This window comes from Lissotriton vulgaris, unplaced genomic scaffold (genome assembly GCF_964263255.1).
Source record: "Lissotriton vulgaris unplaced genomic scaffold, aLisVul1.2 SCAFFOLD_567, whole genome shotgun sequence".
NCBI lineage: Eukaryota > Metazoa > Chordata > Amphibia > Caudata > Salamandridae > Lissotriton > Lissotriton vulgaris.
Window position 1 is genome coordinate 238,817 of NW_028249115.1, and position 144,179 is coordinate 382,995.

General features: G+C 45.2%; 1 protein-coding gene across 1 annotated transcript; it reads left to right on the forward strand.

Moving 5' to 3' along the window:
- The first annotated feature begins 13,368 nt into the window (after window positions 1–13,368).
- On the forward strand, window positions 13,369–108,834 carry MTERF2 (mitochondrial transcription termination factor 2). The gene is made up of 2 exons (XM_086950258.1): window positions 13,369–13,503; window positions 106,406–108,834. The coding sequence occupies exon 2, from the start codon at window positions 106,434–106,436 to the stop codon at window positions 107,625–107,627; it is 1,194 nt and encodes a 397-aa protein (XP_086806384.1). The 5' UTR covers window positions 13,369–13,503; window positions 106,406–106,433; the 3' UTR covers window positions 107,628–108,834.
- Window positions 108,835–144,179: the final 35,345 nt, after the last annotated feature.

A 144,179-nucleotide genomic window follows, 5' to 3' on the forward strand; every position in this document is an offset into this window, starting at 1 on the left:
ACATTCGCATCTGAAGTCCCCAAAATGGACTTTATTGAATTGGAACGTTGCACCAATCTCAAGTATGTCCTTGTGGTTATATGCACGTTCAGTAAATGGGTAGAAGCAAATCCCACTAAAGACAATACAGCCACCACAAAGGCAAAGGTAATCCTTAAAGAGTATTTTCCTCGTTTTTGTATGGCCCCAATTATCTGGAGTGATAACGGAAGTCATTTTAATAGGAATGTGATTAGATTAGTGTGTGAGGGCTTACATATCAAACAGAAATGTAATGCTACCAATCATCAGCAGTCAGTGGGTTTGGTTGAGAAGTACAGTGGTACTCTTAATCTGAAATTGGCAAAAATCCAAGAGACGACAGGGTTAAAATGGCCAAATGCTCTACCGTTAGCTCTTTTAACAAGAACTACAGCCCATTCTAGAACTGGTTTGTCACCTTACGAGGTCGTGTGTGGATGCCCGAGAAATGTCTGGGGTGTCCCAAGTCCTCGTAAATATTCTGATATTGAATACCCTGTGTTGCTTGATTATCTTGGGCAATTGACAGAAAGTTTGTGTTCTATTTACCAGCAGGTACGTGAATCCCTACCTCCTATACCAGAGTGGCTGGGCCACAACATTCAGCCTAGCGATTATATTTTGGTTAAGAACTTCCAGAGGAAGAAAAGTCTGGAGCCCCGCTGGAAAGGCCCTGAGTATGTTCTGTTGGTGAGAAGGACAGCTGTAAAGGTTGCTGGTCGAAAGAACCGAGTGCATGCCACCCATTATCGTCGGGTTTCTTTGCTGTTGCCATACGACCAGTGGGTCAAGGAAATACTGAATGTGAGCAAGTGCCCATGTTTGTCCTCCTCAACGATGCTCAACTGACCTGGACACAAACAGACTAGAAGAACAACAATGTTTTGAACTAGGCTGTCCCACCAGAAATGCAAGCTATCCAGGAACCTTTGTTCATTGATCACACAGTGCCTGGGGCAGCCAGGTACAATTTGTGTCCTCGGCTAAGGGCTACTGATTCTAAGGAGAAAAAAGGTTAGGGACGGACTGCACAAGATAGGTAGTTCTGAGCAATGGTACCAATGGGTAATAGAAATAAGTGAAAATACTGCATTTGCTTTGCGTTTGTTGTTTGAACATCAGTCAGGCAAAAAAATATACTTAAAAGTATACCACCTTTATCGACGTGGGATAAAAGAGGTTAGGATAGAGCAAGCTGCACAGCCAGTGCCCAAGAGTGCCAACTTATTGATGAACAATAAGTGCCTTTACTAGTGAGGCTCTAATGAACACTGGGAACTTTTATATGTTCTTGCATTTTCCTCCTTATGAATTCATGGTGCATCCTTGCTGCATGGAGGTTGTTGAGGAGGAGCAGCCAATGGTTACTGTACAACGTAATATGATGTGGTCACGGAGAAGTAAAATAACATGCGTTATTATTTTTATACTGGTGATAATAATACTGTGTGGGCTATCATGGGTTTTGGAAGATGCTCAGAGCGTGCCTCTACGCAGTAAGGGTAAGGTTATTTTACCAAGACGAAATAAAAGAACTGCCCTAAGTAATATATTCTTGGAAACACATAAGAGGTTCTTTGGTGAAGGGACCGCTTGTTACCCCGCCCAATCTGTCACCAGTCTGTGGACTGCATATCTATTGTCACGCGTAAATCACACATATACTCGGCCACATCAGTTTACAGAAGTGAAAAGAGGGTTTGGTTTTGGTTATCTGGGGCATAGAAAGCCACTGGGAGTGGGTTATCTAGATTGTGATAACAATACATATTGTGATAATTTTTATATGGAAGAACAGAACGTAACATTAATGGGTTGGCATTACAAGGAATTGACAGTCCCTCGAGAGGCCAGTTATTACCCTGCTTGTTGCCCCATTGTGAACAGTACGTATACTTCATTGTACATACATTTTTCAGGGATCATGTTGTTCAAACATACTGTCCAGTTATGAATAAAGAGGATCCAAGTACTTTCGGACTTAACTCCAGGTACGCTGCAGTGTATTACAAGGGGCCGATTTATGCACACCCAGGGGTTTTCTTACAGACAAATGGGACTTATTTGAATGTCTATAATGGTACAGACTATGTGGCCCTTAGAATGGTATTGCCTTTGGGTGTGCCCTGTAAATATGCCAACCCTAAAATAAGATGGGTTATACGGACATTAACTAAATAATTCTGTGAAGGAGTGACCAATATACAGGTCAATAATTACAGTAATGGTTGTCACATTGGGTGGTACTTCCATGGCCAGGGGTAAGAAGGCTGGAGAGTACTTTGGATGCAAGCTGCAAATTCTATCTAATACTGCAGTGGAGGCTTTACGCGACATCACCACTCCATTGGAAAGTATGAAGATGTATTCGGAACAGACTACATCTGCAGTGGATTTTATTCTGGCCAAGAGTGGTGGTGTACGCCCGGTAGTTGGCGATCAGTGTGTCATTGGGATCAAGAATATGGAAAAGAATATTACCACACACTTTAGAGATTCTTGAAAACGACAAAGGAATGGAAAGTTGGAATTGGAGTTCGCCCCTTTTCAGCAGCTGGGGCTGGATTCTTGAAAAAGTGATTTATCGTATTGTAGTATTGATGCTCGGCTGTGTCCTCATTCAGTGTTTCCCCTTCTGTTGTTCTTATTGTACCACTGTTTTCACACCCAAAAAGAAAATATCAATTGCCGTTATAATGCTTCAGAAAGATGTTGATGATTTGATGAATATAGATGAGGGAGTATTTGAAGATTTAGCTCTCCTTGATGTTTCGCTTCCTGATGTTGATGGTATGGAGTGCTCATAACCGTACTCTAATCTGATGCTCTATTATCGCTTGCTGTTTCGTTCTTTTTGCCATAATAGAAAATCTTTTACCTCATGCTAAAAGGAGGGTCTGCTAGAATGGGCTTTTAAATGCTTAGGCAGTGCTCTATATAAGTTAGCATTTGCTGCACCACTTTCTGTCTAGATGCCATTTTGAATGATGATCAAAACTAATCCTTTACTGTTTCTGAGTAATACCTCTGCTGAGTTTTGTTTTTGCAATAATGAACTGCTAGTGCCAGTGCATAGCTTTCCCACTAGATAAAGACCCTCTCCCACCTGTCCAGTAGTCTGATCATGGCTCAGGGTGTAACGGCCTTGGACTGTGCTGATTTGTGAAGTTACGAGAACAGAAACCTTTTTTTGTATTCCACTGTCTAGCTGCATCTGTCAGGAAAATTCCATTGTGGGCGTGTTCTAAGTTGAATAAGAAATTTACATAATGTATTGTTTTGCTTGATGATTTTTAGCTCCGTCTGTTCCACTCTTCTAAACTGTGCAGACTGGGCTCCACTGAGTGTATATGAATAAAACAATTATTGGTATATTCTCTACTGTTCCTCCGACTCTTTATTTGGTATGGAAGGCTGAGAGATGGTCCGAGGTGACCCAGGTGACCCTAAGTGGGTCACTTCCTTCAAGCCCAGGTGGATAGTTTCCTGGAGGGCATCTCAAAGATACTGGGTCCGGAAGAGAGACAGGACCTGAATACACCCTTCACCCTGGAAGAGCTGCACTTGGCCGTTACGACCTCCAAGAAAGGAAATACACTTAGAAAAGACGGTCTCCCAGTGGAACTTTCAGTTGAAAGGTGGAAACCTGATTGGGCCAGACTTGCTGGACCTCTACGAGTAAATGGTGGGCAAAGGCAGTATGCCACAAACCCTGCGAGAGGGTATGATAACACTGTTGTACAAACAGAAGGGATAGAGAGAACACCTCAAGAATTGGCGGCACATCTGTCTCCTCAATGTGGACTACAAGATTCTTGCAAATGTGATGGCCAACCGCATAAAGAAAGTGATAACGACGATAGTTTACCCTGACCAGTCCTGTGGGATACCGGGTCGGCAAATCTCGGACAGTCTGGCCCTGGTCCGGGACACGATCGATTACGTCAAGGGCTGCAAGTCCCGATGGCCTTGGTGAGCCTGGATCAGGAAAAGGCATTTGACTGCTTTTCCCAGGTGTTCATGGACTAGATACTCAGAGCACTGGGACTGGGGGACATCTTCTGTGACGTGTTGACCACAATTTATAAAGGCATCTCCAGCACAGCATTGGTAAAGGGCTGGATAACGGACTCCTTCCCGTCCTGTAAGTGATGAGGCAGGGCTGCCTGCTTTCTGCCTTCCTGTTCATCTGCATGATTGAGCTCCTCGCCGAACACATCTGGCAGAACAAAGACATCAGCAGTGTGATGCACCGGGAAGCAGGGGACAGGGCAAAGGGAAGTACTCCCTCTACATGGACGACATCTCAGTCTTCTGCGTGCATGGACAATCTGTGAAAGAGCTGGAGAGGACTTGTATCGAGTTTGGGAAAGCGTCAGGAACAACTATCAACAGCTCCAAGTCGGAAACCTACTCTTAGGACACTGGGCCACCACCCAAGACCCACTGCCATTCCCCATCAAGCAGGACTTCCTGAAGATCCTTGGAGTCTGGTTAGGCGGAAAAGGTGCAGCGGAGAAGACATGAGAAGAGAAACTGGTGAAGAAGAGGCAGAAGCTGGAACTCTGGAGCCTCCGGAAGCTGGCGATCAAAGGGAACAGGACCCTGCCAGTACTCCAGTATGTCGCTTAGGTGTGGCCTGTGCAGACCCAAACAGTCAAGGCAATCACAAGAATGATCTACCTTATCTGAAGCTCGAAGATGGACAGAGTTCAGAGAGCAATGATATTCAAGACCCACGACAAGGGAGTGCCAGACATCGTCACCATCCTGAGGGGAATCTTTGTGTGCCACTGCGTGAGGAGGACCTTGAGGAACGAAGAGGAGAGCCATGTCGGCTTTCTGTTGGCCTGCTTCTTACTGTTGCCAACGAGGAGGCACCTCGGATAGGCAGAGTGGGTGAGCGTCGTCCCGGACGACTAGGAGACCACATGCTTCTACAAGGAAGTGGAGAAGTATGTGAAGGAGTTCGGCTGGAGGCTGCTGCCCCAGCCGCGTGGACCCCAAAGCTTGTCCAATGCCAGATACGAGCAAAGGACATTAGCAAACCAATCGTCTCCCTCTCCTCTGCCACAGCAGACCACGTGTGGGGAAATGTCGTATCTAAGCACCTGATGAACCAGACATCGCCTGGATGGCTATCCAAGGAGGACTTCCTGTGAGAGCCTTCATGCGCGCAAGAGGACTCAACTGATACAAGTCCTGCCAGACAGGGTGCACCGCGGACGAGACAACATCTCTTCTGGGAGTGCACGTATGCACAGGAGCTGTTAAGGCCCTAGGCATGGAGCTTAGGGCCTGGATACCTACTTCATGTATCACCACGGATTCTGTGATGTATATTTTGTTTCCAGAACAATTGATGGACAGAATGCAGAACAATGTCATACATTCATCACAGTACAGAGATCTGGGCCTAAATCCATTGTTTTTTTGCTCACCATGCCATTCCAGTTTGGACCCAGCCATATACACATCAGTCATGACCCTGCGCCCAATGGGAACAGTCCAGTCCGAACTGCCAGGCCAGGTCCTCCCTGGACTGGAAACAAGCATTCTAGGACCGGTTTAGGGCTTTCAGCCCTCATCAGACAGGATAGCTTGACTCCAGTGGCATGGAGAGCACAGGGCCACGGCTGGGCATACCCGTCCCACTCAAGGTGACAAATGCAAAAAGAACAATTGATGGACAGAATGCAGAACAATGTCATACATTCACCCCAGTACAGAGATCTGGGCCTAAATCCATATTTTTTTTGCTCTAAATGCCAATCCAGGTTGGACCTAGCCATATGCAAATCAGTCTTGACCTTGGGCCTTGTTTCCAGGGACACATGCACTAGGTGACCTCCAGGGCTGCTGGAGGTTCCTGTGCTGTCTTTAAGATGTTCTTCTGTTCCTCTTGGTAGTAGGGAAGAAGGAGACATCAACCCTGCTATGCCGTAAGATGATCCACAGCCTCCTGCATGACTACGCTGCACTGGATGGATCAGATGAGGACGAAGACGACTGAGGACCCAAAGAGGTCGCCTTGTACCCTTGCACGGGTGGGGACCCTGGAGGGGCCACTAACCTGTTTTGTCCTTTTTAGGTCTCGCTGAGCTATCGCGTAAGCGATGCTCTGCAAGATATTTAGTGGGGTTTTTAAAAGTGCTCCCAAACCTGGCGGATTGGTTACAGTGCAGGTGCGCCCGGCGCGCGCACCATTTGTCCGCCTGTGTTCTCACTTTCGCGCCCGCTTTGATGTTCTCAGTGAGCCGTGCGGCCACTGAGCATCCTCAAAGCGGCCACGAAAGTGAGAACACATCAGTGACCGTCTAAGTAAAAGTTCTGCCCTTACCACCTAAGGCCAATTCACTCTATTCCCTTTCTCGCAAACGCCTTAATTGTTGTGTGGGCTCCACAAATAACCTCTTCCACTGCACAGCACTTTGCAAATATCCCATGTTATGTCAATTGTCGAAGCAGTTTTTAAATCAACTTATTGTCTTCTAGTCACAGTCTCGCATAGTACAGTCTGCTTCCGGGTCAGAGCGAGGTCTGCTAGAAGCCAATGCTCTGCCTCCACGTGCTCCCGTCTTTAACCGTCATTTGACTTCTGTTGCTATTCCGATCAGCAGCGCGTGATCAGCTGTCGCACTCTGGCTCTGCCTATCCTTACAGGGCACTCAAGAATTCATTTGCACAGTCCTAAGCCTTCCACACTTGCTGTTTCAATGGCTCGCCCCTTCTCATCACCAGGCATTTCTTTAGCATCGATCCCCACCCCAAGCTCAGTTATTTTTAGCCTTTTGGATCCACACAAATTCTTCATTAGATAGCTGCGCCTCAGCTAACCTTTTAAAACCGTGAGAACAAGCCTTTATGATATAGTAGACGTAGAGCAAAGTTGTTTTTTTAATTAGCACTTTTTTATAGCTCTGCGCTAGTTTGACTTACAATGTGCTTTCTCTTTCCACAAACTCAATGTTTGTGTTCTTTTTTTTTTAGATGCTTTTACTATTTATGTCACACAAACATCCACACACACACACAACCCCCCCACACACAACCCCACACACACACAACCCCACACACACAACCCCACACACTCAACCACAAAATCCCACACACAGAACCCCACACACACAACCCCACACCACACAACCCCCCCACACACACAACCACAACCCTACACACATACCCTCCCACACACAACCCCCCACACACAACCACACACAACCCCGCCACAAACACAAGCCCCCCACACATACAACCCCACACACACACAACCACACACACACACACACAACCACACACACAACCACACACATAACCCCCCACACACACAACCCCATAACACCCCACACACAACCCCACACACAACCCCACACACACAAACCTCCCCCACACACACAACCCCCCACACACACACAACCCCCCACACACACAACCCCAAACACACACATGCACAACCCCACAAACACACAATCCAACACACACAACCCCACACATACAACCACACAACCCCACACACTCAACCACACAACCCCACACACAACCCCCCACACACAACCCCACATACACACACAACCACACCCCCCACACACAACCACACGACCCCTCACATACACAACCTCAATCCCACACACAGGCACAACCACAACCCCCCCCCACACACACCCACACACAACCCCACACACACAACCCCCAACACAACCCCCACACACACAACCCCACACACACCCCACAACCCCCCGCACACAACCCCCCCACACACAAACACAACCACACACACGCAAAAGCCCCCACACACACAACCCCACACACACAACCACACAACCCCACACACACAACTCCACACAACACAACCCCACACACAACCCCCCACACACAACCACATCCCACACACACAACCTCACAAACACACAACCCCACACCAAACACCCCCCCCACACACAACAACCCCCCACACACACACAATCCCACACCACATAACCCTCACACACACACAACACCACAGAAACACAACCCCACAAACACACAACCCCCCACACCCTCAAACCCCCCCACACACACAAGCACAACCACACATACACAAAACCCCACACACACGCAAAACTCCCACACACACAACCCCACACACACATACCAACACATACTCACCCACACACACACAAAACCACACACACACAACCATACACCAGGATAGAAAAACATAGCATAGCAAAACAAAACATAGCATAGCATAACAAAATAAAGCATAGCATAACAAAATAAAGCATAGCATAACAAAACATAGTATAGCATAACAAAACACAACCAAACATAGCATAGCACAACAAAACATAGCATAGCACAACAAAACATAGCATAACAAAACAAAGCATAGCATAGCATAACAAAACACAACAAACCATAGTTTAGCATCACAAAACATAGCATAACAAAACAAAGCAAAGCATAACAAAACAAAGCAAAGCATAGCATAGCATAACAAAACATAGCATAGTGTAACAAAACATAGCATAACATAGCATAGCATAACAAAACAAAGCATAGCATAACAAAACAAAACATAGCAAAACCTAGCATAACAAAGCATAGCTTAACAAAATGCAACAAAACATAGCATAACAAAACATAGCATAACATAGCCTAGCAAAACAAGGTATAGCATAGCAAAACAAAGCATAGCATAACAAAACATAGCATAACATAACAAAACACAAAAAAACATAGCATAACAAAACATAGCATAGCATACCAAAACAAAGCACAGCATGGCATATCAAAACAAAACACATAAAAACATAGCATAACAAAACATAGCACAGCATAACAAAGCATAGCATATCGCAACAAAACAGAGTGTAGCATAACATAACCAAACACAACAAAACATAGCACAACAAAACATAGCATAACATACCAAAACAAAGCATAGCATAGCATAACAAAACACGACACAACATACCATAACAAAACAAAACCTAGCATAACAAAACAAAGCATAGCATGACTTCATAACAAAACACAAAAAAACATAGCATAGCATAGCATAACAAAACATAGCATAACAAAATAAAGCAAAGCATAGCATAACACAACAAAACATAGCATAGCATAACGAAACATAGCTTAGCATAACAAAATAAAGCAAAGCATAGCATAACACACACAACATAGCGTAGCATAACAAAACACAACTAAACATAGCATAACAAAACATAGAATAGCAAAACAAAACATAGCATAGCATAACAAAGCACAGCATAACAACACATAGCATAGCATAACAAAAGATAGTATAACAAAACAAAACATAGCATAGCATAACAAAACAAAGCATAGCATGGCATATCATAACAAAACACAACAACACATAGCATAGCATAACAAAGAATAGCATATCACAGCAAAACAGAGTAGCATAGCACAACAAAAAACAGCACAACAAAACATAGCATAGTATAACAAAACTAAGCATAGCATAACAAAACATAGCATTGCATAACAAAACACAACACACCCTAGCATACCAAAACCAAGCATAGCATGGCATATCATAACAAAACACAACAAAACATAGCATAACATAACCAAACATAGTATAGCATAACAAAACATAGCATAGCATAACAAAATAAAGCAAAGCATAGCATAACACAACAAAACATAGCATAGCATAACAAAGCATAGCATAGAATAACAAAACACAATGAAACATAGCATAACAAAACATAGCATAGCAAAACAAAACATATCATAGCATAACAAAGCACAGCAAAAAAAACAAATCCTAGCATAACATAATACATAGCATAGCATAACAAAACACAACAAAACATAGCATAACAAAACAAAGCATAGCATACCAAAAAATAGCATAGCATAACAAAACACAACAAAACATAGCATAACAAAATATAGCATAAATTAACAAAACATAGCATAGCTTAGCAAAAGACAACAAAACATAGCATAACAAAACACAAAAAACCCAGCATAGCATAGCATAACAAATCATAGAATAGAATAATAAACCATAGCATAGCATAACAAAACACAACAAAGCATAGCATAACATAGCATAGCATAGCAAAACACAACAAAACATAGCAAAGCATAACAAAACATAGCATAACAAAGCATAGCATAACAAAACATAGCATAAGAAAACATAGCATACCATAATAAAACACAAGGAAACAGCATAGCATAGCAAAACACAACAAAACATAGATTAGCATAACAAAACACAACGAAACATAGCATAGCAAAACAAAACAAAGCATAGGATAGGATAGCAAAACAAAAAATTGCATAGCATAACAAACAAAGCATAGGATAGCAAAACAAAACAAAACATAGCATAACAAAATATAGCAAAACACAACAAAACATAGCATAGCATAACAAAACAAAAGATAGCATAGCAAAGCATAGCATAACAAAACAAAACATATCATAGCATAGCAAAACATAGCATAGCCTATCAAACACAACAAAGCATAGAATAACAAAACACAACAAAACATAGCATCAAAAAACAAAACAAAACATAGCATAGCATAGCATAATAAAACACAACAAAACATAGCTTAGCTTAACAAAACATAGCATAGCATAACAAAGCATAGCATAGCAAAACACAGCAAAACATAGCATAGCATAACAAAACACAGCATAGCATAACATAACAAAACAAAGCATAGGACAATAACACATAGCATAACAAAAACAAATCAGAGGACAGCAAAACAAAACATAGCATAACTAAACAAAACATAGCATAGCAAAACACAACAAAGCATAGCATAGCATAACAAAACATAGCATAGCATTACAAAATAAAGCATAGCATAACATAACAAAGCATAGCAAAACAAAACATAGCACACTGTAACAAAACATAGCATAGCATAACAAAACACAACAAAACATAGCAGAACAAAGCATAGCATAACATAACAAAACAATGCATAACATAAACAAAGCATAGCAAAACACAACAAAACATAGCATAGCATAACAAAACACAACAAAACAGCATAGCATAACAAAATAAAACATATAGCATAGCAAAACATAGCAAAGAATAACAAAACACAAGAAAACATAGCATAGCAAAACAAAGCATAACATAATAAAACACAAGAAAACATAGCATAGCATAACAAAACACAACAAAACATAGCATAGCATAACAAAACAGAACAAAACATAGCATAGCATAACAAAACACAACAAACCATAGCACAGCATAACAAAACAAAGCATAGGATAGCAAAACTAAACATAGCATAGCATAACAAAACAAAGCATAGGATAGCAAAACAAAACATAGCATAGCATAACAAAACATAGCATACATAACAAAACATAGCATAACAAAACACAAGAAAACATAGTTTAACAAAACATAGCAAAACATAGCATAGCTTAACAAAAGACAACAAAACGTAGCATAACAAAACAAAACATATCATAGCATAGCAAAACATAGCATAGCATACCAAACACAACAAAACATAGCATAGCATAACAAAACATAGCATAGTAAAACAAAGCATAACACACAACCACACACACACACAACCACACAAACACAACCACACACACAACCACAACCTCACACACAACCACACCACATACAACCACAACCACAGACACAACTACACACACAACCATCTATATATCTATCTATCTATCTATCACCCTCACTCTATCTATCTATCGCCCTCACTCTATCTATTGCCCTCACTCTATTTATTGCCCTCACTCTATCTATCTATCTATCTATCTATCTATCTCCCTCACCCTACCTATCTATCTATCTATCTCCCTCACTCTATCTATTGCTCCTCACTCTAGCTCTCTATCTATCTATCTCCCTCACTCTATCTAGCTACCTATCGCCCTCACTCTATCTATTGCCCTCACTCTATCTATCTATCGCCCTCACTCTATCTATCGCCCTCACTCTATCGATCACTATCTATCTATCTATCTATCTATCTATCTATCTATCTATCTATCTATCATCCTCACTCTATCGCCCTCACTCTATCTATCGCCCTCACTCTATCTATCTATCGACCTCACTCTATCTATCTATCACACTCACTCTATCTATAGCATCACCACAGCATCACTCAGCACCACTACAGCATCACTCAGGGGCATCACAACATCACTATGCGCTACCACAGCATCACTCGTCGCCACCACAACATCACTCAGCGCCACCACAGCATCAATCTGTGCAACCATTCAACAGCAACTGGTTCAAATATGTTCTTTCAATGTTTCTAGCTTTATTACAAATGTCACAAAAAGATGTTAATATTATACTTCTGTTCTTGGATTTTCGTCACAATACAATACACTGAACATAAACTTCACAAAAGTTATTTACAAAGGTTTAAGCTATTGCCATTATAAATTACAAGAACTTTTATTTAAGTACTAATTATTAAAACAATTAAAAGCCATTGTTATATGTAATATCAATACATCTAAGTCACGTAAATACAACACATTGCATTACAAATGCCATAGGTGTCACATTTGCGAAAGTTATAACTATTGGCATTGTAAATGACAAAGCTATTAATTTCGCTATTTTCAAAACCAACACATAAATAAAAAATGTGTCATTTACAATACCAATAGCTCAAACTTTCCTAATGCAAGACCTATTGCATTGCAAATGCTTGTTTCTTTAACACAGGACAGGTTGGCGATAGGGGAGAGGAGATGACGGATGAGAACCAGTTGGTGATAGGGGAGAGAAGACTAACGTGACCTTTTCCCTTTACAGGGAAAAGGTCAATGGGATAGCTTGCGCACTTGTTGCCGTATAAATAAAAATAAAAAATTGTAAATCATCACATTAACTCATGTACAGCAATTCTTGTGAGTTGGGTCCATGGTGTTAATTGTATGGGTTTAATCTGGTGTTTATATTATGGGTTTAATCTCAAGGATTCTAATGGCAATGAAATAGCAATTATGACACTGCTCACCGCTGCTAAGGTATGTGCAAAATACCCATACAATTTAGTTGGAAACCAAGTTTTGATTTACATTCTATATTTACATTTACTATTCGGAAAGAAACAAGTACAATTTACTGATTTCCATAATTTTGGTATGGTTAGGTTTCAGCGACCCCGAAGAGAGAAGAAAGCAGTTATGCATTTATCTTAAATTTCACTTCAGCTCCGAACGGAAACTGTTAAACTACATTACTTTCACTTTATGGCAGAAAACGCTTGAAAGAGCGCACTAAGGAATACAATATTTCATAAATATTCATACTTTGACTCTCCCTACGCAGCCGCAGAACACACAAACGGAAGTTGTTGACCCGCCTCCCCACAAGCGGCTGCGGAAACAGAAAGAGCTCTGTGCAGCGCACCTCTTCCCAAGCAGGAGATGTTAACTTTAGAAGGGGAAACAACTGCACGTGACGTTCGATTATCCCAGCAGCTGCAGGTTGGTAGAGGCGGTCTTGCTGTAGAGTTGCTTTTATTCTGGATTTTGTAGACATGCTTCCTGCAGACTTGCATTTATTCTGGCATTTTAAATAGAGTAATAATTCCTTCCGTACGATCGAAGCTGTTGTAGAAAAGCTTAAAGGGCAGGGATGTTTGAAAAAATACGAAGCTAGAAATAAAGGTTACAAAAGCAGAAGCCTGTCCGTATTTGCAATGTTCTCGTGTCTCAAAAGGGCGGCCATTTTGGAATGGCGTTTTTTAAATTGGTACTATATCGAAAAAAGTTTCATTTCAGTCCCATGGTCCTTGTGATATCTGGCCCGCCTCATCACTTTTCCCCCTACAAGTTGGACATGGGCTTTTATTTGTTATAATGTGGTCCTTTTAGCTTAACTACGTGTCTTTGAACACAAGATTCTTAAGACCATCTCATTGCTCAAATGAAATGTGTGTTCTTTCAGATATGTTTCCCTCGTCGTCATTGCTTGATTTTGCTCACGAGAAAGTGTCACTCACAGTCGTTGAAATGTCACTCATAATTGCACTGAAATATGAAAATGTCACACTTTGCAATCTGAAACCTTGGCAGTTATGAGATTTCTTTACATAGGAAGAGGGACTCCAACGACAGAAGATGTAAACAAATAATGCTGAATCGGTAGTAAGCAACATCATAATATGACCATAGTATTTCGCCCTCTAGGTACATGACTGTAACATCAATTTTATTAGAGTAGTATATGGCTTCATGAGTCATTGAGCATAGTACACTCCAGTAACGTTATGCACATTTCTTGCCATCTAATTAAACAGTTAACAAAAAGTAACATCACCAAAAAGCCAGTACTTTTTACTGTCATTTGTACACACTTTAACTGCACACATATGAAGAAAGCTTTTTAAAAATATGTTTGAGCTGCATTAACACCTTAACTGCTTCGAACATCCCGCACCAGTGAGGACCGTTCTATTAAGCGGGCAGGGCCGCGTCGGTCAATGGACGTGCGCAGCACTACGGAGGTAGTGCTTGCGACGGCCGTTGGCCAACACCCGGAGCAAACGAGTTAATGATCCTTGACTGATAAAGTAAACAAAGCGAGACAAGCAATGCTAAAAATAAAATCAGATCCGATTCAGATGGGAGACTCCAGATTTTTTAAAGCCAAAAATTACTTTAAATTGGCTGGCTCCCGCCTGAAATGTGGAATCTGTAATCTCAATGTACAATACACAAAATATTGATGCAGCCCACTGCTAGACGCTCTCTTTGAGCCCTGCAGCACTGCTGTAAATTTGTCAACCTGGAACTGGACCTTTGTATCATTTTCAAAGGGCCTGAGGCCATAGAAAGGGGGCGGTCAATCTGCATGACTCCCGGGGGTTAGGGAGGAACTGTGCTGCTCCAGGCACTTAGGAAACTGCCTACCTCAGTGCAGTATGTGTCCCCTGGGCCCCCACGTGGAGGGCAGGTGAACATAACCAATCCGTCTGGCCAGGGTGCCCGAGCCACGGCAATCCCCCTGAGAGGGAAAGGCTGCTGAGGCAGGCGGACTGTGCAAGGCCAGCCTGCATGCGTTTCCAAACCTCAGTGCCAGTGAGCGTCACCTCTATGGCCATGCGTGGAAGAGGGGCTACTCTGGCAGCAGCGGGTTGGGCCTGCCGGTTTCCAAAAATGTTTCGTAGGTGATCGGAGGGCTCAGGAAAAGTTACCTATCGTTAAGGAACGCAGTGGGTGGAATATATTATTAATGCTGGTCTCTTTGCCAGAGCTCAGCTCGGATGAGGAGATAAAGAAAGAGAACCACAGAAAGCGCTAAGGAGGCGTGGCACTAAGGTGCCAGCAGCGCCCTTCCGGCTTCATAGCTTTGCCAAAGGCCATTCCAGTGCAGCTGGTATTAAGCAGCTCAGCTGGCAGCCCCCAGTAAGTGTGTGAGCAACGTACACTTTGCTCTCCCTACCTGCCTGTGCAACTCAACTTTGCTTTATTACAATAATTAGCAGCCAACGCTTGGGCCGCAGCGGTTGACAGGATCAGTTGCCAATATGCGTGACTAACCATTTCAGTGCAGTGATGCAGACCACCACGCTGAAATGCGTTAGTCTGATACATGATGTGTGGTACTTGGCAGTGCTGGAATCTACAAGTCCCAGCAAGGTTATGATGAATGATAAAATTTACATGCCAGAAGACTGCATTCTTAAAGATGCAAAATACCTGGGGATTTACATTGATAGTGAGTTTGATCGAGTATTTATGATTAATTATGAGGCTTAGACAATGTCTGGCTCTGATGTGTAAATGGCAATGTTTACCCATTAGCAATGTAAGTCAATACACCTGTATCTAGTTACCTGCATCTCTTTGATTATTTTCTGACCATCAAATTATTAGTTCCTAATTCCTTCTTTCGCAGATTGGAATTTACAGTAGATTGTTTTATCGAGGGTTACCAGAGAGCTATCAAGTTTAGGAAAAGGCTGCACAGGGGATTGACACCACCAGATTTGAGATTTTATTTCTACGCATCCATTAGGAAATGTTTGAGCACTTTGCAGAAGAATTGGACAACAACACAGCATCTATGTATTATGTAACTGTTATAAAGTGTATTGTATTAGGCAAAGGATTACAATAACAAGTATAAAAATCATCACACTCAATATAAATATCGGAAAATGACAAAAGTACTTTTAAAATAATAGAATTTAAAATCATGACATATAAAGACCAGTTTGTTTGCATGTGAACTCATGGCAAATAATTCCGAGTATGAGCATAATATTTAAATCACAGAGTTAATTAGTGCATCTAATCTGAAAATTTCATTAAAAAGAAAAACTGTCATTTATTAAATACACTTTTTCAGAAGTATACTAAAGTCCTACGACATTTATTTTGCACTCATTATTTATGAGCGTTTTGCATGACACTTTATACAAGCATAATAAACGAAGTGTAAACATTTAAATTTTTTCATAAGTGAAGCTTTTTGAATCTCGACCAATAGCATCTGTAGCCTTATCTGTACTATTGGTCAGAACACTTTTAGCTTCTTTTCTTCGATCTTGTTTGAGCTACTAACCTTTCCTACCAGCTCCGATATGGTGCAAATTCGCAAACAAATTGTAAAAGGCATATACGTTAAATAGGTTGTGTGCAAACAGTTTATTTCCAGAGGCAATTCAGGATAGATAAATGAGTAATAAAATCATATGGATAAGGTTATATAAGTCTGATCTAAAAATGTTATCAACATTGTTATTGCATTATCTTCCCTGACTGTAACACAGTATCTGACGGCTTCCACATTTGATCTTGTTTTTTTTCCTTGTTAAACAATGCGCGCAAATACTTTTTCCTCAAATATAACAGTTTAGGGCATAAAATAATATTGATAAGGCTTTGTAAGCCTGATCTAAAACGTTTTGCCAACTGCACTATCTCCCCCGACTCCAAAACCGTTCCTGACAGCTTCCACTGTTGTTATTTTTTCCTTGTTGAACATGGAGTGTAAATATTGCGCCAAAGCCAGGCAGAAACCACCATTCTAAGTCAGGGCAAGGAAGTCACCCGCCAAGATAACCCCTGCTCACCCTCTTGGTAGCTTGGCACGAGCAGTCAGGCTTATCTCAGAGGCGATATGTAAAGCATTTGCGCACGCACCCACCAGCAACCACATCCCAGGCCCCCCACAAAAGGAACTCCACACAAGGTTATATAAAAATAGCCTTTGTATTATCAGAACACATCAGAATCAGAATCACAGGATGTATATTGTGCCAACCTGCACGGGCAGTATTTACAAGGGATTATATACAAGGGACAGGGCCACGTGGGCCACTGTCAGGAATATGCACTTTTAGAACTAGCACTTGGTTGGATTAGCACTTTGTAGGAATAACACTTAGAACAAGCAGAAGCTTCACACATGATGCATAAAAACACATTCAGAGGTATAGGCTAAAAGCTTTACACATGAGGCATGAAAACCCATTCAGAGGTATAGGCTAGAAGCTTTGCACATGATGCATAAAAACACATTCAGCGGTGTAGAGAAAACACATGACGCATAAAAACACATTCAGCGGTGTAGGGAAAACACATGACGCATAATAACACATTCAGCAGTGTCAGAACACAGGGTGCGCAAAACATACTACACGCAGTACATTTCCTAACACCCAAAGCATTAGCGCAGGAATCATGATATCACATAAATCGCATTTAGCGCTGAAATCACATGTAGCACATAACTTGCATCAAAGTCCAGGTCGCGCCACTGCGCCAAAACCTAAACGTAGCAGCTGCCCACTGCTTGCTAGGCAGCTGAGGACAGGGACAGAACAGGGCCTAAACGCTGCAGCTGGCGCTAAGTGTTGCGCAGTTGGGAAAAGCCCAGGTAGGGATGAAGGAGCGCGACTCACTCCTAAGTCCACAGAACAAGTCCCTAGAAATAAAAGCCTAAACGGTGCAGCTGCCCACTACTTGCTAGGCAGCTGGGAAGCAAATTGAGACAGGGGCTCTCACTAGCCCCTCAGGAACCAAAACTGCGCAAACTAGGAGCCTTCTAGGCTCTAGGACAAATACTGCACACCTTGGAGCCCTCTAGGCTCTGAAAATGAACATGCCTCTTGTGGAAGCCACGGAGGCTCTAGAACAAATAATGCGCCCATTGGAGCCCTCTAGGCTCTGATAACGAATGTGGGCCTTGGAGCCTCGTGGCTCAAAATACAATAATGCCAATCTGGGGGAGCGGCCCGCTGCCTGCCGGGGCCGCTCTACCTCCCGTAATGCCCCCCAAATGTGTGGGCATAGGTAGGAGCCTCTCGTGGGCTCGAAATACAGTGATGCCCCCCTAAACGTAGGAGCGGCCCGCTGACATCCGGGGCCGCTCTGGCAAGGGGCACCACTCGGGTGCCTTAGGGACCCCCCTGGGGCCCCTTCACTTGGATTTGCCCATCGCTAGGGCCGGCCCGGCACTGCGGGCCCTTAGTGCCCCATGGCCTCCCCCCCCGCTCCAGCCGTCCCTGCTTACCGGCTCTCGGCGGGGGAAGGCTTCTTTCTTGGGCGGCGTTAGTGCTCGGCGGGGGCTCTCTCTCCCCATGGGAGCCCCGCCTTCACAATGCGCCGGCTCTTCACCCCGGTCTTCACCCGGTCCCCCATTTCAGTACCGGGACTTCAGTGTGGAGCCGCAAGGCTCCGGGTCAACTTCCTTTCCAGGGCTCCCTCCTGGAAATGGGATCCCCGCAGCATTCAACGGGTGTCTCTGGCGGCCCCGGAGCTCTCCTCCGCTCACGGGAGCCCCGGGCGGCCATCGTCCGGCCGGCCTCTCTTCCGGGCATGGCGCAGCTTTCCCCCGGCATGGGGAAGCGGAAGTTGAGCACCACAGGCCCCATCCCACAGTCAGGCGGCGTGGGCCAGACTTCCTGTTTTCCCGTAGCTGCAGCGGCATCTCGGAGGCCAAAAGGAGGGATGGGCACCCTCGAAACCCAATTAAAATGTAGAAGCGAGGTGGGCACTCGCTAAGGAGCACATAAACGGGGTGGGCACCCGTAATTAGGAATAAAGTAAAAAAGGAAGACACAGGGTAGGCACCTGCTCACTTGGGGCACACAAAGGGCAGGAGCGATTCCTTAGAGGGAAAACGACAGCGCTCTGCCCAGTAATGGAAAATAAAGCGCTCTCAAGGCGCTGGGGCACAAACAGCATTAGGACCCTAAGGAATGACACCTTAAGCAACTAGGGCCCCAGCAACAAGGTCCTCCTAGGTAAAGAAGGAATCCTGGGGTAGGGAAAGGGGAGCAGGCAGCTCCTAACAAAGAAAAAGTCCTCCAGTCCTCCCAGGCAAGGCAGAAGGGTCCAAAAGAAGTCCATCAGCAATCCAGGGGCTGGGCAGGGCACAGGAAGGCAAGCCTTCCCCTGGGCCCCAGCAGCAGCACGCCCCTAGTAGATTCAAGTCAGGAAACCAGAACATTTTACAAGAGGTCACAGCCTCTTTTTATACAGAAAATTATTTTGTATCTAGGGTGTAGGGTGGGGGCAAAAACCACATGCAGCTGGTTTGGGAGCACTCGGATGGGCTCAGACCCTCTCACTATTCACTGGCCAGGCTAGGGCCATTAGACGCACCACAGGGGGCGGAGCCAGCATTGTGTGGGGAAAGCCCAGCACTATTCAGGTCCCAGGTGCAGCCCCTCCCTGCCATCAACATGCAGATCTCCCCATTCACCACCGGGGCAGACCCATCCAGACACCAGGAGCCTGGCACACCAGCCAGCTCCAGCCAATCACAAGCCAGCACATTCACTGCACAGACACACCAACTTCTAGAAGTGGCATTTCCACACTAGACACAATAACGCTGCACACATCATCGCGCAGCATTTAATCACACGAGTCCGCACATACCAAACTCGTACCTGCACTCCCCACGCATCAGGAACTACCAGGGACACACACATTCCCCATGCATTCCTATGGGAGGGCAGGCCAATCTCACACATGCACTCAGAGAGCGCACACACTTTACACTGCGCCACAGTGCAAAATTGCGCAAAGACCAGAAATCATTATACTGATGTAACATTAAAAGGCAAAAAGTTCAGAGGTGAACCTGCCAGAAGGGCCAAGTCCAACACTCTTCAAATTCACAAATCGGAATATAAAACAATCTCAACCTTAAAAAAATATTTTTAACATAGCCAGGCAAATTTGACCCTACATATTCTTGACTCTGCAGAGAGTAGATCCATATGATTGTATTTTAAGGAGTAAGAGTTCCCGGGCTTGTCGATTTTAATCTGCCTGAGTGATCCGGTAAATCATAAGATTTTAAGCCCACCAGTACGGTGTTCAACTCTAAATCCTTATATGCAGTTTTGCTTACTTCTTTGTAAATTAGGTGTTTTAGTGATGTTGGATCCACTTTTGCACAGTCACAGATGTAATTCATAGTGCTTCTATGGTGGAGTGATATATATTTTACACCTAATTCTAGTCTTCTGGCACAGTGGGCGGGAGAGGGCGTGGTGGCTCTGTGAAGGTGTAGTACAGTGGTTCCCAAACTTTTTTGACCCGTGGCTCCCTAATTGGCAGTTGGCTGTGGCTCCCCACCATTTTTTTACCCGTGGGCGGAAGGGAGGGGGGTGTAAGCACGGCCTCGCGAGTACTTCCTGGCAGCTTCCTAAAGTAATTGGGATGCAATGAAGGTATTATAATCATATTTGTGACAAAATAAAAAGATAACAGTGGCAGGCTTGTGGCCGGTCCTCTTCTTCTAGCTCACAACCAAGAAGGCATCTTTGGAATGTGTGAGCATCCTTTGGTAAAATGGCCTGTATCCCAGAGTGTGAAGCCTGTACTACTGGAATTAAGATGCTTTTTTCTCTTTTTCACCTTGTGTCACCTCTAATTAGCAAGCCATATATCTAACGCGCTGGACCACCAAAGTGCGGGGAATGAGATTTTGGTATCAATTTATAATCAATTTAATAGTTTATCTCATTCGAAATTTTTGGACCGCTCGTATCTGTCATTGAGTAAAAGACCACCCTCACACAGGTTTAGTTCCGCCCCATTAAATGACGCCACTCTGAAGAACCACTTACAACTGATAAAGTTTAAGTAATTTTATATAAAAGTTAAATCTGAATACAAATCACAATCCTCTCAGGATAAATCTCAAAGTATACAAAGAATACAAAATCAATTCCAATCTCAGCAATTTAAAGCTTCGATGTGAAGTGGTTCCTCTGCGTCATCTACAGAAAGAGAAAATAATCAAGTTAAATCTGTCCCTACTCTATACTAGGTGACATCCCTACTTCGTAAGTTTCTTCCCTAAAAAGGTGTCAGCAGTTTGACTTCCAAAGAAGTTCAAACTCTCTTAACCTCTAAAGGTAACTTAAGTTTAAGAAGCAGTACCCTCTCTGCCTACCCATCCGCTCTTCTGAGGGTCCTCGGCCTACTGCTCCCTTGCGCTCTGATCTCTCTCAGCGCATCTGCTCAAGGCATCTACCCTTGCCTCGCTCTGAGCAATTCCCCTCGCTGTTCCTAATCTCCAATTGCCAATTGCTACCTTCTCCCCGGGGTGCTGTCCCTAAAATACACAATCACAGTGTGGGTGGAACGCCCCTTGACGCCCACCACGGACTTTCCCCGATGATGTCAGTTTCTGGCTCTTTCCATTGCTTCATCTCTTCGCGTCGTCCGTTAGGTTGACCCTTCTCTTTAGATGTCATCTTCATCTTCTCGTAGGCGACTTTTAGTTGACACTTTCATCCAAAGTCAGATAACCTTAAACAAGACCTTAACATTACAACTCTTTCTCTGACCTTACGGGATCCTGTGAATGGTCATTCAAAAACAAAGCTCAAATTCCAATCGCCTCCTCTCATGTTTAGGCAATAAACTTCGTTCGACATTTGTCACCTTAAATCTAACAAATGCTAGACTCTTCGGCTCGCACCTTCATGTGAAGACTGTTCACGACTCCTGCGAGCCCACTAAATTACATACATTGGACTATGCTCCTGCGAACTCTTGGTTAGTCAGGTTATAATCACAAATGACCTAACTCTTCCAGCATTCCTAAAACTTCTTCTACACAGTATAACCTTTAACATACATTTATATGTGAACGCTTTTAGCAATTGCGTTTCTTCTAAACGAATACGATTTTACATAGAATATAATTCACACAGAATATAATTTCATACATAGAATATAAACCCTATACATGGAACATAACTTTACATAGAATATAAAGTACGTGGAATACAACTTTATATTCTCATTGGTTACTTCGTTATGTAAGCTCTCTGCACGTTTCTTCACATTACATTTCTCTTGCCGTTTCTGCATTTAAAGTTACATACGTACATGAACTATATTCTGCACGTTCTACGATCCGTAGGCATTTCTACATTAGCCCACTACGTATATGGCCTTCTAAATCTAGTACATTCTAAAGTGAATACAGTTATACATTTCTTATACCATGATATCATTTTAATTGACTTTATGCTATAGTCGTCAGCTTCACATTGCGCTATATATTTCATTCCTACGTTTATAACAGATACGTCTAAATATGACTACGATATACTTTATATTCAAATTTCGCTCTCTCAAAAGCGTTCATGCACACTCTCCAGCCTGCAGCCATGTCCTTGAAGTAAGGGCCCGATATATTCAATTTCAAAATGCAGGACGATGGGACGTTGTTAACATCTTTCAGAACTCTGATATATGATTAGATTCATTTTCAGTGTGTAAATTCAGTAAAGTTTCCTTTTTACCAGTCATGATACTAGCCTTTGTATCCACACCCCCTTTCTTCAGGTGCAGTCATTTTCAGAGATTGAGGCTCCTATAAGCTCGTCTGGTCCTACCTGAGTAAAATGAGTTAGGGGGTGTGTATGAGGCAGCTCTGCTGACAGTTTGCATGTGGAGTTGAATCAGAAGGGGCCACTCGCCTTTCATTATTTATTTATTTAAAAGCTGCAGACTCCCATTACCCTAGGCCTAAAAGTTGGGGTTTTGAAGCCTCACAACTTCCCCCAGTTAAAGATATAAAAGGACACTCATTACAAACTCCTCAGGACACTTGATGATAGAGGTAGAGGTGAGCTGTCAGATTTTGGTTGTCAAACAGAATTCAAAGGCCCATATGTCCAGCGAGCACGAGTTAAACTTTAACACTCACTCGGTGGAGCCCGCCTTTTTACAGTAAAATTATTAATCAAACGCCATGACGATCTTAGGCCCAACCTCCGTTTTACACTCGTATCACCAGCATTATTTTTCGTGTAAGTAAAAATAATGCAGGGATTCCTGTGTGGTTCGTTTTGTGTTCGACTGTGACTGCTTTAACTTTAAGTCGCTCAGTGCAGCCTGCCTTTTTACAGTAAAATTATTAATCAAACGCCATGCCCATCTTTGGCCCCTACCTCCATTTTACACCCGTATCACCAGCATTATTTTTACTGTAAGTAAAAATAATATATGATGATATCTGCTTGGGCTGGGTCAGAACCCGTGCAGGGGACACAGTGCAGGCAGTGGCTACTGGGCCACAGCACTGCTGGTTAGGTTTGTTTGTCCCTGGTACATGGGGTCCGTCCCACTATGGCTCTGCAAACTGGGCCAAGTACACTCCATCTGCACTTGGCTATCAGGGTAGCAGACAGGCGTATCAGAGAGTTGCTGGGGGGGGTGAGGGAGATCTTCGAAAACAGAAGATTGAATAATGTACTGTCTTGCTGGCCTGGTGCTGTGTTAGTAAAAAATAATTACTTTAATAGAATAGCAATATGAAACACTTCACACAGCAAGGGGGTTAAGATGCAGGGTTACAGAGCGTAATACAGGGCATTAACCAATTCCTATAGCTCCCACTCCAACCACAGTGATCTGGTGCTGTTGTTACAGTTCCTGCCCAAGTGCTGCATTGGAAGATATTGGGCTACTCAAGCAACAACCACAATCCTTATCGGGGTGAACCACAATGGTCATTAACTTAACTTGTGCTTAACCCTCTGGTAGCTTTGCGCAAAAGTAGTAAGGCTTAATTAACTTGTATTAGAGGCACTGTGTAAAGTATTTAGGAAGTACATAAACAGTAATAACGTGTAAGCACAAAATAAGAAAAATCCCAAACCAATTTAGAGAAATACGATAACTTTTAATAAGTAAACTTAGACCAAAACCTCAATAATCCAATAAGTAGAACCGGACATATGCTGTTTCAAAGCTTTATGTACTTTAGGTTACACTACAGGGACATGTAAAACTTCAAAACGCATGTCCTACTTTTTAAATACAATGCACCCTGACCTGTGGGCTGTTTAACGCCTACCTTAGGGTTGACTTAAATGTATTAAAAAAAAAGGTTTAGACCTGGCAAAAGGTGCATGTTGCCCGGTCTAATTGACACTTTAAAACTGCTCTAAGGCTGCAATGGCAAGCCTGAGACATGTTTTAAAGGGCTACTGCAGTGGGTGGCACAATCAGTGCTGCATGCCCACTAGTAGTATTTATTTTACACGTGCTGGGTACATGTAGTACCATGTACTAGGGACTTGTAAATAAATTAAATGTGCCAATCGGGTGTAAGCCAATGTTACCAGGTTTAATGGAGCGAGCATAAGCACTTTAGCACTGGTGTGAAGGCAAAAGGTTTGGTTGACCCTGCAGATAGGGCCATGCCCAGCAAGCATTCTTGGCAAAAAGGCTTGAGTTCTCACAATATTACAGTGACCTAGTAGTAAAGGAAAATATAGGGACGAGTGTTGTCATAGGTATGTGTTCACTATCTGCTTATGTGAGCAGTTGCATTCAGTTTGTATCTTGCAAAAGTGTTCATGCTGGAATTTATTTCTCCTTTCAATCTGCAGCTCTATGCACTTAGAGCAAGAACCAGTCTCTTGTCTACCGGTCTGTGAGAATGTGCTCAGCACTGCTATTGCTGTGCGTACTTTGCAGCCACATGGGCAGTATCTCTGTCGGTAGGTGCTGTGTTGGGAATGCTGCCCTGCTTTTAAGATCTAGTCGTTTTCCCCCCCTACAGCCCCCTAAGGGGGCAGGCTTCTTGGTGCTAGATAGACACTTAGTGTACCATTAGGGACGCTGACTTCAATTAATTTCAGATGTAAGAGATTGACTATTAGACTGACACCAGGCCGCCTGGATCACGGTAGCTCTTTGGGAACTCTCTGGAGAACTCCCTTGCTTGGTTAACAAGATCTTGGAACCGGATCAAAGTGGGGTGGTTTGTCCCCACCTTTTACATTGGTTTTCCAGACGGGGATGTTGCTCCATTATCCAAAATTCAGCAACCAGTTGAGGTTTCTCATTTTCAAATTTCCCTCTCTGGCTACAGTCCAGAAACAGAATCTGTACATGGTAATGTATTTTAATGCAGACGCTGATGATACTGGCTCCAGGCTGAAGCATCCTAAAACATGAGCAAGATGAAAAGTTTGAGAAATCCTGTCATTGGTCTCTCTTTAGTAGGACTCAGTGAAAGAAAAAAGGGTAGGACTTCCCTAGTATCTGAATTTAGCAGTCACAGAAGAAACTGCTTGCTCACTCCCATTACCCTATTATCCACCAAATGGCAATACTCGAGAAGAAGCAGTCCCATGCCTGATAGAATTTCTAAGGGTAACCCTGTCGCCATCCTCCCTCACTTCAGGGACTGGGGCATCTCTCATAAGCTCCAGGAATTATGGCATACAACCTCTTCTTTCTGTGGATGTTGTATCCCATACTCCACCTTGTGCCATGTCATACCAGGTGCCACCCAGAATGGATCCTATAGGTCCCAGCTACCATACCCCCACCATAGTGTGGGTCATACGAACATCCATTACATGCATGCAGCGGATGTATGACGTTACAACACATGCTTTTACCACGCATGCCTTTACAACGCAGTTTTTACAACGCATGCCTTTACAATGCATAGTGCTTTGGGGAGCTGGATAGTGAATAGTTTAATTTACTATTCCAACTCCAGTCCCCGTGGATAGTAGGGAAGGTGTTGGATAGTACATTAAACCTATTCCCTATTCTAGAGCGCCCCCCAGCGCAATACGTTGTAATGGTTGCGTTGTAAAAGTTGCGTCGTAAAGGCACTGCGTGGTAAAAGTTGGGTTGTAAAGGATGTTCCCCGCACGCAGCATGCCCCCAGGATTTCGTTAGAAGGGTCAGGTTGTCACATCAAGCAGAACTTTACACTAGGAGGACCAGTAGGCACCTAACTAGCCTGAGCCAGAAAAGTAGTCTGGTCGCTACTATCAATCACAAAAATCGATATACTGCCACCGCTACTTCATGTCAACAAATAAGGACATGGACACTATTCACAAGTTATTATAGAGGGCACGGTTGGTGCACCCCTCCGTCTCTTAGAACAGGTTCTGAACACTATAATTACCATGGACAGCGCTAGGTTTCAGAATATTTGATAATTTAGCATGTCAGTTGGGCCAACAGAAAGGCAGGATACCAGTTTCATATGCAGTCAGGTCGCTTGGGGTAGGGGTACACATTCTTTTACCTTGCATGGGTGATTCCTGTCCCAGTAACTGTATTGCAGGCTTGGTGTCAAAGCGTTGATATTCATAAATGTTGACTTTTGACACCACTGAGGGGGGCATCTTTTCTTCCAGATATTGTCCGAGATTTAGCATGCAGGGATTGGGGGTAGAAAGGGCCTAAGATAGTGGAAAAACTGATATTAATTTGTATATGTTTAATTTATTTACACTTTTAACAAAGGATAAAGAGTTTATTAGTATTAAAGTCTCAACCAGCTATTATCTTTACTGGTGGCTGATAATTTAGAGCAATTGGCAGTAAAATGGGCCAGTTAACTGAACATTGATGCGTCGGATGATCGGTTGATAAAATGCTTTAATTTAGGACCGGTTGATAAAATGCTTTAGTTTAGGACAGGTTTTCTGGTAACTTAAAGCGTCAACAGTTGAAGGTAATTCATATGTTATGCTATGCACCATTGGAAAAGTTTGACAAGAAATGTCAGATCGATTCTATATGTAGGTTCAAGGAAGCTGATGATGTGCATGTTTGTCACTTACAATGTTTTGAAAGGAATCTGGTTGGAAATTATGGAATAGTTTAAGAAAATGACAAACTCTGATTTCTTATTAACAGCACGTACAATGTTGCTTATTGTCAATGATAACATACACCAGTCTGTCTCATGGCTGTTACTGTTGTGCTTTTCTCTATTGCTAAAGACTGGACTTGCCAGGACATCCAAAGAAAGATCAATGGTGGGCCTGTCACTGAGCAATCTATGGACTAGAGGCTGCTATGTGGGGGGCAAAGGGACTAAAGGGACTGAAGTCGCTGTACACTTTCTGTGGATCCTAAAATGACTGAAATTTCCTAAGTAGACCTTTTAATGGAAGTCTTGTCTTTTGTTTAAACTAAGTTAAGTAAATATTTATTAAACTGGCATTTTTACTTCTTCAACAATGAAAACAAAATAGTGCAAGCATTTGGCTGTACGTTTTTCATTTTTTTCATTTTAGTTTTGGACCATATGTTTGCAATAACAATTATTAAAAAGCCAGTAACAGTTTCATGGCTTTTTCAACGCTTATTTCAAGTAGAATTTGATTACTATTTTTTCATTTCAATTACATGGAAGATTCCTTTTAAAAAAGAAAAGCAAATATGGATGCCACTGGTAATTATTTGCGACCATAATCCAGGCAATATGTTTTTTTACCCACTGCTACTCAGTCAAGACACACACCAGCCATATGAAAAACAAACTTGGTCCTGTGTTACTAGGAGCCATCCAGCCAGGTTTGCTCTAGTACAGAACACAAGCATAACCATGTTTTGCCAAATATGTTTTGCCCCGTATTGACCTCATCAGTTAGTTTCAGCTTGAGTCCAAAATTACAGTTGACCCATGCATGGGCATGGCCATTGCGTAATGCATCCAGCCTGTGGCACATTTCCATTAGCCCTGCAGAATCATGCAAGCATCCACCAATTTCCACCATGCTGACCCCAGCCTACGGGGGGTCGCTCAGATCACTCTCCACTGTTTGGCACGTCTATGCACCCCCATCGGCCCCTCCCCTCCCCCCAGTTTACATAATGTTCTTCAAAACTGATTCTCTGACTTTTCTGAGGTTCGTTTTCACTCTTCCTTACAGCTCATCTTTTGTCTGCAGGTTTCTTCTGCCTTTCCTGGTTGCGTTTTCTGCCTAACAGTGCAACCTACTCATTTGTTCACCAACCAGGGGACTGCAATTTCAGTTGTGGTTAGGGTCTACAAGAGTAGGACCTTGCTTCGCAGTTCGTGCAGGCCTGTTCCAATGAGGAGCAGAGTCAAGACTGAATTGCATATGGGTCCTACGCTCACTGTGCCACTGAATCCAAGCTGTACCCGGCTTAAAAGCCCATAACCAGTGCGAAACCATTCCAGGGAGGACCTGCCATGGCAGTTCTGGCTGGACTGTTCATATGAGAAGCATGGTCAAGACTGATATGCATATGGCTGAGTCCAAACTGAGGTGGCATGGTGAGCTAAAGAAGGATGGGTTTGACTCGATTGCTAGTGATTAGACTTATTGCAAGCATCATCCCATCACCTTTTGTGTGTTTCATGTACAGGAGTAGGGTGTCATCACTTGTCATCATGCATGCCACTATCTCGTTCCTGGTTTCCATCTTGATGCCCAGCAACCCATTAGCTTACATGAGATGAGAAAGTAGAGGACTGGCCAGTACTTGGTTTTAAGGGTTACCTTATTTCCTTGTTACACTCTGCTGGACTTTGGGCTTATGAAGGTGTTAGCACCTAGTCACCGTGGCTTGCACACCTGCTTCCAGGTGGGCATGGAAGGTGGAGGGTTAGGCATCTTCTCTTTCTTGGACTTAGGGCTTGGGGTTATAGAATCTGGTTGCTTTAATGTTTACTAGTACTTCCTGTTGGGCAGGGGAAGTAGTTTTCTTGTTCATTCTTGCAGGGGATAATCCACTACTAGAATGGGATAACCCCTTTGGGCTTTTAACTTTTTTACCATTTTCTCTGGTCATTACCCTCTATTTTAGGTTAATTCATGAGCTAGTTGTTCGAAGCGCTCCCTTTTCATGTTTACTATAAGACTTGTGGTTTCACTGGCTTTGGCCCAGTAGTTAAAGGTTCTATCCAGCCATGCCTGTAGGTTTCTTTACGTTTTTTTAAGTATGCAGTAATTTCACAGTTTTTCATCAACTCAGACGCCCCCAACTACACTACCCTTGGTGATCTATGTTCCGATAATAATTAGGTATTGAGTAGTGACCCGGGTGTGAGATTACTGCTCTGGCATATCCTCACTATGTAAGTACTTGTATACGGAAGGTTTCATGAGGTAATGCACTAATTACTTAACAGTAATCTTCATTACATTGATTATCCTTCCTTGTCCCAGGACTTACTAAGAGTCACAACATCGATCCTTACTACTTCCGTTTTGCAAGTAGGTCTGGTGGTCTTCGCCTCCTTAATGTCTCGTAAGAGGATGGGTCTGTAGGAGGGTTAAGGGATGCCGATTTTATCTGTTTTTGCTAGATCGCTTGGTGTCAGTGTTCTGGTAGCTCAGTGGACCAATGCGTTCACTGCAGGGGACTGTGTTCTACCTCATGGACACAGGTTCAAATCCCGGCGGATCCACTCAGCCTTTCATCCATCTGAGGTTGACCAGTGCCACAATGCCTACGGGTGAACGTGCGCTTTACAGATACTCTTGTTATGTTATGTTACAGACCTCAACAAGTCAGTACTTGGATGAGGAAGGAGGATTAGAGTAATGAAGATTACCAGTAAGTAATGGGAGCATTGAACATGGCTGGCAGTTTTACTATAGTCCAGTAACGTGTAACTACTGATGTCAGTACAATCATTTAGAGCAACCAATTGTGTTTGCTTTAACTCTTTTCTTTTTTTATTCTCACTGCTGTATTTATTAGTTATAAAAACTAGTGGTGCCGACTGCTGTAAAAGTTCTTCAGGCACCGTGTATTATTTATTGGTTTAATAAGTGCTTAGACATGCAGGCCTGTTGGTCCTTGGTCTCTTTAGTACACAAATGCTCCCTTTAAATCACGATCTTTAACAGAAGTGCTGTGTACGCACATTGCTTAGTTATTAGTGTTGCTGCATCTTGGAGTTGTATTTTCTCAGAATGTGCAGTAGACTATTTTCTGTCATACGAAAAGCTTTTCCCTTGATGCCCCTAAGCGGGTGTTTTGGATATTCAAAAAGGCAATTTTCACAATGGCATTAAGCACAACTTTTCAATCTCCCCTAAATCGATGACTTTAATAATAGTCGTCATTTAACAATTCCTTTGAAAGATCAGATTTTAGTCAGTGTTGGCTATTGTCTTTAGGTCAGTACTGGGCCCCTGTAAAAAGTGATATCTAGCTTGTTTAAGAAGTACTTTCTTGTCATTTTGGTGAGACTGGAAGTGCCATCTCCTTAAGGATTGTGACAGGAAACACATTTAAGTGTCTGCAGGCAGAAAATCTTTAACAATTGCTTGCAGAGATGGCTTTGCACTAGAGACTTACATGGCATACATAAGAGCATTGGAGGTATTTTTCACCTCTAATAAATGCAAGCATGGCAGAGTTGAAGCTTGACTTGATGGTCTGTCCAGAGAAAGGATGTATCTGGATTTACGGACATACGATCTTCATTCAAAGTTTGACCTTAAAACTGTACTGTCACGCGACACGGCTGACCATTTAGGAAAGGGCACACAACATTGCTGTCCACATCCCTCTTCTGCAATGGCGGCTGAGAGGAAATGGTGGCAGGGGACTCGAGGGTGGGGCGTGGGGGAGGGGGGGTCAAGGGTTGTAAACAAAAGAGAGGAAAAAAAGATTTGCCTGCCAAACGCCAGCTGCCACCTCTTCTCTGTCCTCCCTCAGTTCCTGGCAGCACTCAGGCCCACAGACTCCCCTAGCCAATCATAGCGCTGCTGTCACCAGCATGACAGCATTGTCATGATTGGTCTGAGCGCCGTGGCTCGGCACTCAGACAAGGACTGGGAGCCTGTGTATGCTCTTCACCCAGGCTGTGAAATAAAATACAGCCAGGTGGAGAACATACTAAGTGCGCATGGCTGTAGGGCCGGGCCAAGACGGCCGGCCAAACCATCATGCGCACTGAAGTGCCCATCCCTCGCCCCCTGTGACAGCCAGCCTGCCCCATTAAACTGCCTCATTATGGGAAAATTAAATGATAATAACATTGTATAATCATTTTATTTTTCCTTTTTACACTGCTCAAAGAGCAGTGGGGTGGGGCGCCGCCGCCTTAGTGAAGGAGCCACAGCTGCTCTTCTGTTAGCTCTCGCTATGAAGCCACTAGCTACCGAATTCAATGCAAAGAATGCAAACTGGGGAATACAGCTTGTCAATTATCAACACATGATATCCTTATATGCGGTTGACATTATTATACTGAAAAATCTCAAATTGGAATATAGATCAAGTTATGGGAGCTATTGAGTTACGCAGGGAGGTCTGAGTCCTAGATGAAATAAAACCAAATCCTGCTTTTTTTTCAGCTGAAACCCACATCGGAAGGAATGGACCCAAATTTTCGAAGCTGCTGCTGAGCTGAGCATGCTAACATTTAAACACTTGGGTAGTATAATATACCACTTGGAAACAGATTTAATATCCAGCAGCATACTCCGGGCAACAGCGAAAACTAGGGAGAAAGAAGACAATAATGGACTCCCGTTATCGGCTACGGAGAGAATAACCTTAGTTAAATGATAATATTCTCTTGATTCCTTTATTATTTTTTGTCCTTTCGTTGAAGGTATCGGAGGTCTATTGGAAGAAATACATTACATACTGTCTCATCAATATGTGAACTACAGCTCACTATGACTGTGGGCTAACTAAACGGCCCAGAATTTGAATTATATTATTGGGAAGCCTAGTTCCAGTGTGTTACAAGATGGCTGGGCTGACAGGACAAGCGAAACAAGGAGAAATAACAATTAGCACAGGTGCATTTAGGCTTTGTAGGCTTCACAACACAAATGATAAACACACCTCCGCTAATAAGTCATATTAGATATTAATGGAAGAGAAAACATATCTTGCTTTGGCTGAATAATCATATGAGTACAGTCGCTGATTAAGTCCATCTTTGAAAATTATTACTAAATGAATGAACAAGTTATTTACCTTTTGGTAAGACTCTTTCTGGTCGATAATCTAGCTAACCTCTTATTCCTTACCTTCAGTATGTTCCTCAGGCACCAGACTGGATACGGAAGCTTTTTCAGCATTCGTTCCATGCACTGCTAGGTGGTGCAATGCAGCTTCATGCTGGCTCTGTTCTGTTACAAAAATGACTAAGTTGAGCCGCATGAAAAGATCACACATGCTGATGTCAGTTTTTTTTTGTTTTTTTTAATAAAATATTTTTATTAGCGTTTTTCATTAATTGGTACACATTACATAGATTTAAAAGTGTTGGTACATACATGATACATTGATTAATCATATAGTGATGGTTTACATTTTTATGCTTTTAGTCACATTCTCGCCCTATATACATTGCCAACATGACTACGTAGAGAAATGAAAGCGTCACAGTGCCCCGACCAATAAGCATTACTCACTGATGTCTAACACCACTCAACCAGAGGCGGTTCACAAATGTTACCCCTGAAAGTATTCCATTTTCCCCACACCTGTGTAAATTTCTTGGGGCACCCTCTCTGTACATAGACCCCTTTCTCTGCTATCATTACGCCTTCCATATCGCAACAACACTGACTAAGGGTGGGAATCATCCTCGCTCCCCAGTGTTGAATTTTTTTTCGTTTAGCTATCATCATACCTAGCGTCACCCGGTCTTGAGCCGTATGGTTAAGATCCATCGGCTCCCAGATATTGAGGAGGCATCTCTTGGGGTCCAGCACAACGTTCGCTCCACTAACCTGTGAGATTGTGCGCATGACAGCTTCCCAGTATGGTTTAATCTCTGGGCAATCCCACAATGTGTGGTAAAAGGTACCTGGTACCCCACATTGCCACAAACAGAGTGGTGTGTCAGTTCGACCCATTTGATGCATAGTTATTCTTGTGTAGTAGATTCGGTGGAGGATTTTTAGTTGCAATTTTAATTTGGAGGGTATTGCAACTTCTCGCGGGGATGCGAGTGCCTCCTGCCAGTCTGTCTCGGCTAGGTCCCCTATTTCGGTCTGCCATCTTTCCCTGAGAATTTTTGTGGGGTCCGGTTGGGTATTTATAATTTTGTGATATGTTCGAGAAAAAATGTTTGTGACTAATGTTCGAGTTTGTGACTCATCTGTCCATGGCAAATTGTCTAGGGTGCAAATGCAGCTCCAACCTTTTTGGTAAAGGTTGTGGCGTTAGTTACAATTCAATGATGTGGAAATAGTGACAAGCATACACAGAGGAGGAAGCCGAGACCAGTTCAATGCATTGCTAGGAAGAACTCCTCTAATCACCTAGCTGGTCAACCAAATCTTTGTGTTACTTCCAGCCTAGTGCGATGGATGAGTGGACAAAATGGAGAAGAAATGTTTTTCTCTCTGCAGGGGGAATGCATGTTTAGAAGCTCGTGATATATACTTCAAAAATATTAAAAGCATTTGAATGCATGAATCATTGGTTATATGCCTTAATCATTGTCAACTCTGCGAACAACAGTGCTTAATTAATTAGCCATGATATAATTCTAACACCAGCATGTGTAGGTTAGTGTATAAGGAATCATAGTTCACAAAAGTGATCGCATGTAATCAGTGACCAGGGGCAGGGTGCTAATACTATGCGGCACCGTCATATGGTGGATGTCGATACTTTGGCAAAAAATGGAGCAATTCTTTTATGGCTGTGCATGTGCCCTGGAAGCAGCTCTAATCGATTACATGCATGCTCAGGTACATGTTGTGCCATCGGAAGGGGTCGCTGTAAGGGCAGAATGCGAAGCAACTACCTTATGGCTGTGCGTGTGCTCTGGAAGCAGCTCTAATAGATTGCAAGCAAGCTCGTGTACGCAGCGTGCCATCGAAATAAGCTCAATCAGGGCTCGAAAAATCCACTCATCCGCTTGCATATGCGAGCTAAATTTAACAAGGTCGAGCTGCTTTTAGGTCCTACTCGCCCTTTCTGGCGAGTAGGAAGACAAACTAACTTTTGTCTTCTGTCTGTGAAAACGGAGCAAATGTAACAAGATAGCAAGATTTAAAGGCATTTTTATTGCTCACAAAGGTAATGAGCAATAGAGATGCCTTTAAATCTTGTTATTTTGTCATATTTGCTCCGCTTTCAGAGACTGAGGTCAAGTAGGTTGGAGTTAGGCCACAGAGATTTTTCTAAGTACTAGTCCTGCAGGACTAGTACAATTTTCTGGATTTTTCGAGCCCTGCCAATGGCATCCTGTTTGACATCCATGAATATCACTCAAGGAAAAGAGATACTGGGACTGGAAGTTATAGAGGTTGCTTACCGCTGTTACGCGAGGAGCTTCAGGATCGTCTGCACTCGAACAGGAAAGTCATCCAAGTGCGGCTGGAGTACAGGAACTTGTATAGAATGGGAATCCTTGCTAAGCTACCATTTCCGGGTCAGTTTCCCGAGACATGCCGGTATTTGTAATCCAAACCTGAATACAGAAATTTAAGATAATTTCCAAGGTTATTGTCCCGATGTATGAGGAGCCTTGTGGTTTATCATGGCGTAAACATTCCCAAACCGGGAGATCAGGCCTCCTCCCTCTATTTCATGTGAACTCTGAGAAAAATTAATGATAACCCCGTCAGTATCTTGTTGAATTACGAACGGACAACTGGAACGAAAATGTATTCGGCTCGCTGGGTGTGGGACAGGTGGTCGCATGCCTGTGGAATCTCAAAACTTGAACATAGTCCGGCAACACAAGCTCCCACTATGGTTGGTATAGTATATCAACTCATGTATCAAAAACAGGAGACTACTAGAAACGACCCGCTGTGGGATCAGTAGTGTGCGTGTCACGGTGTGTAAAGTATAAGTTCAGAATGGCAACAAACCACCCCACTTTGCTTGGTACCTATACATACCCTCAATGTAGTGGTGACTCTGCACATCCAGCATATTTGATATCTAATCAAATTGACATAGCTAATGTCGGACTGCATCTACATAATAGCTCTGCCTTTAAATACACCTAATCACTGACAAGTATGTTAGGTAAGAGATAGCCAAGGTATTTCATCGTTCAAACCAAGTTTCTGCAGTGCCCAGTCTGAACACCCATCTCTGCTCGGTTCTCAGTAACCCATTAGTGAGGTTGCGTGTTGTAGGGGACAAGTTTGGTTCGTCCAGCACTAACCATTTCTAGCTATCTGCATGGTGGTTCTTTCCTAAAAAGTGCTTCATGAGTTTTGTTGCGTGCTTCTCGCACCTTACAGTGCTCTAATGCTCATCCATCCATCCATCCATCCATCCCTCCCTCCCTCCCTCCCACCCTGGGACACTGCTGTTTGCTATGGTAGGGGGGGGGAGCAGTGTACCTCCCGCCCTGCCATAGCAAACTCTGCTTTGCTTCATTTAAGTGAGAGCAGGAAAACCTGCTCTGGCTTCAATGATGCAAAGAAGATTGCTTTTCCACAAGGGGAGCTGCATGTCAGAAGCTCCATTTGTGGCAAAGCAATGCCAGCTCCTGCTGGCGTAGGGGAGCTGGCGGGACCTTGGGGGAATTGGGGCTCCCCCCACAGTCCCCAACGGATAGGGCCGGCCCCGGGGGGATGGGGTCCCCGGGGCTAGAAGTGGCCCGGGAGATGGGCCACGTGGCCCCCCTCTCCTTTAAATAAATAAAGGCAGGCCGGCCCCATGGGATCGGGTCCCCAAGGCCATAGTTGGCCTGAGGAGGGGGGCCACGCTGCCCCCTCAGAAAAATAAATAAATAAAATGGATGTCCAGTCCCCGGGGGATGAGGTCCCCGGGGCCCTAATTGGCCGTGGGGCGGGGGGGGCCTCGCTGTCTCCCTCCACATAATTTTTATTATTTTTTAAAAGGTGCAAGGCCCCGGGGGATGGGGTCCCCAGGGCTAAAAGTGGTCAAGGGAAGGGGGGCCAAGCAGCCCCCCTCCCAAAAAAGGAAAAATTCAAAGGGACATAAAGGAACCAGCTAATCACCGGAGTCCCCGCCCCCTCCCTGCACAACTGTGCAAACGCGTCCTGTGGCTCGTTTTAAGTTGGGGAATTAGTTCCCCTGGAATTCTGAGAGTCTCTTGGGGCTATCTAGCCCACCAGGTACCTTTAGTATGCGCCACAGGGCTGGGGTGCAGAGAGTTGGTCAGAGGGCACGTAGAGAGGTGTAAAAAGGGACGTGGCCTTGGACCACCTCTCTGCAACGCAGCCCTGTGGTGCATCCTGGAGGTACCTGGTGGGCTTGTTGGCCCCCAGGGAGCCTCAGAATTTAAGGGGACCTTATCCCCCAACTTAAAACACACCATGGGGCGCGTTTTCACACTTGTCACATCAGGCCCCGCCCCCTCCCTTCACCACTGTGCAAACGGGCCCTCTGGTGCTTTGCAAGTTGGGGGATTAATTCACCTTGCATCCTGAGGGTCACTGGGGTCCAACCAGCCCACCAGGTACCTTCAGTAAGCGCCACAGAGCCTCGTTGCAGAGAGGTGTAAAAAGGGGCATGGCCTCAGAACACCTCTAAAAAATGCAGGTCTGTGGCGCGTACTGAATGTACCTGGTGGGCTACGTGCCCACTAAGGAGCTTCAGGATTTAAGGGGACTTAATAGGGATGTCATAGTTAGAAATTTGTATTTAAAAAACATTTGAAATTCACTGAAAAAAACATAGGTTTCAGGTACGTTATAGTTTGAAATTAGCATTTAAAAAACTATTGAAATTCACTAAGAAAACTTTAGGTTTCAGGGACGTTCTAGTTAGCTGGACATTTCACTCTTACAAAACCATAGAAATTCCACCGTTGTAGTTAGTTCAGCTAACTATAACTCACGCCCCCGCAATGCACTGCTGATGACGTCACATATTACATCATTCATGACATGGTCAGTGACATCACTGATGACATCTCAAATATCATCACTGATGACATCTTCCAGTGACTGTGTTTTTATGTAAAGTTTAAATATGTAAAGTTTAAAATATGTTTTATGTTTATATATTTGCCAATATGTATTGAAGAATGAGAATAGGTGGGTGCATAAGTGTTTGAATGGATGATTTAGTAAGTGCATGACTGTCTGTATGAGTGACTAATTGAACGTGTCTTAGTGAATGAATGAGTTAGTCACTAAACTATATAATGTCTGTATCAGTTTATCAGTTGGTGTGTAAGCAGCTGCATGGGTTGGTGAGTAACTTAATGAGTGTCCATACGGGTTATTGATTGGTTGTCTGAGTATCTATATGGGTGCCAGAGTGTCTGAGGGTGGGTGGGGGTTGTGTGACTGTATATTTTCAGTATATATATATATATATATATCTCCATCTCCATCCCAGCATGGAAAGGAGTCACAATATTTGTCAAGAAGACTTAAGTTCTCAGCACCAGTTTGTCCAGAATAAAGGTTGTGTGCGGCGGTTGCATCAATAGTGACTGAAGTTCACTCATGTGATGAGCTGAAGTGATGGCGATGAGGAAGGCAGCATTTAAGGTCAGAAGTCTCATCAAGCAGCTGTGCATCGGCTCAAAGGACGTTCACATGAGAAATGTCAATACCAAGCTAAGGTCCCACTGTGGCATCACTCGGGTCTGGAGGAGAAGTTTGTGTCAATCCTTTAATAAACCACATCACCACTGATTAAACCCGGATGGGTAGTCCAGCAAGTGCAAAAAGAAGCACCAGTGAGGTAGAAGGTAAGCCCGACAAACTGAAAATGCTTCTGGGCTATTTGGAACCGCAGGTAACATCTGTGAAACTGCAGGATGGGTTATGAAAAATATGCGTCCTGCAGATTCCAAGACACCATCTAGTAGCTTGGGTCCAAGGTGCACAGACTCTACACCAGTATGAACATTTTGAAGTTGTCTTTCTACAGGAAGACGTTTAGAGGGCAAAGATCGAAGATCGGCCAAAGGGCACTGTGCTTCTTGGGCACAAGTAAATAGCGAAAGTAGCAACTCTCCACTATTTCCAAATCCAAAACACTCTTGATTGCTCCTCTTGCAACAGAATGGACTTGTGTTCCTCTGAGATTCACTCTCATTAGAGGAACAGAAATAAACAGCATAGCTATTCGGAACGATTTGAAGGACCCATTCATGGGATGTGATGGATCACCATCCTGAGAGAAAGTGCTGGAGAAAGTGCCATTTGTGGCTTTGCGCCACTAATGGCAAGCTTAAGCAGCTTAGTTGCTGTTGCATTAGATAAAGAGGACTGGTGCCCTTGGTAGCCTGTACATTGCCTGCCAGATCCATGTCCCCAGGCCCGAAAGGACTGGGGCGTTTGCAGCAAAGGCTGTGGAGATTGACATTGCCTGTACGCCAGCACCCTAAACTAACCCATGAATTTCCTACACTGTTGAGGAACTGTTTGGCAGAGGTCAAAAGACTCGAATATTCCATGGCCCTACTTTCTTTGATAATTTCTAAGGCAAATTAATCACTCTTGCCGAACAGGCGTGAGTCAATGAAAGGTATATCTAAGGTAGGTCTATGCGACCAAACTCCTGTGGAGCATATCCACGCATGGCAGTAGTATTAAGGGCAGCATGAATTACAGGTCAGTTCAAAAACCTTTATTTAGGTCACTAGGACCATAAAAGTATACAAAAATAAGAGAACTGACATTATAAATTGAAAACATGCCAACAATACAAAGACATCTATTCCAAGGGAGAAGGGTTCCCAGAACATGAGAACATAGCAATTCCATCAAGACAGTACAATGCTGTCGTAGCAGAGAGGAAGGAGAAAAACACAGTGCGTGGGCAGGCATACCAGGTAGCAGATCAATTAATTTGGTGTGAATAAAGTCAAAGCACACGAGATAACAGCGATATTTCAATAAACAGTTAAAACTACAAAATTTAGTTAAAAAGCTACATTCAATATATAAAAATTAAAAGCGCTGTATCCTGTTAGCAGGAAGTAAAATAATCATATGCTGGGCACTTATGTTGATACCGCAAACTGGTTAACGATTTTTATTTGTTTTTCCTTTTCTAAAAAAGCCCATCTCCTCCACTACATTGCATTTAAAAATCGAGAGAAAGAGAAAACAATGGGCTTGGAGGTGTCATACTTTAAAACTCTAAAAGCCTCCCTACATTGCACAAACCCCAAGTTCCGACAGAGTTGTGTAAGCCAACACCGCCTTGCTACCTGATACCCGGGGCAAAAGAATAAAACATGCAGTTCAGACTCGTCCTGATTATTGCACGCAGGGCACCCATGTTTGGGCAGCCCAGATCATTTCGCAGTGAAGGCCCAGAGGGGTAAAGTGCTATATCTGAACTGCACATATAACTTCCTTGCTGCATATGGTAAAATGTCATCCAGAAAGGGTTCTAGTTTATAGTCCTCCTTAACAGTGAGGAACTGTATCGTTAAAGCACCTAATTTTGAGTTTGTCTGGGTGGCCTCAAGTTTTTGGGTTCAATAGATTCTCAGTAATGCAGCTCGAGGAACCAGAGGGCTAGTTTCCGCTGGATTACTCCAGAGGGTTGGTTTGCCTATCCTTATACATTGGTGCTTTACATGCGCAAACCAAGGAACTTTTTTCAGTACCCCTGGGTAATATAGTAGCTCTTTGGTTTCTGCTTGATACGCTGCCAGTTCTGGGGTCACCCACAGCCTACGCCAGAAGGTTAGGGGTCTTAGAGCAACCTCATCTTCGATCGGGGCTATGCCTAGATCTAACCACAAGGGGATTAGCTGGGTGCTAGGTGGGAGGCCCAAAATTTGTCTAAGGAAGCTGTTCTCCACTGCAGTTAAGGAAGCGGGAGAGCAGTGCCCCCAGAGTTCCGCCCCATACAACGTGAATCCCCCTTGCTTGCGCCCTATAGATCTCAATAGCGGGGCCAATAGGTTTAGTTATCGATTCCCTTACCATTTTAGCAATACCCCCGGCGGTCTGGGCTAACTTAAGCTTGGCTTTGGCTATTTGGGATGCCCACTTCATGTCTTCAGTAAGGGTGACGCCCAAATAGTCGAACACAGAAAACCTTTCCAATGCAATACCATTTAGTTGAGGATTAGGGTGTGTCCTCTTAGGCGGGTTGACTATCATGAACTTAGTTTTAATGGTATTAATCACCAGGCCCCTATTGTAACAGAATAAAGCAAACCTATCCAGTATCCTCTGGATACCCATCGGCGACTTAGACAACAAAAGAGTTTCGTCAGCAAACATCAATGCTGGAACCTTTGAGTTTGCTAAATTAGGGGCATCATTGTCCTCAACCTCTGTAAGTTGTGCAATGAGTGCGTTGACAAAGAGCAAAACAGGGTTGGTGCAAGCACACAACCCTGTCTCACTCCTCTGTCAACTGGGAGCCTGTTGGTTAATTCTCCCCCCTGCAACATCTTACTTGGGCATAGGTGGCATCATGCAGCTTAAGAGGCAGGTTGAGCAAGTAAGTGGGAATCCCCAGTTCTCTTAGGACCCCCCAAAGTTTAATTCTGGGCACCAAATCAAATAGAGGCTGCCACCCTCTATTGATACCGTCTTCCAAGTAATGAGTTAAAATCTATATATTTGGTCCACGTGGAGGTGTTTTTCCTGAATCCGGCTTGATATGGGCTGATGATATCATTCTCTTCCAGCCAGCCCTGAATCCGGTCTAGTAATACCCGTGCAAACAGTTTTTGTGTGACATCGATCAAACTGATCGGTCTATAATTTGCAGGGAGTAGAGGAGAGCCCTTTTTGAAAACTGGGACAATTTCTGCCCCAGCCCAGGTATCCGGGATAGGCATGCCATTTATAATGGCGCTAAATAGCACCCACAAATAGGGACCCCAGATGGTTGGTTCCTCCCGAAACAAATCCCCTGGCAACTTATCTAAACCAGATGCTTTTCCTGCTGGTAGCTTTTCTATTGCTGAGATGACCTCACGTAGTGTTATCCCATCAGCCACCTCAACGACCTGTCTGGGGCTATGGCAGGTAAATCCTCTACGCAACTGCTCTCTTGAGGCAAGTTGCCTAGAGGATTTCTATGGTTAATAGGGTATGGTCAAGGCCTACTGTATACAATGCCCGCAAAATGATCAGTATAATATCAAAAGGAGGAGTGAAGGGCTATTACTACTAGGTCATAAGTAGAAGGTCCAGCTACAGCGTGCCCTCAATGGATACGTCTATGCAAAGATTGCCGTGCTGTTCCTAAGGGAAAGGAGGAGATAAATACAGTGATGCGAATGATAATGGAAGGGTAGCTCGAGGTTAACCCTGGGAATCCATTTTGTTGGATTTAATGCCCTCACACACCATTTCATGTGTCATGCTTCATCATTTGGGCCTGCTCCTCGTTGGGTCGGCAGTGCAATACTCAACGAGCAACACCTCATAGAGGGGCTCTTTGGCGGAGATCTTTTTCCAACAGCCGTATGGATGAAGTGCGGGTATGGGGCCAGAATAAAGGGTAGATGTTGAGGAGTGAGTTAAAATAAAGCTAGGGGTACCGGGAATGATTTATTCAGAGGGTCCGCTGCTTTAATTAAATTGGGTTTCTAGAGGAGAGTGCTGGAATATTATGTTTCCAGAGATCCTCCAGATTTTATTATTGTCCGGTCAATAATAAAATCTATTCTAACTATGGCCCAACATTTTTTCATGTCCCGGTTCAACAAGGCGGTTTTAATGTCCATCCATTTGTTTTCTTCCCAGGACTGTTTAGCACTACAAACGGCTTCTTTATATTGAGCCCTCCTAATTTTAGTTAGAGGCTTATTTTTCCCCTTAATGGCCGCTAACAGTGCACGTTTGGCCTTACGGCAGCTATCATTGAACCACGTGTAGGTTACTATTTTTGTTTTTTTGGGGCGTGCTATCGGGTTTGGAATAACGGCTAGTTTAACTGTCAGATTCTTGTGGAGTGCTGCGACCAGCTCAGTATGGGCTGGATTATCCCAATTAGCAGGAATGCTGCCAAGTTCCTGCAGGGTTGGTATTACCATTTCGTATAAAGTTCCCAGGTTCTCTGTGTTTGTTTTACTACCCCCCACTTGATTCTTCTATTATTAGCCCCAGACATCACCATCGCCATTCCGGAAGGATACAAGATCATCCGAAAGGACCGCATCAAGCATACAGGAGGAGGCATCGCTATCGTCCATAAGAACTCCATCCGCATCTCAACCAGCTCAGACGTCAACCTCGCTAGCGCCGAACACCTTCACTTCCAGATCCACACCGACCCCAAGACCATACTCAGAGGCACCCTCCTCTACCGGCCTCCAGGACCCCGTGCACAATTCAGTGACGACATCACTGACTTCATCACCCCATACGCCCTCCCCTCCAAGGAATACATTCTATTGGGAGACCTCAACTTTCACCTGGAAAAGAGCAACGACAGCAACGCCACCACCCTTCTGGACAATCTCGCCAACCTCGGACTCAAACAACTCGTCACTACCCCCACCCACATTGCAGGTCACACTCTCGACCCTATCTTCACCTCCAGCAAACATGTCTCATTCAGTCACACCACAGCTCTTCACTGGACGGACCACAGCTGCGTTCACTTTACCCACAATAAGACCACAATCCACAACCATCCTCAACCCACCCTGCGAAGAAACTGGAACAAAATCACCAGCGACCAGATCTCCTCATCGCTTCTTCTAAACCCCCCCGCCCACTCCTCAAACCCCGACCAAGCAGCCATTAACCTCACCCAATGGCTATCCAACAGCGCCGACATCCTAGCACCGTTGAAAAAATGCCTAATCAAGCTAGGCAGCAAAAACGCATCCTGGTTCAACGATGATCTTAAGAAATCGAAGAAACACTGTCGCTCCCTCGAAAAGGCCTGGAAAAAAGATCCTAACACCAGCACCAGGGACGCCTTCAAAAACGCCACCCGCTTACACCACCAACTAATCCGGTCTGCCAAGAAAGCCGCATTCAAAGACCGTCTAGATAACAACGCCCACAACAGCAAGGAATTATTCAACATCGTCAAAGAATTTACCAACCCATCAGCCAACTCCAACGACATCACCCCCTCCCAAGCCCTCTGCGACTCTCTAGCTTCCTTCTTCCACAACAAAATTGCAGACATCCACAACAGCTTCGACAACCGACCCGAAGACCATCCCACCCAACCTTCTGCAGGACCTTCACCCCCCTTGAACATCCTTAACGACTGGAACCCAATCTCCACTGAGGACACCATCCACCTGATGAACTCCATCCACTCAGGATCCCCAACTGACCCATGCCCTCACCACATCTTCAACAAAGCAGACTCCATCATAGCACCACACCTCCGAGATGTCATCAACTGCTCCCTCAACTCCGCCACCTTCCCGGAAAGCTGGAAACACGCAGAACTCAGCGCCCTTCTGAAAAAACCCACAGCTGACCCCACCGAACTCAAAAACTACCGCCCCATCTCGCTTCTTCCATTCCCGGCCAAAGTCATTGAGAAAGCTGTCAACAAGCAGCTCGCCGCCTTCCTCGAAACCAACAAATCCTCACAGTCCGGCTTCCGAGCCAAACACAGCACTGAGACCGCCCTCATTGCAGCAACTGACGACATTCGAACTCTACTGGACAATGGAGACACAGTCGCCCTCATCCTCCTCGACCTCTCCGCTGCCTTTGACACAGTCTGTCACAGCACCCTTCTACAGTGCCTCAGAGACGTAGGAATCCAAGGAAAAGCACTGGAATGGATCACTTCGTTCCTCACCGGAAGAACACAGAGAGTCCGCCTCCCACCATTCAAGTCAAAGGCCTCTGAAGTCATCTGCGGCGTGCCACAAGGATCGTCACTCAGCCCCACCCTCTTCAATGTATACATGAGCCCCCTTGCGGCCATCGCTCGCCAACACAATCTCAACATCATCTCCTACGCGGATGATACTCAACTGATCCTATCACTCACCAAAGACCCTAACACCGCCAAAACCAACTTACACGAAGGAATGAAAGAAGTAGCCGAGTGGATGAAGCACAGCCGTCTGAAACTGAACTCAGACAAAACAGAAGTCCTCATCTTAGGCACCTCCCCCTCCGCCTGGGATTACTCTTGGTGGCCAGATGCCCTTGGAAAAGCCCCCATCCCGACGGACCACGCACGGAACCTGGGCGACATCCTGGACTCCTCACTCTCGATGACCAGACAAGTCAACGCCGTTTCATCATCTTGCTTCAACATTCTTCGCATGCTCAAAAAAAACATTTCGCTGGATCCCCACCGAAACTAGAAAAACGGTCACCCACGCACTGGTCACGAGCCGCCTGGACTACGGAAACACACTATACGCCGGTACCACCGCAAAACTCCAGAATAAACTCCAACGCATCCAGAACGCTTCAGCCAGGCTCATACTAGACATCCCGCGTAAAGAACACATCTCTGATCACCTGAAAAACCTCCACTGGCTCCCCGTAAATAAGAGGGTTACTTTCCGCCTCCTAACCCACGCACACAAAGCACTTAACGATCTTGGGCCCGAATGCCTCAACACACGATTGTCCTTCTACACCCCCTCCCGTCAACTGCGATCCTCCAACCAAGCCCTTGCCACGGTTCCTCGCATCAACAAAACCACTATGGGAGGTAGATCCTTCTCCTACCTGGCAGCTAAAACCTGGAACTCACTTCCCACTCTCCTTCGCCTTACTCAGAACCACCTAGCATTCAGAAAGCAACTTAAAACTTGGATATTCGACAAGTAATTCCCCACCCTCCCTCTAGCGCCTTGAGACCCTATGGGTATGTAGCGCGCTATATACATTTCTTGACTTGACTTGACTGGTGAGGGTTAACCTGTCATCCAGGGGGAAAATGATAGCAGGGAGAATACCTGAGTCCGAGACCTTAAGTTTTAGTGTCAGGGCATTATGCTCGCTGTCATCGCGTGAGATGACAGCAAAATCCAAAACCCTTTACCATGATCTGCACTCTACTAAGATGTAATCTATAAGAGAAGCTTGGCCGATTCTATTAAATGTAGGTTTATCCCGCCTGTCAGAAGGTGTACGACCATTGCAAGCCCTCAAGGAATGGATTTAAAAAAATAACATTTATTTGAAGTGCTAGGGGAGACCATGTCTTAACCGGATGGACTTGTGGGTCAGGGATAGCCCACTGCAGGTCTTCCTCATTAATGATCACATCATGAATGCCTAAAAGAGGTTCAAAGTGGCAATTTAAATCTCCCCCGACTATCAGCCTCGAGGGATAAAATAATTTAATTCCTCAAGGCTTTTTGATTACTGGGACAAACTTACAGGCCGCGGGTAGACCTTAATAATGACAAACCTCAGTTTAGAGGGAAAGCTGAGCATTACAGATTGAATGTCATTAGAGGAGGTATTCAGGGAAGTAGATTTACAGCCCATGTGAGAGGCTACCCAAATAGATAACCCACCGGACGGTCTGCCCCTCTCTCAGGTGGTAGCTGGGATGTTAAATGTTGCAAAGCCCACCCTTGCACAATCATCTCTTGCCCATGTCTCTCGGAACAGGCACACATCAAACTGGTTCAAAAAAAGTCCCCACTCGGGACAAGAAAGTTTGCCCTTGATTCCAGCTATGTTCCAAGATAAGATCTTCAGGACAGTACCCGGGCTAGAGACTCCCTGCGAGAGGTCAGAGGGAGCTTTATCTATATTTAAGCAGTTTAAACCCTTTTCACTGTCATTAGAAGGATTACAAAGATTAATAAGTGTAGTCCCTAGTGGAAAAGATTGTCGCTCCGGAGCTCCCCCCTCCTCCCCCCCTCAGCTGGGCTGCACACAAGTCCCTATTTCAATACCGAACGCTACAGAGGGCGTCCGCTTGGGGCTCCCTTGGTCTGGCTGCACACTTCCTCCCTGGTATTCCTGAATACTCTTGGGGGAGCCCATGCCATATATGCTTAGTGGTCAGTCTACATCTTCCAGAGGCCCATATCGATTATTTACAGGCAAATTAAAAAACAAAGATATACCGGAAGGGTGTCTGTGGCCAAGGTTCCGTTCCTCTTCCCCCTGTTTAGGCTGCCCCAAGAGAGTTTTTGCCCTACCAGGGTTAATACAATGGGAGTAGAAATAATCCAGTGGGAACGCTCTCAAATCTGTGCGGGGCTCTCAAGGGGTAGTTTTATAATTTAGTAGAATACGTACCATCTGGGGGTTTTTAAAATTGACAACCACACAGTCTCCCGACTTAGATTTCTTGTTGGGTCCAACCCAATATACTCTCCGCACCATTAGAATTTCCCCAGCCCTCTCATAGGGAAGCTGCCTGTGTGTTGCTAGCCAAAATAAACTCTTATTCCTGAGTTCTAACTGCATCACCCTCTGGTTACCGTTTAGAGGTGGGATCCCAGTTAAAACAATTGCATAAGGTAGTGATTCTGGGGGGTGATTTATAGTTGGCAGGGCGGCATCAGCCTTACTCCTCAACTGTTCTCTACTTGTTCCAGAGCCCGCCCAGTACTGGTGGATTGGTGGGTGCTCAACGTGTGGGCCATTGGCTGGGCACTCTCAGCCATATCGCGAGCTGTTCTCTGTGTTGTACAGCAGGGTGCTGAGGGGTAATACTACAGTCTCGACCAGTGAGCTGCCTTGTACTAGAATCTTGGGTACCAAGAATCACCTGTTTATCCATAGGTGCCCTCAAATTGGAATCAACATTAGGGTTTGGGCCTCCCCCCCTCGCCCCCCCCCCCCCCATTCCCTGTAAATAATGTTGTGATGGGAGTAGATTGCATTTGCCTCATGGTTACCATAGATGTCAAGGATTTTAATTGATCGGGTAAAGGGGCAACCTCTTGCCTAATTGAATCACTAAGTCGGATCAATATGTCTGCTAGTAATGACTGGACCCATACTGGATACTTGTTATCTGTGCTAGGGACTGGTATGGGTTCTGTGCAGGGTTCCGATTAGCAGAGTCTTCTGCCCCTAAATCACTCCCTGTTCTTGCCGCGGGAAGGCTGCAGCGCTTTTCAGCTCGTGGTGGCTCCTCCTGCAGCTATGGCCACTTGATGGTGGCGCTGGGCCCCCTGGGACTTGAAGTCCCACCAGGGTCAGCGCCAGTCTGTCTTGACGCTGGAGGCACGGCAGGAGCAGCGAGGATAGCAGGGGGCAGACCCTGAGACAAAGGTCCCACCAGGGTGCAAGAAACAGCAGAAAACTAGCCCCCAATCAAATGAGCTTCTCTGGGTCATGAATTACATATTTTTCTGCATCTTCACCATACTGCATAACTGAATGCCCAATAAACAAAGTGAATTGACCAGCCGCAGTGCTTGGCTAGCCAAAAAGAACATTTGTTTTCTCAACTCCTCAGTCCTCTTAGACTAAACATGCAGTGGAGTCCTACTGAATGAATTGGGGTTCAGGCTGGTTGAAGCCTGAAGAACCAGACTCTCTGGAGTAGGATGCCCTAGTGAGGAAATCAGGGTCTCCAGGAGCCATTCTGTGATGTCTGGCCCCCTGCTTATATACTGAAGGGCAAGAACAGGGCTGTTAAGTGTAATTGAGAGCTTAATTGAATGGGATCAAGTGCTTAGATGTGGCTGACCTGTCTGTAATATTCCTCTAAGTGCATTGGTCTTAACTTCAGTAGAGGGCAGTTCTAGGTCCATGATCTGAGCTGCTTGTCTAAGTACCACTGCATATAATTCACTCCCTCCTGTTTGGAAGTCCAAATGATCTTGCACCTTCTCCTTAGATAGTGTCTTGATGGGGTTTAGTACCGCGTTGCTATCTTGGGTTTGCTTTTGGGCTTTAACTTTCATTTGCCAGAGGACTTTCACCTTGAATTAGACCTCTTACAGGAGTAACTTTGGTGGCAGGAGCTATTCTGCCCATTCAACTTTGATCAGGAACAGGACTTATTTGAGGACTTGTTTGGTGAGGTTCACCTTCGATTCTCGATATTGGATCGCCTTCGAAAGCACAAGGGCACACCTGTTGCATGACTTTAAGTTGTGTCTCAAGCCCAAACACCAGCCTGGTACCAAAAACAAACTTTGTGGCGGCCTGCACCATTTGAAACCTGCAGATTTAGGATGGGGCATTATTCCCTAGCACACTGGATGTTTCCTGTTTAGGGGTCGACAGAAGGCTGACAAAATTAGTAGCATAGTTCCGGATCCATGTTACAAGGTGCGTAAAGAAAGAAACGGACATCAGCGTGTAGATTTGGTTCTTGTATGCGGCTCTGTTGTGTAATTTCATGGGTGTTCTGGAGCCAATGCAAAACCGTACGGCGCCATCTAGCGACTTGCTAGAGTATTGCCGATAATGCTTCCAGAGCCAGCCTGACTGGCACCTAGGAAATATTCTACAGGTAAGTAATCTGGAGTCAGAAGTATCTTCTTGTGTCTTTGTTGTGTGGTTCTTGAATGAATCCATGAGATAGTTAAATGGGTTTCGGTATATTTTATTCTCCAGAAGTACACAGCACCAACCCAACACGCCAGCCTACATCAGAGGTATTCCAGCAACTGACAGACCTCGAACCATCAGCTGGAACCCTTGGTACATTCTAGTACTAATCAGAGCTAAGCAGAGTACCTATGGAAATAGAATACAACACATCTTTCCCTCTAACACAATAAAACAAAAAAAACATAACTAACAAATAATATTAAAATTGACCTGCAAAAGGAAAATAAACACTCCCTTATTTCAGCACTTAATCCTTCAGATAGTAGGGGGTATGTAAACTTCTTTTATCCTCCCTATACGAAATTGCTACCCCAAAAGGTTTATCATCAGTAGTAACAACATCATTGTCCTGTAAAGAATCAGAATTAGCAAGAGTAACATGGAAGCAGGACAATTTTCATTTAGAATATCATGTGAAACCGTGGCGTCACCACCACCCGGTTGTTGAATAGGCAAATCATTAGAATGACTGTAATAGAAACAATCTGGTAGCGATGAGTCAGAATAATTACAAGGGGTTTTTATGACCTCATTTTCATGAACATTGTTTTTCACGAGAACCACATTGCTCTTAATCCACCATTTGCCATTTTCAACCAAAACTGTATGTTTGGAAATTTTAACAATCTGTGTCATAGAATAAAATTTAGACTTATGACTCTTATTTCCAACCGGTCTTTTAATCTTGATGAAATCACCAACTGCAAATTATACAACTTTCACTTTCTTGTTGATATCATAAACTTGTTTCATTTCAGATTGAGCTTTTCCCTCCGAATCACGTATCTGTTTGATGTCAGGAATCTTGTCAGAACATTTAGTATGTTCTAAGACCCAATTGGGGCCAAGTTTAGAAGTACCAAAATGGCCTTTGAGCCTTTGAGAAGAACAAAAGGAGCTTTCTTGGACAGCTTCAAGAACAGATTCCCCTTGAACGGAAGCTAACTGAATAGTTTCTTTCAACATCCTATTTACTCTCTCCACCATGCCATTTCTCTGGGGACTATAGAGAGCCACAGTAAGTGTTTGATACCCATGTTGTTTAAAACCTTTTGCATAGAATGAAATTTAAATTGGACACCATTAACTGACACTAGATATTTAGGAACTCCTCTATGAAACAAATCATTAAGCATACTGATCACTGCTGAAGTAGTAGATTCAGGTAAAAACTTACACTCTACCCACTTGGAGAAATAGTCAATAATGACTAGTGCAATTTTCATGTCCGTTTTAAGATTGTACATTGGACCAATAAAATCCATCCCTAACTTTACCCAAGGGCCCTTGGGGAATTCAACAGGATGAAGGGGAGTGTTGCGAACTTTCAATGATTTATCGGCCTCAGAACAGCTAACACATTGTCCCACAAAGTTCTCCACATCAACATCCATTCTCGGCCACCAATAATAGAGACTCCAACGCTTTTTGGTGCCGATCATACCAAGATGACCTTGGTGAGTAAAATTTAACAATCTTAATTTAAGCGTTCCAGGAGGAATTAACAAATTTCCCTTAATAACAAAATCATTTTCACTATTGAGATCATCTTTTACTTTGTAAAACTGGCGTAAACCTTCCTCTACGGTTCTTTCTTCAGGCCAGCCATTAATAATATGACTTTTAATTAAATTCTGTAAATCATCACATTTAGCACAATCTAACCATTCAGAGTTGTTGATTGCTCCATCCAACACCACTTAGCCATCAACTACACCCATAACACATTCAGGATCATCATTAGAAGAAGTGTAAGATTCCTCATGTAAAGGGCACTGAGATAAAAAATCGTCCCGAGCATTTTTCCCACCTGGAATGTGCTTGAATAAAAAATTGAATTCAAACATTCTGGAAAGCAGTCTCACCAATCTAGGGCTGACCTTATCATGATCTTTTCTGATTAACAAGAAAACAAGAGTCTTATGGTCAGTGACCAAGACGAATCTTCTGCCCCAAAGAAATGTTCTAAAATGCTTTGTGGCCCAAACACAGGCTAATACCTCCCTTTCTATAGTGCGATATTGACGCTCTGTTTGTGAGAGAGATCTAGAGGCAAAGCCCACCATATGTTCAACACCTTCTATTAATTGGGAGAGAACAGCACCTAATTCAACTCCACTAGCATCAACCGTGACAATAGATTGTACATTATCTCTGAAAGGGTGTAGAGCAGGAGCTTTAATAATAAGATTTTTTAAATTGCTAAACGCTGCAGATTCAGTATCCATCTAGGTAAACTGTTCACCCTTCCTAAGATGTTTTCTTAAAGGTTCAGTTTGAAGGGCAAAACTATCAATGGATCATGAATAGTATTCACATAGCCCTAGAAAACATCTTAATTGATCTTTATTCTCGGGAGAGGGACTTTCAACAATGGCTTTGACCAGGTCAGATTTGGGTTTGATACCAGATTCAGAAATGTGATGACCAAGATAGTCAATCTCTTTAACTAAAAACATGCACTTCTCTTTTTTAACTGTAAAGCAGTTTGACTCTAAAATCTGTAACACATTAGACACATTTTCAAGATGTTCTTCAGTATTTTTAGAAAACACAAGAATGTTGTCTTGGTAAGCAAGAACATTACTGCAATCCCCAAACAATGTATACATTATTTTTTGAAAAACCAAAGCATCCGATGCCAGACCGACAGGCATTCTCAAAAATCTAAAAGCAACAAAAGGTGTATTAAAAGCCGTGAGAGTGCAGGAATCTTCAGTAAGCTCTACCTGATGGTAAGCAGATTTTAAATCCAGGCACGAAAAAAACTTTGCCACTGCCCAACGGAGCTAACATCTCTTGAATTTTGGGTGATGGAAAGCAATCAATGAATATGTTCTTGTTCAGTGATCTTAAGTCAATACAAAGTATGATGTCCTTTGTACCCTTTTTCTTTGCAACAACAATCTGAGAAATCCTCTCTCATGAATCGTTGGTTCTATGACCATATCTGCACATAGATTCTCCAAGTGTTGTTTTAATTGATCTCTAATGTCAGTCAGTCAGTCAGTCAGTCAGGATATCTTTATTCGACTTATTCCAAGTCATACAAAGAAACATAAACAGTAAAACATAGCATAAAATACATATATGATATTGCATGTTAAAAAAACGACACACTTCATACACATTAAAAAAATACTATGTACAATGATTAAGAAGGCGAAATTTGACCAGCAGCTTTCACCCTTGCTGCGGCCACTAAAAAATTTGCGATACAAAAGGTTGTACGTGGATTTGACGCAAGCTGTAGATAAAGCAGCGCCGGGCGTACCTGAGTAAAACCTGCTTCTTTCAGGATGGGGAGCAAATATTTTTTCCTCTGCTCATGATATAGGCTACAGAACATAACGCAATGCATTGTGTCCTGTACCGAAAAGTCATCACACCTGCAAGGTGGGGCTAGCTCTGGCTTCTGCCATTGCTTAAAAGAACCCAGGTAAAAATGTATCAGGTTGAACCTGAACTTTGTCAGTAAAAACCTGTGATAGGAATGTGTAACGAAACTGAGATAAGGGGCAAGTGAGGGAGCGCTAACCAGAAGGTTATGTGCCCTAACTGAGGGCTTCATTAATTCAACATCCTCTCGGCGCGCTGCCTTCTTTTCCATAAATGCCTTTTTTATGTGGACGATGTCCGATGCCTTGATTTTTTCTGGGCTTTGAAAAAGTTCTGGTCGGCCTAAATCAGTAAATGATTTGTTTAGATAGGCCAGCCATGGAATGCTCTTAAATTTTTCTAAGGAGAGGACGTCTTTCAGAATAGTATGGTTCAGTGGGAGATCGTCATTCAACCATATTTTCAGCCATAGGATCAGCGGCGCTAGGCTTAATAGATCCGACAGGTAGGGTAAACCCACCTCCTGGTGTATCGAGTAAGTTGGAGCTGACTGGGGTAAGGAGAGGAGAGATCTAATAAATTTATTTTCTGCTCTCTGGATGGGCTCAAGATTTACATAACCCCATAGTGGAGATCCATAAAGTGCGATGGCCACAGGTTTACACTTATAGATCTTTAAGAGGGCTTCCATTGGCCTGGCCCCCAACTTGCCCGCAAAGCCAAGGATCGCTGAAGAAGACCTAGATACTGCCAACCTTTTTGCTATTACCTGGGGCCCCCATGTACCCTTCTGGTCAAACAGAACGCCCAAATAGGGGAACGTGGTTACCTTCGAAACAGGAACCCCACTACAAAAGAATGACTTATGACTTTTTTTAGTGCACTCACGCCCCATGACCATCGTGTGAGATTTTGACGCGTTCACCTTCAGGTCCAAATTGTCCATAAAGGAGCCGAAGGCGTCCAGTAGGTGCTGCAGTCCGACATGCATAGTGGAATATTCCTTACTTTGTGGATGATAGGAAGAACATTCTTCTTTAATATAATTTTATGTTAAAAATTCTGCACAAAACCCAATTTGTCTTTGAATAATGAATCATGCTTAACAAGTAGCTCTTGCAGAGAAGGGATTTCAGGTATTTTCTACTAAAGAAATGGGACATGAAGTACCTGGTCTTAATACCATGCCAGACTTCCCTTGATCCTTTCATCCTAGGATGTTATAACCTTTTTTTGCCACATACACTTTATTGATAATTACTCGATCTTTGAATTTAACATTGTTGGGAAAGAAACCAAGCATATCAATATTGTTGACCTCCAAAAGAGATGGTGTGAATATCTGGTGGAGGTAATTGAATAGAATTCCAATGCTTGTCAAATACAACTTCAGTGACAAAAGTAACTGGAGAGCCAGAATTTACAGTTACCTGAATTTCTACATCACCAATGGTAGCATTGCACAACGGACCCCCATCATTCACATCAGAATCAATTTAGAGTACAATCTTTTAAAAACTTTTAACATTGCAAATATTGTCCTCTGAAAGGTCCTCAACATTTTCAAGTGTGCTTACTTTGTGATGATTCCTATTACACATTTGTGTGAAATGACCATGCTTCTTACAATTAATGCAAAGTTTATCGAGAACAGGACAGTTCTTAGCATTAGCTAAATGTGTGAGGGATCTGCATCTGTAACAAGCACTTTGCTTCTTAGTGTCTTTGGACTTGTAATTAGATTTAGGTTTGGTGCTTAAAGCATTAACTGGTTCAGTTACAGGAACAGTATTAGCTTTATTTAATTCTTTCTGTGCTACAACTGATCTTTCGATACCTTTAACTAATTCAAGAGTTTCACTCAAGGAGGGATTTCTACAACAGAGTAGTATTTCTTGTACTTTTTTGTTATAGCAATTGACAATTAGTTGGTCTCTTAAATAAGAATCAATATTGCCGTCAAATTCAAATGAAGCAATTAAAACTCTCTATTTCGCTAAAAAAGTGTTTATGGACTCAAACACAAATTGACGTTTAGTGTAGAACTTATGCCTCTCCACTACAACACTAGTTTCATCAATAAAATAGTTGGCAAGTCTGCACACTGCCTCTTTGTACGCATCCTGCGTGACCTAGCTTTAGGACACCCCCGCGCCGCACGGCCACCAGCTGCTGCGTGTGCCCTCCGCCTGCCTCGCTGACCCTGCCTGCCGCCGGCTGACCACGCCCCCTGCCATCGAGCGGCGTGGTTTCCTGCGGTCTGGGCATATGCTACTGTGATCGCTGTTTCTGTTGCCTATTTAGGCATTTGTGCCCCGCTATTCTCCTGCTGTGTGCCCCATTGTAATAATTGTTTTGTTCATCGCCTGTACTGTACTCCCCTCTGTTGCCCCGGTGCCCTCCCGCCCCGCTCCCCGCCTCCGTTTGGTTGGCCACGCCCCTTTTCTTTCTGTGCCCTCCCTGCTCCCGCCTCCCAGCTGCTCCTCCCTCCCTCGCACTTCGCCATAAATGGCGACCGTGCAGCGGGTGCGCCGATTGTGCGCCAAAGGCGCGCCAAAGGTAAGCCCGTCTGCGCCCGTCTGCGCCCGTTTGCGCCCGTCTGCGCCCGTCTGCGCCCGTTTGCGCCCGTCTGCGCCCGTCTGCGCCCGTCCGCGCCTGGATCGCGCCCAGTGCTAGAACCCCTGGCCCTCGCAGACCCCAGCCCACCCGCCGGACGTACGACGCCACCACCCTCAACGCACTCAACACCGGCGATTCCCGGGATGCTACCGAGCCACGCCGAGACGCACCCACAGACCCTCCAGCTGCCGCTCCTGCGAGTTCACCTGCATCCGGACCTGCACTACACCCGCACCCACCAAGACTAGCAACAACAGCAGCCACCTGAAGTGCATCATGCTCAACACCCGCTCCGTCCACAGACACGCCGTCAAGCTCTGGAACCTGCTCGACACCACTTCACCAGACGTCGCCTTCCTCACGGAAACCTGGATGAACGCCTCTTCAGCGCCCGACATCGCCATCCCAGACGGCTACAAGATCATCCGAAGGGACCGCATCAACCAGACCGGAGGAGGCATCGCCATCATCCACAGGAACACCATCCGCATCACGACCAACACCGACGACACCCTGACAACCGCCGAACACCTTCACTTCCAGGTCCACATCAACCCCAAGACCACCCTCAGAGGCACCCTCATCTACAGACCCCCGGGACAACGCACACAGTTCAGCGAAGACATCGCCGACTTCATCAGCCCGCACGCACTCCTCTCCGCTGACTACATCCTCCTCGGGGACCTCAACTTCCACCTGGAGAACAACAACGACCGCAACACCACCACCCTGCTGGACAACCTCGCTAACCTCGGACTCAAGCAGCTGGTGACCACCCCCACCCACTACGCCGGACACACACTCGACCCCGTCTTCTCATCCAGCAAGGACATCACCTTCAGCCACGCCACCGGACTCCACTGGACGGATAACAGCTGCGTCCACTTCAGCTTCAGAAGGACCACGATCCACCACCACCAACAACAGGTTACACGCAGAAGCTGGAACAAGATCACAGCCGACCAGCTTGCGACTTCCCTGACCAAGAACCCACCCACCAGCGCAACAAACCCCAGCCAAGCAGCCACCAACCTCACGAAGTGGATCAGCGACTGTGCTGATGACCTCGCCCCCCTGAGGACCCCGCCTAGCAGACCCGGCTGCAAGAAAGCCCCATGGTTAACCGAAGAACTCAAGAGCTCCAAGAAGAACTGCCGAGCCCTCGAGAGAACCTGGCGCAGAGACCCTACACCAGACAACATGACTGCCCTCGAGCTCGCCACCCGAAAACACCACCAACTCATCCACGCAACCAAGAAAACCCCATTCAAGGAACGACTGGACAACAACGCACACAACAGCAAGGAACTCTTCAACATCGTTAAAGAGCTCTCCGACCCCAACGCCGGAAACAACGACATCACCCCTTCGCAAGACCTCTGCAACTCCCTCGCCTCCTACTTCCACAACAAGATCGCGGACATACACAACAGCTTCAGCACTCAACCGACGCACGCCACGACCGAACTATCGCCCCCCACCACCACCCTCCGCGCCTGGACCCAGATCAGCACCGAAGACACCGTCCGCACAATGACCTCCATCCACTCCGGATCTCCGACCGACCCCTGCCCTCACCACGTCTTCAACAAGGCCGATGCTGTCATCGCACCCCACCTGCGGGACATCATCAACACCTCCTTCGACACCGCTACCTTCCCGGAGAGCTGGAAGCACGCCGAACTCAGCGCTCTACTAAAGAAGCCATCAGCTGACCCCACCGACCTCAAGAACTACCGCCCCATCTCGCTGCTCCCGTTCCCTGCAAAAGTCATCGAGAAGACCGTCAACAAGCAGCTGGCCGCCTTCCTCGAGACGAACGGATCCCTCGACCTCTCGCAGTCTGGCTTCCGGGCAAACCACAGCACCGAGACCGCCCTGATCGCAGCCACCGATGACATCCGAGCCCTGCTTGACAACGGAGAAACAGCAGCCCTCATCCTCCTAGACCTCTCCGCGGCCTTCGACACTGTCTGCCACCGTACACTAGTGCAGCGACTCCGCAACGTCGGAATCCAGGAGAAGGCACTGGAGTGGATCATCTCCTTCCTCGCTGGAAGGACACAGAGAGTTCGCCTCCCCCCGTTCAGATCTGAAGCCACCGAAGTCATCTGCGGCGTTCCTCAAGGCTCCTCGCTCAGTCCAACCCTCTTCAATGTCTACATGAGCCCCCTCGCAGACATCGCACGCCAGCACAACCTCAACATCATCTCCTACGCCGACGACACCCAGCTGATCCTCTCCCTCACCAACGACCCCGCCACCGCCAGAGCCAACCTCCACGAAGGGATGAAAGAGGTAGCCGAATGGATGAAGAACAGTCGCCTGAAACTGAACTCGGACAAGACGGAAGTCCTCATCCTGGGATTCTCACCCTCCGCCTGGGACGACTCCTGGTGGCCCCCCGCCCTAGGCAGCGCACCCAAACTAACAGACCACGCACGCAACCTAGGCTTCATCCTGGACTCCTCCCTCTCCATGACCAGACAAGTCAACGCCGTCTCCTCGTCGTGCTTCAACATCCTGCGCATGCTACGTAAGATCTTCCGGTGGATCCCCACCGAGACCAGGAAGTCGGTCACCCAGGCCCTCGTCACCAGCCGTCTGGACTACGGCAACTCCCTCTACGCAGGAACCACCGCCAAACTCCAGAAGAGACTTCAGCGGATCCAGAACGCCTCAGCACGACTCATCCTGGACATCCCCCGTCGCAGCCACATCTCCGAACACCTGAGAGACCTGCACTGGCTCCCGGTCAACAAGAGAATCACCTTCCGTCTCCTCACCCACGCTCACAAAGCCCTACACAACCAAGGACCAGGATACCTCAACAGCCGCCTCAACTTCTACGCTCCCAAACGCCAGCTTCGATCGACCGGCCACACCCTCGCCGCCGTCCCCCGAATCCGAAGAGCCACCACAGGGGGGCGGTCCTTCTCCTACCTCGCCGCCAAGACATGGAACTCCCTCCCGACCCACCTCCGCCTGACCCAGGACCACCTCGCCTTCAGGAAGCAGCTCAAGACCTGGCTGTTCGAGCAGTAGCGGACCCCCCTCCCCTAGCGCCTTGAGAACCTCTGGGTTAGTAGTGCGCTATATAAATGCTTTGATTGATTGATTGATTGATCCCAATGAGTTACATCAGATTGGGTGGCTACTGGCAGGTGATCAAAAATACGTTGTCCCTCAGAACCAAGATTATTATAAAGGAGAGCTAATTTCCTAACCGGATCACATTTTGCCCCGTCTAAGGCTATTGTATAACTGGCAAAACTCTTAAACCATTGCTTCCATTTGGTTTTAGGAATACCTGGCTCTGGTAAAAAATGTGGAGGACAAGTAAAATTTTGCATTGTGAATGTGAAGATTGATATCTATACTAATTTGAGTTAAAATATGCAGACCCTAAGGTTGAGTTTCATAATGTGCTGAATGAAGAAAATAGTTAAGAAACAGTCTGGTTTGCTACAACTCAATAAAAGTAATACACATTGTACATTAAAGAAAAACACAAGAAGAAGAATTTGTTACAATTGCACAATAAATTATTGCACGTATCATAGCAACAGGTGTGTGCATCACCAAATTTATATCGATGTCACATGAATGTAGAAATGAATTACTATGTACTCAGGTGTGCTTCTCACCGATTTTTAAAGTAATGAAGGTGTGCGCGTCACCGATTCTGGAATAATTACAAGGTGCACGCAAATTTGATTTCAGATGAAACAAGTGTGCGTGTCACAGACTTTGACGTAATGATGGTGCGCGCTAAGCTGCTTACATTGCACAATAATTAATGAAATGTTGGTACCATCCAAAAATGGCGGCACGTTGTGTGACCCTTTGTCACCCTTACGTGAGGACGTGACAACGTGAGCAGAGCTAGAACTTGGGAATGAGGAGAATGGCCTAGAAACAGCAGAATGTCGGAAGAGGAGGATTCCAACTGCGCGTGCAGATAGGACAATGCGCTCGCGAAGTGACGGTTGAAAAAAAGGTCAGGCCGTGTAGCCTTATTAATAGTAAGAAGAGGGTAAAAAAAAATATGACCTGCTGCCAACACGTCAGTCTTGCACTAGTATGTCCACCTCATTTCTGTACAGATCAGCTGGGGAATCTCAGGATACCGCACATCAATGAAGTCCCAAGCAGTGTAAGGAAGAGCTGTAAAATGCACTTGAGATCCCAATCGTCGCCAATTGTAGTGTGGTTCTTGAATGAATCCAGGAGATAGTTATATAGGTTTCTGTAGGTCTTCCAGCAACTGACAGACCTCGAACCATCAGCTGGAACCCTTAGTACATTCTAGTGCTAATCAGAGCTAAGCAGAGTAACCATGGAAATAGAATACAGCAGTCTTCTATCAGAATCTGCACTTCGGAGTTGGCCAAAGTCTGTCCTTAGGCCCTTAAGTTGATGAGTAACCACCACTTGCATTTTATGGTTTGAAGTTAGTTTCAGTCATTTTTATCAATGTTTTATCAATCAATCAATCAACCATGGCACTTATAAAGCGCACTACTCACCCGTAAGGGTCTCAAGGCGCTAGGGGGTGCTGTTACTGCTTGAATACCCAGGTCTTGAGTAGCCTCCTGAAGGTTAGTAGGTCCTAGGTCTGCTGTAGGAGGTTGGGGAGGGTGTTCCAGGTCTTGAAGGCGAAGTGGGAGAACGATCTTCCGCCGTAGGTCGTTCTTCGGATGCGGGGGACGGTGGCGAGAGAGAGGTCAGTGGAGCTGGCGGTTCGGGGTGTAGAAGGTGAGTCGACTGTTAAGGTATGCTGGTCCTGTGTCATGGACTGCCTTGTGTGCGTGGGTGAGAAGCTTGAAGGTGATCCTCTTGTTGACGGGGAGCCAGTGCAGGGGTCTCAGGTGGGGTGTGATGTGGCAGTGTCGAGGATGTCGAGGATTAGGCGTGCAAAGGTGTTCTGTGTGCGTTGTAGTAATTTCAGCAGTTTGGCCGGTGCTCCCGCGTAGAGGGCGTTTCCATAGTCCAGCCTGCTGCTGAGGAGGGCCTGGGTGACCTTTCTTCTTGGATGGAGGGGATCCACCTGTAGATCTTGAGGAGCATGCGGTGACACACTGGAACTCCTAGTGATACCAACAATGTATTTTAAAAATACAAACCTCTTTCTACTATAACACTAGTAGGCATATTAAACTGTGGTAAATATGTATGTGTATATTTACTACAACACCTAGGTTTGTCTCTGGACCTTTTTACTGTTAGTCATTCCTGACTGTGCATTTACGCCTACGTGTAGAGGTATTACTAGTAACTTTGCACATGTAGATTTCCCTATAGGAAAGTATAGGGAAAATTATTATAACGTTGATTGTCCTTAAAAAAGGTATTAAAATATTTTAGTGAAAGATTTACATTTCAAAATCTATTTTTAACTTAGAATTAAAACAATAAAATACTTTACCACATTTACCCCTCCAATTAAATTAATGTTAAATAATTATTTAAATATATGAAGTTTATTTATAAATCAGACTTTTTAAACAATAGTTAAAAGAATCCGACCTAAAAATCCCACTAACATTTTTAGTTCTTATATATAGCAAATGTTGCTTAAAGGATAAGATTTAAATGCGTAAATACAAGTTTAATTTTATGTGAATTGTTTATTAGTAGTTCTAAAAAAAATTGAATACATATGCTCTTCCATTCAAATCTATATGCCTATATAATGTCTTCACACATCAAAATAATGTAATTCATTTACCATTAGTTTCTATGGAGTGTTATTTTATTTGCTGGCCACCATCATTTTCTGTGAGACTGTGCTGCAGCACCAGTGAGTGTCCATGTGTGGTGCTTGACATTCTCCAGGGCGCCTAGAGGACATTTACACCTCTTTTGACACCTTTTGAGTTATTGTAACTTCAGAGGTGTTGTTTATGAATAGTACTTACTCATTTGTATGTGTGTTTGTATTAGCACATCTGCCCCTAAATTCATCCTTAAATTTCCCAGAGCGACTCCCATGTAGTGTAACTGTTCCCCATCTCCTAGTCACTGTTTCATGTCAACCCACCTTTGCTACTAAAATGTATACTTACATGTTCGTAGGTCTATGCACGGAAAAGGAAGTAAGACAGATCTCCAGCCATTGTATTCTGAATTGCATTTTATAGTATGTGAGTACTATATTTGAAAGAAACAGTTAGTTATAGATTCCAGTTTCAGTTTATAAACATTATTTCGGTTGTTAAAAAACCATACAAGTTAGCCAACATATACGATGGACAAATAACAACAACCAGATTATTAATTGCAGGGACATAGCATACATACATTTGACACCTGGAAATGACAATGATTTATAATAAATGAGTTGTTAAAACCATTAAAACCATCCACGGGGAGCGTGGCCAAGATGGCGGAGTAGGAAGACGCTTTTGCCCGAGGCTCCCGAACCCGTCCAGGCCCCAGGCCTTAAAAACAGCTTGTTCACCCCCCGCTGGTGCTAAACAGCGACGGGAGAGGTGACGGAGTATGCCGAGCTGAACCCGGAGCTGGAATTGGCCCCGGAAACACCTCGGACCCGGCGGACCGGGAGTGGTGCAGAACGGGCTCCGGAGTCAGGAGCGGCGAGGGTCTGTAGCCGAGATACAGCCTGGAGCACAGTGGGACCCAGAGACAGAGGGATCCTCCGGCTGCGACGCGCTGTGAGGTAAAGAAGTGGTCCGGAGACCCGCGGACACAGCTGAAGGTAGCCCGTGAAACGATCCTGCGGGAGGCCTTCCCCCTGGAAGTCGGCCACAACCCAAATCAAGGCCGCGGCTGCGGCCTACACCGGAGGGGTCTCAGCGGGAGTGTGAGAGGCGCCGCCGGCGTGAAAGGCGAGACCGAGGAGCCGCTGCAGCCGAGCCCGGAGTCGGAAGTGCCCCAGGAGACGCTCCGGACACGTTTATCCAGGTGCGAGTGCGGTGAGCTCCGGAGTCGGGAGCGTAGAGGGACCGGAACCGGGAAACGGCTGGGAGCGACGAGGGAGCCCGAAGTAGTACTGACCTCAGCCAGGGGTGCTCCGAAAAGGTGAGCAGGTGGCCCTCGAGACACGGAGGCGTACCGGGACCCCCCGGAAGACACTTTGCGGCCCGGCAGGAAGTGCCACTCAAGGAGGCCGGTAGCAGGCAAAATCGAGGCTGCGGCCTACAGCAGGAGAGATAGGTGGGGAAGCTGGGATTTGGCGGGAGAGCGGAGCCGGTTGCACGGCTCGAAGGTAGGAGCCCGGACTCTCTTAAGAGCCGCTGCAGTGCCAGAGGGAGGAAAGGGCAACCGGGCAACGAGAGGCAATACCCGGGGACTTAGAGGTCCGCTAAAGAGGGCGCCACCCGGTAGAGCCCGGGAGAGGATATAGCACCAAGGGGCCGCTACCACCTACTCCCCGCAACAGAAAGGGCCAGAGAGCTCATCAGCAGCCCCCCGAGAGCGAAGACCGGGGGTAGAAAAGGGGACCTGTGGAAGACACTGCCTAAGTGAGCCACCAGAGACAGGAGGGGATAACACGTGGAGATTTGGTGCAGGAGAACACACAGACCGCCCCGCGGCGAAGCCCCGGTGGACCCACGTACTGAGAAGACCCAGAGGAACAAGGGGCCGAAAGGGCCACCCTCGGACATAGCGGGGTAGGACGGGATACACAGCGATTCCTCCACACTTGGGACTCACGGCGAGGAAGGTTGGACACTCCGGGGCACCGAAATAGCCAGAACAACTAGCAACCACGGCGAAGACTGAGGTACGAACACAGCTGTGGCCTAGTTGAGTGGAGGATAAAGCGGATCGACACGGCTGGAGCACACCGGTTCCCACTGGGACGAGGGGTGTAGAGCGGGCACCTTCAGGGGAGCATTTGCCCTGGGAACTGAATTAGTAAGTGGCACAGGAGAGGTATAGTGGCCCCGCAGCCAGGATGGCGGGACAAAAAAGCAATAAGAGGGGGGAACGCACGCTCCCTGAGATGCTCAGCAGAAATCAAACCAGAGGAGAAAGGAATCCGCCTTCGCCGAGCTCTGTGGGAGGCTCACAATCAGCAGGTGGCGGGGAACCTCCAGTCACCAGGTCCTTTTTGGAATCCCTTTTTGGCACTCTGAGGGACGATTTTCAGGCACTGAAACAGGAGGTGGCAGGAGAAGTGCGCGAAATGCGTAGAGAGGTGGACGGCCTGGGGGAGAGAGTGGCCACTGTGGAAAACACTACGCAGCGGCAAGACGAGGAACTTGTGCAACTACAGCAAGAAGTGCTGCGCCTCAGAGACCAACAATTGGACCTTCAAGCACACAATGAAGACTTGGAAAATAGGTCTCGGCGAAACAACATAAGGGTTCGAGGAATTCCATCAATGGAGGAGGGCACAGATGTGGCGGGCTATCTACGGGACCTCTTCAGAGACATACTGGGAGAAGCTGCGGACTTTCCCATACGCATAGACAGAGCGCACAGAGTGGGGCCCCCGAGGTGCGCATCGGCCCCGCCACCAGACATTCTGGCCTTTCTCCCGGACTTTCTGTTGAAGGAGCGGATTATGGCTGAGGCACGGAAGAAGCACTCTCTGGCTTTTCGTGGTCATCCTGTGGCGCTATATTAGGACCTGTCCGCCATCACTCTCCAGAAACTAAAAGCATTTAAAATAGCGACTGATTGTTTGAGCCAGCACGAGACAGCCTACTCATAGGGCCACCCTTTCCGCCTCATCTTCAAATGGAACGGCACGATGCACCAATTGCGATCACTGCAGGAGACATGTGAAGTACTAGGGATCACCGCGGAGGAGGAAGATTCCGCCACACCAAGACGGAGGCGCACCACCGGCGACGGCTGGCATAGGGTGTCGAGGCGCAGGCCGTCTGCTACATCCCGGAGGCTGGGCTCGCCCACCATCAGAGCCGACATGGCAAGCGCCATTCAGGAAGCATCCAGAGACTTAGCTGCTAATGGTGACATCGCACTGACAGCGTAAGATTGCTCCGGGGGGAGAACGGCATAGCATTGCTGTTGTTGCAGGTTTGGGGACAGGGGGGGAGCTGAGGGGAGAAGTACATGGCCGGACGTCCACTCAGGTACTATACCACAGACTTGTCCACTTGGGGCATGACTGGGACAATACGTTCAGGGGTGTTGGAGGGTTAGGAGAGGGTAGGGGGAAGGGGGAGTTTGTAGGGGGGTTGGTGGAGAGGGAGGGGGTTGTTGAGGAGTTGCGGGGAGGTGGGGTTGGGAGTTGGTTGGGGAGGGGGGGTCCATCCAGTGCTCTTGGTGCATTCGCGCTGCCCCAAAGGGGGCATCCATGTCCGTTTGGTCCACGAACTGTCACTCACTGATACTGACCCATTGCTTCCACCACATTGGTTTAATCACTCATGGCGACCCTTAAAGTAGTGACCCTTAACGTCAAAGGGCTCAACAACCCAGTTAAGAGGAGAGCGGTCCTGTCTCTACTGGAGGATGCGCAAGCTGATATCTGTCTCCTACAGGAGACTCACTTACTAACGCGTGATTGCCATAGGATGCAATCGCGCAAGTTCCCCACACAGTTCTTTTCCTCAAACACTTCCAAAACAGCAGGAGTGGCAATCCTGGTATCTAGGTCCTTCAGGGGAGAGATTCTACACAAATTCGCAGAACAAAAAGGGAGACTTTTGGCATATAGGTTCAAATTGGGGACCCTGGCGTTTACCATCGGGACGATATACAGCCCGAACGAACATCAGGAACGCTTCCTTAACTCTGCACTGGTGGATATAACAGCGTCCCCAGACAGACACATCATTCTAGAGGGAGACCTGAACATGGTGTTCGATTCATCTATGGATAGATCAACTCAACGTTATCCACAGACTGGGGAATTGTCGCAGGCAAGGAAGACCCAATTGGCGGACCTGGATCTCCACGATCTTTGGCGCCGACTTCACCCCACAGATAGGGACTACTCTTACTATTCACATGCACCCAAAACATACGCAAGACTAGACCATATTATAGTCACGGGACCGGCCTGCGACCTAGCCACGGCGTCGGAGATTGGAGTCCTTTCTCTATCGGACCATGCACCGGTCTCGGGGGTCTTCACTCTGCCACCGGTTCAGGCTCCTCGCGGGGTATGGCGTCTAAGAGACACTCTTTTGCACAAAAAAACAGTGGTGAAACACATTATAAAGTCGATCAGGGAATACCAGTCTCACAACGACAACGCTGACACCTCGCTGGCGATTCAGTGGGCAGCACTCAAGGCAGTCCTGAGGGGAGAATTTATTGCAATCTCCTCGGCAGAGAATAGGGAACGGCGACAAAAGCGAGACGAACTCACGCAAAAGGTCCGGGAACTTGAACAGGTGCATCACCGCACGGGGGGCCCCAGGATCTGGAGGCAGTTGAAGGCAGCGAGGAAACTCCTGTTGGCATTGGACATGGACAGGGCGGAATATGCGGCGCTGCGTCTGAAGCATGCGTATTATACGGGAGGCGATAGGTGTGGTCGACTCTTAGCGAACAAACTCAGGGTGGCACACCAATGTCACCGGGTAAAAGAGATTGTGGTTGGTGACGGAGTGACGGTTACAGGCGATGCCCAGATAGCAGAGGCCTTCCGTCGATTCTATGCCGAGTTATACACAGGGGACCATCCGGCGACGCGAGAAACGGAGGATTATTTGAATACGGTCACCCTTTCATCTCGGGCACCAACGCAAGCAGAGTATTTAGAAAGAGAAATCCGGGTCGAGGAGGTGATTGCAGCCATCTCCAGACTCAAGCATGGGAAGGCCCCAGGCCCGGACGGCTACACCACACTCTTTTATAAAACGTTCAGTACCACGCTGGCGCCCATTCTCACTAGACTTTTTAACTCATTTTCCACCCCGGGAGCTATTCCGCCTGATCTCCTACAAGCCACAGTGTCGGTCATACCCAAACCGGGAAAAGACCGGACCCAATGCAGTTCGTATCGACCGATCTCCCTCCTAAATGTTGACCTCAAACTGTACACAGGGATTCTTGCAGCTAGACTGGCGCTCCACCTGCCGTGACTGGTGGAACCGGACCAGGCCGGCTTTGTGCCTGGGAGACAGACGGTGGATAACACCAAGAGAGTGGTACACATCTTGGAGAAGGCCTCCCGAATCCCTGGGGAGAGAATGCTGTTGTCAGTCGATGCTGAGAAGGCATTCGACCGGGTGCATTGGCCTAATTTAGAACGGGTGTTGGAGAAAATGGGTATAGGAGAGAAATTTCGCTCTTTAGTGTTCAACTGCTATAGGTTCCCATCAGCGGTGGTACGGGTGAACGGTTGTAGCTCCCAGAGGTTCACTATCGAGAGAGGCACCAAACAGGGCTGCCGTTGTCCCCGCTACTCTTCGCTCTATATATGGAACCGTTCGCCCAGAGAATAGGCCAGAACCCAGGCGCGACCGGCGTAAAGATGGGAGGATATATCCACATGGTCAGCCTTTATGCGGACGATGTGATACTAACCCTAGAAGACCCGAGACGTGCACTCCCCGCGTGCATTAGAGAACTGGAGGCTTTCTCGACGGTGGCGGGATTTACAATGAACGTGGGAAAGTCAGTTGCACTGGACGTCTCCCTGACAGCTGCCACAAAATCGGAGTTGCAGGGGCTCTTCCCCATGCATTGGTCGTCGCACCAAGTGCAGTACCTGGGTATCCTGCTGGCGCCCACGCTGCCGGCAATGGTGACCGCTAATTATGCAGCTCTGGGTAAGAAGATCAAAGAGAAACTGGGGAGATGGGGCAAGAGCATGATATCCTGGCTTGGCAGAGTGGCGGCGGTCAAGATGACGATCCTACCCCAGCTTCTGTACCTGTTCCGGGCACTGCCGCTCCAACCGCCCAAGGGGTGGATCCAACAGACACAGGCAGACCTAGCCCGCTTCATCTGGCAAGGCCGTAAACCGAGGATAAAGACAGTTCTCTCTACGCTAGCTCCTGAGTCGGGGGGACTAGGTGTTCCGGACTTAGGAAATATTTCCAAGCAGCGCAGCTACGGTACCTGGTGGAGTGGAGCAAGTGGGAGTCGGACAAGCACTGGCTATTCCAGGACCAGGCGGTTGCGGGCCGTCCACTACAGGAGGTGCCCTTCCTGCGTAGGCCACACCGCCCTCCTAACCTTTACGCGTCCTTTGTCACACGGGTTCCTTTGAAGGTGTGTGATGCCACCAACAGGGTCCACGACCTCACCACGTTCCCCTCACCGTTCACACCAATAGTGGACAACCCAGACTTTACACCAGGGACGGAGCCGGGAGCCTTCACGCACTGGCGAATAGCCAGAATGTAGGGCGCTCTTCCAATTGTATGATGCGGAAGGGATCCTCCCCTTTCGGAGTCTCAAAGAGGATTATCAGTTGTCCGAGACGGACAGGATGCGCATTTGGCAGGTGCGGCACTGGGCGCTGCAGCCACAGGTGAGAGAGTCGGCTGACAGGAAGTTGCTGGCATACGAAAAATGGTTGGTAACACGCACTTCAGATGTGAAACTAATCACGGATCTATGTAGGCTGTTGCAGCCTCCCCCCTCCCACTTTCATAACCCTGGCAGAGAATGATGGAGCCGGGAACTGGGCAGGACACTAAGCCATAAAGAGTGGGACCAGATTTCGTATCGAGCAAGGCATTCTGCATATCATATAGGACTCAACGAAACATTTACCAAGGTATCCACATATTGGTATTACACCCCAGAACGGCTGCGCGAGATGAATCGACATGTTGAGAACACCTGCTGGCGGGCGTGTGGGCAGATAGGCACACTTACACATGTTTTATGGGACTGCCCGCTGCTACACTCTTATTGGAAAGAGGTGATTGACGAGATCGATACACACTTCGAAATAGAGCTGCCCCGCCTCCCGGCATACATCCTGTTGGGTCTTCCAAACGGTTTAATGTATCCACTGAAATCCCGTAGAGGTAGGCAAATTGCTATAGCACTGGGCTCAGCAGTTCAAAACATCTTAATACACTGGCGCACGACCGTCACCCCCTCCACTACGGGTTGGCTGCACAGACTGTGGCATGTCTTGGGCATGGAAAAATTATCACTCATGGTGGCTGGGGAGGTGGAACAATTTGAGGAGCTGTGGCAACCATTCCATGCACTGCTAACCACGGTATTCAAAGAGCTCACCTGCCCAAGGTACCTAAGATTACTGAGACTAACACCACCGATGGATCACACTGTTTAACGGTCAACTGACCGGGCATGTTCGGTGAGGATGGGCGGTGGTAGGGAAACGAAACAGTAGGCAAGCAGGGCACTGGATGGGGTAGGGAAGGGTTGGGAGGGGTGAGGGAGTTGGGGGGGGGGGTAGTTTTACAAAAATAGAAGGGGTACAGAGGGATAACTCAATTTTTGGGTTTTGATCTTTGACTGAGCATACGAGAGTGAAGCCGAGGGGGCCCCTGTTAAAAGAACTTGGGATATTACGCACTCCTTTAGGACTGACACCACGGCACATAGCACTGTAACCATTGCTCAAATGTTTTCTATTTCTTTGTACTCTTTCAATAAAATGCTTTAAACCTAAAACCAGTCCACAACAAATTCATTACAAAATTAAAATCGTCTTCGTTTTACAAAATTGCGGGAAGTTTAGGATCATATATCAAAAATTATTCAATAGGTTAATATGTTTTACATAATATTTGGAAATCGAACACATAAGTGATTACATTAGTCTCACATGGTTACGTCTAAGCACCCACACCATCCTAGGAATTTGGCGGTACCGACCACTATTGGGCCTTCAACAGAGGATTTTAAGATTCTGAAAGCCTCTTGGCCAAGATCTAGTGCCCATATTGGCACATATTGGTTTAAGCCTTTTTCTTCTGGGTACGGTATATGCTTGACAGACAAAAAAAACATGGGTCACTGTTTCATTGACATCGGGACAAAAGGGACAATCGCTAGACTTTGCTAAACACCATTTAGCCGTGAAAGAATATAGGGGCAAAGCTCCAACCCTGAACTGATGAAATAGTTTTCTGTCACGAGAAGATGTAATAGGATCCCAGTAACACTCCTATTTGGTTTAATGCTTTCTTTCAATAAAAGCCTTGGTCAAAGAACCATGTGCACAATGTAAAAACTGCTTCACAGTGATCTGCTTCCAATAAGCTGCCTTCAGCTCCATTTTACTAGGAAAGATACTTCCCAAGGGGGTGTCCCACAAATGATTCAACCCCAAATCATGTAACAGGTTTTTTATGGTAGCAAACAAAACAATTTTATGTTTAGTGTCCTTAGCCCTCACTTCAAGGACTGCCTGGGCCTAATGCGCGAGTTCGGGAGTAACCCACAGCTGCCTCCAGTAGGCTAACAGTCTATATATGGCCACATCTCTAATTGATTGACAGACCAAATCCAGAAGGAGAGGAACTGTCGGTGTAGATTGGGGGAGACCAATGATGGACCTTAAAAATGTATTCTGGCCCAACACTAGTTTGTCCAGATTGGAGTGACCCCACAACTCAACCTCATATAAAATAGATGCGCCAATTTTGTTGTTATATATCTGAAGAACTGGGGCTTTAGGTTTGGTATACGAGCGTTTGTGCTCTCTAAGCAAAACACCTGTAAGTTGGGCGTGTTTAACAGTGAGACAATCCAATTGTGCTTTCCAATTAAGTTTTCTATCAATTAGAACCCCTAGGTATGTGAATGTCTCCAGTTGTTCAAGTGACCCATCTCTCATCTTAACATCCCAGATGACTTTCTTTGAATGGTGCAGCACCATGTACTTAGTTTTATCAACATTAACTATTAAATCATGGTCTGCACAGAAATCTTCAAATCTTGTGAGGGCACACTGAAGACCCTGCCTGGTTTTTGATAATATGAGTGTCGTCGGCGAACATTAGGAGAGGGGTCCTGTTACCAGCTAAACACGGAGCATCTGTAGGATACTCTTTAAAATAATTTACCACCCCGTTTATATAAATGGAGAAGAGGGTTGGTGCGAGGACACATCCCTGCCTCACCCCCTTCTCCACCAGGAACTTTCCAGTGGTCCGACCTGCTGTGTCATACCTGACCTTGGCATTATTCTCAGTGTGGAGTTAAACCACAAGAGCTAAAAGCTCCAGTGGTAAGCCCAGTTTCAAAAGGGTTGACCAGAGCTTGGGACGTGGAACCAAGTCAAACGTTAACTTCAGGTCGACAAAGGCAGTGTAGATCCCCCAATGTAACTGTCCGCCAATATATTAAAATACATTTTAAAACCTGGTCCACAGTGCTAATTGATTGGCGAAACCCTGCTTGAAGATTGGAAATTATATTTAAATCCTCCAACCATTCCTGAATTCTGCCTAATACCACCCTGGCAATAACTTTCTGAATACAATCAATCAGGCTTATAGGCCTGTAATTGCCAGGGTTTGAACGATCTCCTTTTTTAAAGACCGGTAGGATAACCGCACCTGCCCATGAACTCGGGAAAGGTGCACCTTGGGCAATAACATTAAGTAACAATTGGATGTATTGTGCCCAAGAATCGACAGCACGGAGAAATACGTCAGCAGGGATACAATCGAGCCCCGGGGCTCTACCTCTTGGGACCTGTAGGAGAGCAATTTCTACTTCCTTTTTGGTAAAAATACTGCAGGGACAGAGGAGGGCATCACAAAAGGCCCTGAATCTATTTGACTAGCTGCAAACTGGCCCTTGTAATGGTCTATCCATAGATCGGGGGTCACATTATTAGATGGTATATTGCTTTGCTCCCTATTGCCCCACTTAACTATGTGCCAGAAAGCATTCATGTCCCTACCCATACAGGAATCTAGCTGGTCCCTCCAATGTTCTTCGTCCCAATCCCTCTTGGCTTGAGATTGTGCGGCCTTGTAGGCCACCCTTTTCTCACGTTTCAAAACACCATCCTTGCTTTTTATAGCCAAAGCTAGTTGTGCATAGGCATAGCAACAAGCAGAGTTATACCAGACCGCAGCCTTCTGGACCATAGGAGTGTGTCTTGGTTTTAAATGAACAGATAAACAAATTTTAAGACTATTAAAAAGAATTTCATGGACCTGTGTAGCAGTAGGCAATAGGGAACCCTGTATTTTGTCATCCTGGAGAGTAACAATGGCTTCAGCTAGCATACTATTCATCTGATCCAATTGATCAGCCTTGCTGGCCACAATAGACCATTTTTGCCGGCGTGTATCGTTTGTTAAAAATACTTCAGGAGAATCTACCACTGGAACCTGTAATAGGTTTATATTAGAGATACTCACCTCCATATAAAGGAGTAAAGGATTATGATCACTCTTCGGACGTGGAATAACCTTCATGTCTTTAAAAAAAAAACAGAGCTCCATAGATAAAAGAAAATAATCAATACGACTAGTGCGTGGGCCTGAGACATACGTTAGTAACCCCTTTTTATCTGATAAGGAGCGACCGTTGGCAGCTCTCAAGCCGTGTTCTAGGCACAATACTTTTAGTTATAGAGCAGCCCCGGACCATCTCTTAATAGGCCCCAGATCAAGAGCAGGAATGGACCACTTGTCATCCTCCTCTACAGTTAAAAACATATCGTGAAAATCCAGGGGTTCAAAAGTACAATTAAAATCACCAGCCATTAGTATATGATTTCCTCCACCATAATTAGTTAAATAATTATCAATAAACGCTACAGTTTGTGTGGCCTTCCCTCCTTGCAGGCCTCTAGAATAAACACTGATTAGGAGGAAGTCCTGAAGTGCACGTTTACTAACCTTAATAATAAGGATATCCTGGGAGTCTGTGCATAACTCGTCTAACCTCCAGTTTAAACTTTGCCTGACCCAGGTTATTAGTCCTCCTTTAGGGCGACCCCGCTCACCTTGAATGGCTTTTTTGTAAAAATTAACATAACCTTGGCAAACAACTTGGTCTACTGCCCAGGACTCTTAAAAGACAAAATATCAAACCCTTCAACAAAAGAGGACCATTCACTTGAAACCATCTTATTTGCCAATCCCGCTATATTCCAGGATCCAATCCTTAGCCCTGCAAATTGTGTCGTCGACTCAGGAATGATTTCCTGATTGAAACATGGTCCAACACTTGGGACGTGTCATTCTCAGTACATGGTGTACCATGTGCCTTTGCTAAACAAACAATGGGCACGTCAAAATTCAGCACCACACAATCACCTCTGCAAGCTTTGGGTGACCTGCCAATCCACGGAACCCTGCGAGCCATTTTAAACTCCCTGAATAAATTGCTTCCAAGCCCTGTTTTGATATTTAAGTAAAAGAGTGTCTTATTTCTCAATGATGCCCAGTGTTCTTCCTTATCTAATGATAATCTGGGAACATTAGTCAATACCACAGTGTAGGGAGTGGCTTCGGGCACTAAATTGAAATGTTCTTTAGGGCCAGCCAGACCACCCAGGTCATTACCAATGTTAAGTTCTACTCTTCTCACTCCAACGGGGACCCCTTGAGATATACTGGGTTGCGGGAGAGAAGGATCATTGGATAGGACTGGCACGCTTTGTGAGTGCCCGGGGGCAGAGACAATGCTTTTTGGGATTGCTACAGATAGTGAACTTACCCCACATGCATTCTGACCCCTGATTACTTGGTTTGTGGGGATGGGATTGGATACCGAAAGTCCTTGTTCTATTTTTTCAAGTCTCTGTTCTATTTTTGACAGCTGTGCTAATATTGGATTGAGCATTAATAATAATTTATCTTCGATTTTACCCAATAAACTAGCTGTAGAGTCACTTGACAACCCGAAAGCTGTACAGTGTTCTCAATAGCAATAGGTATACATGATTCTATACTTCCCTGTGATTTCCCTCGCACCCCTCCCCAAGTCTTAGAAATGTTATTAGCCTGCTAGGTGGTATGTGGCATCCCCCCCGCTTTCCTCTTCTTTGACACAGGGGCAGAGACAGGGGTCTTACTCTTACCCTTTCCCTTGGTTTGGCATAGATGCTGGTTGCGAGTAAGAATTGTAGCTGGAGGTGACAGGGAGGGAGTGGACCAACTGGATGATGATGTTAAATTAACTGATAAGGCTATAGGAGGCATGATAGTCAAAGTTTGCAAGGGCTCTATAGCTGGACTAGGGTTTAACAGGGAGCCGGCTACAAGAGCTTCGGACGAGACACAACGAGATTCTAGGGTCAGCCGCCTTTCTGTAAGTATGATTTTGTTATTTAAAACAGACGCTGCCCTCGTCAAAAAAGCGTCCAATGTACCTACCACACTATATCCACCCACCCCCTTGCGACAGTCTTTGCTCATGTTGAAAAAGGAGTGAGGCGACTGCAACAATTTAAATAGACAGTAAAACAATAGTTATACTGACACCCAAAAGTCACTAACCATGTAGAAGAATATTGTCCAATAAATGCTGAAATGGGGGTGCCCCAGCCCAGCCTTCTCCGGGCTTTGCCCGGGCACGCCCGCGCGTGTCCCACCCCACGGGAGGAGCTCTGTTCTTTTGAGAGCCTCCGGGCGCTTAGCGATGCTGGCAGTCAGGTGCGCTGCCCCAAAGCACCCTTGGCAATGTAGTTTGCGGCTCCCGGTGCTGTGTGGGCGGCGGCTTCCACTCGGTCCCTCCGGCAGGAAAACCGGACCTGCGGCGATGCTCCTGTTATCCCGAAAAGGTAGGGTCAAAACAAAGTGAACAGACAAAGTTTCCTTACCTCCGAATTTCTCCAGGCATCAGACTGGATCCGGAAAGTTTTTTTGTCCGCAGTACCCCTGCGTGTCGGAAGGTGGCGTCGGTCGACTCCGCGTACGGCGTCATGGTTGCCGGGATGATGTAGCGGTAGCTACTTAGACGCCACCCTCGCGCGCTGATGCCAGTTCTTTCTTTTTCTGCGCCAGCAAGTGCAGATCCGGAGAGAGCAGTACCTCCAGTTGTTTGACTGACTTTTTCTCGACTTTTGTCAAACTTCGTTTTTTGAGTCTTCGACTCCTGGTGCATGAGGGATGCCCGGCTTCAAGGCTTGTGGTTCCTGTTACTGACTGGAGCATGATCGCGACCCCAAGTCGTGCTCTGACCGCCGGCCATGGCCCGAATTCTTTGTAGAAGCGGTCCTTAAAGCTACATGAGGCCCAGCAGTCGGCTCTGCGCTGTTCGAGGTCCCGGTCGTGTAGGAGGCCGAGGGACCGGTCGTGAAGCCAGCACCATTTTTCATCCAAGTCTTCCCACTCAGGGTTAGGTAAGTCGAAGCACAAGAAAAAGTCAAAGAAGCTTTGTCGCTCTTCGAGTTCTCCCCGACCGTCGGCCGAAGCGACAAGGGATGCGGGTGGTGCCCCTCCCGTGGGTCCGCGTGTGAAGCCCGTAGGGTCGGCTCCAGGTTTCTCCACTTTTCGGGCGCGACCCCTGCCCAGTTTTGTCAGTTTTACGAAGCAATGCATGCCATCGGTGGGCATCCCAACTCCGCCGGTCCACCTTCGGGTCCCGGCTGGGGGCCCTGGGCCTTTGATGCCTGCGGCTCTGGCCTCGGTGCCGCAGGGTTCCCTTGGATCCAGACCTGGATCCAGATCGGCACCGGTCGACCTTGTTTCCCCTTCCCCCGACACCGGTTCCATCAGCACCACGTCCGCAGCTGGCGTTGGCTGTGTTCACAGCCGACGTCGACCCCGGCCTCCACCTCGAGGTAGACACGGAGCCCAACTGGCGCCTGATCCGAAGCTGATGGGTACTTTTGTGCCCATGTTCTACCCTGGCTCTTTGAGACCAGATTGCCAGCCAGAAAAGGGTGTGGAGGACTGGGAGGAGTCTGGGCACCCTTTAACCGACCTGTTAGGTTATGAACCGGACTGGAGAGAGGAACTGGAGGAAGCCAGTGGCCTGGATACCTCTCCAGACCATAGCATGTTGTCTCCTCCTACCGTGGCTACGGAGGAGGGAACGTCATACGCAATGGTGTTGCGTAGGTCGGCCGAGGCTCTCCACCTCTAAGTACCTACGTTGGCAGTCAGGATTAACCTCCTGACAGAGGTGCTTCAACCGGCAGCAAGCTCTTCTGAGCCCCTGCTGCCGTTCAGTGAAGCCTTCATGGTCATCCTTTTGGGCACCTGGTCCAGGCCCGACATAGGGGCTCCTGTGGACAGGATGATTGCCCAATGCCACCGCCCGGCCCCGGGCAACCCTACTTTCTTCTCCCAACACCTTGCCTTTGAGAGCTTTGTGGTCCAAGCCTCCACCTTCAAAGGCGCATTCCCTAATGCACCACCCAAAAGGGAATCCAAAAAGCTGGACCTCCAGCATGGGAATGCAGTCGGTAAACACTGCATGTCTGTTGGGCTGTTTCACCGGATCTGTGTGCGATAAAGTAGCGCGGGTGCTGCCCAAGTGCCCGAAGAATGCCCGGTCCGTGCTTTCCTTCTGCAGTTGCCGACTGGAGAGACGCAACAAAGTTTACCATCCGCTCTCGGCTGGATACCACCATCTCACTATGAAGGACTATTTACACGTCAGTAGCCCTTTGGCGCTACGCCTGGTTAAGGTCGACTAGTTTTTTGGGGGATGTCCAATCCACTCTTATGGACATACCCTTTGATGGTCGTCACCTTTTCGGTGACAAGGCAGACAACGCACCAGAGCGATTTAAGTACTCTTGAGCGACGGCCAGGTCCTTGAGCCTCTCCACTACCCGCCCTGCGCAGTCTGCCTTTCTCCCCTTTCGTGGCTACGGAAGGGGTGCCCCACCACATCCCGCCCATGGCCACGTGTCGGCGCAAGCCGTTCAGTCTCTGCGCGGCCAGGGATGTGGGAACCAGTGCCGTGGTTCTGGGGTCCAGCGGGCGGGCCATTCCACCACAGCCCTCTCTGCAGCAGCCTTCAAACCCTCCTAATCCAACCTTTTAGGGCCACCAAACGACAGTGGGCGGCCAGATTCGCCATCACCTCCCCCACTGGCGCACCATCACGTCGGACAGGTGGGTTTTGCAGATAGTCCGAAGGGGCTACTCCCTACCCTTTGAGACTACCCCTCCATCCATGCCACCTCAGTACCATCGCATGTCGGAGGATCATCTGGCCCTTCTCCAACAGGAAGATTCAGAACACTTGGCCTAGGGAGCCATCAAGCACGTTCCTGTCCCAGAAGTGGGTTGTGGTTGCTATTCCCACTACTTTCTGGTGTCCAAGAAGGACAAAGGCCTGTGTCCTATCTTGGATCTCAGGAATGTCACTCGCTTCTTCCAGAAGGAGAAGTTAAAAATGTTGACGCTATCTCAGGTCCTGTCTGCCCTCGACCCTGGAAACTTGATGGTATAGTTAGACTTGTAGGACGCTTACTTTCACATCCCCCGGCACTACCTGCGGTTCGCAGTAGGCCACAAGCAGTTTCAGTTTACTGTGCTCCCCTTTGGCCTTACCAGCACCACTTGGGTGTTCATGAAAGTGATGGTGGTGGTCGCAGCACATCTGCGCAGATCAGGGGTTTCAGTCTTCCCCATCTCAACGACTGGCTGTTGAAGGTAGGCTCGCCCCAGGCTGTTGTCTCCCAACTCCAGACTACAGCCTACCCCTGCATTTGCTGGGGTTTTTCATCAACATGCCGAAGTCACACCTGATTCCCTCTCAGAAGCTCCTCTTCATCGGAGCGGTTCTGGACACAACAAAGTTTCAAGTCTATTCCCCCGAACAGTGAGTCCGGGATATTTGGGCTATCATTCCGATCTTTCAACCTCTGTCCTGGATTTCAGTTAGGATGACCCTCCTGGGTCGGATGGCCTCCTGCATCCTGATGGTAAATCATGCCAGATGGCATATGTAGGCTCTGCAGTGGGGCCTGAAGTTCCAGTGGGCCCAACATCAGGGGAACTGTCTGATTGCATCCAGATCTGAGAGGGCACTGCACACCAGTTGCATTGGTGGCTAACAAACCAAGATTGGGTCAACGGCGGATATCCCTCCCTTCCTCAACCAGAGTTCACAGTGGTGACAGACGCATCACTTCTGGGATGGGGCAGCCAAATGGGGGAAGCAGATATCAGAGGCCTCTGGTCTCCAGCGAAGTCCAGGCTCCATATCACCCTTCTGGAGCTTCTGCGATTCGTCTTGCACTTAAAGTATTCCTTATTCCTTCCCTCTGCCCGGGGCAGAGTAGTTCAGGTATTCATGGACAACACCACCGCCATGTGGTACTGCAACAAACAGGGCGGGGTGGGTCGTGGACCCTCTGACAGGATGCCCTCTGACTCTGGGCATGGCTGGAACATCAGGGCATATCCCTGGTGGTTCAACACCTGTCAGGTTCCCTAAACGCCAGATGGGACAAACTCACCGCAGTTGCATATCGGATCACAAATGGCGTCTTTACTCTGAGGTGGTGCAAGGTCTCTTTCAGCAGTGGGGAGCGCCGTGGTTAGATTTATTCGCCGACGAGGAAAACGTGGAATGTCAGCAGTTCTGCACGTTGGAATTTCCAAGGCGGCACTCTCTAGGTGACGCTTTTCGTCGCAAGTGGAATTGCGTTCTTCTATACTCCTTTCCGCCTATACCACTTCTGCCCAGGGTGCTGAAGAAGATTAAGCACGACCAGCCCCAAGTCATTCTTGTGGCTCCAGATTGGGCACGAAGAGTCTGGTATCCCGCGCTGATCCACATGGACATCGATCCTCCGATCCGACTGTGTCATTACTCATCTTTCCCCCCCTATTCCCATCGTAATGCCCAAGTGGGACTTGAACTTGGTCCTTACATATCTTATGTGCGCTCCATTTGAGCCGCTACATAACTGTCCTCTCAGACCTCTCACTTTGAAAAATTCCTTTCTGATAGCCGTTACCTCTGCACGCATGGTGAGTGAGCTACAAGCTCTTTCTTTCAAGCATCCTTTCCTGGCTGTCCTTCCGGACAAGGTCGTCCTTAGAATTAGACCTTCCATTCTTTCCAATGTAGTTATTTTTTTCCACATTGGCCAAACCATCACTTTGCCCACCTTCTTTCCCCCTCTGCATCCTTCGAAAGAGGAAGAGAGGCTCCACTATCTGGATCCAAAACGTGCCCTTTCCTTCTACTTGGATCGCACCAAACCGTTGCGGGTGGACTACCAGCTCTTTGTTGGTTATGTGAGTGCTAAGAAAGGTCGGGCAGGGCACAAAAGGAGCATCTCCAGCTCACCAAACACTACTGCCTAGAGAGCCAAGTCCGGAGAGATGGCTTCTTTGGCCATTGTGTTCTCCAGGACTTTCTGGTGCCAACTTGGTTCGCAGACCCCCCTCCAGGGTTGGTATTGCTCAGGTATCTATTCTAAGGTAAGGAATCTATAACTAGCTGTTTCTTTCAGATGAACAAATTACTTCCCTTCGGTAACAATATATCTGTAAGAAACTATAGGTTCCTTACTGCCCCACCCATCCTCCCCGTTCTGTGAACTGACTTCTTGGGTTAAGGATTTCCTTTCTGGGCCCTAGTTTTGTGCCCCAGTGGTCCGTGTCTTACATGGCTCTGTGCTTCTGGTGTGGAAAGTTGTGTACAGGACGTACGTCAGCACGCGAGGGCGGCGTCTAAGTCGCTACCGCAACATCATTCCGGCGACCACGACGACGAACGCAGCAGAATCGACTGACTCCACCTTCCGACTCGTAGGGTACTGCTGACAGAAAAACATTTTGGATGCAGTCTGACGACTGGGGTTAATTTCCAAGGTAAGGAATTTATAACTAACCTTTTGTTTCTTACAGATATATCGTTACTGAAGCTAAGTAACTTATTTGTCTGTTTTACTACTCTATGTACTTCTAAATACAGATTGTAAAAGGGTCACTAGGTATCCATTAGAACATAGTTAAAGTTCAATTGGTAATTGATTCAACTTTGGTGAAAGTGTTTGAGATAGGTAAATGCCTTGTAATGTGAGGTATTTGGAAATGTTTGAATCTCTTTTGGGTGATTATAAAGGTGAGTAGTTTGATGACCACTAGAGACTTGATGCCGACCCTTATTGTTGAGTGGGAATTTTCTTTTGGATTTTTTTCCTCACTCGGAACTAAAAATGGTATTGTTTGCAGATTGCACTTTACAACACATCTAAATATCAACCTCAAACACTGCTTCCCACAGATTATAACTCACAAGTAACAATAGACTTCAGTCTGTGATGGAATATACAAAAACATGGCTAGAAGGTACTGTGATATTTATCACTGTAGCTTTAATAGAATCTTAAGGACATCACTAGCCTTGTCACTGTGTGTGTCATGGAAATGTTCTAATTGGTGTCAGTTGATGTCTGCTGGCTTTGTATGTGGATGGGATCTTATATTCCTGGATTAAACTTCATCAAATATACTTTCCTGTATCTTGGATTTATTAATGAAGATACTTCACTGGCGTAGTCGGCATTGGAAACTTTAGAAAGGAATATGGATATTTTATGAAAGGATCCCAACAAGAGTTTTTGTGAAGAAAAGAACTTCCTTGACTGGCAACCAGCTTTGATCAAGCTTTCAACATCAACAATCTTGTTTTTAAACTTCGTGAGTAAAAAAAACTGTTTTTTCTTTTTTTTTGGCTAAGCTTGAAATTAACTCTCAGCATCTTATGCTACTCAAGCGCTAATTTATCTTCTAATCTGCGAGCTGCGAATTATTTAAGCCACTGAAACCCTGAAAACTTGTCTTTATTCAATCCCAAGTTTCCATTTACTTAAAAAACGTGCTGCAAGCTAATGGAAATAATTCTTGGCTAAATGACTGTGTTTTGTTTTGAAAGCGTGAGCATTCAGCTGAGTTAAACTAATAGTATCGTGCGCGAGAGGCGCGTGCTATTCTGCCAGCTGTTATCTCTGCGTGGCTCCTAATTGAAAAGTAAACAAGCGAAGCGCGACCATTATCACTGCCATCGCGTGGCTCCTAATTGAAAAATAAACAAGCGAAGCGCGATCAGCGTGCGTGAAGGATCTCTATCCCAAACAAACCAAGCGCGAGCCAAGCGCGAGCAGCCAGGTGTGATCGAGCTCAAGCTCCTAATTGAAAAATAAACAAGCGAAGCGCGATCAGCGTGCGTGAAGGATCTCTATCCCAAACAAACCAAGCGCGAGCCAAGCGCGAGCCAAGCGCGAGCAGCCAGGTGTGATCGAGCTCAATTACTCGCTCTCTCCAATTGTTAACAAGCCTGAAGCTTTGAGCACGAGTGTAATCTTGAATTGAATACAAACACTCAGCTGAACACGACCGGCAAAGTGTCAAGAGGCAGTCATCGCGTCAGAGATAAACAAGTTTCCCAATTAAGAGCGTGTACAGCCAAGCTTGAAGAGTGCTCGTGTTACGCCTTTTGTCTTTAAAATAAACAATTAAGAGCATTTTTCCGAGTTAGAAGAGCATGTCCAGCCAAGCTTGAAAGGAACAATTATCGCGCATTTAACGAAATAAACTTATGTTCTTTTCTCACGTTTAAATTAACTTCTTTTAAACATGAAAGTACAGTAACAAGTTGTCACTTGTAAACGAAGGAATCTTATTCAACACATTTTTGAGGGATTTTTAACCTTACCTTCTCTTTCTTGGTGTCTTCAACCATTTGCAATAATTTATGAAGAATTTCCAAAGAATGATTCTGATTGGTTTACTCATTTTTTAGTTTGAGCATTGTGATTGGGTGCTGCACTTCCTGTATACTTTATGGAAACAAGGGCAATGGTTTGTAAAAACAAGTTATAATATTCTCCATCATTTTATCTATTCATTTAACGTTGTTTTTATCACGTATTTATTTACCACTGGGTCTTTTTAGAAATCTAACAAAATGCAAAATGTTACAGCTGCTCCATTCTTTTTGTCTAGCCCTGGTGAACCTCCAATTAGATGGAAAAAATGGAAAGTGGTCTTTGAACGTTATGCCAAAGTCTGTGGGACTTCTCTCAGTGCTGAGAGAAAATGTTCTTTATTGCTTCATTGTTTAGGATCTGAAGGCCAAGATATTTTTGATGACTTGCCTGATCTTTCTCCCGCAGACGCAAATGGTTTAAATGAATATGAAATTGGTATAAAGAAATTAGATATACACTTTTTGCCCAAAGTTAGTACTATTCTTGAAAGATATAAATTCACTAAATGTATGCAAAATGATGAAGAAACCATTGAATCTTATGTAACTCGTTTAAGGAAGCTTGCATCCTCATGCAAATTTGGAGCTTTAATTGATGAACGTATTCGTGATCAATTTATGTTTGGTTGTGGGATAGAAAAAGTTAGAGATGAGTTATGGCTAAAGGATGAACCTTCCCTTGATGAGGTATTATCTATTGCCAAGCGTATTGAACATTCTCTTAAATGTGTGGCTATAATCAAAAAGAATGCTGAAAAAGAAAATAAAGTCCAGGTGGTAAGAACTAAAAATGATAAATATGTTAAAGATGCCACTAGACCAGAGTTCAAAAAATCTGGTTCTGAACTTAAATGTTTCAGATGCGGCAAACCAGGTCATCTTGCAAATGACAAAAAATGTCCTGCTCTAAAACAAACATGTTCCAAATGTAAGTTAAAAGGTCATGTTTCTTCTTTGTGTAAAACAAAAATCAGATCCAAGGTAAAGGAGGTAGATATTTTTGAAAAAACTTCTTCAGGATCTGATTGTGATATCGATGTGGTTCAAGCTATTGGCGATGGTGGGGTCTCACGTAAAAAACCTGATCCTATTGACGAAATATTAGTTGAGGGTGAAAAAACTAAAGTGTTGTTCGATTCTGGTGCCAAAATTACCATCATTTCTGATGAATTTTTCACCAAGAAATTGAAAGGTAAGGTATCTCTTATGAAAGCTGACATCATTCCATTGGGATATGACAAAAAACCAATAAAACTACATGGTTATTTTATGGGTCTTATAGAGTACAAGTCTAGGTATGTAGCTGGTAAAGTGTACGTCTCAAAGAAGGGTGACAGCTTAATCAGCTGGTTTCATTTAGGTGATATGGGTGTATATTTAGATCCTAATGCCACTCCTTGCATACAATTGAGAGACAGAGTTCTCAATGTTACAAATGAAGAAGAAAAATTAATTGAAGACAAGAAATCAATTGAAGGGAAGTCATTAGAAGACAAATTCACATGTGAGTTAAAAAAGAAATTTCCCAATGTTTTTAAAGAAACTCTAGGTTGTCTTAAAGGTTATCAACATAAGATAAGGGTAAGGGAGGACTCTGTTCCTGTAAGCTGTAAGGTCCGGGGTGTACCTTTAGCTGTAAAAGAAGATATGAAAATAGAAATTGGGAAACTCATTGAAAATGGCATAATTGAAGAAATAGAGGGTTGTGAATGGATGGCACCAGTAGTCGCAGCGCGAAAACCGAATGGAGATTTGCGTTTATGCATTGATCTCAGGCAATTAAATAAATGTGTAATTGTTGATAGATATCCCTTACCTAATATTGCAGAGTTATTGGTTTTGTTAGGAAATGCCAAAGTCTTTAGTACAATAGATCTTACCTCTGCCTATCACCAAATTGAATTGGAGGAGTCTTGCAGAGATCTTACTTCTTTTATTACGCCTTTTGGCACGTATAGATTCAAGAGGATGCCATTTGGCTTAGTTTCTGCTTCTTCTGTGTTTCAGCGGGTTATGGAAAAAGTGTTAAAGGATGTTACTGGTGTTTGTATATATCAAGATGATGTATTAATCTTTGCAGACAATGTGTCTGATCATGATACAACATTGAACATGGTATTAGAAAGATTCAGCAAACACAATCTCACTGTAAAAGCAAGTAAATGTAGATTTAGGTCTGATTCTATTAATTACTTAGGACATAATATTTCAGGTGATGGTGTAAAACCTAAATCCGAATTGGTAGACACCATAAACAAAATGGTGGCACCGGAAAATACATCTGAACTTATGAAGCTGTTAGGCATGATAGAATATTATGCAAAATTTGTCAAAGGCTTTGCTGAATTAACAGTAAACATGAGGTGTTTGTTGAGGAAAGGTGTGGAATTTGAGTGGTCTGAGGAATGTGAGAATGAGTTTGTTGAAATCAAACAAAGATTAAACAGTGCTCCTGCGTTAAAAAGCTTCAACCCTAAGTTCAAGTCTATTCTAGTCACTGATGCGAGTGAGAAAGGGTTGGGTGCTGTGTTGAAGCAGAATGGTCCAGAAGGCATGCAAACCATAATGTTTCTGTCTAGGAGTTTGAGGGATGCTGAAACTCGTTATTCCGTCGTAGAGAGGGAAGCATTGGCTGTGTTTTGGGCAGTGAGGAAGCTAAAGAAATTTCTTTGGGGTCTGGTCTTCGATGTCTATACTGATCATAAACCCTTAGTGGAAATTTTTAGCAAGAAAGGTTTGGATCTGGTATCTGGGAGGATATCAAAGTGGGTTATTGGCCTACAGGAGTATAGTTTTGGTATTCAATACATTCCAGGTGTTGATAATGGAATAGCAGATGTTCTCTCTCGTTTAGTTCCTGGTAGAGAGTTGGAAGACGATTGTTTGGACTTAGATGATGAATTGGTGTGTGCTGTGGATTATGAATTTCTATCTGAGAAGAAATGGTCTGAAGAGTTAGCAAAAGACGTTACTCTATGTGAGGTTATATCTTTATTGAGAACTGGTTGGGTCAGTTGCAAAGTTGGTTCTGCTTTGACTAAGCCTTTTTGGACGGTACGCAGTGAATTATCTGTTGAGAATGATTTATTGTTTCGTGGGACGAGGTTGATCCCTCCATCTAGTCTCAGAAAGGATTTGATAGATTTGGTCCATGTTGCTCATTCAGGTTTATCCAAAAGTAAGGAGAGGCTTCGCATGTCTTATTGGTGGCCGGGAATGGATAAAATGGTTGAAAGGGTAATTAGGGATTGTATTCATTGTAATGTCAGTGACAAGTCTTACAGTGCGCATACACAACCTATGTTCTTAAGAAGAAGACCAAATGGTCCTTGGCAGGACATAGCTCTAGATCTAGTGGGTCCCATACAACATAGAGATTCGCAGATTTTCATACTGGTGGTTATAGATATGTACGCAAGATGGCCAGAGGTGTTTTTTTTGTCAGGAATTGATTCAAGTAAAATTATTCAATGTTTGAGTGAGTTATTCTGTAGAGAAGGTCTTCCGGCAACCATTTTATCAGCTAATGGTGTTCAATTTGTTTCCAAAGAAATGGAACATTATTTATCTTCCAGGGGCATTGCACATAAGACCTGTTCTCTTTACCACCCTGAGGCCAATGGTATGGTCGAGAGATTTAACAAAGTAATTAAGGACACTATTAGTTTAGCTAGGAACTTGTCTTCTGATTGGAAGAAATGTGTCTTGGAAAAAATAGAAGAATACCGTTATACTCCTCATGCCACAACTGGTAAGACTCCGTTTTTGTTGTTTCGTGGGAGAATTCCGAACACGCAGGTTAAACCTTTCTGGGTTAATAAGTATGAAGTGTCAAAGGGTAAAGAATGTGTGTGCAACAAAGATGAAATTGTTGAAAATGAGAAGGATAAAGCAGAACGTAGAAAAGCATATTTTGATGTTAAAAAAAATGTCAAAAAAACTGTTGTCTGTGTTGGCGATATGGTCATGGTGAAACGACCTGGCATGGTGGGCTGTTCTGATACAAAGTTCATGAAGCCTATCAAAGTAATCAAAATTTTCAACAATGCAGTGCAAACTCAAGATCATCGCATTTGGAACTTAAATAGAGTTGTCGTTGTTAAAAGGAAATTGCAAGAAGGACGGACTTCTGATTCCAAGGAAAAGGATTTGGATAATGGTAAAGCAATTGTTTCTGGAAAAATTAGGTCTTCAACACGTGTGTCTAAAAGGCCTAGTTATCTCTCTGATTTTGTATGATCTGTGTATCTTGATAATTTTGTGTATTTTGCATAACTTATTTATTTATTTATTTTTTCTCTTCTTTGTTTGTTTTTGAGGGAAGAGGATGTGTGATATTTATCACTGTAGCTTTAATAGAATCTTAAGGACATCACTAGCCTTGTCACTGTATGTGTCATGGAAATGTTCTAATTGGTGTCAGTTGATGTCTGCTGGCTTTGTATGTGGATGGGATCTTATATTCCTGGATTAAACTTCATCAAATATACTTTCCTGTATCTTGGATTTATTAATGAAGATACTTCACGTACCAATCCCAATGGTGCTGCAAGGCCATACAAATTGCAGAATGTGAAACAAAAAAAAGGCAGAACAACGTATCATACCCTGATTCTTCAACTATTATACATACAAATTCTAAAACTCTGTGGTTGAGATGCATTTCTGTCTGAGTGCCGTCAGACTAGTGTTGAAATTGTACACACTATTCGAGGTTGCCCTGTAAACCATAATAGAGAAAATGCCAGCTTAATTCCTGATTTGTGATGGGTCGCAAAACAGTCACTAAGAAAACACTGCCAAATCACTCAGCATTTGCAGGTCCAAAGTTGAACTAAGACATCTGGTTATAGGACGTGAATACAATGAATTTAATAGTAAGCTGATCTTTCTCTACTGGCACCTAAATCGGTACTTTGCATGGACCCTGTTAGACCTGACATCATTGGCTTGAGTCTCTCCTCCATTTTTTCTGTTGGCCTCCACTGTTTTTCGGTGTTTTGCTGGTATATGCTTTGGGCGCGGTGTCACTGCTGATCAGTGCCACAGCGCAAATGCTCCCTATGTTAAATTGATGTATCTATTGTATCCATGTTTGGCTTATTTGGTTTACTGTCAGTCCCCAGTCTAGTGCACCCGGAGTGCCGGGGCTTGTAAATACAAATGCCGCTCGTGGGCTTGCAGCACGTGTTGTGCCACCCACAGGAGCGGCCTCGTAAAAGAATGTCTACGGGTCGGTCATTGCGAGACCCACGTGCAGTCTTGTACTGTCACGCAGGCTGCGCAAGTATACTTACTTGCCAGCCCCTCCAACCTTCCCTTAACTTCATGTTAGTCACCCCTATGGTAGGCCCGCGGGCAGGGTGCGTTGTAAGTGTAAGGTAGGACACGCCTGACCAAGTTGGCATGTCCTAATAGTGAATTACCGCCATCTTCGTTCTTCACTATTGCGAGGTAGCCTGCTCTCCATTGATTAGAATGGGCCGCCGGGATTATTAATGCTATGGTCCTAGCTGGCTCGGGGAACATGGTGCAATATCGAGTTTGGTATCCCTGAACTCGGGGTTTGATTACGCATCCGTTGGTGTGGATGGTTTTTGGACTCTGGGTTTGAAAATAGCACTTTTAGAAAGTGCCTATTTTCCTGTCTAACCATATCTGGTTTCTGCGGGTCTTGTGTGTGTGTGACAGGAGCTGGGTGGCTCCACAGGTCTGGATGAGCCAGTGTGGGATGAGTGGGACATTGCCGTTGAGAGTAGGGGGAGAGTAGTTGTTGATAGCCTGCCTTGCCTGATACAATGCTGGCTCCACCTCCTGCCAAGCGGCTGATGGCTCTGTATCTGCCATGGACGATCCTAGCCCCACCTCCTGCCAGGAGGCCGATAGCTCTGCTCCTGCCAGTGTCAATGCTGGCTCCACCTCCTGCTGGGCGTCTGAGGACCCAGCCCTGCTCAGTGAATAAGCCAGGTGCTTCTGCCTGGCTCCACCCACAACAGACCCAGGATGTTGGGAAATCCCCGGCATGGACAAAGGGATCAAAGACGAGAAGGGGTATAAGAGAAGGACCCCTGAACCAAGAATTTAGATCACTTCTGACAAGGAACCCTGTAACCAAGGACAAGAGGCCTGCTGATCTGAGGACTTGCCTACCCCTTCTGCCAGTGTGCTGTTGTTGGGGGAATCCTGCAGTGCTTCTTTATTTTTGCCAAGGAACCAGGAGAGAGGAACTGTGTGTGTACTCTCACGCTTGCTAAGGAAATCTCCAAGGACTGGAAGAGAGCCAGTCTCCTGCCGAAGTCACAGGGCTAAAGGACTTCATCTGCTTAAAGTGCTATTTGCTGGAACCTGTGAATCCAGCACCTCTGAAAGAGCCAGCAATCTCGACGCCGACGGACGTCGCCGAGTCCAGCTCGACGTAGTGGGTAACGGCCCCAGTGTCCCGCTTCCTCGACGACCGGCCGCCGGGCCCGACCGACGCCAGCAGCAACGCCAGTGAGTGGGAGTACGGCTCTAGCTCCAGAGGACCTCGTGTCTGCACCGCTGCTGATCGCATCAACTGTGTGCCCTTCGACGCCTTGAGCGCTGCTCACTCTGTGCAACCGCATCATCGACGACGCCTGCTGAGGCCTGATCGACACCGAAGACGCGACGCCGGATTGCTCGACGCCGCTGATCATCGTGTGCTTCATTTTCCTAAAGGTACTGTGTTGTTGGGGGTCCGTGTGACTCCAGGCCCGACGTAGCGCTCCTCGCGGTCGACGCCGAACCTTTGGATTAACTTTGCCTCGACGTCGTGTAGCCCCCGTGTGGGTTACCCTGTTGCTAAAGAACTGTATTGCCAAGAAGAAGATTTGCTTGATACTAAAGACTTTTGTGCTAAAGAAGAAACTACCTTTGAACTATCCTTTTTCCTTCTCGAACGTATTTATTCCGATTGTGTACAGTTTTGTCGTTATTTGGTCTTGTGCTAAGCCTTATATAAAAATACCTATTTTTATAATACTACTGTGTCGTGTCCATTTGTAGTGTATTCACTTTATTACTGTACGTGGTCATAAATGCTTAACACACAGCCTCTGAGATAAGCCTGTCATACCTCTGCCAACTAGAGACAGCCGGTTCTAACAGACCCAAAACATATATTATAGCCTTAGAACCTGACATAGCGAGCTCCACCGGCCATTAAAGGCCCCCTCCAGAGTTTAACAAGGGAGCGGGCCTTTAATGGCTGGTAGAGCCTGCTACGGAGGGCTCTAAGGTTAATAGAACATTCTGCCCCTTGAGGGCAGAATGTTTTCATTTGTAATAACAAAGCCCTCTCAGAGTCCCAGGGGGGTTTAAATCCCCTTCGGCTCTGAAAGGCCTTTGTTCTTAGCAACAGCTGTGAAATTAAAAAAACACATTGGAACATGGCTCTCCGCGTTTCTTCCAGCCATTAGAATCCCGGAGCTCTCCATTGTCTACAATGGAGCACTTAACTTGCTAATGTTCTAATTAGGTGTATCTTTCATTTTCTTGTATGGTGAGGATCTCTGACAATGGCATTTCTACATTTGTTACTAACACGTTTTACCAGCTCGCTGTCAGAATCTGGAGATTTAAGTCTACCGGTGCATCTTTACTGTACCTACAGGTTTGACTGGAGATTGGTAATGGAATCTGAAGTCTGAAGACTGAGGTATTGTGTCTGTGTATAGGTTGATGTCCAAAAGCAGTGTCTAGCAAAATCAAAAACAGAAATCTGTTTTTGCTGGAAAATCTCTTTCAAAAATGCTAATTGAATAAATTGTTCCTAGCACCATACCTGAAAGGTTGTCAATGTATGTAGCAGTTCATTTATTCTGACAGGGGAAACAACCCAGAGTCTATTACACTTAACAGGACTAATATGATCTACTAAATGTATTGTTACTCAAAGTAAATTTTGTAAAATAGTAAAAGTGGTGTACAGCATAAGTTCAGGAAAGCCGGATGCATGCCAGATTTTCAGTATAACCTCAGATATGTAAATAGTTTCCCATTTAGAATCATTACATTCAAATATATTTGGAGCTTCCTAAAATCTAAAATGGACCAAGCCCCCTCTTGAACACCCTGACCACAGTCCCAGGCATATGTAGTGAGGGTAATTGCTTGGATAATGTCAGTGTTCCTGTTGTAAGAAAGCAACGGCCTGCACCAGTGTTAGTTTAGAAAAAAGTTATTTTATAAGTCACAAGGCAACGACTGTATTGGACAAAACAACCAGCCGACACGTGTTTCGTCACAAGGGATTATCCTGTGACTCTTCAGGGCTGTTCCGGGTCGGAAGAGGAAGGTAAGATGGCCCAAGGACACCGTTGATAATTCCAACTCGGGCTGGTGTAAGCAGTCAGCTAGATGTCTAGCTTAGATGAAGATTGTAGATGAGGGATGGTAAATGGCTGCTGGTCCAGGGTAAGGACAAGCATGGAGACTCACAGATGCCCCAGGAAGTGATCCTGAGGGCAGAGGAGTTGGACTAGGAAGCCTGGGCGTGTAGACTGCGGCGGATGGGGGGCCAGTGATGCCTGGACTAGTATGGGTAGGCGTCATATGTCTGTATGAGCGAGGTACTAGATGCTGGAACTAGAGCGGATAGAAAAGCCGAGTAGAAAGACTGTTCGCCCGAACCACGAGATCCAGTGTCGATGGGGACCATCAAAAACTTTCACATATGGACACAGATGGGCTTGTGTTTCCTCTAGTTGTTACAATGAGAAATGGCATGTGGTCGAATTGTAAATATCAATAACCTATGTGGTATCCTCCTCTCTAGTTGGCAATGTGGCAAGAAGATTAAACTCCACCTCTACTCCACCAAACTCAGTGGTGGGGTGGGCTCAACCATATTACAGGTAGATCTTTGAATAAGTGTTTGTTTTTTGTGGGGGTTATATACTTGTGGATAAAAATTCCTCATCCACCCCAAGGTATCTCTTTATTCGTGGGGGGTGGGAGGGAATGTTCAAACTGTAAATATACCAGGCAAGCAGGATATTGTGGTCCTATGACCCTAATGTTAAAACCGCTGGTAAAAATACCACATAGGCTATTGGAGTATGTATCTCCTTTCTTTCCATTCATGAAAGCATCTCTCCACTCTTCTGAGTCCATGGGCCGCTCTCCTACTCCTAATTGCCCACGGATTGTGTAGGAAAGACTGGAGGACACAGGAACCTTGAAGTGAAGAGTTTAATAGGAACACGTCTGGAGCAAGTCCAGTCAAAACAGTTAATGCTCTATCATTCTAAAACCATGACACACATACATATTCAAAAGATGCAGTAGCTTGTGTGCATAACAGAAAGCGATTGACACGAGATGTCACGAGTAAAACCACGTGCCATCTCGTGTCAGGAACAATATACAGTGTACAGTATACAACACACCTCCCTTCCTGTAAATGAAAAAAAAAACAACAAAAAAAACAAAAACATAACAATAAAACTCTAAAGAATAATCCCATACAATTCAAACTTAATTCATGACAAAATCCTCGTATCTTGCAGGAAGACGGTGAGACCTATGGCAATTTTTTGAGGGTTCCATAGGTGGAGTGGTCCTTACAACCCTAGTGCTGGTATTCTCACCCAAAAGATTCCCAGAAGTGATTTCTGCATTTCCAGGGACCCCACAGTCAGATTCAAAGTCAAGAAAAACGTTGCTATCATCGCTTGACACAACAACATCCTTGCCTTTAAGTAAAGCACTACTGCCATCCTCAGACGCAACTATATCTTTGCCTTTAAAAATGGAAACTCTGTTCAAGTTCCAAACACTCCCATCCTCAATTCTGACAGCATGCTTGAAAACCTCAATAACTTCCTTGGGACGTGACCAAATTTGACCACCTTTCAAAACACCTTCCTTTCTTTTTATGCGAACAAAATCACCAACATTAATGACATGTTTACTAACTGATCCCTGCTTGGCTTCCATCCTCTCCTTCATCTTATCCTTATAAGCGCTAACCCTGTCTCGAACCAAATCATAATCTACCTTTGAAAAACCACAATGGTCACTCAAACTTTTTTTTAACCACCATGGAGTTAACCGAGTACTGGGTTTTCGACCCCTTAAAAGTTCAAATGGACTAACCATAGTGACAGAGTTAGGAGATGTTCTATAGGACAATAACATAGACTGAAGAGCATTACGCCAATTCAAATGACCTTTAACAGAAAGTTGGATAGCCTCCTTCACAACTCTGTTAAATCTTTCAACCTGGCCATTGGCTTCCGGATGGAATACAGCAATCTTGTTGTGCGTAATCCCACATTTGGTGATAAAACAATGAAACTCCTTGCTGGTAAATTGTGGTCCATTGTCGGTCACTAATTCTTCTGGAATTCCTTCCCTACAAAAAACTTCATCCAAAAACTCCACTACATTTTTGGTTGTTATCTCCCTAACCATTTTTACCTCTGGCCATTTTGAGAAATAATCTATCAAAACCATGCCAAATTTCTCATGTTCAGGTAAAACGGAAAATGGACCAATGAAGTCAAGGCCTAATTTTCGCCAAGGACCGAAAGGGCACTCCACAGGACAAGGTTCAGGACGTAAAGGAACAGCAGACTTATCACTGTTGGCGCACTCTGAACATTTTTGGACATAGTGTTCCACGCAACTGTCCACTCCTGGCCACCAAAAGAAGTCTTTTATGCGTCTCCTGGTAAACGAGATTCCTAAATGCCCCTCGTGGGCAATACCAATGATAGTATCTCTCAAGGAAAAAGGAGGAATGAATTTATCACCTCTCATGAGAACCTCATTTTCGACTGCTAACTCATCTTGAACTTTGGCATAGCTCATCATCTCGCCTGAAAACTTCCTTTGTTCTGGCCATCCTTGTAAAATGTAATTTTTAACCTTAGACAATTCAATACTCTTCTCCATTTCTCTTACCCAGGACTCCTTACTCAAATCAAACTTCTCCCCAAACACTAACATAATGTCTTGCGAAGTAAAAGCTACTTCACATTCATCATCATCACAAGGAACATCACAAGAAGTGTGCAACCTATACATGCAATCAGCATGAATGTTAGTTTTTCCTTTTACATATACCATCTCAAAATGAAAAGATTGTAGCCTGGATGCCAACCTGGCCAAGCGAGCCGATAAAGTTCGACCTCCACCTGGTGCCATCATGTAAATAAGAGGCTTATGGTCAGTCTTAATAGTGAATTTTGTTCCCCACAAGAATGTTTTAAAGTGTTCAGCTGCCCAAACTGACGCCAATAACTCTCTTTCAATGACTGAGTAGTGTTTTTCAGCATCCCTCAAGGCCCTTGAAGCATAGGCAATTATTCATTCTGTCCCGCAGTCATTCTGCATGAGCACAGCTCCTAACCCTGTGCTACTTGCATCAACCATAATGGTACATTTTTTCCCAATAACAAAAGGTCTTAAACAGGGTGCATTCACAACAAAAGCTTTAAGGTTCTGAAATGCCTCCGTCATTACGTCAGACCATAAGAACCTTGCATTCTTTTTTAGAAGTGGTCTAAAGGAATCAACTTTGGAAGAAAAATTTGGAATAAATTTGGCATAGAATTCCATTAATCCTAAGAAGGCTACCAATTGTTCTTTTGAAACTGGGACCGGGGCTTTAATGATGCTCTCAATGTGTTTTTGCTTAGGTCTGATCCCAGCACTACTTATGGAATGTCCCAAGTATTCAACTTCTTTTTCTCTAATTTTACACTTATCAAGGCGAAGAGTAAGACCTTTAGAGGATAGTGCAGAAATAACATTCCTTAAATTATTATCATGCTCCTCTACATTTTTCCCAAATACAAGAATATCGTCTTGAAAGGCGATAGCTCCTGTCAACCCTTCAAGTGTCTCTTTCATTAGCCTTTGAAAGACGGAAGCGGCACTAGCCAATCCAAAAGGCATGCGTTTATATCTGAAGAGATCTTCTGGCGTAATAAAGGCCGTCAGATTTTTGGAATCATCATCCAAAACGACTTGATGATAGGCACTTGCCAAATCTATACACGAGAAAATCTCAGCACCTCCTAATGTCGAAACCATCTCATGCAGATTTGGCAAGGGATGAGCATCTACCCAAATTGAATTATTTAAACTCCGAAAATCTACACAGAGCCTCAATTCGCCGTTGGATTTGACCGAAATAACGATCGGGGAAACCCACGGGGAGGATTCAATAGGCTCAATGATGTCCTTGTCACACAAGTCTTTGAGCAAAACTTTGTTTATCCCTGTAGGTAAGAGGGACGTTCCTGACTCTGTGCCGAACAGGAACAACACCATCATTGAGTTTAATAGTGTGTTTGAAACCCAAAAACTGACCAAGTTTCCCACTAAAAACATCAGAAAACTCAGATTTCAATTTATCAATCATGAGATTACGATCAGGATCACTGGTGTTAGCAACAGAGTACACAGGAGGATTGGCTCTTGGATCTATCTTGATGCCCAATTGATCTTGGTGTGGCCATCCTAACAGGGGTTGCCCAGACTTAGCGACATAGATTTTACCATATGTGGATTCAGCGGCAAAGGTGATTTTCCCCCAAAAGTAACCTACTAATTCAATCCTATGTCCAGTGTAACCCCCTGGGGAAATGTCAGACTCAAGTAAAATTTTGTTTGGCCAATTCTTTTTTACATCTAAACCCAATAATGTGTACCATGCACAGGTGTCTACAAAAATGTTAATTGTCTTTCCATCTATAATCACATCACAAGATGGAAAATTACTTACACCTTCACTACCACAAATATTAATGACAGTATTGATATCATTTTCATTAGGATCATAGTCATCAAAATCTTGAACAATATTAACTTTTTTTGTAGTATATTTGCAAAACTTTGTTAGATGCCCTTTCTTATTGCATTTCATACACATTTTATCGAGGGCAGGGCAAACTTTAGAATTTGCTAAATGATTTGAACTTCCGCATCTGAAGCAAATCCACTGAGTATTGCTCTTCTTATCACTTTTAGTGTACTTAAATTTTGAGTCACTCTTATTGTTAGCAAAGTCATTTTTAAAAGTAAACGGTTTCCTAAATTTCTCTCCTTCCTTGGAAACGCTAAAAACATCTCCTTTTTCGCTCCCTCTTATCTCCTTTAAAAACTTCTCGGAATGTTCAATTGACCTTGCAATGTCAATGGCTGCATTTAGAGACATATCCGAAGTTGTCCAAAGTCTTTCCTGGACCTTTTTATTATTTGTTCTCATCAGTATTTGATCTCTTAATACCTGTTCATAGTTTATATGTTCAAAATCACAAGTTACGGCAAGAGATCTGAGAGATGATACAAAATCATCAATTGTTTCATCTGCAGATTGTTTGCGAGAATAGAAGATAAATTTCTCCATGACAATGTTCTTTTTCTTTCCGAATCTAATTTTTAATTTTTCTGCTGCACATTCATACACATCTTTTTCACCAGGATTGATTAAAGGTGGAAGAGTAACGAATTATTTTAGTCCAATCCCCCCAAGGCAATGTTTTAAAAGAGACAATTTCCTCTCAGGTTCACACTCAGTACCTAGGCTAGGAAAACAGGTTCCCATATTTCCCATTCCATAGGAGGGTCACCTTTATTTGCCAGAAACGAAGGAGGAGGAACAATTCCACTCATGTTGAAATTTTAATGTTAAAAAATTATTAAATGTGTAAGAAAATGAATATTGAAGAAAATACCTTTAACAGGAAACAGTTGATGAATGAAACAGGTGTAGAATCCAAAATAATACCTCTGATGAAATCGAGTTGAAAATTGATCGTGTCACGAAGAAAAACGGACTTCAAAAAGAAAAAAAAAACGAAGAAATACAACACAACTCGATAAAATCTACCAATCTAAGATGGCCGCCATGGAAATTGCTTTGTTTTTACAGGCGATGGCCTTGTTTTGAAGACGTATGACGATCCCACGTAACTTTTTTACAGGCGATGGCCTTGTTTTGAAGGCGTACGATGATTCACGAAGCTCGCGCATGCGCGCGTGCAAGCTGAGACTCGAGCAGGCAGAAGCTCGCGCTGACGCCAAACTCTCCGAAATAGAGGTAATTTGAAATGACAAAATACCTTGAGAGCGGGAGCGAGTGCTGCTTCAGTCGTTGTAGGGATCCGCTTGACAGGCGCTGAGTCGCTGTGAAACCCAGGACGTTCAGAAGATCAAAATAAGTTAAAAGGTTGAAAAATTAATTTTCTCCTTTTAAAATTCGATGAAGAAATCTTCCTAGAGTAGAAAGATAGTCTTTTTTCCCTCGTCGCCAGTGTAGGAAAGACTGGAGGACACAGGAACCTTGAAGTGAAGAGTTTAATAGGAACACGTCTGGAGCAAGTCCAGTCAAAACAGTTAATGCTCTATCATTCTAAAACCATGACACACATACATATTCAAAAGATGCAGTAGCTTGTGTGCATAACAGAAAGCGATTGACACGAGATGTCACGAGTGAAACCACGTGCCATCTCGTGTCAGGAACAATATACAGTGTACAGTATACAACAGATTGTAAAGACTTGTTTCCTTTGTAGGTGTCCTAAAGGTGAGAGGTATGGCACAGCAGCCAGAGTGGCTAATTCCAAAGCGCAGGGATCATGGTTCGATCACCAGCAGATGCTCAGCATAATGTGCTCTGGGTAATAGCTCACTTAATCTCTATGAGGGCCTACGGGGCAGTTACTGGGGCATAATTTGCTTACCTCGGACCTCCGAATTGAATGAAAACCGCAATACACAAATCTTGCATGTTTTTCCCCATTCTGAGGTGGGCAAGCCAGAAATGCACTCTATTTTCTCCCACATTTTACCTGTCAAAATCCTCAGGATCCGATTTTATACCCGACAATGTAATTGGGTTTCAGGATCACAGGATTTTGAGCATGAAATGTGATTTGCCATCTGCTATTTCGGCCAGAGATGGGTATTTATAGTTGTTCTACTGTCTAATTTTCAACAAAATATTTACAGCCAGATGTACTAGGATACCAGAAGAAAAAGTTATCACAAATTATAAACCAACGTTTTGTGATCAGTATCTAAATTTGCAAACCAACGAATGTACCAAGAAGTCATTTCACAAAATAAGGAATTGTGGGTAGTAGCAGAATGAAATGCCTATTTACTATCATTTAAGCAGTTTACAGTTTGTCTCCCCCTGCGATTGGCTAGAATCTGAGGGATGGCAGTATTTAAGGGACAGCAGACCAAATTTCTTGTGATTGCATTTAAATTTTTTATCTTTTTCCCCAAACAACCAGAGCTGCTTTTTTTTTTTTAATTAAGTTTTCAGTTTTAAACAACTCCAGTTAGTTTAGTAGCACCTAAACCACTGCCTTCCCCCTAGCCCTATTTACTGAATCGAAAGGTTTGTGATACAACAAACTCGAGTCAACTTCTGTGCAAGGTTAGTACTAAACTGTATAATGGAACTTACTTATGTTTCTACCACATATTAGTTTGCTTCCTTAATAGATCAGGCTGACTCCGCACCACTTGTAAGTCAGTGTGCTGAAAGACAAGCACACTGAAATTTGCTATACCGTATACTTATTATCTAAAACCCTACACTCATTCATTCAAATAACTTTATTTGATTAAAAAAAGAATCATAAAAGTATACAATTTAAAAAGTTCATACATACAAATCACAAATGGTATTTTATATTCAAAGGTTTAGAGGCAAAACACGATATATCATATCAAAAGTATAAAATCAATAAAACCTATTCATAGTTCATAGTGATTCCTAATTAAAAAAGCAGATCTGATAAAACTGAGCATAGTACTACATATAGCAGTAGTTGATAAAGATCTCAAATACTCGAAACCTTCCTATATGTGCATGGTCGAATATCCCTCAAGAGAGGTTTAATAAAGCGATCTTTTGGGACTTTGTAGAGTGAATAAAAAGTACACAGTACACTGTGCCTTGTTGGGCTACATTATTGCATGGTCAAGGGGGTAGCCTCTCACACCAACCCCCTTGTTTAGGGAAGGCCATTAAAAAGTGCAGTGCATTCAACCGAAGTCTCGTCAGATAAAAACGCCATTGTGTATGTCTTGTCAAAGACAAATAAAACTGTTGCTGTAATATAACTGCTTGGTCTGATGTGTGTTTATCTTGTCTGGACAAACCTAGGGCAGTATAATATGCGTTCTTGATGACCATCTTCATGTCCGGTTTAATAGAATGAGGGTTTTCATAAAACATTTTCAAGCCTATTTTATAAAAGGTTTCCTTCACATAATGTAGCCATGGTATCATCATAGCCTTATCGAGATTCATACAATCTTTTAAGATTTCTTTTGAAAACAGCAAATCTTCTGAGGTCCATATTTTCCCCCATAGAAACAGGGGGGGGGCACATGAATTCTATCACTCACTAAGTCTGAACCCACCTCGGAATGACAGAAGATATTTGGAGAACTATTTGGAATAGATAAAAGACGTTTTAAAAATTTGTTTTCCATAATTTGTATTTGCGCACTTTTGTGGTATCCCCATACCCCTGCCCCGTAGGTCGCTACTGGCAAGCATTTGGATTTATACAAGGTCTTGAGCTCCGCTATTGGTTTTTGGCCCAGTTTACTAGCGAAGCGGAAAAGGCCGTCTATCGATCTACTTGTCTTTTGGAGGCGGGTTGTTATCAAATGGTCCCAATTCAATGTTTTATTAAAAAGATTTCCTAAGTAGTTGAAATGTGGGACTTTCTCGATGACCATATTATCAACAATATATTTACAAGTTTTGGTTCTATTTGAGCCACAAGCCATTGTGAATGATTTAATTAAATTAACCTTAAGATCCAATCCTAACATGAAACCGCTAAAAACGTTCAGTTCAAAAGACTTTATTCGAATTGAATTCACAATTCATAAAAGTATACATATAAAAATCACAATTAAAATTAAATTTTTCCATTCTAAATTAAACATTTACAAAGGTTTGATTTTTTACAGTTAAAAGGAAGTTTAAAAAAGGTAGAACAATACAATCAGTTAAAAACGCATAGTGGTTAAAAGCACTTAATTAAGTCTTGTTATCCCATGATGATGGTCCTTCTCACTCTTAAAACTGAATTCAGTAAGAGGCTCAATGTACTGATAGTAAGACAGTCATCTAAGGACCTAAGTTTATTATAGGCATCTCTTGCTATCCTTAGGCCCCAGGTTAACAAGAGAGGTTTTAAGATTTGTTGTCTTCATTGGCTATATAAAGTGCAGAAAAGAGTACAGTGTATATTTGATTGAAATGATTTGTCATCACAAGGACACCGCCTTTTTACTCTCGCCCAGTCATTGCAGGTCGGGAATGATACGAGTCTCTAAAAGGATTCCAAGGGAAAGTATGTCAGGAGCCTACGGTGCTGTAGAGGGTGATCTATTACAAGATACAACTGGGGACCCCTCTGAGATGTTACTTCATCATGGCTCATGACAGATTTTTTTGTCCTTTCACCCTTCCACCTTTGCAATTCCAAGTGTTCCAGCAACATCTTTTTGAGCATAGATCTCGAGAGCAATTCCAATGAGGCTGGGTCAGTATAATATTCAGGATGACCAATCTCCCTGACAAAGTTCTTAATGTAAGTAAACCATTTAATATTTTTCAACCCATCACAGCTTAAGCAGTCCTCTATAATAGATCTGTTCAATTCTGTGGCAGGGTTGGTCCAGACATTATGCCAAAGTAAGACTGGGGCAAGTTTTATAATGTCTGTGATAAAAGTAAGCGCAACTTCGGCATGTAATACATATATAGGAGTGCTCCTCGGTGTAGCAGTTATAAATCGCAGGAACCTATTCTCGGTTCGCTGAATCGCCTCCACTTGCTGCCAGCCCCAGATGCCAGCCCCATAGGTCCCAATAGCCACACATTTAGATTTGAATATTTGAAGGAGCTCCTTAACTGGCCTGTTTCCTATTTTTTTTGCAAAGCTCATAAGAGCACCAACTGCTCTATTGAATGCCACGGCCCTTGCGTTCACAGCAGACTTCCAGGGCCTTGCCTATCGAAGTGAACCCCCAAATAGCAAAATATGTCAGCTAACTCCACCTTTCTTTCGTTTAAGATGATTGGGCATGGTGATCTATGTTTGTTTGGGCCGCACGACATGGTGAACGTCTTCGAGACGTTTACACGTAGCCCTCTAGAGTTCATGAAATTAGTGAAGGTCTGTACGGCTTTCTGGAGACCCACCTTGGTCGGTGAAAGGATAGCCGCATCATCAGCATAAAGTAAAATGGGGATGGGTTTGCCTTTGATTAGAGGGTAATCATAATACTGTTGTGATAAGCAAGAATCCACTCCATTAATATATAGATTAAATAGCAGGGGGGCCAAGATACAGCCCTGCCTTACCCCGCTATTAATCTTAAAAAGCTCTGTGTATTCCCCCCTCTGACCATATCTTACTCGTGCACCTGCCTCAACATAGAGTTCTCTGATGTAGTCTATTATTTTGTTGTCCAGCCCAATATCCCTCAGAGTCTGCCAGAGATTGTCGTGCAAAACCCAATCAAATGCAGAACTGAGGTCCACATATGTCACGTACAGATTGGATTTCCTTGCGTGTACATATTTCGAGATGATTAGGGAGAGGTTTAACCCCTGCCCACCCCTGAACCCATACTGGAAAGGTGATAACACTTCCTGTCCCTCTAACCAATCCTGAATGCGGGCCAGAATGACCCTGCCTGCCATCTTCATAAAGCCATCTAACAAAGAGATGGGCCGATAGCAGGCAGGATCATTCCTGTCCCCCTTTTTGTATATCGGGACCAAAATTGCCTCCTTCCATGTTGGGATAAAACCTCTTTTAGCCATGCAGTTCAGGACTCTGGTGAGTAGAGGAGCCCACAGGTCTGGGTACATTTTAAACACATCAATAGGGACAGAGTCTGGTCCTGGTGCTTTCGAGGCTGAACTTTCCCTTAGAGCTTTGTAGACCTCCTCTAGTTTAAATTGAATGTCTAGAGGGAACGGGGAGTCTGCAACTTCCGTCGTTATTGCTGTTTCAGGGGAAAGTACAGGCAGAACCGTAGTGCCAAACAGGGCTTGGAAGTGGCATACCCACTCCTGAGCCGTGATGGCATTATCTAAACGAGGACCTTGGTCGTCTTGATAGAAAGGAGCATTCGCAGCCTTCCAAAAGGCAACAGTGTCCTTTTGTATTGCTGCTGCATGGAGGGCTTCCCAGGCTTCAGCTTTTAGATCTTTCTTTCTTCTAGTCAAAGCGGCACGGTAGTTACGCCTAGCCCTTTGAACTTGAGCTCTGTCTAGTGGGGTAACATGCAGTGTATGTTTAAGTTCCCGCAATGCCCTGGAACAGTTTGGATAAAACCACCCTGAGGTTCTCTTGACTATATTGTGCGGATTTCTGGTCAGGAGGTGTTTGATTCAACTACAGATTTTGTTAAAGGAGTCCAGGACTTGTTCTTCATCCTCTTCTGGAGTCAGGCACTTAATGATTTCCTTATGGGAAATGGTCACTAAATTTTTATGGAAACTCTCTGGTATTACCTTCTCCCATTTAATGCAAAGTCATAATTACATTGAGTATTAAGGGGCCGCGTAGCCAGATTTAGCTTGAAAGTAACTGAGATGGGGTAATGGTCACTAATGCCACTTGTTAGTGTCTCCCATTTAATAACTAATGGCGCATAACGTGACAAGAGTAAGGTACAGTCAATAATTGACTTTGCCTCTCTTGCATTAAATGTGGGTGTAAATGTTTTCGGCACTGAACAAGCCTCGTTGATAAATACCATGGAATGGTCCACCAGCAAGTTGTTAAGCAAGTCCCCTAATTTTGTATGGGCAAAGTGGCTTGTTGCCCCTATAGTTTCATCTTCCCAGCCGCACACTCTCTGTAGACTCCTTGGACATAGTGGGCAATTAAAGTCCCCTACCCACATGAGAGCCAGGTCCCCCGGACAGCTATCTACGATCGTCTTAAGGGTACTTGACAATTTCCTAATGGTGGTTTACACTTGGGCTATCGGGATGTTATTATAGAAATTAATGATAGCTAAGTTTTCCAGAGATCCCCAGGATACCCTTAATATCTGATAATATGGGGAGTCCAAGAAACTCCCTAGGACCGTGGGACCTGAACAGATAGACAGATATATTGTCAGCCCTCCCTTATGTCTACCCCTTTTGGTGGGAACTGCCTGAGTAAAAAAAGTTTTAAAACCCAACAAGTGGCATTGCTCTCTGGCCCATGTTTCCTGAGGAGCTATAATTGAATGGGTCATAGTTATTGATCGCCAGTTTGCGTCAATGATTTTTGGGGCAAGACCTGCTATGTTCCACGTTATTATGCTGCCAGGAATTTCAATGTTATTTGGGGGTGTTACAACCGTAGGTGTCACAGGGGCCTGTTCCGTTGTGTCACAGGGCATAATCCCAAACAAATTATCCAGCTGGGGGAGTGATGTTATTTCTTCCCCAGATACTTGTATTTCAGGGTGAGGGACTATCACGGGGGAGTATTCTGGCGTAGTCCTGGTATATACAGGAGCCAGAATGTAATTTTGGGCAGTCGGATTTACTTTTTTGCCTTTTGTCTTGTAAATTGGTGACAAATTAACAGGGGGCCCCAACCGTCATTCGCAGTCATCCAGGCCTGAGAATGCTTCAAATCTGTTAGTGAGCTCAAAGGGGGTAAATGGCAACAAATGGTCCATTCCCCTGTTTACTTGCGAAAATTTAAAGTCCCCCAACCACATAATACACAAAGGAAAGATCCCACCCCCTATAGTTATTCCCATGTCCCCTGTATGGTACGGTGTTCCACCCAAATACATTTTTTGGGATCATGGGATTGGGAGCCTGCCACATATATTGGTTATTCAATGTTACGGGAGGATTATTCCATAGGCCAGAAGGGACCCCTAAAGACATTATGGGAGTTACGTTCAGACATTTTTGCATACTATTTGCTGTTAAGTTCATCAACACAGTATCGTCCGCGTAAGACAATAAGGGTATGTATTTGCCATTTATTTTAGAAATCTAAACCTTGTTGCAATAAAAAAATGTTCCAAACCCTTTCCGTAAACTAAAAACAAAAAACGGACCAGAATACCTGACGGACGCCTTCAGTTGAGGCAATGGGCCCGTTTTTTTCACTGCCTAGACCATATCGAATGGCTACACATGTAGCAGCATGCAATCTGAGCAACAAAGTGACAAGCGACTCCTCAAATCCCATAAACTCCATTAGTGACCACAGTTTTCCCCGGCACACAGTGTCAAATGCACTGGATAAGTCCATAAAGGCCAGGTGAATTGAGACGCCCTTGGCCTTTATGTACTTACCCATGATCATGGCCAGGTTGAAGTACTGAGGTAGTCCCCCTGCCTCTTCTAAAGCCATATTGGGTATCCACGATAATGCCAGAGGCAGTCGCCCATGTCTCCAGGCGTACTAGTATTACTCTCCTCAATAGTTTACAAGAAGCATCTATTAGAGAGATTGGCCTATAACAGCAGGGATCGCTTTTATTTCCTTTTTTAAAAATAGGCACAACTACCGCCTCTTTCCATGAGGATGGAATGCTTCCCACAAATGTCGCCTTAAAAACATTAAAAACATTAAGCAGCAGGGGTGCCCAGACTTGGGGATTATTTTTAAATAGATCTAGGGGTACAGCGTCAGGCCCTGGTGCCTTGAGGGAGATACCTTTTTTCTCAAAGCCTCCTCCACTTCAGAGCGATAAACTAAGTTGTTGTGCAGTCTGGATATTGAAAGGAACATCGTCCTCACACTCATTTGATAATGAAATGGCCTTTGGGTTAAATATCTTAGAGTAATGAGCCTCCCAGACCTCGCCAGTTATGTGCTTGGCCATGGTCCTATTTTCATTACTGAAAAGCGGGCGATTTAAAATCTCCCAAAATACCCTACTATCTCTCAAATGACTAGCTTTCTCAAGGTCATCCCAAGCCTGCTTTTTCAGTTCTACTTTCTCTTTTTCACTGGCCTTTTTATAGATTTGCCTTGCTTTCATAACCATTACTTTATCCCGTGGGACTACATGTAATGCCTTCTTTAAAGTTGTTTGGGCTGCAGAACATTCGTCATTAAACCATCTGATATCAGGTGAGCTACCCTTCCTGGCATGTTTAAGCAAATTTGTAGTCACACTCTTACAAAGAACTTCAAAGTTCTGTAGTATCAATTCGGGCTCAGAGGTAACCGTCAGACAAGTCATCACTTGCGATAAATTAGCTTTAAAAATCATTTCCTCCAATGCCTTAGGGTCAATCTTATCCCATTTTAACCTTATCCCTTGATTATAATTATAATTTATTGGATGTTCAAGAGACTTTTCTCTAGATACCACAGTACTTAACAATACAACAAGGGGGTTATGATCGCTAGCATGATTTGGTTCTACCCTGAAATCATCAGCAAGGTATGCATATCTGCTGGAAATCAACATAAAATCAATTACACTCGTGCACCCCCGGCCCCTATGAAAGTTGGAAAAAAGACCATTGGGGTGTTGGTCAATGTATCGAGCATGCATAAATCATTTGCCACAATATTATTATTTAATGCATCACCCTGTATGGTGTGCTTAAAATGTGTCAGAGGTTGTTCATTAATGTCGAGTAGCCCACAGGCCTTGCTCCCGCTATGTTGACATAAAGTGCATTTAAAGTCCCCCAACCACATAATATTCAGTCTTTTTAGCATTTTCTACCTGCAGAGAATCAATAATAACCGATGTCTGCGTATCAAAAATATTATAATGCCAATTAATTAAAAGCAAGGGTACAACAATCAGATTGGTACACAGAGTCAGTTGGTACCATGGGGAGACCATTATTTTATCTATCTTTAGTGATTTTTAACGTACCGAGATTGAAGTCATTAAGCCACCCTTTGCTCTCCCAGCCAGAGAGGGTTCAGCCTGGACGACTGGTGAATTATATCCGTCTGGGAAAGGATCCTTTCTGCTCCATGTTTCTTGGAGGCAAATAATATCAAAGGATTTGATATACTCTACCCACACCTCATCTGATAACCTTCGCAAAATGCCTGCCACATTCCAAGAGATTAGGCGGAGAGTACATCTATCAAGTTGGCCATTTATTAAATCTAGATGTTTGCTAATCCTCTTGTCCTCCACTTTGTGTCCGGCTTGTATAATGTTCTGATCACCCTCAGTATCTTCTATTTAGCCCTGAGTTTTGTTCTTATTATGGGTTGACTGCAAATCGCTGAAGTTGCCCAGGGGGTCAGCGGAAAGTATGTGCTCACTAATGTTCCTACAATAAGTTGGAGTTACAACAATGTCTTTAGCATCATTTCTCATTGCACTCTCTAGCTGTAGTCAATCAACCTCTGCCAGGCTACTCAAGGGCTCAAAACAATTTACATGGTACCATGGTGGGAACTGTAGCTGCTGTTTTGGTCTTTTTTCTGATGCTCCGTTTCTGTTGGATTGGGTTGCCATAAGGGGGGGGATTGGGGCGATAAAAAAAGCCCAAAGGTAGTATCAAAACCCTTGACATATCCATGATTTGATCGGCCACCCTATCAATTATAGCTCTTACCAGACCCGGGCCCTAAAAGTCAGTACAATACAGTCTCCCTCCAATGACTTCTCAGTTGGTCCAACCCATCTGACCCTACGTGCCATCTTAAGTTCTGAGAACAAAGAGTTATGATTTATACCAGTCTTTGCATTTACAAGATGCAAGGATTTGTTCCTCAGAGATGGCCAGTCTTCTTCTTCACCATGAGCTAGAGCATTTGCTAAAACAACAATATAAGGTGTAGGTTGTGGAGGCAAGTTAAGGATTGAGTCTAGGCCACTGTAAGACAGATGGCGTGAATAACGTTCTGCAACAGTGGCCGTATTTAGTGTTCCTTCATTTTGAGTGTTTTGCACCCCTAAAACTTGCTTAACACTTGGGGGATTTGTAACCTGAGTACCATCCTGGATCGGGCCAACTATTTCCGTTGAAGGGGCACTTATATGGGGACTGGCATCACTTGTATTCCCCCTTGGGTTCCCATCTCGTATTATGCTTTTACCCAAGGAATCTGGGTTATGAGCGCCCCCACTTCTAGTTTCTCCCTTGGGCTCTTTCAAACTAAGTCTAGTTTCAGCATATGAGGCACAGACACTAGATTGTTGACTCTCTATGCGTGATAACCTGCTTTCAATAACTGTCAAGTTTTGGAGGACAGGTTTTAAGTGAGCGTTAATTACCGCTTCCAGTTTATTCCAAAAACTTTCCTCCAGGCCATGTCCTATAGTCAATGTGATCGATGTAGGTGCTATATCTACCGAAGCAATGTCTTGGCTTGCCTCGGGCACAGGCTCAGATGTAAGTTCTATAACCTCTTGGGTACCCTTCCTTACCAGAGGCTTGGGTATATGGTGAATCTGTTTGCGTGGTCTATTTATTGCCTGCCCCCTTCGTTTTTTAGGGGGTGGTACAGAACAACTTCCATTTGTTAGCTTAAATTTTTGTGCCCTCGTGACTACATTAGGTTTATCGCTAATAACGGGAGAATCCAAAATTTTCTGGATAATGGGGGATTTGGCCGGCGATAATGGACACCCCTTAATTTTTAAGCCTCCATCGACCATGTCCTCATGTGGGTTTGGGCTGGTAGTGGTATATCAACTCTGTAACATTTAAGAGTCTAAAGACATTCTGCGTTCAGTTAATTATAGCAGATTCAGCTCTTATTAAAAAGGCTTCTAAAGTACCTACTGCCCCTTTCCCTTTGCCATCTTTTAATGTTGCCATTATTAGTGTGCCCCCACAATACACTAATTGTCACCAAGTAGCAAAAAATGAAACCATGCAAAGGGTAACGTATACACATATATCACCCAACAAACAGCGACCAACGCCAAATAAAGTACAACATTTTTCCAGTCCCGCTTTACACTAAGATACAGTGTCTTACGTGGCCCGAAGGGTTAGGTGTTAATACCGTGGCCCAGCCCGGCCTCCTTCGGCCCCTGACGGCCACAGACTGGCCCTCCTCAGCCCGGGCTTCGCCCAGCGCCTGCCCGTGCGCCTCCTGCGTGGCGGAAATGTGAAGTTAATTAAATACTCCTGGTGCTGTTGAGGGAGTGGCTGTGGGTTGGCTTCCTGCCCCGCTGTGTTCTGGGGCTTGCAGTCGCAAGTCGTGCTCCCAAAGGTGTATCAATGCGTCTCCCGCGAAGCCGGAGGTGTGAGAGGTTTTAGTACTGCTCCTGCCGGTGCTGCTGAGAGAGGGGCTGTGGCTCGGCTTCCTGCCCCGCTGTGTCCTGGGGCTTGCAGTCCCAAGTCATGTCCCCACAGGTGTAGCGATGCATCTCCCGCAAAGCGGAGGCGCAAGAGGTTTTAGTACTGCTCCTGCCGGTGCCGGTGCTGCTGAGGGAGGGGCTGCAGGTCGGCTTCCTGCCCGCTGTGTTCTGAGGCTTGCAGTCCCAAGTCGTGCCCCCACAGGTGTTGCGATGCGTCTTCCGCGAAGCGGGAGGCGCGAGAGGTTTTAGTACTGCTCCTGCCGGTGCTGCTGAGGGAGGGGCTGTGGGCGGCTTCCTGCCCTGCTGTGTTCTGGGGCTTGCAGTCCCAAGTCGTGCCCCCACAGGTGTAGCGATGCGTTTCCCGCGAAGCGGGAGGCGCGAGAGGTTTTAGTACTGCTCCTGCCGGTGCCGGTGCTGCTGAGGGAGGGTCTGCGGTCGGCTTTCTGCCCAGCTGTGTTCTGGGGCTTGCAGTCCCACGTCGTGCCCCCACAGGTGTAGCAATGCGTCTCCCTACACAAAAATAATTTGTTATAAATCTTGAGCTAGGTAATTACAATTCACTTCTCATACGTCTGTTGCACCTCCAGTTGAATAAGCCTTGTGTGAAATTCAAGAATAACACTTCTGGTGTTAAAGTTCTGTAGACGCCTCCTGGGTGTTTTCAAAGTTGCCAAGAACAGTAAAAATTGAAAAAGTTAAATGAAAGTAAGACACAGAATTAAAAAGGTGAAACACTGTCTATTAACCAATTAAAGTGATGGATGCCCTTTGCTATTAGAACAGACTGGCTTAACTAGAGAAAATAATACAAAGCCCATGTTAACTCCAAGTATGTCTGAGGGCCATGATACTGAACTGGTAAAAAAAACTGTTGTGAATGAGTGATGCCCATTCTTCCATTCTGGTTGACTTCAGATCCTTGTGTATTTTGTTTTCTTCTGAATCAATCTAAAAATTAATGTATTTTATATTTTTCATTACAGGTACATATTTGTGGTGTAATACTGAAATATGCTGAAAGCAAGTCGCCATACTTTCGTAAACATGTTCCGATTAACGCAATCTGGTTGCCAGAAGTGCACCCACCCTTTGACATTCGTGTCCCTTTTGAGTGCAAGACATAAACTGACTTGCTTACCATGTTACTGTTACACGGATGAAAGAACATCACAAAAAGAAAATAAACAGATGTTGGACAGCCTCTACAGACTATCTGTGGACGTTCACAAAATTCGAAGATTGAAGTCGTGGGTCCTTTTAAGAGACAAAGCGTACGTTCAAGAAACTGCTAATATTTTAACAGATATGGGAGCGAATAGTACCACCGTTGCTTCAGTTTTGGAACGCTGTCCTGAGGCAATCCTACAGCCTCCTGAAGTGATTAAAGCTCAGCAATATCTTTGGCGATCAGTGTATCCCGACGACAAGGAATTGGTTAAAAACATAGAACGGTTTCCTGAATCTTTCTTCACTTTCATACACAATGAGAATCAGACAAGTAATATCCAGTACTTTCAAGAGCTGGGAATAAAGAAGAAAATTATAAGTCGATTTTTTGTCACTGCACCGGAGATCTTTTGTAACTCTGTTGATACAAACAAGAGAATGATCGAGGGATTGCAGGAGAGCTACCTCAAACTTGGTGGCTCAGAAGTCAATATGACAGTCTGGTTGATAAAGTTATTGTGCCAAGACCCATTTATTTTGTCAAAGTCTCCTGGGGCAGTAAAAAACAATTTGGAATATTTCCAGAAACTAGGTTTCACAGATTCAGAGGTTTTGAGACTCTTGTCCAAGTTAAAAGGGCTTCTTTTTAATGTCACTAGTACCAATATGGAGAGCAGCGCTGTTTACACTAAAAACATTTTTAAATGTAACGACGAAGAGTTAAAGCAAATTATTTTGAACTGTCCTGCCCTCCTTTACTATAGTGTTCCTGTTTTAAGAGAGAGGTTCGAGGGGCTGTTAACAGAAGGCATTTCTATGGAACAGATTAAGAAATCACCCTCTGTTTTGGAACTAACGACCCAGATTGTGCAGCACAGGATAAAGAAAATCGGTAGTTTAGGAAACAATAAAAAATATATGCAGCCAGAACAGTTGATTGGTACGAAAAAGGATTTTGAAGTCCGCTTCAATAAAATTCAGCCAAAGACACAGCGCCCATTGTTTAATCCAGTTGCCCCTTTGGATGTAGATGATTAGTATAATCTTTAGATTTATTGTATAAAAATTAAGATGAATACACTCAAATAACGTTTAATGTCAAAACATCAGAAATGTTTAATAGTATGGCGCATCAAACACTGTAACATGAAAATATACACATGCAGTGACCTTGAGAAAATGTGTACGTGGTTTTCTTTGACTGTAATTAAGTATGTGGCAGTATATAAGCTGTATGCTCCTATTTCAGTCCTGAATATCTAGCATGTATGTGAGAGTTAAACCCGCCAAGACAAAGTTCCTGGTATTTGACTACAAACAGCAATCAGATCGAACCTGGCTCAAAAACATAATTCCTCCTCACTATCAACAACAGTAAATCATTCGGATTCACTCTTTGACAACAACCTCACCCTCAAAGGATAGTTCACTAAGATGACCAAGTACCAGCTCCTATATGCCGCACTGCTTTTCCCGAAAGACAGCCTACATGCTGCAGCATGATTCACCAAGGACCTGAAGAAATTATGGTAGGACAAAACAAACAAAAAAAATACAATACACTGAGAGGGGCTTGTGTTTAGTGGGCACTAATTTCAAATAGATGTTACAGGGATTGGATGATGTTGATCATTGAAACCGCTAGGGAGGTCATATCTATCCTAAATAAAGAGATTGAAGAGCTGGAAGAAAAACTTAAAAAAGACAACAGTGTTGCGGATGGAAAAAGGAAACTCGAGGAAATCTCTTATGAACTAGATTATTTTTCTGAGTACGTCCTAAAAAGAAAAACTCAAAAAGGATATTCGCCTATTTTCCCAAGAATGCGCATATCCTTACCTCACCACAAACTTTTATACCATCAGTGAAGAGAATTCCTCTGACGCAGGCACCATACCCCCCCCCCCGTTGGGGTAATAGGCACGTGAGAACTTTTTCTGATACCACCGACTCTGACGGTGAGGTTCCCTCACATTATAATCCAAATTACCAATCAAGACATGACCATTTCGATTGACCTCCAATATTTAACTGTTTTTTAGGCAATCAAAGGGGGAACCTCAGCTCCAGATTTCGGAACCAACAACAAAGGATTTACCGTCAAGAGCAGGACTAGTCTCAGAAGTACATACTAACGCGCAACCAACAATACTGGAAAACGTAAATTGTATTCCAGTGTTTAACATGTCTTCCATCAATATAGATTCCAAGGCTGTCCCCCTTCTGTCCAGAGGACTTTCCTTTGTCCCCACCACTAGTTTCAATAAGTTGGAACTCATGAAGGACCTCTATCTGTTGTTCCGTAGAATATGATTAAAAACGCTTTTTCAAACCAGACCTACCGCTGATACCCCAGACAATCTATCTGGCCTGAAACCGCTATCCGAGTTCACTCCTAACCTTGACCCCCTTGAATCAGAGGTAGAAATGTTTGAGAAAGCAGTGATTACCAACATGCAGAAAGTCATCAAATATGTCCCTAAACCTCCTTATATCATCTCTAAAGAAGAGAATGCCGCCCTGCGATCCTTGAAAGACCATAGAAATCTTACGATCAAACCGTGCGACAAGGGAGGGGGCACTGTCATCTTCGACAGCCCACAATATGTGGAGAAGATGCACAGCCTACCTGGGGTTACTAGACACTATAAGATGATCACTGCTAACCCGGAGACTAGTCTGAAACGCAGAATCCTCAGAATGGTGGAAACTGCTGTTGACAATGGACACATTTGTACTAAAGAGGTGGAATTTCTAACTCCCTCCTGTACTCGTATACCAATCATATACAGAGTTCCAAAAACTCTCAAAGATGAATGCAATCCTCCACTGAGACCTATAGTATCCACCATTGGGGCTGCCACTGAACCCCTCTCAAAATATGTTTTATCGATTCTTGAAACCCTTAGTTTGTAATCTTACATCCTACAATAAGGATACAGGGGACTTTGTTTCAAAGAATGAGAAGACCCCTTACTACTGTGATAGCGAACTCCTGGCCACCATGGACCTGGAGTCCTTATACACGAATATCCCCCAAGAAGGAGTCATGAAAGTGCTCCGAGAGATCTTACAGTCAGACCCCAGTATAACTAACTCATCATTTATCCTTCAATGCCTAAACATTGTATTAGGAGAACATTTCTTTGAGTTTAATGACACCTACTACCAGCAAGTTCAGGGAATGAGTATTGGTGCGGGCTGTGCCCCAAATGTAGCATGTCTTTACATGGGACACTTTGAGGCACAGAATATATATAACGAGATGACCCCCTTCTTTGAAAATTTCCGCTCCTGGTCGCGATTTATCGACAACTTTTTCCTCATTTGGAAGGGCGACAAGGAAACCCTGGAGGAATTCACTAGCTGTTCCTAACTTCAAGTTTACTAAGCAATCCAGCAATATCAAACTTGAATTTCTCGACGTATGGATCGAACACCAAGACTCCCGACTACAAGTTTCATTACACACCAAGCTGTCAGCTAGAAACACTTTATTACAGTTCAGCAGCTTCCACCCTGGCTGCCAGAAGGAGGGTGTCCCTTTCAGCCAGTTTCTCTGCTTGCAGAGAAATCTTACGAGCATGAATGATTTTTTAAAATAGGCTGATATCCTGAAAGAAAAATTGCTCAATAGAGGATACCCAATGAGACTGATTAAAGATCCTTGAAGATATTATACGGGAAACAGTGTTCCAATCTAAGAACTCTGAGCAATTACACAAATTGGTATGTGTGACAAAGTATTCCAATCTTAATCACAATATACGTCAGACCATCAACTCCCAATGGCATTTACTGAATAAGGACAACTGTGAGCAAAAGTTACCTAAACCCTTGTTTGCGTTCAGAAGAAACAAAAATCTTAAAAATCACTTAACAGCCAAGAGCCCTGAATGCAAACCTTTTTCCAAAAAATCTATTACAGGGAGTCAGCCTATCAAAGGGAACCACTGATGTGACTCTAGCCAAGCATGCCCTAATGCCATAGTAAGTGATAACATTCGAATGAAAGTAAGTGATAACATTCGAGTGAACAAACTATTTCTTTCTGAAATGACCAACTGCTGTTCATCGAACGTTATATATGTCATTATCTGTCCATGCAAACTAGCCTACGTTGGTGAAACCAGCAGAGAATGTAGAAAGATAATTGTTGAACATAAGTCTAACATGAGACTTAAGAAACACTCTGCCCCCCCGGTCAATCATTGGTTGGAGGCATGCCATGTAGAGAGCGATCTTAGATGGTCTTTTCTGGCGAAAGTGCAATCACAGGCAAGAAGGGACCTGACTGCCACCAGAAGGAACAGAGAAGTCTTTTGGATCGTTCTTCTTGACTCGCAAGAGAAAGGGTTAAATGAAGCCATGGGAGAATGCGATCTTCTGATAGATCTACACCTGACGTGAGTCGACTTTCCCTAGGGCCCCAGACTTACTTGATCGATGTTGTCTGCATAATTAGTAGTTCCTCCTAAACTGGACTTCCATTTCTCTATATGAATGAATTCTTTTTTATCCCCACTTGTGATGTTTTTTCACTTATGTAGGTGAGAATTATTTCATCCTCTTCTTCTCATCTACATCTCCCTTTTATATTAGCCTTCACTGATTCGTTATTGTGATTCGTTATTGTGATATATTCATACATTTTTCTTTAAACTGACATACTCTATTCTGTTCCCTCTTTTTGTTTATAACTTCTTCCCCTGTCCAAAATGGCCACAGTGGAATTCTTTCCATCTAACTGCTAAGTGCAGTGCTCTTTCCTTTATTGTGTTCTGATTCCAAGGGAGGAGCCTGTCCCATTCGATCTGAATAGCTGCTGAGTATTGTTATATCCCCATTTAAGCACGCTGAACGCCCCCCCAGGGTGCTCAGCTGATTTGTCATTCGGCGGAAGTTTTGTTCCCCGCACGCCGCAGGACGACCATGCGCTGCGCTTTATACCTCTTTTTGGGTAAGTCCCATTTGCATTGCAACCTCTCGACAGAGGCTTCATTTAGAGTTAGCTTTACGGTTGTCAGAATCTTTGCTTTCTCATTTTAATTACACATCTGTAGCTACTGGTCTCTGCCCCAGACTATATGTTCCACTTTGCTTTCCCTCGGGCATTGTGGGTCTGCGTCTCCCCATTCCTTTAATTTGACACAGACTCGTAAGTAATTTTTCCTACTTGTGCCTCGACTGACCTATTCGAAGACGCATGTAAATCCTGCGGTGTCTCTTTAGATATTTTACCCTCTCCTGCTGTATGACTATCTACGTCTTTACTTATATTGTTTTTTGTATATATGTATAACTAATAGGTATATTTCTTCATCCCGCGTTTTCAACTAGCTTTCTGTAGCATATCTATGTGATGCGTCCGGTCGTTTTGGACCTTTTGATACCTCACATTTAAATATTTATTGCCTGGCTATTTTACACTCCACCCTTGTAGAGATACTCACTGTCTCTATACATTTGCCGATCCCCAGCCGTTCATTCGGGTGGCATCTCTCTTCCCCTGAGGCACCATTTATTTATTTATTTACTTTGTGTGTTTTTATTATTTCTGTAGATGTATTCTGAACACTGCTGAATACACATTATTGAGCGCTACTCTCTTGGAGATTGGACTAACTCCAAAAACAATTCTTTCGCATTGTGAACTACACTATAAGTGGATTCAGATGACCATTTGTTTGTCCACACCTCAGCTGTATCTATTTAAGTATCTTGGTAAGCAGAATATGATCTTTTCTGATCTCTGGATTAGCCTATCGATTCCTGAGATTCTTCTCCTTCTATGTTCCTATATTATGTCCTTTATCCCTTTAGACCCTGTTGTTGAGCCTTTTTCAACCCACTCTGTTACTGCTGATCTGTTGCCTAGATACTCAAAATGCAGGTAGACTTTGTATTTGTATTGTACTATATAACTTTCTTGAATCTACTATCACCATTATATTCAGGTCTTTTTCACTATGGGAGTCTCGGGTGAACTCTCAGTTAACTTACAAGTCTTTCACTATTGGGATTCCTTGGACCGTCCCAATATTCTCCTGTCAATCTCGGTCTATCTCCCCCGTGCTCACTCTTTCCTTTGAATAAAACAAGTTAATTCTGGAGACGCGGGAGCACGTGAAACAAGATGGTGCAGCCTGCTGAGCCCGGCTTGATTTTCCCAGTTTTTGGCTAATAACGACGATTTTTATGTCAAAGTATTGCACAAAATGAGGTTGCTGTAATATTGATTCCAGGTCTTTTCATTGGTTGTAGTGGTGTTTTATCCCTTCCTGCTTCAGCTCCCATGGGATGGATGTGATCAAAAAGCATCTAAATAATCGACCAGCTCCACACCAAGTCCCGACTGATTTTATAATCGGCCTACTGGAAATTGCCCTCACTAAAAATTACTTCCAATTCAAAGACACATACTACAGGCAGTCCAAAGGTACATTCATAGGGGCAATTTTTGCTCCCAACTTTGCTATTCTGTTTGTGGATGAATTAGAATCCACTATCATTCTTAACAACACAAAGCCTTTCCGTGGCAACATCGGCCTATGGCGCAGGTACATCGATGATGTCCTACTAATTTGGAGTGGCAATGAGAACACACTAAAATTTTGTGAATGGCTTAGCACCAGCCAATCTGATCTGAAATTCACCTTTAATTATGACAAACACCAAATAGACTACCTAGATGTCACAATCAAATGTATAGACAATCAACTGTACACCACTCTCTTCAGAAAACCCACCTAGCGGAACACCTTGCTTGAATATCCCAGCGCTCACCCCAGGGCACTCAGGGACGGCTCCCCTATGGCCAATTCCTTAGAATCAGGCGCAACTGTAAATTTAGGGAAGATTTTTTTCTAGAAGCTGAGGATTTGTGTAAAAAACTGACAACGAGAGGCTATCTCCGAAAACTAGTGAGAAGGGCTATGAGAAGAGCATGGTATGCCCATTGTGAATGAACACCTACTCCAACCCCAACCAAAAAAGACTTTATCTAGAATCACATGTGTGACCACATTGGACGTGGAGTGGTGTGGCTCGCTGGTTAGAGGCGGCAGACCCGGAAGCAGAGGTCGGCCTGGAACCAGGGTTCGATTCCCGACGCGGCAGGGTCTTGGGCGGTGGTCATCGGACTCGATAAATCTCGCCTCAGTGCCTACTCCAACCATGGGTCCCACTCAGCAACTCTGGGCAATAGCTTGCTTAATCTCTACTAACGGCCCCATCAGCGCCGGGGATGCTTGTCTTCACCTTGGAGATGTCCAGGAGGGACCATCTCACAGGGAAAGCCAGGATGGGTTCCCCAGCGGTATACAGCGCCGGGACGCCCCCTTGCTGGGGCAGCTGTGCGCTTTACAAGTATACAACATTTAACATTTAGCACAGTTAGCAATAAACTATCAAAAAAGAAACACTGTTCAGTTTTGGACCCATTGGAACTTAACATAGGTACCCCTTTATTTTCCTTCAAAGTTGTAACCTTAAGGGCCAGCACTGTCACTAGCAAGAACAACACGATTGATACATGTTTTAACTTAACACCCATCGTAGGATATTACAAATGTAATCACTGCATGGCATGCAAATTCACTACCAACACAAAAGTATTTGAATATGAGAATTGTAAACATCTGTTAAACTCATTTACGAATTGCAATTCGAAGAACGTAATCTACTGTATTGAATGCCCTTGCAATTCAATTACTCTACATTCTCCAGACGACACAGCAGATGAAGTCCCGGATCTCCCAACATAGAAGTAGAATCCGATGTAAGATTGTCACAGCCCCACTTGTGGAACACTATCTCTCGCAAGGACACTCAGAAAATGATATAAAGTGGCAGGTGATAGACAAGCTGTTGCCCAATACCAGTGGTGGCAACCAGCAGAACATTTTGAATCACCTGGAGTGCAAATGGATATATAATTGCAAAACCATTGAGAAGGGACTCAACTCTATCGATGAATGGAATACATTCTCCTAAATCTAACAAATGTGGCGATACCTTGGACACTAATGTATGATCTGTGCACGAATATTACAACTTTACCATCAATGTCACAAGTAATGTAAAATGTGATAATGATTGTATCCCCCTGTACCCCCCTGTTTCCAATAATGTTTGCTCCTTCAAGTATGTGACCATTTAGGTTTACATTGCCCAGCCTCCGGCACAAAATACATATTCTCCCTGTATGGGAGCAATTGCTTTCGCTTATGGATTCGTTTAAAATCATCCACTCTGAAATGTCACCCTCCTTTCCATGATTGAACCACCCTAAACTACACATCCCAGCCCAACACGCGAAATAATCAGCGCCCGATCTTTGGGCATGCCCAGTTTCACTCCTTGTCCCATCCGCATGCTCGATTCCCCACGCATGCGCGATGACACACCCGGAACTAATATGTACTGCCTTAAAACCGCTTTTCTTGTGTCAGCCCAGTCGTGAACACAGCGGTGACTCAAGCAGCCCTGTAAAATACCGCGGACCATGGAGATTAAGTAAGTTCTAGTCCGCTCCCCCCAAATATGAAAAGGAATAGGAAAAGGTTTAATCCACCTTTCTAATTAAGCTTCTCCATTCCTCCATAGCTCCCGTTCAGGACCGTCGGCACCTTGGTAACTAGTGTGCGCCCCTTTACTTGAGTGCCAGTGATAAATTGATATCTATATACGCCCTTTAACTCTATTTTCAATCACAGGTTGTGTCCCCAATTTATTCTTGCATTGAATGCTCATCGCAATTCAGCGGCACCTAATTAATTAACAAGTAAGCAAGTCACGCTTCGTTGTAAATAGACAAACTTTGTCATCTTTTACCTCGTTTGATATTACTCTCTTGGCTCCATTTTAGACCAAAGCAGGAAGAATCTCTTCCTTTTAAACCGTCCAAACCACGCTGACTTGCCATTGCACGTAAGGAAGCCTCTCCTTTTGTATTGACTACACCCCACCGCATGTACCCAGATAGTCCATTAACTACTAATCTCTTTCAATAGAGATGCAGCCGCTGACTATCCCAGGCAGAGAATTGTTTTCTCCATGACGCCATTTTCCATTACGTTAATCTACGCCTGCCGGCATACTCATGTAAGCCTACACTTCATGCCTTAACCATAGCCCACTCGTGCATGAAGGACTTTACTTAAAATTCCACTCCCACAATATAGATCGATTCGCCAAAACACCAAGAAGGTTTCCCCAACGCCAGCATCACACTCTTTCATTAACAGTGTGTTACAGTAGCATAGTAAGTTCTCCATTACCATTCATTGTTGGCCATGCGCGATCCCCATAGTGTTTAAAGTAAGCACTTTTGCGAGCTAAACATGGTTTTTATATTGACTCTACCATTCGTGATTCATCAAAAACTGCATGCATACTACTGTATATCATGCCACTGGGAACACAAACCACTAATGTAAAAAATGCATTATGTAGGGCAGAGTTCTAATTTGACTTACCTTCCTTAGTTTCAGGAAGCTCATTCCAGTCCTGATGATTATCTTAAATAAATAAAGATCAAAACGTCGTTGACCCTCTCAAGGAAAATCTCCCTCCTCACTGTATATATTTTTGTGGAAAAATCCTCGTTTTAATGTGACTGTTCACCGTATTCACTCATGTCACTATATGCACCTTTGTCACTCATATGAGCACCTGGAAAGCATCTTTACATGTTGGAAATATGGAATAAATATCTTTCCACATGTTACCCTACATTTTTTGCTCCTACAATTAATGTGTTACCAATGTATTGTTTGCTATTCTTTTGGACCTCTTTAGGCCACCTTTGAACCTCCGTTCTCTTTAACATATTCTATAACCCCAGGTTCTATTGTATGGGGTACCCTTGTTTTTTGAAACTACACTTGAGGTAATGCCCGGCTTGTTTATCAGGGGGGAAGAGTAATTGCTTAGGAGCGGGCCTGGCTTTGGTGAACCCACTTCCACAGTCAGTTTTAGCTTCTGCACCTTTCTTTTTTTAAAGCTTTTCTCAGCAGTTATCACTCTAATTTCAAGTTTTTCGCAGCAATTATTACATTTTGTTTTATTATTTTTATATTCATTGAAAGTTTATTTATTTAAACAAAAGCATGGATCATAAGAATGTGCAAACACCTTATAACAAAAGGAAGCTACAGGTTTCACCTCTTCCTGTTAGATCTAAAGTGGTTGAGTCAAGTGAACCTTCTTTATCATTGATTCTTGACGAATTTTAAGCTCTTTGTGCCAAAACAGACTCAATTGCAACAGACGTTAAAAATGTGCGCAAGGACATGGCTAGTATGTCAATTAAAATAAATGACAATAAAGTTACAATCAACCCATCAACAATGCACATTTGCAAAGATACTTTCTCTAAATCCTTCCAACGACCTGAAGATTTAAAATTGTTCCTTGATCAGCATTCACAGCATTCAATTGATACTCATGACTCTGCTACCTGAACTTCAGTTTTATGAATTTTCCTGACAACCTTTATGGTTATATTTACAGGGGGCTCCAACGGTTTTGGTCATGCTTGTAAAGTGTTTGTGCGTTCCATACCTGTTATTAATGTTTAGTGTTTGTTATTTTTTCTGTTTTATCATTTTCTTTCTCTTTCCCCTCTCTCTTTTCATCATCCGTTTGGAGTTATTATTTTTCTCTCTCTACCTACATCTTTGTCTCCTCTTTTTGACCTTCCTTTTCTTTCTTTTTCACTATAGCTAGTATTCATAATATTAAGATAGTTTCTTTAAATGTCAAGGGGCTACGTCATCCTGTTAAACGTATGAACATTTTAGATTATTTGGGTAGTTGTAATGCGGATATTTGCTTTATACAAGAAACTCATATTGATGAAAGCATTTTGGAGTATATGAAAAAAAATGGGTTGTTACTATTGTTTCATCTGCAAATGGCATGAACAATGGTGTTGCTATTTTTTTTGCAAAAAGATTACATTGTCAAATTCTGAGTACATTTTCAGATACAGATGGAAGATATGTTGTTGCTAAAATTAAAGTTCATGATTCGGTTATGTTTTTATTAAACGTTTATGGTCCCACGGCTGATGATCCTCACTTTTGGTCTGTCTTGGCAACTGAAGTCCTCAAATTAGGTAAAGTTCCTCTTATAGTTTGTGGAGATTTAATGATATATCAGACCCCTTATTATCTCTTACTAAATTTTGACCTCATACAGTTTTTCTTGCTTTTAAATCATTTATTCAAACTACAAAGCTAGTTGACATTGGGAGATTACATTGTCCCACAGAAAAAATGTTAAATTTTTTTTCTAAACCACATAATTCTCATTCTAGGCTTGATTATCTATTTATTTCCAGACAACGAATTAACCCCTTGGTCCTTCCTAATATTTGTAATATTGATATTTTGGATCATGCCTTAATTTTTTTTTTTTTTGAGTTTTCAATAACCTTTATTGTATATAAAAGTGTACGGTACATTAGTGCAATAAATGACATCCAATACAAATACCAGATAGTAGCTAAGGCTAGCGGCACCTTCCCGTACAAGTTAGGTTATGTCTATAGGATCTGAAGGTCATGAATACAAACATATTTAATAACTCACCGCCCTCCCCGCATAATTTGCATGCATTATATCAATGAACCTAGTGCCTGTAGGTTATGATCAAGAAAATAACGGTGTGACAGGTGTAACAGTGTCTAAGATTGGTGTTGCCTGTGGCGTGTCCATGCCTCGCATCGGTGAGAGGACTGCGGTAGGTGGCAATGTGAGTGTGTCCCTCAGTCGGTCCATACCATTTTACTGTGTGAAACGGTGTGAGCGATGTGATCATTTTACGTGTGACCAACCGTATTCGTTGCAGCATGTCTGTGGATGATACGTCGGGGTTAGTTTGATATTTGTGTGTCTGCTGTTAGTCTATCCCTTGTTTCACCTGATTCTGCATCTTCCTCCACCTGCTGCCTAAGAAGATAGGCTGCAAAGGGGCTCCAGATATCTTTAGGGCACCATTTTTGTGGCAGTAGTTCTGCATAATTGTGTAGTTGGTCTTGCCACGTGGTCATGGTGGATACCATGTCTTGAATTTGGGGGCGCGGCCTCGGCCCCATCTATACGCCACCTAGCGCTTTGCTAAAAGTAGACTTAGTGCCAAGAATTTTTTGTGTGTAGTCGCAATGGTGTGCGTTTGGCCCAGTAGCGCTACCAGCGGGCATGGCGTGAGGTCTATTCCCAGCATTTCGGACAAACCCACGAAGACCTCAGTCCAGTACGCGGCAACTGCAGGGCAGGTCCATGCTAGGTGTAGAAAGTCTCCGCCTTCTCTCCCGCAGCAGTAGCAGCGGTCATTGTCTCGTAGGCGGAATCTATGTAGCTTGGCCGGGGTGTAATAGAGGCGGTGTAAGAATTTAAAATGGACCAAGCGTAACCGGGCATTGCCCGTCACTGCATTTGTGTGAGTGTAGCTGATCTCCCATTTCTCGTCCGCCAGTGGGGCATCAAGATCGCTATCCCTATCCGCTCGCGCTCGCAGTGTAGTGGACAGTGGGGCGTTCTGCACGTGCTTGTAAAGTAGTGACACGACGTGCTGCGGAGCATCTTTCTGAAGGAGTGCATGTAATGGTGCAAATGTGCCGGCACATTTCGTCGCAGTCGGGTGTACAAGAACGTGTCCATTATTGTGAGGGTGCGGTCCCCAAAGAATTGGTGAGATGTGCGGAATTGGCCCTGGAGATATAAATCCCCCCCAAGTGTGGTAAGCCAGTTTAGTCAACATTTTACGTCCGATTCTTTCGCAGGTTACCCGCAAACGGAGGTCGTGCATCAGGGTCATGCAGGGCGAGTACAGGAACGGGGATCCCATGGCGTTGGCAAGCCGTTTCCACGCCATCACAACACAGTCTACCGCGCTCTCTCTCTCTCGCATTGTCGTGTAGATGTACCCGGTGGCTTTCTCGGGTCTCATGTGACCGTCCTCAACTGCTAGGTGCGCCATGTACGGTGGAGGATGGAACCAATAGGCGGCAAAATGACATTGAGCACAGTCGTAGTACCGCTCAAAGTTAGGGATGTCAAACCCGCCTTGGTGGTATGGCCCCATCAGTGTAGCCAATCCGATCCTCGCCTGTTTTCCGCCCCACATGAGCCGCGACAATTGAGTCCTTAGGGCTCGAAAAAAATGCTGCCCCGGGCTATAAGGGATGTTAGTGAATAAATATAGGAGTTTTGGGAGCACCACCATCTTAATGAGGGAGATGCGACCCGCCATTGACAGCGGGAGGCGTATCCATTTGGTGATATTATCTGTGATTTTGTCTAAGGCTGTCCCGTAGTTGGCCCTGATCATGGTGTCCCGTTGCCTGGTAACTCGGATGCCTAGGCATTTTAGTTCATCTGTTTCCCAAACAATGGGGTAATCTAAAGGGTACGGCAGCGTGTTGTCCGTTAAGGGAAATACAACAAATTTGGCCCAGTTTATTTGTACCCCCGCGATGCCTCCAAATTTTGTGATTTGGCATAATATGGGATTAAGGTTATCCTGAGGTTTTTTGACATAGAGCGTCATGTCATAAGCATATAGTGAGATGAGTAACTGTCTCTCCGGATATATGACCACCCGGTGGTTATGGTGCTGTCTGAGTTTGGCAGCTAGTGGCTCGATGGCCAGCGCGAAAAGGACCAGGGATAGCGGGCATCCCTAGCGAGTGCCCCTGTGAATTTCAAAGGGGGTAAAGCGTGATCCGTTCAGCAACACGGCAGCGGTCGGTCGATAGTATAGCAGTCGCACCCAGTCCAGGAAGCTAAAAGGCATCTCCATGCATTCCAGAAGTTCAAGTAGGTAGTCCCATTCTAGCGAGTCAAACGCTTTTGTAGCGTCGAGAAATATGGCGGTGGCTTCACAATTGGGGTCTATATCTTGTAATACTGCATGGAGCGTACGTAAGTTGTGGGACGTCGCTCGATTAGGGACGAATCCGGCCTGGTCAGGCAGGACCAGTCGTTCCATCAAAAGGTTGAGGCGCGTGGCTAGGACTTTCGCTAGGATTTTGATGTCGGTGTTTAATAACGACAAGGGCCCGTATGAGTCACACTGTTCGTGGGGCTTGCCTGGTTTAAGCAAAGTTGTGATCAGGGCTTCGTGCATGGAGTTGGGCAAACTGCCTTCTTCCAGTGCTGCATAATAAACCTGTTTAAGAATAGGGGCGAGCAGATGAACGTATGCTTTATAAAAATCTATCGGGAGACCGTCCGAGCCAGGGGCTCGGCCGGACTTCATTGCCATGATTGCGTCAGTTATTTCATCGCGCTTGAGTTCCAGGTTAAGGAATTTTTGTTGAGTCGGACTTAGCCAAGCTATGGCAGTATTGTTTAGGCCAGGTCCACTGACGTGTCTCCATGTGAAGTGTAGAGTGCAGTGTAGTGTTCTTTCAGGATGCAAAGTTGGTCGGGTAAGTTTCTGTAAATAGTGCTGTGTTCGTCCTGTAGTGTGGTGACATAGTTGGTGAATCAGGGAGTTCTGACTGAGGCCGCTAGGGCCTTCCCCGGGCGATCGCCCTCTCCGTAACGGCGTGCAGTGTGTGGCTTCCCGCAGAATCTACTCTCCCTATCTGCTTCCTCTTCGTATTCAGTTAGTTTGTCCCTCATTTGGGCTTTGATTTCGTGTCCGCGCATATCATGATCCAGATCCTGTTCTAGGTTGCGCAGTTCTGCTTCTATCTTTCTGAGGTCCCACCGTAATGATTTAAGGATTCCACCCCCTTTGGCGATACACCAACCTCGCACGGGAACTTTGAAGGCTTCCCATACTGTCGTGAGGCTTGACACTGACGTTGTGTTGCAGTCAAAGAAGTCTTGTATGTCTTGCTCTAATTCGGCCTGAAAGGCCGAGTCGCCAAGGTGGGTGAGATTGAGACGCCAGCTCAAGTAGGGAGAACAGTCCACGGGGATCTGGAGCTCTATGAGGACCGGGGAGTGGTCCGAGAATGTGCGGGCTAGATGTACAGCCCGAGTCAGCCAGTGTGTGAGGCCTGCTGACAAAAATACATAGTCTATGCGCGCCCACGTGGAGTGTACCGCTGAGAAATGAGTGCCTTGCCTGAGAGTGGGGTGATTGTGTCTTCAGGCGTCTAGAAGGCAATGGTTCTCTACTATGCTCTTGAGCGTTTTTTGTGTAATCGTGTGGATCCAGCGCTCCTACCAAAATTCTGCATAAATGATGTCACCATCTACCACCATACTTATTAATCAATACCAGGCCCATTAAAATAACAGAGCAGCTGAATCATGAGGCGAATGAATCTAATATGTTGTTTAAACTATCTACAATAAACAAGACCAGCTTGTCATTTAGTAAGTTTATTCAAACATATTCATGAAAACTTAGGCTTTGGAACTTTATTAAACAAGTATTAGAAAATGTCATTAAAGAAAGATTTATAAAGTGAGCTTGTTTCAAGAAATATTAGTCATTAACAGAAATAAGTGAGAAAGAGCATTTCCAACCCTATCTAATTCCCTGTCTCTACCCTCATCGCCTGGAAACAAAGTCTTTTAAAAGTCTCCTTTCCTTACGTGCATTCGTCGGTCAGCAGAACACGACCCTCTGGAATCAAGAAGCGTAGGCAAAAGTCTGCTCCCTGAGCCAATTCTTATACCCTAAAACTAAGGCTAAACTAACTATTTTCACATTCCAACAGCTGAATTCTGGCTCCCCATTGGCTGAACCACCTCATGCCACTGTAAATTTTGACACCTTCCACCTCAGGTCCGGGCTTTTTCACTAACCCATTGTTCATGCACAGAGTCCTGGCAGCACTTCCTTAGGCTGCTACATTTTGTAGCAAAGATGTTCATGAAATGCACAAAAGTACCGCAACTCACATCCTGGCCTTGAGCCTGTCCGTTCTGAGCTTCTCGTGGGCACAATAGCAAACCTCTCCACAGTGTCACCTTTGCAGTTCTTTTCAAAAACTTTTCACAATAAGAGTTTATAGGCTTCTCATCTTTTTCAAAATACGTTTTCTCGTGTGGCTTTACATCAACAGGCCTCTTTTCAGAAAGCGTCAATTTTCTACGCCACTTTAGCTTGCGTCACTGCGCCACTTTAGCGTGCGTCACTTTTTCAGAATGCACTCTTTTTCTGCAGCCAACTCTATGCTTCTTTCAGTAAACTATTATTTAAACAAACACAAAACATCAATTAATTAAAGAATTGACATTTGTTCTGTTACCCACCCCCTTTGCTAAATGTTAACCCATTAATTATGTTACCTAGCAAAAGCACATTTATGCAGCATATATTACCTTTGATGTACCAATCCGATCTGGAACTGCATTTATCACAGAAAAGGCAAGACAAAAGCACATTTTAAAGCACATGCTATTTTTAACAGCAGCAGTTAGTATATGAGAAAGACAATAGACAATAATTATTGTATTATTTCTTTAGCATTTTGCACAAATAAGCTTAATGTTAGTTCCATATGTTCATGTTGCACAGTTTATTCTAGGTTGATTTAATAACATGCAGCAAACATATTAGTTTTATTAAACATTATGGAAGTCTGACTTCACAAGCCTGAACAAAATATTGTTCTTTAACCCGCTCCATCAGTGTAATGCGTCGAGAGGGGGTGCGACCTATCCATATGAGGACGTAGTGCCGTGTTGAAGTCACCTCCTAGTATGACGTGTGTGATGTCCAATGCTTGTATCTTGCCCCATAGTAAGAGCAGTACATTGGGGTTGTCAATGTTAGGCCCGTAATAGCATGCCAAAAGGACATTGTGTGATAGAAGTCTCCCCCAGACCATACAAAATCTGCTGTCCCCGTCGTTTCTGTTCCCAGTGGTGTAAACCCCACTCCTCGTTTAATTAGAATAGTCACCCCTCTGGAGTAGGTGGAGTATGAGCAAAACACTCGGCATGAAGCCCAGCGGGATGCAAATTGGGGAGTACTCCCTGACGCTAAGTGTGTTTCCTGCAGCATGGCGATTGTCACCCCGTAGCGGTCTAAGTAGCCCAGGATTTGACGTTTCTTCCTAGGGTTGTTCAGTCCACAGACATTCCACCTGTCGTTCCTGTATCTATATGTGAAGATCAGCATATAACACAAATGATGCATCTCATCCTTGATTTCTGGTAATGCTGCAGTTAAGGCAAATTTTCCCCCTTCCCACTCCGGCGCCCCCAACTTGCCGGGTACATAATTCCCACCCAATAACATTAACCATATTGCGAAAGAAGAATAGCCCCCGCCCACAGGGGGGTATCCAGGGGTTCACCTGTAGGGGGAATGAACCACTAGGGGCGCCCGATCTGCCCTTCCACCTCCCTACTTGCACCCATTGGCCTCCGAGCTGACAGCTAGGTAGCCAAACGTGGGACGGAGGTGGGTGGCCGAGCAGTATGTATATTGTAAACCATAAATTCAGCGTCCCCATATATACTTCACCAGGGTTGGAGTAGACCTTCACCGCAGAGGCGACAATGGGAGTGTTCTAAACGGTGATCACTAAGTCTGTAGGTCAGTCCTGTTGGGACATCGGCGACTGCGATCTGGAGCGATTCCGTTCTGCTTCTTCTCTGGAGAGCCCCTTCTTGTACTGCCTGAGATAGTCTTCCGCTTGCTGCGGGGTGTTGAAGAAGTGCTGTTTCCCCTGATGGTTAATTTTCAGCTTTGCGGGGTAGAGCATCTCGTAGGGAATTTCCTGGGTCTGGAGTTTCTTTTTAATCCCTGCAAATTTACGTCTTGCTTCTTGCACCGCTGGTGTAAAGTCCGGAAAGTGTAGTGTTTTCATATCTGACTTGTCCCTTGACTTGTCACTTGACTTGACTTGACTTGACTTGACTGGTCACTTGACGTGCCAGGCGGAGAACTGCATCGCGGTCTCTGTAATTTAACCCTTTCCATGCTCATGACGAGCTCAGCTCGTCATGAGGCACAGTGAAGCTGTGCTGATGACGAGCTGAGCTCGTCATGAACAATGGAAAATCTGGGATCCCAGCACCGGGGGGGGAAAATGCACAGCAGCGATGTGGTTAAGAAGCGGGCAATAATTGGCCTTGGCGTACATGGGGGTGGGCGGACTGCAAGGGATCTGTGAGCGCGCTCCACAGTGAGGTGAGCGGAGAAGGATTCTCTCCCAAATAGTTCCGCCACTAGGTTTTCTACAAAGTACTCCATTCTGCCAGTGTTGGTGGATTCCGCCAGGCCCAGGATACGTACGTTGTTCCGTCGAGACCTGGCTTCTAAGTCTTCGTTTTTGTCTGCTATGATCTTGAGCAGTTTGTCCATTTGCGTGATGTGGCGTCCACTGGAGGTGGCTCCATCTTCCAGGTCCGAAATTCTGCTCTCAGCTTCCTTGATGCGGGTGTCGTGCTGATCTAGTTTTGTTACCACTGTGTCCATTCTCATATTGATAGTATCTATCTTGGAGTCTATGGATGTGAGGCTTTGTTTCATATTGAGAAGAAGCGTTTTCCAATCGCCCTCCGGGGGGCGCTTGCAGCAGATTCTCCGCTGATGTTGACCCGGGGGCCTTTTAGGGATTCAAATGGGATCTTGGATTGTTTAGCTTCGTTGCGGCCCATGTCGCGTCGCGAGACACGAGATGCTACAGGATGTGAATTATCAGGGCCCAGATGGATCGTTGGGCTCCATGCGGGGGATCTTGTGTAGGTTAGTTTCACATAAACCACAGGGTTCTTGGCTCGCTAACCGCCAGGGGGAAAAATTCTGTTAATTCTGCGAGGGCGCGTGCGGGCTCCTTCAACTAGTGCAGAGGAAGCGTAGAGATCTTCGCAAAGTATGGCCAGTGCCCAGTAAGTAGTGTCCCTGGTAAAGAGGGGCCAGCAGGAGGGCAGCAGATATGTGTCACCATGGGTGCCTGAGGCCAATGAACATAGGTGCGTAGTCTGGTTTTTCCCACCGGTATCCTTGGTAGACGCACCCCAGGAGGGCCGCCTGTTAATGCCACGTAGGCGCCTAGAGTCTTGTAGGCCGCGGGCGCAGGGGACAAGATGGCAGCTCAGTGGGAGTGGCGCAGTGATGAGGCAGCGCTCCGGTCTTCGTCCTGTGCCGGCAGCACTCTCGGAGACTGAGCACCTTCTCCACATGTGAGTGCCTGGGTACTGGGAGGGTATTCTTGTTGGGCGTCGTGGTGCGATAAGTTAGCAGGAGAAACAAGTGTAGTGGTGGGTCTATTGGCCTTATGTGTCAGCAAAGCGTCCAGTAGCGTTTCCTCTGTAACAACGCCACCACTGATCCCAGCCGTCTCTATTAAGCCCCACTGAGGCAGGACATATGCCTTGTTGAGAGCTGTGGTGCACGCTGTGGGGAGTGCTGCGGCATGGGCACTGTCTTCCGTTATGCTGCGTCACCTCAGGAGCCGAAAGCATTGTTTCCCCGCAACTGGTGTGTGAGGTGAGGGAAGGCCAGTGGGGGGGGAGTAGTGATGCATCGGGGGGTGTGGAGCTGCACTGTCCTCAGCTCCGGCAGCACACTCCAAATCACGGGCGCCGTGCGGGTGGAAGCCCCTCTCCCCAGTGCGACAGTAGTGAGGTGCCTGGTGAGCTTCCCAGGATGCGCTATATACTCCAGGTGTCCGGGCGTCGCAACACCGTTGTAGGGCCTTGCTTCCACCACCGGCTGCAGATCCCCGCTGTTTCCCGGCAAGAGGCCCCGGCAAGTGGTCCCAGCTGAGACGTGCTGGAGTGGAGTGTGGGTCTCGCGCAGAATCTAAAGACACTCACCTAACCACGCCCTTTAAAAATCAAGAGCGTTACTAGACCTTTAAATTTCCAGGGTGGTCAATCACGTGACCCTTGTCCACCGTATATTTAAAATCGTATCGGGCGTTAGCCCGTTTGATTCATGCTTGACTAAGCTGTGAGACGCCAACAGCCACTTTCTGCTCGGGCGTCTCCATACTCCACAAATGACCGTGGTTGGGTGAGTGTCTTTCGTTAAGGAGACGGATAGTTCACGAGTAGCTGACTTCATATTATGTTGTCGGTAGCTACTAAATGTTCAATTTTTCCCCTTTTATAATCCTTCTTCTGTTTTTTGCAATTAGATCGTTTGACACATCCTTGTAACAGCCGTTAGACACCAACATCAATTTCGCGTTTGGAAGTTTTGATACCGGCTAAGTGGCTTAAGTTAGGTGAGTGCCTCTCGCTGTAGGGACGGGCATTTTAAGAGAATCTGACGGCACAGCGTGTTGTCGGAATCAATTAAAGGTTTGTCGTGCCCACTAAAATAATTAATCCCTCTTAATATCATATCTCTAGATTCACACATCCTGAGTCTACTACTATTTTGGAAATCCGTTGAAGCTTACAATAAAGATCTTCACCGCACTATATCCGCAACTTACACGGCTTCATTTTGGTAAGTGTAATCGGTTCCCTAATAAATAGCCGACTTCGCAGCATGTTGCTAGAATGAATTCAACGAACTTTTATTTCAGTATCCCTCTTACAATGACAATATTTGGTATGCTTATTTATTTATTATTTTTAGACACATGTGTGAGAAGTTGGCCTGATATATGATGCTCACTAGTTCTAGTGATCACCCTGTATCAGTCCAAACAACCCTTATGGTGATTGATGATTGGTTGTAAGTCAACCTTATAGACCAGCTATCCTAATGGTAGCATGGACAAAGCAGTCTTAGGCTAAACTCTTTTGGCATGTGAAGCCAGCTGTTTTACCACATATAACCCCTTGAATATCAAATGAAAGGACACCACACAGGTAGTTATGAAAATAAACAAGATACTTATTAACTAACATACACCTCTGAACTCTTTATGAGGTCAGAGGACTAAGCACATGACAAGACTCTTAAGAAAAATAGGTCAAGTTGCACGAGTTACAATGTTGCCCTAGGGGCGCTACAAACCATATACTAAACAAGTGGTATAAGGAAATCTATAGAAGGAATGGAGCGGTCCAGAGGCTGTAGGATCGCTGGGACTACACTACCCTAACTTTAGGTAAGTAAAAGGGGGCCCACGGAACGCGTGTGCAGAGTGTGAACTCACATGTGAGATGCGTAACAAAGTCAATGAACAGTACAGTTTACGAAAAAGGTGAGTACGGCCAATCCTGACTAGTTTGGACTAAAACAACTGTGAATCTGGACACTAGGAGAGTCAATCTACCCTTGAGCACCGAAATGCTCTAGTTACCTCACCCACGGGCTGCGGGTGCCTAGGTGCGAACTTGTGTCGGGTTTCTGCGTTGAAGTCTATGGAGCCTGAAAGAAAAGATGCTGCAGGCGTTTAGGAGGAAGATGTCCGGTGTGATCCAATGGTGGATCAAGGAAGCTGAAGACACAATGTTCAAAGTCACTAGCCAGTGACTGGAGTGGAACCTGCTGTTGTCGCGATCAGGTGAAGAGTGGACGCTTGACTCTGCAGCCACGTGGACCAGGAGGTGTCTTCGATGACCAGGATGGAGGCACGAGCTGTCCCGCGCAGGCTCTCACTGTCGGTGGTGTTGGTTCCGGATTCGCCGTCAACAGGCCTTGGCCAAGGCAACCCACGCGGTGAGTGGAATCGGCGTCTGGTGCGGACCAGGAGGGTCCGGGGTGCTTCTCCTTTGCAGGGAAGCAGTAGCCAGTCTGGAGCAACCAGACCAGCGGTGTGGATTTCAAGGATCGTTGTCTAGGAGGCCACTAGCCAGCCGGCAAGTGACCAGACAACGCGTCGAGCAGCAATCAAGCAAAAGCGCCCCGCGCTGATCTCGTGGATGCTGGAGGGCTGATCTTCTGTGCAGGAGCTGCTCGGGAATGGGGCTTCTCAATCCCCAAAGCACTTTGACGAGGATACCTCAGAAGTCGGGCTGGAAGCAAATTGCAGTTTCTTCAAGATGGCCGGTCCCACGTGTCTCGTCGCACCCACTGATCTCCGCTGTGCTGCAGATGTAGGTTGAGGTCGGAGAGGTCTGGAAGTCCGGGTCTCATCGGGCTCTGAAGTCTGGATCCACTCGGGAAGACGACAAAGAGAACCGCTGGAACGCTTGATGGTGCCTTCTTGTGCAGGGTGGGCACTCCTTGGCCACAAAGGAGATTTCTTCAGTCTTCTGTGGAGCAGAACGTCGAAGTCCAGAGTTCCTTCTTGTAGATTCAATTCAGGATAATCTAATCTTGAATGGGACCAGCTCCTACCTTTATTCTGCTAAAGGGGGCTGTACTATCACTAGGTCCTTCCTATGAGTGGGACCTGGAAGGGGGGGGGTACACCCCCTATCCTGTGTCCGGTTTCGCGCCAGAGCTAGGGCTGAAGTGCCCCAGCAATTGGTTTGAACCGGTGTATGCACAGGGCACCTTGTGTGCCCCAGGCATGTCTCATTCCTTTCAGGCCTGTCCTACCTAATACACAAAATCCTGTCTGGGGTGGTGCTAGCACCTCCCAAGGCAGGAAACCCTTTGTCCAGGCCTCCCTCGCTGGAAGGATTCCCAGCAGCAGGAGGTCAAACTTGTGTCTGTGGTGGCAACATCCATTTTGTGATGCTGAGGCGCGAGTTAACTTTAACCGGGGTTCACAGTTACATACATGTCGTGTCCCTCTAGAAGGGTGGAATACTACCCCTGTCGCCAGAACTGGTGAGAAGGTAGTATTTCAATTCGTATGACACTTTACTCGACATGTTTTGATAACGCTATGCCAAAGTTAGCAATATCCGCGAGGATTATAATGCACTTAAGAGTATATGGTATAGCGTTATCATGGAAACAGCTAAAGGACTTGGTTCCGAAAGCTGCAGACAGGCTCAGCTCATTCTAGAGCACCATCTCACATCCAAGCACTCTGCCTCCAGGATTGTTAAGGCCTGCCATAGGAGTGACTTATAGGAGGATATATGTCCATTTTAGGTTTAGATATAGGTATACTATATCTAAAGCAAAGGGTGATTACACCACCTTGCCCCAGCTGATTGTTCAGCCAGTTGTGTCAGATTTGGATGGCCAGCCAGGGGTGGCATAATACATGCTGCAGCCCCTGGTAGGCCTTGGGTTCACTTATGCCCTGGGTACCTATGGTACACTGTACAAGGACTTACAAGAGTAGCCCAATACCAATTTGTAAATGCACCTAAAGTACATGGATGTCAATTTAGAGAGAGAACAGCTAGGCTGTGGGACTGATTAGCAGGCCCACAGTCAGGGAAAGTCATAAACCAGTGAAGCAAAAAGCAAAAATCTCTCCTACAACGTGTTTATGGAGTCCCTTATCTTGGGATCCCTCGGACTGTAACAACATTAATTGCAATTGCGCCATTCCAAAATGTGCAGCTGTGCTTTTTACTTTGAACACGTTGAATAATCAACTTCTTCTTATATGGGGAATTGTCCGTAACCTCTTTTGGTGAGTGATGTTCATTTCCCTTTTCATTCACAAGGTAATAGAGTAGGAATTGCCTCCCCCCCTTATGATAATTTAACGTAATAATATAATGTTTTGTGTTGTATTCTGTTCACATATACTACATTTGCAACATTTAAAGCACGCTCCCTTGAGATTTAAACGAATAGACAATTTTTAATCTCATGTTCATGTATTCTAGTCCTTAGAAAGGTGAGTGAATCCAATGATCTAGCTTACACTTACCTGCTGCCTTTTAGTTATACAACAAGTCTTGTATATAATGTAGGTATAAACTCTAATAAGGTTTTTTAGACACATCCTTTTTCCATTGTTAAGGGACTACTTGAGGTATATTTAGAATTTACCTTATCTACCTCACAATAGTACTCATCACATTTAACTCATAAAAGTACTAATGGTCTGATCTTATTCATATTGTGAAATCATGCACCATAACATTTGGGATTCCCTATTTTGCTCTATGACTACTAGTACTTATATCATATCTTTCCCCTCTATCTGTTTTAACTGATGATGGTATGCGAATGCTCGAATAGTTTATTTTAGTAATGAGTTTTATGTTTATCATGTTTTAATTTAACAGTGTATGAATAGGTTTGCTTTAAAGGTTGTCTCTAGTTATTACACATAGGAATAAAATGATTTTTATGAACTGTACCTTCTCCGTAAAGTATTTTGTACAATTGAAATATTGAAGTCTTATCTGTCTTTTATTTTTGTATTTCAGAATTGTTTTGTGGCTCCTGAAGAAGGCGCTCCTTTAACGCCGAAACGTGCGTCGATTAAAATATATTGCCACTTTTGATATTTACTAAATGTTTTTTAACTGAATTTTTTGAAATTTTGTCGTCCCATGCCATTATGGTTTTACTTTGATTGTATATTTATTAGTATGTATTATGTTATATGATTTATATTTGTAACAGGAATGTTTATTAAAATACAACATAGTTTTATAACAGAAGTGTATTCCTTCATGTCCCCTTTTTTGCAACCTTTAGAACTATACTGTTGTTGTGATTGCCTAGGATTGTTATATACAAACTGTTTTCCCTGTCCTAGGAATTACACTATCAGGGGGTCCTTGTTGTTCTCATATTGTCATTTACAATGCCAGTAGCTTAAACTCGTGTAAATGCGAGACCTATTGCATTGCAAATGCTAATTTTCAAAGTGCTGCAAGTTACCAAATGGGCCAAATGTGCTGGCGGCTTCTTGTTGCATGGAGCCCAGAGCGCGGCGAGAATTTATTGGTGTGGCTGTGTTTTCAAGGGAAGAGTGAGGGGGGGGCTTTCAGTGGACTGCAAGGGGGGATTTACTCTCACATCAAAGGGCAAGCCCTTGCTAATCCCTTTTAATGAATCGCCATTTGCAGGAGGTGACAACATGCGCAGGGACAGACACAGGTAAGCAAACACTTTTGCTCGCCCACAACCCCCTCTGCACCCCCCTCCCCACCCCGATATGCTTGGAAAACTATTGTGGACTGAGAGCCTTTCCTTGCGAGCTTGTTTTTTATTTTTATTTTTTTATTTTTTTAACTCATTCACTGTTAGAACTGGGATTTCTGGTTGGCTAAGGCTTACGCCAAAGCCAGGCGGAAACCACCATTCTAGTCAGGGCAAGGGAGTCAAACGCCGAGATAACCCCTGCTCACCCCCTTCGTAGCTTGACACAGGCAGACAGGCTTAACCCGGAGGCAATTTGTAAAGCATTTGTGCACGGACACAACAGCAACAACATCCTAGTCACACCACAAAAGGAACTCCACACAAGGTTATATAAAAATAACTTTTGTATTGTCAAAACACATCAGATAGTAATCACACAATGTACATTGTGCCAACTGGCACAGGCAATATTCGCAAGGTATTATTTACACCAGGACAGGGCCACTTGGGCCATTGTCAGAATCAGCACTTAGTAGAACTAGCACTTGGAATAACTCACAGCAAATAACAATTATAGATCACAACCAGTAACCACTGGTAACAGGTAGGTACCCACTACGCAATACTAATAACCATAGGCATAGATCACGCATGGGCACATAACCTCTCGAGTATAACATACTAGGCAAAGCAAACTTCTAAGCATGAGCACCTTTAGTAGTATAACACCAGCATAAAGGCAAAGCACATCACGCAGCAATCTCATTAAGGCCTGTAGCGGGGACAGACGGCCCACAGAGGAAACGGACACAATGGACTGGTGGACAGTTACCCCCCTCTCACCTGCTTCTGTCTCCTCTCACCAGGACTGGCAAAACAAAACGGAGACACTATGGATGCCCGAAGAAGTAAACAGACACGGCACCTTTAACTGGAAAAACACAGAGAACGAGACTCCTCCCCTCGGGAGCGTCATCACGGCAGGAACGTCAAAAGGAGGAAGAACCCGGAACTCGGAGGACGGCGTTTCCCTGGAGGACGTAGACGGAGATTGCAAGAGAAGGAGAACCGAGCATACAAGTAGAGCTGAGGAAGAAGACGGGACGGATCAGGATACAGAGGACCGGTGCAGCAACATCACGCCAGGAGGCCCACGTCCCCACGAGTCGCCTGCCACGTTCCCTGGGTCGGAGTAGCCTGTCTGCCTTACCGCCTCCCACTGATAAATAGTGTAAATATCTGTACAGCCTCTACTTCCCTGTAACCCCTTACGAGCACTCGAGCACAGAAAGTCAGTTGTATATACACTTGAGCACTCGATGTCCCTCACTCCCTGGTCCCTCGCATCGGTAAAGTACCGAACAACCTGCAGGACGGACCCTGCTGCCTTTGCAAGAGAGAGACTCACCAGACCAGTAGACAAAGAAAAGCATAAGTGAAAATTAAGCCCTCGTTAAAAGCACTTCTTAAAGTTTCAGACTCCGTTACTCCTGCGCCAACTGCCCCTGCAACACTGGTGTCAGAAGTGGGATCAACAACAACACAGCCCTTCTGCAACAACGAGATGGACGCCCTATCACAACATATTATAAAGGGGCAAGAGAAGCTGGAGTGGGCAGTCGAGAGACAGCTGTCTTCGGCGCAGGCAGATCGCGAGTTGTTTCAATCGACTATGTCAGCTCAAATTGACAGCCTTCAGAAGAGTGTGACCCCTCCGTTATCGGTAGTACATACCCCTGTCCCCTTGGCAGGAGAGGGTAGAGTACACGTCCCTAGCCCGTCTGGAATATCGCTACAGAAGTACGTACATGGCGAAGACCCTGACGCATTCCTACTAAATTTTGAGAGGGCCGCCAGGGCCCTGGGATGGCCCGAAGAAAAATGGCCCTACTTCTTGGCTCTGTTGCTTACTGGGGAGGCCCAGTTCGCCTATCAGGTGGCTAATCCCTAGGGGGAATACTCCATACCCATTGATCAAAGAAGTCATTTTGGACAATCTCAGACTAGACTCAGAAGCATATCGGGTCCGCTTTCGCAAAGAACGGGGAACGCCCAGAGAAAACCCGAAAACATTATTTTTCAGGCTCAAAATGGCTGCGGACAAATGGTTATAGCCAGAGGCCAGCACGAAGGAGGAGGTGATGGCCAAAATCTATTTGGAGCAGTTCATGGAGAGACTGCCCTATGCCTCACAAAGGTGGTTGAGACAACACTCCAGGCTCACCATAAAACAGGCCACAGAGATGGCAGCCAACTACGCCAGGGCGCAGCCACAAACCTTTGGCTGGGAACAGGAGAAAAACAACAAATCTCAACCTCCGGTAAAGCCCGAACGGAGGCCCAGGATGCTGGTAGAACCTGTGAGACCCCGACTGCCCAGAATGGATGCACCTTTCCTACGAGGTCCACAATGCTTTGATTGTGGCGAATGGGGCCACATAGCCCGTTCTTGTCCTAGGAAACTGGCAACTGAGGAACCCATGGAAGTCGGCTATCTTCCCAAAACGGTTCTGTATTCTGCAGAGATGGGAGCCTCATTCTTTGTAAGTATGAGAATGAATAGCTATGTAATAAAAGCCCTTCTAGACTCCGGATGTAGGCAGGCAGTAGTGCAGGAACGGTTCGTTCTCCCCACACAATATATCCCGGAGACAATAGTCCACATAAGGTGCGTACATGGGGATGTAAAGCCATACCCGTTGGCCCAGGTCACCTTATGCCCTAACGACAAAAATCCCTGTACAGTGAAGGTGGGGGTGGTAGCTTCACTTCCCGAAGACCTAATCCTCGGAGTGGATAATCCGGAATTCCTAGCTCTTTTTAGGAACCGCTTAAATAAGTCAACCCCTAAAACCACGATGCCCCTACCTACCCTACTAACACCAGAGCCCTGGGTTATAGACAGGAGTTTCAGATTCGCACAAACGAACGATAGGACCCTATTCAATGCCTGGGAAAGCGCTCTTGTCACACAAACACGCACAAATGTCACCGCCTCCCACTGATAAATAGTGTAAATATCTGTACAGCCTCTACTTCCCTGTAACCCTTCACGAACACTCGAGCACAGGAAATCAGTTGTATATACACTTGAGCACTCGGTGTCCCTCACTCCCCGGTCCCGCGCATCGGTAAAGTACCGAACAACCTCCTAAAATCTGCCCTTGTGTCGTTCTCTTGCTTTTGGGGTCGGAGCGTTCCTGACATCAGACCTTTATCAACCTGGCGTCCCCGAAGTTTACCAGGACGGACCCTGCTGCCTTTGCAAGAGAGAGACTCACCAGTAGACAAAGAAAAGCATACCTGAAAATAAAGCCCTCGTTAAAAGCACTTCTTAAAGTTTCAGACTCAGTTACTCCTGCGCCAACCGCCCCTGCAACAAGGCCTAAACAGTATAACTACAGTAGGCAATCTCCTATTAGTCTAAATACATTAGACTCTGCCTCCTAAGAATAAATCCCATTTAGGGGCGTAGAAATCACATTAGGGCCTTGCGCCCTATCCACATACCAGCCCCCTGGCCATCTCAAGAAGGGCTCAAATGCCCTGTGTCCGGAAGTCAGAGCGCGCTGCCATCGCAGCGCCAGCCAGGGGTGCGCCACAGGTGCAAGCCTAAACGTTGCAGCTGCCCACTAATTGCTGGGCAGCTGGGAACAGTAACAGGGCCTAAAAGTTGCAGCTGGCACTAAGTGCTGCACAGCTGCAGAAGGCCTGGCACCTCTGTGCGACTTCTGACCCTCTCAGGGACTCTCTCTCCAATTGCGCCTAAACGGTGCAGCTGCCCACTACTTGCTGGGCAACTGTAGGAAGTACACTGCAGCAGGCAGGGGGGGGCTCTCAGTAGCCCCTTTAAACAACTTGCGACAAACATGGGAAGTCCTTTAGGCTCTCGAAAGAAGCATGGGGGCGCTGGAGCCATCTGGCTCAGAACTCATCTGTGTCCAGGAGCACCCTGGCTCCTTAGATAGGTATCCCACGGGATCAGCACAGGCCCCTCCGGGACCTTTCAAATAAGCCTGGCCCCACTGCTGGACTCCTGCTCTGGGACTTAAAAAGGACAAATGGGGACCATCCCCAGAGCCTCACAGGCTCTCGACGTAATTAGTGCCCACTTTGGATGAGCCACGTACGGGCTGGGAAAATCATCATGTGTCCCCAAATACTAGAAACACGTCGGCCCTTCAAAGAAATAATGGCCCCTCGTTGGGGCGGCCCTCTCGCCAGCGGGGCCGCCCTGGCGCCGACCATGCGCCTTAATGAGGCCCCCAGACACGGGGACCTCGGGACCCCGCACGGCCCTATAGGCTCAGAATCAACTGCCCATTGGAGCACTCGGGCTCTGTAGAAATGTTGGGGCAGCCCACTGTCATCCGGGGCTGCCCTACCTACACCCTTGTCATGGTGCCTCTCTCTGGCACCAACAGCAGCCCCCACAGAGCCCCCCCAGCCCTTTTTACTCACCGGGCAGTTCTTCTTCTGGCGGGGGCTCCTCATTCACTCGCGGCGGGGGCAGCTTCTGTAGGCGGCGGCGTGCGCGGGGCTCTCCCTCTCCCCAGGAGAGCCCCGCCTTCCTCTTTACCCGGGCCCTTCCTCGGGACCCGGGACTCTCCACCATGCTCCGGGAGGCGGGGTGGGCTCCCGTTCTCCCGCGTCGGGCATCTCAGGGCTCCCTTCTGCTTACGGGAGCCCCTCAGGAACCATCGCCAGCCTTCCGGGTCGTCTTCCCCTAGCCGGGGAAGGCGGAAGTGACGCCTCTGGTGCCCCGCCCATGTCCCTCTCCAATATGCCTGACTTCCTGGTCACGCTGTAGCGTCCAGGAGCAGGCTCCTTTGTCGGGGAAAATCACAGGTGGGCGCCCGTGTGCCCAAGCAATCAAACAAGCGGGGTGGCACCCGCGCTCAGCACCAATAACGCGGTCATATAGAAAAAGCGCCACGAGGGGTAGGCTCCCTCCAACATTTGGCTATAAAGCAGGGTAGGCACCTGCGCCACGAAGCCCATGCTACCCCTCAGCTGATAAACCTTGAAAAAGCACATCCGAGCGCTCCTTAGGCACAGGAAGGCTACAACAAGACATGTTAAACACACAAAGGGGGCATCAGTTCCTCTGGGAGAGTGTACCATAATCTAGTACTCTCTATAGTATAGATAAAAAGAAGGAAAGTTCTGAGTAATTTTGTTGTCTGCTATGTGAGAAAAACATCAAGAAGGGTGGGAGATGATGTGTGGGTTGATTCTCCTCAGTGACCTAGTGCCCTCAGAAGACCGTCCGGGCGCCCTGAGTCATCATTGGGCGTTGCTCCTCGTGTGCGTGGCGCTGCAGTCCCTCACGGGCCCCACAAGGGGGCTCTCTGGCGGAGTTCTTTTGATGGAGATGCCGCAGTTGTGCATGCGGGTCTGAGGGCCTGGTGTGAGAAGTATATGTAACGTGAGTGCAAAAATAAAATGACTAGACAGTAACCATCAGTTAATTTATTCAAGGGTCTGGTTAGCCAGTTAAGAGGTGGCCCCTGGAATGTCCCTATATAAACCAAATAATAGGGAAGCATCTGGAATACTAGACGTTTATCTCGGGGTAAAAAAGTGGGTGTGAAAATAAGTAAAATACGAATGTATATATAAATGTAGTTATTGGGTCAACATGTTTCGCGCATCTAATGGTCCCTAATGGATCCAGCTGCGCTTCTTCAGGACCAAATTGTATTGTTCAAACCAAAACGTTGGGTTTAAAGGTGCAGGTTCCAGGCCTAATGCCCGTGAGCCTGCAGTACCTTTGTCATCAAGGTGTAAAGCGTCTTGGCGCTATCCGGTACGTTCAAAGTCTGTACCTAAGCCCAACCTGTAAAGAAAAGAAAGTATCAACACAGAGCAGACGACTACATATTAAAACAAGATTCTGATCAGGATTAGTGGTGACTCGTAATCCTGACTTTATCAATAAACTCAGTTCTATATCTGAGTAAAAATGTAACTCAAAGATATGCCAGGTTTCATGTATATTGCATGTCTCACATGAGAAAATGCTCACTATCTAGTTTTAGTGGCGACGGCCTAAGGATGGTCCAAGTATATCCTTAGACACTCAGGAATAGGCGTTCTAGTGTAGCTAGTTTAAAGTGCGAGTGCAGGAAAAAAGGCATAAGCAGGAAATGGACAAAGCGGGCGTCAGTGGTCGAGCCTTGTATTTACAACAAGGGGTGGTGAGGGACAGAGTCTCTGAATTAAGCAGAAAGCTCTCACCCAGTCAAGAGATCAGGGCTAGATCCAACACCGTTTTTTAGCTCACTGCACCATCCCAGTTTCAGAACCTGGCTGTATGCAAATTAGTCTGTTCCTGTCCCAGTGCATGATGGGAACAGGGCAAACCAAACTACAAAAGCCAATTCTTACACTGGGAAGGAAACAAGCTCCCGGGGACCGGTTTCTGGCATTACAGCCGTCTTCGGCCCGGTTTGCTTGAATCCTGATGGTGCAATGAGCAAGGGTCTCACATCTGAGAATACCCTTCCACGCTTAGGGTGGACAAAAATATTTACAACAAGGGGTGGTGAGGGACAGAGTCTCTGAATTAAGCAGAAAGCTCTCACCCAGTCAAGAGATCAGGGCTAGATCCAACACCGTTTTTTAGCTCACTGCACCATCCCAGTTTCAGAACCTGGCTGTATGCAAATTAGTCTGTTCCTGTCCCAGTGCATGATGGGAACAGGGCAAACCAAACTACAAAAGCCAATTCTTACACTGGGAAGGAAACAAGCTCCCGGGGACCGGTTTCTGGCATTACAGCCGTCTTCGGCCCGGTTTGCTTGAATCCTGATGGTGCAATGAGCAAGGGTCTCACATCTGAGAATACCCTTCCACGCTTAGGGTGGACAAAAATATTTACAACAAGGGGTGGTGAGGGACAGAGTCTCTGAATTAAGCAGAAAGCTCTCACCCAGTCAAGAGATCAGGGCTAGATCCAACACCGTTTTTTAGCTCACTGCACCATCCCAGTTTCAGAACCTGGCTGTATGCAAATTAGTCTGTTCCTGTCCCAGTGCATGATGGGAACAGGGCAAACCAAACTACAAAAGCCAATTCTTACACTGGGAAGGAAACAAGCTCCCGGGGACCGGTTTCTGGCATTACAGCCGTCTTCGGCCCGGTTTGCTTGAATCCTGATGGTGCAATGAGCAAGGGTCTCACATCTGAGAATACCCTTCCACGCTTAGGGTGGACAAAAATATTTACAACAAGGGGTGGTGAGGGACAGAGTCTCTGAATTAAGCAGAAAGCTCTCACCCAGTCAAGAGATCAGGGCTAGATCCAACACCGTTTTTTAGCTCACTGCACCATCCCAGTTTCAGAACCTGGCTGTATGCAAATTAGTCTGTTCCTGTCCCAGTGCATGATGGGAACAGGGCAAACCAAACTACAAAAGCCAATTCTTACACTGGGAAGGAAACAAGCTCCCGGGGACCGGTTTCTGGCATTACAGCCGTCTTCGGCCCGGTTTGCTTGAATCCTGATGGTGCAATGAGCAAGGGTCTCACATCTGAGAATACCCTTCCACGCTTAGGGTGGACAAAAATATTTACAACAAGGGGTGGTGAGGGACAGAGTCTCTGAATTAAGCAGAAAGCTCTCACCCAGTCAAGAGATCAGGGCTAGATCCAACACCGTTTTTTAGCTCACTGCACCATCCCAGTTTCAGAACCTGGCTGTATGCAAATTAGTCTGTTCCTGTCCCAGTGCATGATGGGAACAGGGCAAACCAAACTACAAAAGCCAATTCTTACACTGGGAAGGAAACAAGCTCCCGGGGACCGGTTTCTGGCATTACAGCCGTCTTCGGCCCGGTTTGCTTGAATCCTGATGGTGCAATGAGCAAGGGTCTCACATCTGAGAATACCCTTCCACGCTTAGGGTGGACAAAAATATTTACAACAAGGGGTGGTGAGGGACAGAGTCTCTGAATTAAGCAGAAAGCTCTCACCCAGTCAAGAGATCAGGGCTAGATCCAACACCGTTTTTTAGCTCACTGCACCATCCCAGTTTCAGAACCTGGCTGTATGCAAATTAGTCTGTTCCTGTCCCAGTGCATGATGGGAACAGGGCAAACCAAACTACAAAAGCCAATTCTTACACTGGGAAGGAAACAAGCTCCCGGGGACCGGTTTCTGGCATTACAGCCGTCTTCGGCCCGGTTTGCTTGAATCCTGATGGTGCAATGAGCAAGGGTCTCACATCTGAGAATACCCTTCCACGCTTAGGGTGGACAAAAATATTTACAACAAGGGGTGGTGAGGGACAGAGTCTCTGAATTAAGCAGAAAGCTCTCACCCAGTCAAGAGATCAGGGCTAGATCCAACACCGTTTTTTAGCTCACTGCACCATCCCAGTTTCAGAACCTGGCTGTATGCAAATTAGTCTGTTCCTGTCCCAGTGCATGATGGGAACAGGGCAAACCAAACTACAAAAGCCAATTCTTACACTGGGAAGGAAACAAGCTCCCGGGGACCGGTTTCTGGCATTACAGCCGTCTTCGGCCCGGTTTGCTTGAATCCTGATGGTGCAATGAGCAAGGGTCTCACATCTGAGAATACCCTTCCACGCTTAGGGTGGACAAAAATATTTACAACAAGGGGTGGTGAGGGACAGAGTCTCTGAATTAAGCAGAAAGCTCTCACCCAGTCAAGAGATCAGGGCTAGATCCAACACCGTTTTTTAGCTCACTGCACTAGTGGTCGAGCCTTGGCCATGGCAAACACAGCAACAGGTCCAAGAGAAGTCCTGGGCAGAAAAGATGGAGCAACCCAGCTATCCATCAAGGAAACTCCTCCAGGCATCCAGGGGCTGGGCAGGGCCCAGGGAGGCAAGCCTTCCCCTGGGCCCCAGCAGCAGCACGCCCCTGGCAGATTCAAGTCAGGAACGGGAACTACTTCATGGGGTCACAGCCCCCTTTTTATACAGCAAGATCCCTTTGTCTAGCAGGGTGTAGGCAGTGTAATAACCAGCTACAACTGGTTATGGGGGACTCCCTTTCACTGGCCAGACTAGGGACATCAGACGCACCACACGGGGTGGGGCCAGCATTGTGGAGGGAAAACCCAGCCCTATTCAGGTCCCAGGTGTACCCCTCCCTCACATCAGCATGCTAATCTCTCCATTCACCACCGGGGCCGACCCATCCTGACTCCTGGAGCCAGGCTCACCAGCCAGCTCCAGCCAATCACATGCCAGACACAAATTACACAAACATTCCAACTTCTAGAAGTGGCACTTCCACACTAGACACAATCATGCCGCATGCATCATTGCGTAGCATTCAATCTCACGAGTTCGCACATACCAAACTCGACCCTCCACTCCCCACACATCAGGAACTACCATGGTCACACAAATTCCCAATGCATTCCTATGGGAGGGCAGGTCACCCTCACCACACACACAGAGAGCGCACACACTTTACACTGGACCACAGTGAAAAAGTGTGCAGAGACCTAAAATCACCAACACCAGGTTACAGAAACAGGCTAGGCAAAAGCAAAAAGTTTCAGGGTGAACCTGCCAAAAAGGGCCGGGTCCAACATTCACCATTCCCTGTACTCCTTAATTTCCTGCATGGGGGAGTCAACAGACAAAGGTTAGCTCTGCACGCTGAAACCCACCCCTGCAAAGTAAAAATAAAAAAACTCCTCAGGGATCAAACACGCCCTCTTAACCCTTACTAGCAAGAGCTGCTCCGCATCCTCGCAAAGGGGGCCTTTGGTGCAGGTATGTACACGCCTCGCGGTATTCAGGGTTGTTTGCTTTGCAGCGCAGACAAATGCAGCCACAAGCTACTTCGTAGCGCTTGCTATTACAATGTCTGAAGTTAAGCAGATGTAGCTTCTAGAAGTTTTAAGTTTACTTTGATAGGCAAATAAAAATATAGGGGTTTGACCACTACAACCCAAAATGTAATGGTTTCCTAAAAAATTTTCAATAACCAAAGGAGTCCTCACCAAGCCATTGCCCTTTGTCGTTTACTTAAAAATATATGCCAGCCACCTCTTTGCATTTCATTTCCTTTAGGTAGCACAGAAAAACATGCAAATAAAATACATTTATGAATGTATCAAACATCCTATTTGAAGAAGACCTTGGAATTATTTATGCCTGTGGTTAAGGGACTGCTTCTTTGTGGCATTTAGGGAGGAAAAAATTCACTTTTTAAATAAACTTTTGCATTTGTTATTGGTTACTTACTTAGTTTGTGTCTTTTTATTACAAAATTATTTACAAATCCTTATTGCAAACGATTGAACAAATCGCATAGTCCGTGGAGTTAATTTTCAGAGTAGAGCTGGACCCATACATTGAAATAGATATAATTTACTTCGCTGAATAATATTATGATTAACAATTTTAATGCAACTGTATGATCATGTTTAGAATTATTTCTTTTGTTGAGGCATTTAATACACATTTTCTCTGGAAACGTGTGAACACACATTTAAAATTGCAACGCCATAATGGTTTGTATTTTTGGTTGAATTCAATACATGATTACCATCACTTGTATGTTTTTTAGATATTTAGGGGCATATTACCAAGCAATAGCGATAATTATCGCTATTACTTGGTTAGAGACAAAAATGTACCGCTGAGCTCCGGCGATTTTTACTGCAAATAAACCTTGGTATTACCAAGGTTTATCGCAAATGCGATAAAAATCGCCGCAATGCATGAATATCGCTGAAAAGTCCGCGATATTCATGCATTACCGAGCTAATTCTCTTAGCCATGTTATCCACCTCCCATTGGATAACATAGCTAAGAACTGCTCAGGGCAGGTGTTAGCTTTTGGAGATATTCGCGCTTAGCGCGAATATCTCCAAAAGTTGGTAATAGGAGATAGCGATGTTAGCGACTGTTTTCAGTCGCTAACATCTTGGCACGCCCACTTTGCATTAGTGATAAATATCATTGACATGCAAAGTGGGGCCCAAGATGGTCGCTATCTCCTACTAGCTGTCTCTAACTGGTGTTAGCGACAGCTAGGTAATAGGGAGATAATTTCATCTCCGCTTTCTTTGCTTTTAAAGCCAAAAAAGCAGAGATAAACCCCCTTGATAATATGCCCCTTAGACTGCTATCCATCCGGTAAAGCACTTCAACGCCTCGCACGGGGAACAAAGCGATATAAAATTGCAATTACAACATAATCCAGGGCAACCGACCATCAAGCAAGAGTCAACTGTTAAATTGTCATCAAGAGGCGTCGGACTAGAATAGGCAATGTCATCCGGAGTGCTGTATTAGGTGTGTTAGAAATGGCGCGTGAAAAGTGGGTTCTTCAGTTCTGCCTAAGGCCACACTTGTTTTTTGTTCCAGATTTATATAGCGCTAACTCGACCCGAAGGTACTGGAGCGCTTTGCATGAGCACCAATTACCTTACTTAAGTGATTTGCCCGGGATAACCGGATGTGGAGTTGACCCAGAGCTGGAACCTTGGTTTCAAAGCAAAGTCTGCAGCTCTAGCAGTGAGACCACATCCTCTCCTTTATAAACAACTTTGTGTAAATATGTTATGGCCATCCAGTCAAGTGTTATTGGCTTCTGCATAAAGAGCACAGTTTGAGTTAGCCTGAAAGGTGTGAGCAAACCCCATTCCAGCCAGATGTTTCACTGCAACTCTGTAGGTTGCTTGACTGCTACACAGTCATTTTCTAATTCGTGACTCAAACCTGTTCCCAACAAGTCCACTAAAAATACCTTTAAGCTATGTAATGCCATACAAGTTACGAATTGGCATTTTATAAACGTCCAATGTTGTTATACCATGGAGGGCTGTAACAAGAACGCGCCTTTTTTAATATAACAATTTACACATATTCCACTTTTATTAGCCTAAGGAAGAACTGGCGAAAAGTTTAATAAAAAAGAATACTGAAAATGAAACATCATTGAGAGGCCCCCCTAGTTTTTCTTATGTCACTTGAAGCCCTGTCGAGGGGTGCCTCTGTTTTTGTTATGCTTTTGGACTGGCCAGGGATGCCCTGTCAAGCTAAATGCAGACCCATGATAGGGGCGAACCTGAGCAGGTGCAAGCGGCTCCGTGCACGTTCTGCTGCGGGGGTGGGTTTGCACAGGTGGAGGACAAGGACAGCAACACCACCACCCTGCTGGACAACCTCGCCAACCTCGGACTCAAGCAACTGGTGAACACCCCCACCCACTACGCCGCCACACGCTTGACCCAGTCTTCTCCTCCAGCAAGTACATCGCCTTCAGCCACTCCAGCGGACTTTATTGGACTGACCACAGCTGCGTCCACTTCAGCTTCAGAAGAACCACGACCCACCACCACCCGCAACAGGCTCCTTGCAGGAGCTGGAACAAAATCACCGCCGACCAGCTCACCACCTCCCTCAGCCAGAACCCTCTCGCCAGCACAACGGACCCCAACAAAGCAGCCAGCAACCTCACACAGTGGATCACCAACTGGGCAGACGACCTTGCACCACTGAAGACCCCTCCAAGCAGACACGGCTGCAAGAAAGCCTCTTGAATCACTGACGAACTTAAGAACTCCAAGAAGAACTGCTGCGCCCTTGAGAAAGCGACTCACTCGCCTCGTTCTTCCACCGCAAGATCGCCGAAATACACAATAGCTTCGGCGCACCAACCACGCACACAACCACCGAGCCAACGCCCCCCACCACCACCCTCTGCGCCTGGACCCTGGTCAGCACCGAAGACACCATCCGCACGATGAACACTATCCACTCCGGATCCCCAACCGACCCCTGCCCCCACCACATCTTCAACAAAGCCGACTC

What these genes read in the sequence shown, in the direction of transcription:
- MTERF2 (XM_086950258.1), top strand. Translation starts at nt 106,434, where the DNA reads ATGCTGAAAGCAAGTCGCCATACTTTCGTAAACATGTTCCGATTAACG.